At 38.3% G+C, this 144,179-nt stretch overlaps 1 protein-coding gene across 1 annotated transcript; it reads left to right on the top strand.

Moving 5' to 3' along the window:
* Window positions 1–48,063: 48,063 nt before the first annotated feature.
* Window positions 48,064–143,665, top strand: il1rapl1a (interleukin 1 receptor accessory protein-like 1a). Its single transcript, XM_079821322.1, has 12 exons — window positions 48,064–48,394; window positions 66,900–66,997; window positions 94,616–94,901; window positions 100,078–100,264; window positions 100,915–101,068; window positions 111,641–111,715; window positions 132,565–132,697; window positions 135,161–135,306; window positions 139,254–139,400; window positions 139,591–139,761; window positions 141,106–141,150; window positions 141,320–143,665. The coding sequence occupies exons 2-12, from the start codon at window positions 66,913–66,915 to the stop codon at window positions 142,039–142,041; spliced, it is 2,151 nt and encodes a 716-aa protein (XP_079677448.1). The 5' UTR covers window positions 48,064–48,394; window positions 66,900–66,912; the 3' UTR covers window positions 142,042–143,665.
* The last annotated feature ends 514 nt before the right edge of the window (window positions 143,666–144,179 follow it).

Below are 144,179 nucleotides of genomic sequence, written 5' to 3'. Positions count from 1 at the left end.
TCCTGAATCCGAGGTTCCACTATCGGCTGAATTCTCCTCTCCAGTACCCTGGCATAGACTTTTTCGGGGAGGCTGAGAAGTGTGATCAATTCCGCCCCTATAGTTGGGGCTCCGCCCCTATAGTTGGAACACACCCTCCGGTCCCCCTTCTTGAAAAGAGGGACCACCACTCTGGTCTGCTAGTCCAAAGGTACTGTCCTCAACTGCCACGCGATGGTGCAGAGGCGTGTCAGCCAAGACAGCCCCACAACATCCAGAGACTTGATGTACTCAGGGCGGATCTCATCCACCCCCAGGGCCTTGCCACCGAGGAGCTGTTTAACTACCTTGGTGACTTCAGCTTGGGTGATGGACGAGTCCACCTCTCAGTCCTCGGCGTCGAACGGTTTGCTAGAATCTCTTTGAGGCCAACCGATAGTCTTTCTCCATGGCCTCACTGAACTCCTCCCAGGCCCGATTGTTTGCCTCCACAACTACATGTGCTGCCGTCCGCTTGGCCAGCCGCTACCCGTCAGCTGCTTCAGGGGGCCCACAAGTTTGCCAGACCCTATAGGACTCCTTCTTCAGCTTGATGACATCTCTTAATTCCGGTGTCCACCACCGGGTCCGGGGATTGCCTCCTTGACAGGCACCGGAGACCTTGCGGCCACAGCTCTGAGCAGCTGTGGAGGTGTGGACAATGGAGGTAGAGAACATGGTCCATTCGGACTCAATATCTCCAGAATCCCTCGGGATCCAGTCGAAGCTCCGCCGGAGGTGGGAGTTGAAGATCTCTCTGACAGGGCTCTCGGCCAAACGTTCCCAACAGACCCTCACTGTACGTTTGGGTCTGCCAGGTCTGTCCATCTTCCTCCCCCGCCATCGGATCCAACTCACCACCAGGTGGTGATCAGTTGACAGCTCCGCCCCTCTCTTAGTGTCCAAGACATACGGCCGGAGGTCAGATGAGACGACCACAAAGTCGATCATCGATCTCCGGTCTAGGGTGTCCTGGTGCCTCGTTCACCGGGGTGAACTCCAACACATGGCGGCTGAGCTGGGGGGCTATAAGTAAACCCACACCAGCCTGCCTCACCATGGCAACTCCAGAGTGGTAGAGAGTCCAGCCTCTCTCAAGAATTGTGGTTCCAGAGCCCAAGCTGTGTGTTGAGGTGAGCCCGACTATCTCTAGTCAGTACCTCTCAACCTCCCGCACAAGCTCAGGCTCCTTACCCGCCAGCGAGGTGATGTTCCATGTCCCTAGAGCCAGCATATATGATAATATAATATAATATAATATAATAAATATACAGTTATATTTTTTACAGAGAACGTATATATATATATATATATATATATATATATATATATATATATATATATATATATATATATATAATTTTTTTTTTTTAAGGAATAGTTGGCATGGTTATTGATTACTATGGATCTTACAGCTTATTTAATTTGATCTTGGACAAGTTTGATGAGAAGTATTTGAGTTAATATTAAAATCTCAGACTTTTGATTGCAGAATTTGATATCCTGGTACCCAGCAGAAGAATCTGAGAAGCATAAGACCTCTCAAAATATAAATTTGTTCTCCATTTAATATCACAGCTGTTTAAACAAATGAGTAGTTAAATAGATTCCATTTGTGATATTTATTTTCTTACGGTAAGCTTCTTCTTCACATACTGTAGTTTTTGGTTTGGAGACAGAACAGTTACTATATGAAATTTAAACTATATCCATATCCTGAACAAAATGTCCTCAATATGCTAAATGGCTGAAATGCTCACCATGCTGTAAAATAGAGTGACAGTATGGTACAGTTATGTATTCCCAGGTGATGCTGCTCACTTGCCTGCACAGATTTTACATACTCAACAGCTCAGCAGAACCCGGGAAGAGCATGACTCAGAGAAGCGCTCATACTGCCAAATGAGGATGAAAGAGACACTGGTTTAATCCACCCAGTAGATATAAGGAGGGGTTGAGAGAGAGAGAGAGAGAGAGAGAGAGAGAGAGAGGTAAGTCCTCACAAACTGTGTCCTATTCTCCCTTGAAAAGCTGCAGGGTAATTCACTCTTCTGAATAGTGAACTGTCCACTCAAATAACTCAAGACTCATAGTGATGTACCAAGATCCTCTCTCTGGAGGATTAGGGGCAATATGATGTGCATTTTCATGTGAAGGTGGATTTGTGCGTGTGTGCGTGTGTGTAGGTGCGTTGTGCTGTGTTTAAACGTGTGTGCATAGCAGATCTGGTCTTAGTCTTGAGGCGAGCCGAGTGTGACCCACTTTCCCTCTGAGCTTCTCTGCTAGAGATGCACTCAGGCAGGCAGGCAAGCACACACTCACACACACACACACACACACACACACACACACACACACACACACACACACACACACACACGCTAAACGCCAACATCAGAAGACAGAGAGGAGGGGAGATAGAGAGAGGGAAGGAGCAGGGAGATGATGATACATAGCCGCTGCTGCACTCTTCAATTCAAAAATCAATCCCTGTTCCAAACCCGCCCCTCCAGCACTTTGTCATGTGCAAAAACACAGCGCCCATTTTGCTGGGGGATTTTCATCCAACAAGTAAGCACAGCTGCACCCCTGTGTATGATTGCATATGCATGCGCAGAGAGTCGTCAACCTCGGCTACGGGCCAGCGTGCGAGATCTCTGTATAAAACGGCCTATACATTAATAGTTCATTTAATATTAATGAGTCCCAAGTGTAATTGCATCACTGGGAAGACCTGCATGAAGATTACCCATCGAACCCTAACCGCAGAGCACTGCAAGCCTCTAATGTGTATTTATTATCAGGTCAGAGCTCGTAATGTTACACACTAATAATGTTTGTTCCACGAATGCTGGGACAACAGCACTGTTAAAGGGGTGGTAAACCACGATTTCACTATTCTAACTTAAGCTAGCGTGTAATGTTGCTGCTTTAGCATAAACAACATCTGCAAAGTTACAACGTTCAAAGTTTAAAGCAAAGGGAGATATTTGCTTTTAAAGAAATCAGTTTCTAAGAACTACAGCAAACGGCCAGTAGGCGGCTACACACATTCCTCCAGGGTTGGTGACATCACCAGGCTCAATATTTACATAAACCCCTCCTCCGAGAATATTAAATAGGGGGGGTGAGGCCATTTTGTATCGCGGCGCTGTTGTGGTATAGTAGGCTGGAGTGTTGTTGCCGCGATGCCGAGGAAACGCTGTTATATTCATCCGGATTGCAGGTCTGGGGTACTTGCTTTGTTCAGCCTTCATAGGGACAGGGGTGCGTTGCAGAGCGTTTAACATACAACATGTTATATGCACGTGTGTATGAGACAGAAGGGAACAGGCACGTGCGGGGCTCCCGCAACACATTTCACGGAGGAAAACTTTCACAATGTTCGCGAGTTCAACACCGGATTTGCACAACGTCAGCTGCATAAGACAAACACTGCCAGTGTGTGAATGCACGACGCGCGCGGGGCTCCCTCCCGCAGCACATTTCACGGAGGAAAACTTTCACAATGTTCGCGAGTTCAATGCAGGATATGCACAACGGCTTGTCCTGAAAGCTGGATTTACAAACAGAAGCTGTTTACGGGCCACAACCTGTAAGTCTGATTTATTTTTCATCGATGTGTTTTCCTGTAATAGGTTGTAGCAAGGAAGTAAACAGATGACAACGCTGTTCTGCAAACCAGTCTGTTAAATGCTTATTCATTCTTAACGTTATCCGACGAACACCTATCGTTACAAACACTAACGTTAAAATCTCAACAGCGAACTTGGCATTAGTGTAAATGATTCTTTGATTAGAGCTTTTATGTATTATTTATCTACAGGCTTGCTAAACATGGTTCTGTGTGGGATTTGGCTACTATAGTAAAGCCAGTGTTTAGTGTTTTGGGTTAATAGTTCTTGCGACAGATATTTGGCTATAATCGTTCTAAAAATACAAAAGTAACGGTGACATTCAGTAGCGATCACTATAGATCCGCAGTCTTTACTCATTAGGACTGAACAGGTTCTGCTCGATCATCTTCACTCAAATGTTCTGGGTCTGATTCGGGCTCAGATTGGTGTGGTTTTATTGACGCCATCGTTTCTAATACTGACCAAAGCACAGTCTACCGGTAAGGTAAGGGGCGTGACGTTTCCGACAAACATACACTGCGGTTAGCGAATCACAACACACTGGGCCAGCTAACCAATCTGAGCCCATTGCGTATTTTTGAGGGACTGGCTTCATACAACCCGGAAAGCATCAGACCGTTTTACAAGGAGGGACAGAGCAGTGTAGAATAAATGTCAAATATATGAAAAATAATGATTTTTTTTTTTAAAACGAAGCATTAACACATGTTACAGTGCACCCCACAAACACAATCAAGCCTTCAAAACAATGTGTTTTACCACCCCTTTAAAAGGATGGTATACATGCACAAGAAACATCACATTTCATCAAATATAACACCATCATGAAATCTAAATTGAAAATTCTTATTTTTTATGGAACATTTATGCGCCCTTGTAATCTTTAATCAAAAACATAAACATTAACGTAATACGTTACAATAAGGTATAGTTTGTTAACATTAGTTAACACAACCTGCGAAGGAGCAATATAATTTTACTGCATTTTTTTGTTATAGTTATTAAAATAAAAATGTGTTTGCTCATGTCAGTTCACAGTGCATTAACTAATTGATTGGTAGTTCATGTTAACTAACTATAATGTTAACAAATGAAACCGTTTTGGGAAGTGTTATAACATTAACTTCTGTCATCCACTTACTGTATATATGTGAAACTGAGAAGATGTTTTTTGGAGAATGCACAGGCTATTAATAAAGCAAAAGCAGTCACCATAGGTCATGTCAAGCTCCAAAATGACAAATGTTGGGACTCATGCACTATATTCCAAATCTTCTGAAGCAATAGTAATGTTTTATGAAGGTATTAGAATTTCAGTAATTATTCACTGAAAATCTCTCCTGTTTAATTTATACTTTTGCATATTGAACAGACCAGCATTAACATTCTAATGTCATCTTTTATGTTTCTACGGGTAAATGATGACAGAAGTTTCATTTTTGGTATAGACTATTGCTTTAATTTATGTCAACAATTGTCTCATTTGAGTCTATTTTAGCGATTTCTATTTGTTTTTAGGGCAACAAGTTAATATTTAACAGTTTGAGATGTAGATGAGATGTATAGAAATAATGGGCACTATATAAGTTTTAAATCTCCTGAGTTATGAAAGAGCAACTGCTGACCATTAAAATGTTCCTCTAGGCCTTTACAAGATAACCTTCTTTAAAATGCAGTCCTGGTTACATGAGGATGAGTAAATAATGATAGACTTTCCATTTGTGGGTGAACTGTGGGTGAATCTCTTAAGTTCATTTTTTGAGCAGTTTCCTGTAATCTTTTTTTTGTGTTGTCGTGGGTGTTGTCAAATGTTTAATGTTATGTCAGAATGGCACTTTCAGTAGCAATTGGCTCAATATTGCCTATGTATTTGCAGGATTTCTGATTATGACAGCACTACACCCAATTGTGCATTAACAATTCAGAAGAGGCTTTCAGGGTTTTCAAAAACTTTGAGTATTTGAATTGATGCAATCCCAGTGAAAGCCTAAAAAAGAAAGCGTTTTAGCCACCATGCTAGTAAATGAGTATACATTACTGGAAATTACTACTTGTAAATATGGGTTGGGTAAAAAAGAACCACATGAAACCATCGGCTAGTGTTATTAGTTTTCTGTGTGAATGTATTTTAGAGTTGAAAATGCATTTTGGTTTGCATATGAAAAGCTATTCCTGACATTATGAGTCTAGCCTCAACAGCATCATAACTTTTCATAAAGTATTTGGACAGTGAAGCCACGCTTAAAAATGTATGAATGTCATTGCATTAGGTGAAATATGGAACCAAATGACATTTATTTAAAAGAATGATAGCAGAAGCACACTTTTCAAGCAAAACATTTCACAAAATGAAATTTTAAGTTCATATTTATGTTTTAAGATTCCACTATGTTTGATATGTTGCTATCTAAAGCATTCGTATTTTTTAAGTGTCAAGGTACTTTTTGCGGCCATTACTTTCTTTGCTCCTCAAGAAAAAGACTAGTTAGTCAAAATCCCATTGAAGAAAATAATTAGCCTGGCGTGATCAGCTCCTTTTTATGTGCTCCTCTTGTGATGAGTTTTCTGATGCAGGTCTTTGTGAGTGCCACCTTAACGTAAACACAGCTAATTAGCGGAAAGGCAGATGTGAGCTCATGAAGAAGAAAAAAATCAGAAATGAGCAACTCATCGTGCGGCGTCAACTCATGTCAGCGAATAAAGAGAGGGAGCACAGGAAGCAGTCTCTAAGCTCTTTTTGGAGCGCATTAGCAGTACTTGATGAGTGGTAAAACGCTGCATTTGTCATTGTGACACACTCCTGGCCCCCACAGAGACAGACTGCAGTTAAAACTCAGCCCTGATAGATTACAGAGACAACTACATTCATAACCCAGCTGTATACCTCCACGTTGAAACGTTGCATACGTACGTCCCGCCTGCAGATGTTCAGGTGTTTATTGATGGATGTATTCGGATCTGCATGGAAATGGCCTGTTATAGCTTTGTTTGTTTATTTATTGTGTCTGTCTTTTTGACAGCAATCCATCTTGGTCTCACACCAGGGTCATTGTGTGTGTGTGTGTATGTGTGGCAAGGGAGGAGAAAGAGAAATCGTGTGTCTTTCAAAGTGTAGTTCATCTTGTCACCAAGGAACAGATTTATCACAATGATGTGTCACTGTACACAAAAGCATTATAACAAAAGCATAATGTCTATAATGCAGGTCAAACTAAGAAAAAGGCTGTGCGTACACACACAAACATGGCCTTTAATGCATTAGGCTAAGCAAAGACCATCAATAACAGTGATCTGTTCTATTGCAGTCATAAACTAGCTTTTTATTCCTCCCTCTGTCTTTCTCTCCCTCTCTCTCAGTAGTATCAATATGCCTAATGAAGAAGATTACAGGACATGCATACTTGATGTCCCAAATGATCTACTGAAATTTCCATTTCCATAAGAAACCCCAAAGCGGTGGAAACTCTCGTGGAAAAATGAGGAAATCTCATTTACCAGGGGCCTATATTGTGAAGCCTGTATCGGGATTCTGTGAATAGTAAGACATGCGGTATCTTTTAAAGAGCAGAACTCACCCTTATATTGCGCAGCGTTCTGCTCTGATTATGATTAGGAACATATATTAATTTTCTGTGCATTAAATACACATTAAATAAAAAAAGACTAAGCAGAGTTTTTTGTGCTCAGATGTTGCTTTTTCATATCTCAGGGTATTTAATGGAGTTATGTTTCAATTCTGTCTCAAATTGTTTTTCATTTCATTCTCTCCTTTGGAAAAATAAAAATGGAGACAAAAAGATACCGTTGTTGACACATGAATATAGAGATATACATTCCTATACAATGATTGATAATAGAATATTATAAATAATTGATATTATTCATTAATATTTATTTTAAATATATAATTTGGTTTTGGGAGAATCAAAAATTAAAAGGTAAATGCAAATAATGTGATGCTACCATATGCTTATCAACTTTTAAAAAGAGGAGAAAACACTTATTTTTTTTGTTGATGTCAAAGTTCTTGCATCTAATCATCTGTATCTTGATGGAGCAGAAATAAATTAGGCAGATGCCAGCATGAACAGGCTGCTTGACATCCACTGATCCTTGAAAACCATGAACAAAACTGCACAATGTAAAAAATAAAAACATTTATACAGCTTCACTTGCAGCACAGATAAATGAGGTTTGTGCCGACCACAATTTGTGTAGTGCTGTGATATATTGACTGAAAACAATGAAATTCAAGACAAATATATTGAAAATGAATCTCTAGCGCTAGTTCTGCCAGGAAGATTCAATGTTACGACATTCATTACATCCAGACCTAACCAATCATGTTCTAATTCTCAGAGTATAAAAGACCGGTACCAACACGCTTGAGTTCTCAGATGCTGACGCCAACATTACCTCCATCCTCCCCACCACCACCAGGTTGGTCCCCGCCTATACCTCCCAGGGGGTCGGCTGCGCCCCTGCCTTCATCTTCAGGCAGGAAATGCAGAGTCCGTTACCCTCGAGACGAGAGCTACGGACGGGGTCTACGCCAAAGAACCTCTAATTATAATACTTGCTGGTCTGTTAATAAACTTGCTATTTTATCGTATATCATCTGGCCTCCCGAGTCTTTCTGGTAGAACCACATTTTTCCAGTATGATGTCTTGCTAGCAATTTTGTATTTTTTGGGCCTATGTTCATGGTAATATGAATACTATTATTAATAATGTGTGTTATGTGTCGATGTCCAATGTAAAATCTGGGTCCTGACGCAAAACCAGTTGAGAACCTGGAGTCTTTATCTCAGGGGAAAAGTCTGAAAAGCAGGAGACTTAAGCAAGCGTCTCCATTCACTCTCCCATTAATATCATTGCTGTCTAGCAGAAACGCCTGCCACGTTAAAGAGATCTCATTTGTGACTTTCTCTCCTGTGGGATCTAACTTCTGCATGAGGGGATTTTTGCTTAAGTGCTGTGCTGAATCTGTCCCGTGGAACGAGATGAGGTTTGCCTGCAAACATCTTGAGATGTCAGCGTCAATCCGGACTGAATACTTCTTGGGTCATAAAATGTTGACGTTGAATGTGTATTTTCGTCCGCTGCCATCATGCCACATTCAGGGCATCCATTTTTAGAACAAAAGCCATGATTTCATATCCCAAAATAACAGCGACAGTACACAGGAGGAAACTGTCTTCTGCACACACATCACAAAGCTGCTCAACTGAAGAAATGCAGGTTACAACAAACTGCTTCATCATTATCTCTTTCTCTCTCTCTCTCTTTCTTCTTGTCTTGAGCTCTCTTTTTCTCCCCTTCATCTTTCAGTTTCGCTCTCTTTCTGTCTTCTCACTCTCTCAATCCATCCCTCCCTCTTTCTCTGTCAAGGAGTGGGCTTTGATTAAAATATATCTCTTTTTGTCCCTGAAACCTGACTCGGTGTGCTCGAACTGTACCAGCTCACATCATTATGCGATGAGCACCAAACAAAATCTGCTCCTCTTTGTCTTATTCTCGTCTGTGACTCATTCATTACCATGTGAAAGATCAAACTCGAGCACTATAGCTCTCACAAAGGAGAAGCACGCTAAAGCGAGTTTTCCAAGCCATATTTAAACAAACATACAAACAAGCAAGAGAACGAGCAAACAAACCACCCTGTGCTGCAACGCATCACGTCCTCGTTTAACTCTATGGTGTCTTTGATTCACGCTGCAGGGTGCCTGCAAGTTGCCTTATGAAACGAATAGCTTATCTAGAGCATCTTGAGAAAAAGCTGGAGGAAATATTGTTATTATTTCATTTATTTAAAGAAAAAGAAAAAAATGAGTGGAGCCAATGTACCCAGGCAGGCCTGGTCCTCTCCAGATGGATTCTAGGCAGCCTCATCTTCTTCATCCATTATTGATGAGTGGGGCAAAGAGAAATAGGTCAGAAGAGAATGAACTACATTCTCTTTGTTCACTCGGATGTTACATAAATGATTGAGATTTATTGCTTCCACTGTCATATTTAGTCACTGGCCTCTGATCACCTTACAAGACCGCCCTCGGATGATTGTTTGCAATATTAATATATACACTTCTCTGCTTAGCCTTTTCCCCTGGTGAAAATAAGTTACTGTTTTCATTTAAGTGATAGGCAGAAGTGGAAGAAGATATAGATGCTGAGTTAAGTGTGAACTCAATACCGGTTGCCCACTGCTTGACGGCAAAGATGGATGGATTATGCCCCGGGCCAATAGGGCCAGTGTACCGGGACCTCTGATGGCCAGTGTGCTCATACACCTGGGAATAAGGTACTCTGAATGTAAAATTGATATAGACAGATGAAAAGCACCGATGAACAAATGGTTTATTGTGGTTTTGAAGATGTATAGTGTCCTACATTAGTGTCACTGCTGAAATTATATTACGCAGATGATGAGTACAATAATTGCACCTTAATTTCTCAGAATTGCTAGTTTACTTTACTTTATCTCCCAGTTTCGATATTCATTAATTTTTTATTTCACTGCAGGCTAAATGTTGCTGTTTTTGAAAATCTATCTATCTATCTATCTATCTATCTATCTATCTATCTATCTATCTATCTATCTATCTATCTATCTATCTATCTATCTATCTATCTATCTATCTATCTATCTATCTATCTATCTATCTATCTATCTATCTATCTATCTATCTATCTATCTATCTATCTATCTATCTATCTATCTATCTATCTATCTATCTATCTATCTATCTATCTATCTATCTATCTATCTATCTATCTATCTATCTATCTATCTATCTGTCTGTCTGTCTGTCTGTCTGTCTATCATTCATCTCACATTCAGTCTTAGATTCAGCTTTGTGTTCATGGACTCTTAGTTTGTATTTCCTTGTAATCCTTTTTTTTTCGCTTTGGCAAATTTCTTGAATGAGAATTTTTTTTTCCCTCAAAACAAAAAGTTCAGATCTCTGAACAGTTATATAACTAAATGCACATGGCTTGTTGATCAAAACTGATGAGTTTATTCTCAGTGAAACTGTCAAACTCTTCACAACTTCACAAGCTGAGGGGTGTTTCAACCGAACTAGGAAAGAAAATGCCTCTGCACTCAATTGGATAGTCCTACAACCAATCAGAGCAACGGAGTATGTGACATAAGTTGAGCGATGCATAGTTGTCAACAGAACTCAACTGCACGCAAGCTGGAAGAAGTAGAAGAAGAAGATGAGTGTAAACGATCTTTGCCGTTTTTGTAAAAAAGAATCTAAGGATACACAGAGTAGGCCTACTTACCAACACGATCATCATTTTATAGTAAAGGTAAAATAGTATCGCAAAATAGTAAAGGTGAATGCATACACGAACAAGTTATCTCTTCTTTACTCTCATGCTTATTTGCTCTGTTTAGTAAATCTGGCTAAGACTTTTTCTGAAAAAAAAAGCGATTCAAAAAACTGTATAGGGCCTGATTGAGGGTCCTCAATTGCTCCGTTTCTATATCTTGCTATCTGACATACAAACCTTCAAACTTCAAGTTGTTTTTTCAACTGTTTTTAAAACTTTTAAACAAGATTTCTGTCAACTGAAAGTTTACCGTGACAAATTTTTCATTTCTAGTAAAAATTCCAGGAATATGAATTTCAATTAATATTAATTAATTCCTTACATTCAAATTCGAATTGCAATTCTGCATCCTGTTTGTTAACTCAATTCAAATATTGGAATTGTATCTGTTAGACCTAACAGTAATCCAGCTCACCAACTATCTAAACCAGCTTTGACTATTTACAGTTTTTCTCAGTCGCTTTGGTACATTTCTCAGATCAGAATTGAAATTCTCAAAACTACCTGTTCAATCTCACATCATTGTGTCACTTGTGCACATCAAAAAAGCAGTTTCTCATTTCTTTGAACTAGTTGCAAATGCTTTTGTACATCCATGCAAATGATTATGTACAACCCCAAATCAGAAAAAGTTGGGACAGTATGGAAAACGCAAAAAAAAAAAAAGAAGTGTTCTAAATTTACTTTGACTTGTATTTCATTGCAGACAATATGAACACATATTTCATGTTTTGTCTGGTCAACTTCATGTCATTTGTAAATATGCACCCTTTCCTGTCATTCAGACCTGCAACACATTTAAAAAAAAGTTGGGACAGTAAAGCATTTTCCACTTTGTAATGTTGCCATTCCTTTTCACAACACTTAAAAGACGTTTAGGGACTGAAGACACCAAGTGATGAAATGTTTCAGGTGTAATTTTGTCCCATTCTTCCTGCAAACAAGTCTTAAGGTGGGCAACAGTACGGGGTCTTCGTTGTCGCATTTTTCGCTTCAAAATGCGCCACACATTCTCTATTGGAGACAGGTCGGGACTGCAGGCAGGCCAGTCAAGTACCCGTACCCTCTTCCTCCGCAGCCAGGACTTTGTAATGTGTGCAGAATGTGGTTTTGCATTGTCTTGTTGAAATATGCATGGACGTCCCTGGAAAAGATGTCTTCTTGAAGGCAGCATATTATGCTCCAAAATCTATATGTACTTTTCAGCATTAATGGTGCCTTCACAGAAGTGCAAGTTACCTTTGCCAAGGGCACTGACACAACCCCATACCATGACAGACCCTGGCTTTTGGACTTGTTGCTGGTAACAGTCTGGATGATCCTTTTCTTCTTTGGTCTGGAGCACACGGCGTCCATTCCTCCCAAAAAAATACCTCAAATACTGATTCATCTGACCACAGTACACGTTTCCACTGTGTGATGGTCCATCCCAGATGCCTCCGAGCCCAGAGACGTCGACGGCGCTTCTGGACACTGTTAACATAGGGCTTCCTTTTGGCACAGTACAGTTTTAACTGGTATTTGTGGATGTAACTACGTATTGTGGTACTTGACCAAGGTTTGCCAAAGTAGTCCTGAGCCCATGTGGTGATATCGCTTATAGATGAATGACGATTCTTGATGCAGTGCCGCCTGAGGGATCGGAGATCACGGTTGTTCAGCTTAGGCTTGCGCCCTTGTCCTTTACGCACTGAAATTCCTCCAGATTCCTTGAATCTTTTAATTATGTTATGCACTGTTGAATGTGAAATATCCAAATCTCTTCCTATCTTTCTTTGAGGAACATTGTTTTTAAACATTTCAATAATTTTCTCACGTATTTGTTGGCAAACTGGCGATCCTCGGCCCATCTTTGCTCCTAAAGGATTAGACCTTTCTTGGATGCTGCTTTTGTACCAAATCATAATTACAATCACCTGTTGACATCACCTTTTTCAAATCACATCATTATTTAAACATTTTACCTCATTACTAGCCCTAAATTGCTCCTGTCCCAACTTTTTTTTAAATGTGTTGCAGGTCTGAATGACAGGAAAGGATGCATATTTACAAATGACATGAAGTTGACCAGACAAAACATGAAATATTTTGTGTTTATATTGTCTGCAATGAAATACAAGTCAAAGTAAATTTAGAAATCACTTCTTTTTTTTATTATTTGCGTTTTCCATACTGTCCCAACTTTTTCTGATTTGGGGTTGTACAATTCTCTGCTGTTTCCTACATTATCGGTTGTCATAATGGGTCTCTGTTGAATAGTCTCACCCCCCACAACATTTAGGCATTAGTTCATAGCATAAGTCTTAACATGCAAAATGGTTGAACATGTTGTCATAATATGTCAAGCATATTTCTATACATTTCCATTAGACGTTCACATTTCTACTTTTGTTTTTTTTCTTTGTGCTATGCAGTGCTGTCTTTTCCTTTCTGTATCGCAATGACATGGTCTGTCAACAAATTACAGTACAAACAGTAAAAGAGTAAATGTGAATCTTCTCCAGTCTCTTGCAACACTAAGGTGTAACCTACAATTTACAATAATTGTCATCAAACCTTTAGCCATAGTTTACATCAGAACATCCCTCCGGAGTACACTGTTATATTGACAAAATGACTAAGCAATTTGACTGTTTTATCCATACACAATGACACAAGGACTTGTCATTCTGATGGCACTGACATGTTCATTGACACAGATATTTACTTTTGAGAGATGAACTAAGGATTTTGAGCAAGAGACTGGCTTTTGCAGGTAATCCATGGTGTTTTGCTATTTGTACAAATTGTTTTGAGAAATGCACTTACTGTTTTGCAAATGTCGAGAATGATTCGAAAAATGTAGCGACTGAGAAAAACTGTAATGGGCTGCTTCAATCACCTATAAAAACCATGTGATAAACATCAGAATCTGTATTTTTCTGTACATCAGTATTTTTCAGCATGGCACAGACATAATGTAAGGGCTGGACTGTGCTATCAGGGACCATAGAAAGGTATCTCTTCAACGGCGGTCAACAAGACGGCGCACTACAGGTCAACAAAGAGTGTCAGAGTGTGTAATTGTTTGGAGAGCTTCTACATGACTGTGTATGCTCGTCTATGCCCTGAACCTTTTGGATATCATGCCAGTTTTAGTATGTTATTGTCAGTTTGAGAAATGGGTTATTGTTCTGTATTCTGGAACAAAGTGCAATAATTCATTACAATGCTAATTCTGCTGATGACCTTTCTGCGGGTGCGCTTGCCCGTTTACACACGAACACACACGCATTAATCTTCCTCCCTAAATTAACCTTTATTAGAACAGTGTTGGTGTTCAGGGGGCTAAGACATCAATAAATTAATTAGAATAAATGTAATTAGGAGTTGGTGATTATGATTAAAGGTTTGTTAGAAAAGTCTGTCAGAGTGTTTGGTTTTGCACATTGTGTCGTGAAGCGTGCCTAGAGAATGCTCACAGCTAGGGAGAAACTAAATGATGACTTGATTTCCTATGAAAACCACCATCACAATTCCATCTCAACCCAAGGCATTTGCTCTTAGGCTAAAAACAAAACTTGTCAAACTAAATTTGAAAAACAGCTGCCTTAGTTTTCGTTTATATGGCACCTGATCCGCACTTTGACAGCTACAGTGAACATAGTAAACACTGTTAGAAGAGCATGAACATTGACTCAGAGGTTAAGCTGCATGCCAGATATTAATATAACAACTGTTATGATTAATTACGATTATTATAATACAAAGGATTGAGTTATTCTGCAATATTATATTTAAATGTGTACGTTTGTGTGGTAGAAATGTTAATGATAGTGATAAAGTAATTCAAAAAAATGATCACTGTATATCTTATACAGTGACAGTACAGAGATGATAATGCAACATAAAAACCCACCAATGTTTTAATGCTTTCTAGCACTACTTTTGTATTTGATAATGATTTGATTTTATAATCAAAGCCATAATTGTTCAGCTTTTTAAAAAATAATTGTTAAAGTTTTTGAAATAAATGGAACCCATGCAATGTTTCGTTATAGTTCGAAAAAAAAAATCTTGATTTCAAATATTTGCCCATCAATAGGTAATTTGTGCCACTTTGACATATGTATTCTCACTCCACTCTACATACATTAACCTGAATCTGTTCGGCCCTGATGCACCTGAGCAGCTTTAATCAGGGCAAAGTTTAAAACATATGGTCAAGGGTCAAATTCAGGATCGCCGAAGTCATGAGTGTTAACCCGTGAGGTTTATTCTGACAGGCATTTTCCTGCTATTTCAGCCCCAGTGATTCATGGGCCATTTAATGCAATCTGTCACACTCCAGCATCATCCTGAACTCTACACTAGCTGACACTTCAGAGACAGCTCTGATAAATGGGGCTGTGGTCTCCAAGGAGGCCGCTTTCAGAATCATGGCTAATCTTAAAGCAAACATTGAAATAATTATGTCTAAATGATCCTAGTTCAGCCACCATGTCTAGAATTATTTGTTTTATCAAAGGGCAGTTTGTCTACCAACTTCCTTGAAACCATATTAAATTAAGTTTAAGTCCCCCTGAAATCAAAACCTTAGCCTAAAAGCCTGTTCACACCAAGAACGATGACTATAAAGATAACTAAATTGGTGTCCACACCAGCAGACAGTGTCGCTTTAAATGACAAAGCTCGTTACAGCAGAATGGATTCTGATTGGCTGTCAATGTTTTTATCATTCATCAGCTAGAAAAGAATCGTTCTGAAAGTGATTCCAGCTATATTGTTTCTCTGTGTCGCTATCGTTATAGCTGTGGTGTGAACTCTGCTATTGATTAATATTGAGAATGTGCTTATAACTATATGTCTTTATTGTTATCTTTATAGTTATTGTGAACATTCCTTTAAATTATCTATAAACTAATGTGCTCCGAAACATTGACAAAATCTGCGTTTAAAAGATATAAGCGTTCAAAACTTGCAGTCTCACACAACTATTTTGATGACATCACGCTGCACTTTAGCTTCTCATCAGATTTTCGGTCCAATCAAATGCTCTCTAGAATCTGAAGCATCCCAGTTGGTAATTTTTTCACACTATTATTATTTAAAAAGGCGCATAGTGCACTATAGGGGATGTGAAACGATTCATAAAGTGTAAATATGTTTTCCATTGGAGTGAATGAAGTCTGGTTTTGCACACAGTATGCTCTGGTGGTCTGACAATTTGTGCGACCCGCTCAGATCTTGCTACCTCCCAATAAAACAGTAGATAGCACAATTCGAACCACTTAACTATTATGTAACATTTAAATGAATAATTTAATACAATGCTCTTATTGTGTACATACATGTTTTTACATTTTTAAAAGTTACCTGCATCTAATTACATCTGTAATTAATTTCTGTAGTTACATTTATAATTACACTGTTGACACTTCCCTTACATAGGTGTGTAAGGGACCCATAAACCTACCCATACCACCACACCTGGCTTTATTAACATATTACATTACTAAACAGATTTACAAAGCATAATATACCTCCCCCTACCCTAAACCCTTTAAAACAATGCAAATAAAGTGTTGGTAGCACAATTCGATAGGTAGCATTATTTGACTGAACACCTGTCCAGCGACACGATAGCACTTAGCGGATCATATGCGGAGTCGGAGCAGACTACAAAACAGATCGGAATCATTTGAATTCTACACAGAATGCTTTATTTTAAAGTGATATGGGGGAGATTAGGAGGAGAAACAGCATTAGAATTTAAAGGCATGTTCACAATAACTTTATAGTGTTATAAAGTTAACGACCCGCTCAGATCTTGCTACCTCCCAATAAAACAGTAGGTAGCACAATTCGATAAAAATGAGAACCACTTAACTATTATGTAACATTTAAATGAATAATTTAATACAATGCTCTTATTGTGTACATTCATGTTTTTACATTTTTTAAAATTACCTGCATGTAATTACATCTGTAATTAATTTCTGTAGTTACATTTATAATTACACTGTTGACACTTCCCTTACATAGGTGTGTAAGGGACCCATAAACCATACCACCACACCTGGCTTTATTAACATATTACATTACTAAACAGATTTACAAAGCATAATACACCTCCCCCTACCCTAAACCCTTTAAAACAATGCAAATAAAGTGTTGGTAGCACAATTCAATAGGTAGCATTATTTGACTGAACACCTGTCCAGCGACACGATAGCACTTAGCGGATCATATGCGGAGTCGGAGCAGACTACAAAACAGATCGGAATCATTTGAATTCTACACAGAATGCTTTATTTTAAAGTGATATGGGGGAGATTAGGAGGAGAAACAGCATTAGAAACAGCACAGAAGAGTGGAAGAGATGCCATGCATGCGCCAACATAAATTTCAATATTACATTTACACAAACTACACTTTTCAAACTACACATCCTCAGCATGATTATGATCACTGTTTTGCTTTAGTAACAGTTTCATATTGAATCTAAAAGGTGAATATTCGTGGCTGTCATAAGCTGTCAAACGCGGCTTTGCCAAGCCAAAGGCTCTGGCCGAACGCGATAGAAGCTAAATGCTATTGGCTATTTTTAAAAAGGGGGAGGAGCTGCTCGATATGTCCCGCCTTCTCTTTTTGTTTTAGTGGCAATTCAATCAAGGTGCTTCAGTCGGCCTTTAAAGGTTTGGTTTTTACCCAATAAACATATAAGGAAAGAAAAACCCTGTAATTTATTTAATGCGTTTACATATCACAAATGTAAAAAAAGGTAGATCAGTGTAAATAGTGATTGATACTGTTTGCACCAACCATGTACATAACATCAAATAGCATCTTGTGGTGGGTGGAGTTAGTGAAAATAGCCTTTGCCAAGAAGCTTGGTCTTTTCCACTCAGTGTAAAACAGAAACTGCCTATCAAGGGTTCTTGAATGATTCCTTGCATAACCTTTCAGCAAAACACCCTTTTTAGTTGTCTGTTTGGTCCATGGTCCCACTTTTTTGTACATCAATGCATTCGTTTCATATATGTTTTCTAATATATAATCATCATCATTTCATATAACATTTGATTAGTTGGTTGGGGCATCTGGTAGGAGATTTAGGATTTTAATTAACACTGCTTAAAAGCGAACAGAGCTAATTCTCATTGTGTAAACAGAGTGAATGAAAACAATTATAGTAATAAAAATAATTGACTCGTGAGTAAATAAAAAAGCAGCAAATAACCATCTGATAATTTGCTTAACACACGAGTTCTTGAGATCCGCTCTGTTCTTGTGCCTGACATTTTAATCCTCTTTGAGCTTAAGGGAGCTGTAGTCATGCAACTAATGTCTGCTGGATCATAGTTTTGGGTTTCAAATGCTTAGCAAAGAGAGGGAACTACATTCATGATGTGTATATCCCAGAAAGCTTTGCTTTAAAGAGGTCTCCGCCCCTTTTTTAGGATCACAGCCTATGAATTTCAATATGTCGATATTAATTTTAGTATAGGCTTATATAGGATGTTCTCAGGGATTTAAATGATATGGCAATTTCTGGAGCTAATGTATATGCAAGTGAGCCGCACTGTCCCAGCCCTGCAGTGATGAGGTGAGAGGACAGGCACATATTCTGGGATGTAGCAGGGATGTGTTCAGACTCACCGGGCTTTGGTGCATTATATGAAAGCCAGAGTTAATTTAATTTCTATATTAATCTCACTGAAAGAAAGTCACCTGCTCTCATATCACCTGTATGAAGATGTTCAAAGGCAAGGGGTCCAGGAGGACACTCACTCATTTCAACAAGAAAAAGAAAGAGCATGCCCTTCAGCTGAGTTATTTTAGAGTCGTCCACCTGGACCTTCTTTGAGGAACAGGAGAGGACAGATGAGAGAGGGATCAGGCCTCCCAGCGCTGTTTCTGGGACAGTTCCCCTGACCACAGACGACGGAGAAAAGAATGACATGCATGATGGAAAAATGAAGGTAGAGGTAAAGGAAAAGCAGCAGGATGGAAGAGCAGTCAACTGTGATGTCTCGTGGGGCTGAATCTTTTGGAGGGGATTTGCGAGTGTGGTTTTTGTAAGGACAGAGATTACTGAGATGAAGTTAGATGCCCTTTTCAACATGCCACCCTCTGTAATCCTGCACTGTGCAGCGGTAGCACAGTCGCCACTGACTTTTTAAGGACGCTGTGACAATATCAGAATTCTGCAGACACAATGACATGCAGGCTGTATGACATCATAAAAGCCTCCCAGCCATGATGTCATCATGCACCCTCCACTGACACAGTTACACCACAAGGTTGGTAGTTTGATCAACATACATATATATATAGTAATTATATGTAATTGTAGAGTAATTTTACATCACAGTCCTTTTTTGCTGGAAATTCAGCATGTATGCTTTTGAATCGCTCTCGTGATACTTTGACGACATACTTTGAACATCGGTCTACGCAGCCCCACTTCAAGAACACATCTATTATTAATAGTTTTAAGTCATGTGACGCAAGCTGTGTACAAGTTAAAACTTAGCTTAATCGCGACATAAAGGGGCACTAAGTAACTTCACATACCTGACAAACTGCAGTCTTTTAAAAATGATAATGTTGACTTTACACTTGTTTACATTTGAACCCTTTTGCACGTCCGATCACACCAGTGTGATCAGGATGTTCAGTGCATCACGTGATCAACTGCTAAATTCAAATGGGCTTTCGCTTTTGGCTGGTGCTGTGCCAGAGATGGACGCGCTCAGCGCTTGTCATATATCACAACTATTCAGTGTGTACAATCACATAATGTTTATTTCAGATTTCAGACATTTAAATACGCATTAGTACTAATAAAACAATATATTTAGAGTTTGTAAAATACACACTGATGTGTATAGAAGCAGCAATAACAATCCTTTCCATTATAATTAGACAACACGTTTTATTCATAGCTAATACACATTGTGTACGTAACTTTAAAGTTTACTCTATTCTTCTCCCAGTTAAACGGCCACTTACTTTCATGTATTTTGGGAGAAATAGATGAATTCATGTGTTGTAAATCCAACAGATCCAACAAACTAGGCGGCGCGCATCGCTCATAGAAATGAAAGGCTACTCACTGCAGAGCCATAACCTCCAGACCCCCAACCCCCTTTCTCTGGAGCTCCAGCTCCAGCTCCCCCTCTGTTGACCAAGTGTGGGCATGACGGGTGGAGCTGCATCCCCTAACCACACCCTAAACCTACTCATAACCCTATCTTTCCACCCATTAAACAGGTTAAGCTCCACTCTTGAGCTCCAGATGCTCTGCAGCGAGCACTACTTAACATAAATACGTATACATATCTATGATTGCGCACATAGCTCAACTATCGCGATTGTTATAAAGAAAACCCACCCACTAGCCCATATATTTGACAATTGGAATATCAGATATTTCATGCTGTAGTTAACAAATTTGTGAATATTTTGAATAAAAAAGGTAACATTAAATAAAAGCTGATCATCAGTCATTGAGCGCTACATTGTGACTGCGGTGTGTCATGTGACAAGCAATGTAAGGTGATACATTCTAAATAACGGTCGGGGGTCAGCCAGAATATTTTACCTGTGAAAGAGAGCGAACATGTTAATAAATGAATAGACCCTATTCACAGACTGAGATGACGCGTTTTAACGGTCATCATTATCGTAAATCCTACAAAGTTTTTTGCATTTAATTTTTTTTATAACACTAATACTTTGTATTATATTACTTTTGCAACAAATTACAAAAAAACTAGTTACCGCTGTTGTGAGGGTGTTTCTAATACAGCGTCTATGGGAGTGATGGTAAAATTAACATATTTATCTCTTTTTACTGCTGTTATTAATCTCACTCTATTTTCCCCCTCTTTTCGAAAGTTGTGAAATCACACAACTTTTTTTTTTCCTTTTGCTATTTGAGCAAATGTGGACACAAAAAAATATATTTACTGTATACTCTCATTCACCACTATAAAGGTTAACCCAACTATGACGACTTCCGCTCTGAGAAACCCAGAAATGTGAAAATGGTCTGTTGTGACTATTCAAAACGAAACCAATCTAAACAGCATGCCTCTGTGTGCATCAGTCATAATAAATAAATGTAATTAAAAAAAAAATGTTTATCATTATTTATTCATTGTTTCTTATCAGTTTCAAATAACAAATGCCATTCACACATTACATTTTACGTTATTTCATGGCTATTTCAACACTTAAAGGGTTCACCCAAAAATTAAAATAATGTCATACTCATTCTGTTCAACGCCCGTAAGACCTCCATTCATCTTCGGAACACAAATGAAGATATTTTTGTTGAAATCCACATGAACATATTTAAATCAGTCCATGTGAGTACAGTGGTTCAATATTAATATTAGCCTATAAAGCGATGATAATATTTTTGGTGCGCCAAAAAAAAAACCTAAATAACGACTTATATAGTGATAACCGATTTCAAAACACTGCTTCATGAAGCGTCGGAGCGTTATGAATCACTGTATCGAATCAGCGGTTCGGATCGCCAAAGTCACGTGATTTCAGCAGTTTGGCGGTTTTGGTTTGACACGCGATCCGAGTCATGATTAAACTCGCTGATTCATAACGCTCCTCCTAAGCTTCATGAAGTAGTGTTTTGAAATCGGTTATCACTATATAGGTCGTTATTTAGGTTTTTTTGGCGCACCAAAAATATTCTCGTCCCTTTATAATATTAATGTTGAACCACTGTACTCATGTACTGATTTAAATATGTTTTTAGTACAATAATGGATCTTGAGAGTGTAAATTGCTTATGGAGGCCTCACTGAGCCATCGGATTTCAATAAACATATCTTCATTTGTGTTCCGAAAATGAACAGAGGTCATACCGGTGTGGAACGACATGAGGGTGAGTAATACATTACATTATTTTCATTTTTGGGTGAACTAACCCTTTAACAAGCATGGCTGAATGTACAAACACAGTTAAGTTATATTGAAAGATCAAATGCAGCGTTGAGCGTTTTTTCATAACAAAACTTGGTAGATTGGTTTCTTTTATAGGTATAATGGTTAATACGTGATTTAGTTTGCTATATGAATATGTTTAACGTGAAACTTTGCGCGTTGCATTTATATTTTGGGTTCGTGCGCTGCCCAGGGGGTGCTGCCAAATAATTTCAATGCTTTTTAAAAGGCTCATGAGTTTGGTTAACAAGACTGTGAAAAAAGCATCATTTTCTGCTTAGAAACCTTGTAAACATTAAATAAAATTACCTGAGACTGACCAATATACAGTTTGAATAGGCCTATTCTATTAGATTCAGTGTTTAAAAAAAAAAAAGTTTAATTTTGAAGAGTTACAACAAGCAAATGGCACTCAAAATGGCAAACAGATAGCAGCACAAGTTAAAAATATTTGTGACTAAAAATCACACGAACGTAAGGTGTATTTAAAAGTTTGCATATTTATTTTTATAATATAATCCATTAAACAATTGGATAAATGATGGACCAAAAATTGGGGGAAAAATTGTGGTTTAACTTTTATTTTTATTTTTTATATATATATATATATATATATATATATATATATATATATATATATATATATATATATATATATATATATATATATATATATATAAAAGGTGTCTTGCTCCTTCCCCTGAAGCAATTTAATGGGTGGGTGTTTCTGGCTCCTGCGTAGTATGAGTTCTCTCCATCTTCTAAACAAAAGGTAAGAAAAATAAAAAGTTTAAGCCACTTAGTGGTGGATTGGCTCCCTGTAAGTATGGTATTCACATTGTAAAACTTCAATAATTTCAAATGTAAAACATAAATCAGTCACTCCTGCTGTTATTTACTCAGTCCTGTCCCTTTTATAAGAGTGACAGGACTGAAAGAATTAGCAAACACATGACACATTGCCACATGGTGTACATGCTAATAACATGAGGACACTGATCAAATTCTATTGACTTACCAAAACTTGAAAATTGGCACCCATTCAGTGGAATGGCCCTTTTAATGTTAAAATCTTTTTTTTTATAAATAGTAAAACAATAATTCAATCCATTGCCTTTTAAAGTCTTGCAACCCAACAATGGTTTCCATTGATAAAATGTCTCTCAGATGCTGTGACATCTCACGGTTCCCATGGTTACGCTGTCACCGCCACATCGTTAACTGCCCACTTTCACAACAACAGTAACAACCCTCAGTTATGACCTCAGGATAGCTGAACAGGCACAAAATCAGCATCTTTTGATGGTTGGATAACCAAAACACCATCATAATATCATCACCCATCGGACAGGATGACAGGGTGTCTTTTTTATCCCTTAAATAAGCAAGTGACTTCAAACGCATGAAGGGTTGTGCATTTCAAATGGAATATGCTATCATGAACTTAGATCAGTGAAGAACATCACCTCTCATCTTGGATGCTGCAGTATGGTGTAGATCTTTATGCATAACGTGTATGAGCTAATCTTAATGTATGCACATTCTTTCTAGTATTTCTTCCTGATTTAAGATAGTTTGTTTGTGAACAGCATACTGCAGTAATGAAGCTGTCATTTTAACTATTCACAAAATCACTTGTATAATAATCTAGTACTCAGACTCTGAAACAGATACTGGACCTATTCCATCACTGTGAATCTGACAGCTGTTATTGAGCTGACAGACCGCACTTGTAACTGGGTTATTCGCTGGACTTCACAGATGTGAAAAATGCATTTTGATCTATTATTTAGTGTGTTGTAACATTAGCATTATTTGAATGTTAAATGGGCACTAGCGCACTCTCTGATTGGAGCTATCAAAGCTTCTGGAACAATCTGTGGAAATGAGTTTGAGAGCAACAGCTGATTTGTCACGCCTCTTCCCATGTCCCCCCTCAGTAAATAATGCCAATTAAACCCTCATGTGTCAATTATTGTGTTTAGCTGGAGTTGGTTACTGATGAATTATGGGTATATTTGTGTGGAAGGAACCTCAGCTGATACCTCATTGGCAGAGAAACAAAAAAAAAAACACACTTCTGCCTAAAAGCAAATTCTCCTTAATACATTGTCAATGTTTTTTTATTTTTTTCTGAATATTCTCTTTCTATCCATAATGATTTCATTGCAATTTGACAAAAAAGTATGCAGTTTGAATGTTTTCAAATGTCTGCAGTCAGTGAGTGCCTTCATACGATGTGGTCTGAAGAAAAAAAAAAGTGTAGAAAATTGGATTTTCTGAGCAAGTTAAAAATATTTTGCATGTAGGCCTGTAACTTTTTAAACTCTGTAGAATCCAAAGGGAGAAGTAGCTCCTCTAGCTAAACAGATGCTGGATTGTTAATATTCATGCAATGGAAAGATTAACTGTTCGGCACTTTGTAGATGTACAAGCTATGTTTAAAAATTTACCAAATATTCAAAATGCAGGAAGTTCTTTTGTAAGCCTCACTGTTTCGTGCTTACAATGAGCACTATATTTTTCCCTCAGTACTTTTATTTTATTTATTTATTTATTTTTAAATGGCACTCTGACAGAATGTTCCAACCAAGGAGTTTTATTTATTTATTTAAAAAATATATTTCCCATCATGAATGGAAATGTCACATTAAAGTAAACTCGGCTAGTCATAAAACAGCATGCCTCTCATTAAGCTGACCTTTGTCATCAGGTTCTGTATTAAACTCTGTTTGATTCTCTACAGATTCGGCCATTCTAGCAGAAAATTAAATTAACATAAAATCAATTAATACATTAATTAGTCTAGTTTAATCACATCATTCCGAGTCTACTTTGGAGACTAATTATTTATTTCATAATTAATGGAGGGTGATTAATTGTGAGGTTTAGAACGAGTACATGCCTTATGCCAGTCCAGTGCAAAAGGTTTATATAAATGAAGGACAGGTGCTACTGTTTTCCATTTTATTATCATGCTCTCATTTTCAGATCTATGTTAGTGTATTATGGATAGAGAATAGTCTATATGCCATGTGACTAGGATGTGTGAAACTTGTTAATGACTTATAGAGCACTGCCACACACGTGATGTTTTTTTTACGGGACACTATTACAGAGACAATCCCTCTGGAGTAACCTGAGGGTTAAGCATCTTTAATAAGGACACAATTGCGGACGTTCATAGGAACAAAAATCTTTAATTTATGACTTCTTGTTTTTTCTTGCATGACAACAAGATTAAATTAAATGGATTATTCAGATTTTTATCCTGAAAAAAAAAGAACCTCATATCAGGTCAAATAATGCCTCAATTTCTACTCAATTTTGCCAAGACATCAAAATCTGCAATCTAAAGTCAGAGTTCGTCAGTTCCATATGAGCGCAAATATTTCTCATTAAATTCTTCCAAGACCAAGTATCTGGGCTATGTTGTAAAAATGAAAATATACTTGAGGCACCATTTGGGGTTCCTCAGATCACACTCTCATATTCACAGTGTTTAGCAGAGGCTTTTGTGCTGCAATATTTCATAACCGTTCAGAGAAGTAGAACAGAGATGACAGTGAGAAAAGTATAAGTTTAAGAGGGTTTTTTTTATAGTTAGTGCATTAACAGGATTTCAGTCAAGTGCTCACTGAACAGATGTGTCTCCTCTGGAGGTGCCTCAAATTTATTTAAGAAAATTCAATATATTGTCTCAAAGCATATCCCTTATGATGGGGTTGTGCTGTTTGCAGTCTTTAGGGTTTTTAGTTTTTGCAGGAGCTTATGGAGTCTGTTTTTATTTGTAATTGTGCAATCCTTTAATTTTTACAGTAGTTTAATTTTGTCTTTTTTATTTCCACCTGAAGAGACATCTCAGACTAAGTTGATTGTTAAAGTATCAGATCTTTTCTTCCATGTTGTGAAATGGAATATCAAAAAATAATCCAAACATGTAAAAATGTATGGTGAGGACTCCCTACACCGGTGGTCGATTGGATGGAGGTCAGAATTCAGGTGCTCTCTAAATCCCTCCTTTCCGCGAGACTACTTTGCTCTGATTGGCCATAAGCCCAGTCTTTTACGAATGGTCTATCGCTTGTCAGAAGCTAAATTACCATTACCATAACTGAATTTCAGCTCAGGAGGCTTCCTCAGTCCTCAGCAATTGTACACACTGTAAAGACAGTAACGATGCCTGCGATTTTACCAAATCAATTCGAACGCGAACCTCCATTGCAAGGACTTGAGCACGTTTCTCAGTGATACGCTCAGTTTGAGGTACATTAAGTTTAGATGTTGCAACTGTAATTCCTCACCATCATTATTAACAAGTGTATGTCCATCAACAAACAGATGTGTACATTTCTAATTTATTGCGGTGCATACATTAGCCGAGCACTAATGTGAATGACCGATGTAACATTAAAGTTTGCAAAACAAATCTAGCTCCATCCTTTATCTATACTCATAGAACGACAGACAAACTGACAGGTTTAGGTAATAATGGCCAACAGCTGATATCAGAAGTATTTCAGTAAGACTGAATTTGACAGTATTTGAGTTAGCTTGTTACCCGGAAACTTACACAGTATAAAACACAAAATTACGTATTTTGAATATATATATACACTGTAAAAAAATCCCCGTAAAATTCACGGTAAAAATAATATATAGAAGGTGCTCAGTCTCATTCACACAAACACTAAACACCATCATGGTAAAACACATGAAATTTAAAAAAATGCAATAAACATTAATTTAACAACATCAGATGTAACATAAAACCCTAATGTACATAACTGATTAGAAAAAAACAAAGAAGAAACATAGTTATTGCAATGAAAATACATCAAATGCGAAGTGTCACGCAGGGAATTCTGGGAATGTCAATTTACGGGTTTTCACTGTAAAGTACACAATGACTTGTTCTTTTTCACTTCCAAAAACTGTAAATTTAACTGTATTTTACTGTAAAATGAAATGAAATGTAAGGTTAGATCTATTACAGTTATTCACCGTGTATAGTACGGAAACTTTCTGTTAACCAATTAACTGTTTTTCACCGTAGCATTTTTACAGTAAAATACCATTAAAATCACAATCATTTATATATATATTATTCATACTTACAGTTTGTGGTTCTGAGGAGCAAGCTAGTCCAAATAAACTGGGTAATGACCCATCTTTCAAGAGCAAGCATTTGGGAATCCCTTGTTGAACTCCTAGATTTGAAAAGCAGTCTTCAGTAAAATGACGTTTTTGTGGGCGGGTCAAGTTGTTCGCCGACAGACAACATACAACATAGGTGAACATTATGTAAATGTATTATCGTGTGACGTAGAACTGTCATGCAGTGGGATTCGAATTACAATTCACTCATTGAGGCGTTTGAGAGGTGATTCTTTCTTTTGGGAGAAGATAACTATTTATTGTGCACTTTCGACTTTACATATTTGCAGAACGTTTACATTCACAAACAGCTATATTACACACTGCGTGAAAGGGAATATTTGTAAAACCACAATAGGGGCACTTTAAGTGATTCAAACATAACACAGAAAGAGCTTTACTAAGTCTCACAAGGTGATTATTTTCAAACAGCGGAATGTATGTTTTTTTTTTCCAAGTTCATTTATGAATTTAAGTAAATATAATGTGTTTACTGAAGTGATTTAAAAAACAAAAAAACGAATTTGGTATAAATACTACATAATTTTTTAATTCTTCTACTTGAAAACCATGAGATTAATTATTTAAAAAAAAATCTAATTACAGGCCGTAGTTTACGCTAAATATGTGCTAACATTCTCATACCCAGCGTTATATAATTTACCGTGATATACTGTGGGACAAATGTCCTGTTCTCTAGGCTCCCATCGCTTCTACATCCTAACGAGACTCCCATCAGATGGCTTCCAGCAGTCAGACACCTGCTATCTGAGTGTGTGTGTGTGTGTGTGTGTGTGTGTTAAGGGTGAACTTCCTCCTAATTAGCTGTCATTTGCTCTGTGCCCATATCAGGAGGTCATGTTATCATTGGGGCTGATGTATTCTCTGTAAAACCACACCACTCCTCCAAAGGGTACGTTTGAGGGGGTGGAGGGAGGCGACTTGAACTTGGAGAGTTAATGAGGAATCAGACATAATTTAAATGCAGATGCGTGTCATTAATCTTGGTGTCCTCCCTCACTCTTACACCGTTTTTTTTCACTCACTCTTTGAGTCTTCTGGAGCTAGCCTGATGTAATTTGGAGGGATAAAAGAATATTGCACAATACATGATGTGTTTACGATGCCTTTCTGACCACCAGGGATCTCCACTGAAACGCAGTGCATGTAACATTACCACTACTTCCTGTTTAGCTCCTATGCAAACTTTTTGTCAGTTCTGTTTCTCGTCCAAGCTTGAGAACTTCTCTGTGCCCACCTACACAAGCCTGTATGGCTCACAGATGAGAGTCGAGATAAATGTGCAGTCAGCTGGGCTCACATCCCAGAATAGACCGGTAACTACGGCGACTGTACGTTGGAGCGAGCGTACAGGAGTTAATGTAACCACCCCTCCTGTGCTCCACACTCTCTTTGACGCTCTCTCAGAGTAATTGCACGTAATTGGCGGTCCACTGAGAAGGCCCTTCCACTGTGTGTCCGTCCCTTGTCTTTCTTTGATTGTGAAGTGGATTGCTCGGGTTGTGTCACTGATAAGGCATGCGTTTAATCGATGTTGAGAGGTAGCCGTGGTGATGACATGACCCTCTTGACGGCGTACCGTAATTATGCCCACCCCCGGCATGCGGTGCTTGATCGCAAACAATGTTTGATTTTTTTTTTTTTTCCACCTCTTAATTATTTTTTAATTAGCAGCCTCTACACAAGAGAGAGTTGGAAACGCTAAGCACCAGAGATCATTTCGTAGTTAATTACCACACACACACACACACCTACACCCACATAATATAGATTTTCTGCATATTGTGTTAAATATCAATATGATATGCATTACTTTGCATATGTCATCTTGTTTGTCGGTTGCAATAACACTAGCATTCCTTTATTGGAGTGAATCGATGCACATATTTTCAGTCTTTAATCAGGCATTTGCAAGAAATGAAAGGAATAACAGGCTTGTCTGCAGAAGATTGTATCTTATGATTCTGAATCTCCACAATCACACTCTTTATGAGGCTCTGGTTGGGTGATAGTTTCTGTCCTTCTGTAGGTGTTTGTGTGGTGATTAAGATCACCATGACAACAACGAGCAGCTGGGCCAGTGCTTAGAGCCTGCTATGTATTACCTGTTTCATATTGAAACTTATTTCAATAAAAATAGATGTACAATTATTCAAACCCTTGGAGTTATCTAATTGCAAACGTTAGGCATATATCACGTCTGATGTAATGGCAAACATCAGAATATATCACAAATGTATATATCAAACCTGTCTGCAATTTGTATCACAGTTGTGATTATTAATATATGAAGTGCTTTTGATTCTCCCTCTCACAGTTTTTTTTTCCCAACCCAGGCTCATTGGAAAAACTTGCCTGTGGCATCATTTCTGCAAAATGATAGTACATTGCTTCTTGCCCGTTTCTCGACACTTTCGAAGTGAAATGACCACAAAAACGTGTTCAGATTTATGTAAAACAGATGAACATGAATATGCCAATGTTTTATTACATTGGTTTACCACCTACACCAAACCCTTCCCTAAACCTAACCGATACTGTTAATAAAAGGAAATATAAAATTAAAACACTTTGCTGAAGCAACCATGCCATTTTAGCTTGCTTCTACAAGTCGTTGAGCTCTTTATCATGACTCATGTTTCACTGACTGGACTGTTCCAGGTGAGCTACTGAGCAAGTTTGGTTATGTGATGCAGATGTCAAAATGTATTAGATTACAATTCATGCACTATGATAAAAGTGTTTTGTGCTCATAACAATCTGTTGCGCAAGGAACTGCACAAAAAAAGTCTTTATTCAATCCCTGTAATTCAAATCTGTGAGAACAGGAATAAAAATGGTTGATGTTATGTATGTATGTATATACTATACTGCACACTATGCAAATTTTCTATTGAATACTCGGATGCCAAAATGCCGTACACCGCATTGCAGTGTTCGCAACCTTATCAACCTTAATTTTTGACACTTTCCATTCCAAACAGAATAAGTAGGAGTGGAAAGATAAAAATGTCCAAACAAGCAATGAATTCCAGAGCAATAAAACAAACTGAGACGAACTGCAGCTGAAGAGTGCAAACCAGTAATAACAAATAACTTAACATTTAGATTTGATTGAATAAAAGTCCATTTGAATTTTTTGTATAACTAATGTAAAAAAAAATATATATATTTTGGGGCATATATTTATTTTTTGGTGAATTATATAGTAAAAACATAGTGGCATACTACTATTTTAAATGTTTGTCCCTTCAAAATGCATATATTGGTGCATTTATTTTTTCCAAATAGTAGATAATGTTCATTATGCATTAACGAGTATGCTAGTATTTCATTTTGAACATAGACTTTGTTTTCTAGATTTAAGTCTGCGATATTTGGTGCTTGTGTGGTTGTCTTCCTGTTGTTTTCCTCTTCAGGATCTGTTTTTCTTTGGAGCAGCTGTTGATTTCATTGTTTTAGCATTCACATATTCGAGTACATGAGCCAAGCCATATGGTGGCAAATCACTGAGCCAGGACTAGAGAGATGGATAAAGATAGAGAAAACCACACAAAAAAATCCTTTACTTGCCCTCTTTCTTCCTTTTTTATCATTAGCACTGTTATTAGTCATGCTGTTGTTATGGATGTTTAAGGTGAAGGCTGATTGCTTTCGGAGTGTATTTATGCTCCGCGATGCAAAGGGTGTAGGCAGGATTGAGTGTGTGCGGACAGGCACATTTTTCACCTGTTCACCTCCTCTTATCCGGGCTGCCGTTCAAGGTCTCGGGTCCTTACAATGGCTCAGACACAAATGCAGCCACCCAAAGAGTGAACTGACACAGGCAATTTCAACATCCATCTCGCTGCATATATTGACTATATACGAGAGAAGTGCTCCCACTAGAAAGCTATTTGTACGCTTCGAAATCCAGAAAGGCTAACAATGGCCACATTTGTACTGCAAAAAGTCTGTTTGAGGAATGATATAGGCAGCTGTGAACCTTGGGTTTGGTTAAAAAGTAAAGACAGGCTGCAACCATAAATCAATAGGTGTGTGTTTATCTGCTTGCATGTATTTGTGTGTTTATAGTGATTTATTGCTCCTAAATGACAACACACTTCCATCTTAGATAGAAGGAAGTGTGGCAAACTTTGAGTAACTATAGCAACCTTACTCCTTTGCTTCATTGACAGAGTGACTGTTTTAATGTTTCTGAATGAAATGCGGCCAATGAACTTTCTGAATAAGTCTGGATTCGAGTTATGAGCCAAATCTGGGCTAGAGGAAGGAGTTATGGAGCCGTAACCAAGGGCATGGATCAGAGGGGTCATCTATCTCCGGGCCGGACAGGCCCTTGCCTCCAGTGTGTTTATTATAGCCTGTATATTATCAGACGCCGTGGATTCTACTGGTTGTCGCTGAAAAACTTTGAGTTCCCTTTATGGAATACATGGAAAAATTCATAGGATGCCATTGTCTAAACCTCAAACTGAGCCAAATAAAAAGAAAAAAAGAATAAATATAACATAATTTAATATCTAACAGCAGTGATATTCTGTAAAAATCTAAAATAACCTAAGAATGTACACTGATTAAAAATTATTCTGTGGTGAAGTGCAAATATCAACGTTATAAAATTAAGTAAATCCTACTCAACTTTTCTGATTCTGGTGTTCCCATCATACGGGGGCATGAATAGGTAATAAGCTTGCTTTTTGGATTTTATTTACATAGTGTTATCATTGCTTTCGTTATTAGGTTTAGTAACTTGCCATTTTGGGACATCTGGAGTTCATTTTCTACTCAAAATGACACATTCATACTCAATACACACATTGATGGTAACATTCGATGGATCGGTTTTGTGTACCAAGTATATTGAGGTATCTGTGTTTGGGTGGGTACTGCAATACTTCTATTATGTAGGTATGGTGTCTACACAATATCTATTGTATTATTTACTTAGAGATGTTTCAAGTAAAATATATGCTTTAAAAGTGTGGTTTAATTCAGTGTTATATTGTTTGAGTAAAAAGTATTACAAAGTAAACTTTAAAGTTACTTAGTAACTTAGTAACGTTTACTTAATTCCATATGTGAAATATACTTATTGTATGAATTTTACTTTGACTTGTTTTATTCAAGTCTGTCACATCTGTGGTCGCCAACACGCACAAAGATGAAGATGAACAGGGCAATCCAAAATATAGCCTAGACTTTTTTTTTTTTAAAGCGCAGGGGAAACGCAAACCACATATTAATGAGAACCGACAAAGAGAAACTGAAACATGGCCGGGGAGTATGTATACCCGATACAAACAAAGGAAACTAGATGAGGAATAGGTTAACATAATCAAATAATAATTGAGTAAAAATAGACCAAACTAGCAACGGGAACTAACAAAACCGGATCTAAACACAAGAGGGAAACACAAACATGACAACCGTTACAAAACAAAATTTTTAATTAATATGATTAAATAAACTAACTCATCACTTTTTTTCTAAATTATTTATTTATTGTAAAAAAATATTTTTTTTTTATTATTCACTTATTTAAAATGTATTTGTATGTGGCCAGTACAAAAATATTCTTAACTGAAAATGAAAGACTAAAAAAAAATTATAGCACATTTACTTTTTTTTTTTTTTTTGAGGAAAGGAATGAAATGCACAAGGAAATTAACACTTTTTATCTGTGGGGGTTAATTTATGAAAGTTACCACATCATAATGTTTGAGGAGCTGTTTTGTAATATCAGATTTCCCCGCTTGTGGCTTGGCTGTTTAATACAAAAATCTCTACAGGAAGAGGTCTGTTCTGCCATAAGCCTGTGAGAGTTATAAAGTTTTGGACTATAAATAGTTTTGGATAAAATCTAACGAGCGTCTGTCTATTTTTATTTAGTGTTACAAAGCAGGAGTCTCTGTGCATTTTTTTTTTTTGTCTCTCCCCCTCCCTCCCTTTACTCTTTCTGTGTGAAGTGCTTATTGTAAATGATCCATATGTTGTAATTAGAGCTGGGCTCAAGTGTAGATAGATGCTAATATAATCAGCTAGCCCCACTTACAAATACTCCCTAAGGACTACGCCCCCCCACCCTCATTATTTATATTATCTCCTGCATAAATCAAATATTTTACAAACTGATTTAGTTGGTTTGAGAGGCACTTTGCAGGCAGTGTTTAGACAGTATTGCATCTGGGTTCCAGTTGATAAAAAAATCGTAGATTGCCTTTTAGAGTCATAATGAAAAATAGTTTTTGTTACTAATAACTGTTACTGTTAATACCTTGCAAATATTTAGCAAACTGCCCCCCCCCCCCAAAAAAAGTCACAGATCACATTTTTTGTTAGTAATGATGACACGCTGCTTGATTATAATAAGTTCATAATGAATCATTTATTTGTTTGTTTGTTCATTCTTTTTTAATTATTTCTTTATTAATATTTTATTTATTTCTGAGAAATACTTTAACTTATTTATATCATCTTGTAATAATATCCAAACGGTTAAAGGAGTCATGAACTGGTTTTGTTTTATTTTAATTTTTACTATTGTCTGAGGTCAACTTATGACGTTCGCATGGTTTTTACATTCAAAAACATCCTAATGAATAATTAATAGGCTATTTTCTACCCTGGTTTTGAGCCTCTCTCATGGAATGTTCAGTATTTATGGGCGTGCCGCACTGAAGACTTGGAAGTAAACGCCCACTGCTATGATTGGATAAGCTTTGCATATTATAATGATCGATTGGCTCCTCCGTGAGTTCAGGTGAGGAATTGTTTTGAAAGCATGTGGGAAAACGGCAACCGGAAAGATTCGCCCACAGGATTCGCAAAATGTATTTATCAAACAAACACAATGATTTATCTCTCATCCACCCGCAATTAATTGGAATTTTATTTTGTATTACTTGGCCCGCCCGATCGGTGGATATAACCGCAAACCGTGCATCACTAACACACACGCACGCACAAGCCTCACTGCAGAGTCTGACAAATCAGCATGATCAAAACTTCCGCGATTGTATTTTTCCTTCAAATATCAAGTCAAGAGAGTGAACAACACACATCAAGAAAGTAATGGTATTTCACTATTTAAGAGAGCCTGTTGACAGGCCAGTGATACGTTTTGGTAGAACACATAGCCCCGGGACGTTGGGCTTTGCGAGCCCTGGCCCAGACTGTATGTCTGAGTCTGATTACAAATCGCAGCACAATGAACCAACAACACCTCAAATAAAGGATTCTCCAGCCTGTGACAGCGTGGTAAGATATGTTCATTAAGTTAGACACATACACATAATCAATAGATATCAAACGATATGTAACAATGCAATACTATCACATATATAAAATAAATTTTTACTCACATTAGTGTTTTGCTTAATTCATTAATGTAATCTCATCCTGTCTGCCAATCCAGTCTCTTGTTTACAAATGAATCCGTGGTGAAATGAAGGAACTAACACACAATGTCTTCCCCACGTGAGCTGGATATTCATAAAAAATTAAGTTCATCCATTCATTCATAATATTGGAATCCAAATTAAGCTTTTGCAACATTTTAATTGTTTGGAAATTCGATTCGGTTTAGCTCCACGTGTTATTTATCTATAACATGCCATGCACAAATCAGTGGGCGGGGCTACAGAATCAGGCGTTCATCTTCTTCTGTTAAGGCAGTGTTTCACCACACTCTGACGTCACAGCTTGGCACATTCTGAGCGTTTGCTGGGCCTGGTCAATAAAAGCTTTTCTTTGACTAACAAGGAAGTTTTCAGCTCCAAAACTTAGAGGATATTCTTAAATCACGATGAACTTTTATATATCAAAGGCTGAATGAAAAGTTGATTTCTCAATTCATGACCCCTTTAATTTACAAAATGCCTTCTGCCAATCTTCAGATGTCATTATATGTTGAAGCATTAAGCTATGTCCTCAGTGGAATAGCTAAACCTAATTGGCAGGTAGTGTCGACGTACGTTTGGCCAATTGTGTTTGGTTTCTCTCTGTATATTTCTTGTCAGCAGTACTTACTTGTGTCTGGGTTTAAATGCCGTGTGTCACCAGGGCAGGTAGTATTATTGTTGAGTGATTGATTCCCCTCCATTCCTGAGAGATTGCTTGTAATGCAGATTTTAAAATAGCCCACCTTTCCTTATTGGCTTTTTAATGCCAATTTTGAGCATGCAACAGTCGAGTGTTACACTTATCTTCCCCCGACTGAAATGCATAATGTATTGTTTTTATGGATTGCTATGACAGCGCTCGTAAGAGAGCAACGACAGAGTCGGCATTCATTAGTACCTTGAGGATGTGACGATCGAAATTAGATCCCTGTGATGTACCGGTCCATATTTCATCTCAAACCTGGAGGCCTTTCACTGCTTACATCCCGTGTTAGGTAACCCATGCTTCATGCAAGATGCCACTGTCAGAGTGTTCTAGGGTGGATTAATGTGATATTCTGCACATTCGATTTGTGCTTCTGCTGTTTTCTTGGCTTTATCCCAGGTTTTTACCTCGCCCTGTCCCTGCTCTCCGTTCTGGGTCAGCGAGCGTGTGTTGGTGTGAAAGCAGGGCTTGTTCATTTGGTGTCACCCTGCTGTTAACCAGATACAGTTACTGAGGTTAATCCTTGTCATCTACCACTGCCATGATCTAACAGAGCCAAGCCTGTGGTTTGTGCACAGGAGTGCTGTTAAACTAAACGACATGCCAAAACCGGCACACACATGCACACATGAACACTGGGCATCGATGGTAAAGACTCATCTGGAAGAAAAACAGACTGTGAGTGTAGCCAAGCGAGGCTGCACCAGCTGATCAGTGTGTGTGTTTGTGTGTGTGTGTGAACTTAGAGAAAAAGGAAGGAAACAGTCAATTTACTCATCACACCAAAATGTCGAAACTTTGAATCCTTTGTCCACTAATGTGGCTCGAATCAATAAACTACGCGTGATGTCGATAGAACAAGTGCTGTTCTGAAACTCATCTCACAGCTTGCAGCTTCATTTCTAAATGCACAGTTTTAAGCAGCCAATATTAAGGCACTCGGCATGCATTTTTCTGCACAGTAGAAGTTATACATACATACGGCTGTCTAAACACCATCTGCGATGTTCAGAGAAGTCGGAAATGCTGCAGGAATGCAGAAATATCCCAGTACAAATTTATAGTTGGCTTAGATTTCATTTTTCTTGCATTGATTCACTTTCAAAAATACAGGCAGACAATGTTTAAACATTTAGAAACTTACAGTATTTGAGAACTCAATGCAAGTGTGATGAATTTGCATTATTAGAAAAGTCATCAGTCATCTGGTCTGTATACTGTTACTTTTAAATATGTTGTTAGTTAGTGTCACGGTTGGGTTGCAGCAAGGGAGAGTAGATGCAGGATTTGCAGATATTTATTTAAAAAATCAAAACAACGAAACACGCAAGAAAATCAGGAGAGCTGCAAGGATAAAGCAAACCACTGTGATTATACAACGAGAACCTGACATTATGCATTAGTTCATCTGAAAAATCTGATTTTTTTTTTTACCATTATTTAGCTTTGTCATTCATTTTCTTCTTTGGACACAAAAGGAGATGTTTGACAGAATGTTCATGCTGACAATGAAAGTGAATGGTGACTGGGATTCCAGAATTAATATGCTTACATTTTAATCAAATTACTTCCAATTATTGAACCAGTTTAAGCACAATTAATATTATATATCAGTATGCATTTGTTAAGAGAATTCAAGCACATTTTGGTGGCAGACGAGTAAATTAATGAATAGACATTAACAAGTGGCTTTAAAAGTCAATATATAGTTTTATTTCCATATTTCACAGCAGTCTGAGTTTGTGTTTACATGCAAATTGACGTCTTTGGTCGTTTTGTTGCATCTCTCTGGTTTGCAGCATCTCATGCCACGTTTTTAAGATGCAGTGTCAAGTTCAATTTTAAAAAGAATGTCTCAAGAGCCTTGTGTTCAGTCCCATTTCGTTGTGCTCCAGCTGTTTTTGAACAAAAACTGTGCTTGGTAAGTATAGTTTGGTGAGACGCATTAAATGTTGTGGCAGAAATTGTCTCCCTGCTGAGTCTGACTTGCAAAAATATTGTGATTTATTAAAAATTGTAGCTTAAATTGTTCCTATGGGAGGAAAGTTTTATAAGGAAATTTATGTACATGGACATCATTAATTTGCGTTAATTCATTTGACTTTTTTAATGTTTTGAGATTTTTTTTTAAATGATTAAATGCGCTATTTTTTTAACTAGTTTTTTTATGTTTTTTATACTTAATGACTAATTTTGTAGATTTGAGATTTTTTTAAATAATTAATCGTACTAAATTAGCATGTTAAATTGGCACCATACAGCCCATACCTTTAATTGCATGAATTGTTTTTATGCAATACAATTTCTTTAATTTATTTTACTATTAATTTAGTAAATGCACTATTTTTAAACATGTTTTAATAATTAATGATTGTGTTTTTTTAAATGTTTTATACTTGATTTGTACATTTCAAATTTCTTTTTAGAATTACCCATACTAAGTTATCATGTTAAATTGACAGCCCTACATAAAAAAAATAGCAATAGTTTTGTGAGAAAAAGTTTGTCATTATTCCCTGAAAATTGTCCCCTCTGTAGTAATGGGATTCACACATAAACCGGTGATATTGATGACATTAGACATCGTCCAGAACAATTTTTTTTGTTGTTGTATTAATTAATTTGAAATTACTGGATGGCATATTAGGTGAACTATTCCTTTAAATGGCTCTTCTTTGACACACACATAATTACATTAACATAGTTCTATCCCTGGCACACAGAAAGTTCTGGAATCAAACGGACACTCAACTCAAGTTTGGCAAGAGTTGAGGGGTTTTATATAGACTCGCATTAATCTTGTGGCCTTCAGAAAAAAAGGCCTTATTAACCCACATAACCAGAATAAGATAATTACCTTTGTTACTCTTCTTCTGTGTTTAATTCTCGGCGGGGGTTGAGGTGTGTGTGTGTGTGTGTGTGTGTGTGTGTGTGTGTGTGTGTGTGTGTGTGTGTGTGTGTGTGTGTGTGTGTGTGTGTGTGTGTGTGTGTGTGTGTGTGTGTGTGTGCACGCATGCATGTGTATAGGATGGATATTATAATCTATGAATTATTAATACATTATTATCTCTTAATTAAGACATCATTTTTCTGACATTTTAATATCGCAGATGCCAAAGAACTGTTGTTTCTTTTTCTTTTTTAAGCCTGTGGTGTCAAGTCAGCAAAAATATGGTGCAAGAAACGGTTCATCTGCAAGCTGCACATGAGGAATCCAAAGACATATTGCTTTCCTTTTAAACATATCCATGAACTCTGTGTATTAAGCTTGGAGTCTCCTTTAATACAAATGAAGGAATTGCAAAGTGGGAAGCGCTAAGATTCAGCCAATCAATGCAGATTACAGCAGTGAAGGGATGTACTCAAACGGTGACACGTATTCCACTTCGGGAGCCCACGTGCTAACACGCAACACACATCAAAGTGACTTTGATCACTGCCAACACAAACACACTGTTGCAGGTAAACAGGGCAGAGAAAGAGAATAGCTCTTCAGAATGGATTACTGACATAGGCTGCTGCTTACTGCATGCTGTGCAGTATGTAAAGTAAACTGCCTACTAATTTTTAAAATATGTGAAACGCAGTGGGGTCCTGAAATGAGAGGCAAAGCCCTCACAGTTATTTTTAATATATATATATATATATATATATATATATATATATATATATATATATATATATATATATATATATATATATATATATATATATATATATATATATATATATATATATATATATATATATATATATATATATATATATATATATATATATATATATATATATATATATATATATATATATATATATATATATATATATTACTCTCAAAGGTAAATTCATGTCCCAGTTACATTCAATGTTGTCACATTTTTCTGGTAAAATAAACATTACATAAAAAAAACGAATACAATTCTATTTTGTATTTTTACATTAGATGTTACATCTATTTCAAAATAATAACTAAAAGGCAGTAGCTATTTAAACAATAAATTTTACTTGTGAACTGATGTTCAGCTGTTCTTTTTAATAGTCAACTTATTTTCAGAACATCAGTCATCAAGTTCGGTAAACACTGGTCACAGACATGGAGATAAATTTCACAGAGCTGATTGCTCACTAAAACCCTCCCACAGTCATCATGTTTTCAGGCCATTTTAAGTTTGATTTTGACGTGACATAAAGTAGTCATATCTAAGTGGCTGAGTTGTTTATTTTTTAATTAGTCTTCCCATTAATGCCATAATGTTGTTTATTCAGACCGATTCGCAAACTTGCCCAAAAACAAGTGGCGGGATTTATCGCATGGACCAATCATATCCAATCATAGCGCAATGGAGGCAATGAGGTGTTGCCTCCTCTCACGTGACTTTCTCCCATTCATTCTCAATTACCCCCCACCAAACCCACCGCACACTTTTAGGGGGTCTTTTAAAATTCAATGGGCTCGAGAGAGGCAAGAGAGGCAAGAGAGATGCGGACTCCTGCTGGTGTTGTTTTTGGACAGTGTTACTTTAGAAAAACTCTTTTTAGTGTCACATTTTGTAATATTTTATTGTTTGATTTTTGTAATATGGATTATTTTCTCATCCAATTTTTTGAGGAGGCACTGCCTTCCTTGCCTCCTCAGAGAAAAACTCCCCTGTGAAACAATATGCAATGATAAATGTTTCAAATGGCAGTATGCAGCTCGCTACATTGCATATATAAAAGTGCGATAAAGTATAAACTCTATATACAAAATACAAAAGTATAGTCAAAAATATGTGTGGGAATTAAACGTCGGTGATGTTTTGAAATCTGGGAAGCCCTGCTAAGTTCTCCTGTCCCGACACAACAATTGCTTTTGCTTTATTGACTGCTACTGTATCTTGACGGATAACTAGACAGTGTAATTATGTTTTAATAATGATCCATAGTTATTGTTTATTAGTGTGCACTTCAGTTCCGCCTACAAGGAGGGGCCAAGTTTGAATGTTGTGCTTACAAGCAATAACTGAAAACGTTTGCATAGTGCACCTTTATTTCAGCAAGTGCTGTCTAGTTATCTCCGAAATAAATCTGGTTATTTTGCACTTTTAATACAGGTCTGGGTAAATGTCATGTAATTGTAGCAGCTCAAAATATGTTTTTAGGAAAGGAGCAAAGATTGCAGGTTGTGTATTTCAGAAGCTGAGTACACCAGCTGAGCATCTGCTATTGAGATGAATGGAAATGCTAACGCTCTCTCCAGGTTTTCAGACCTCCTTGGGTGTTACTTATCTGTTGAGCATCAGGGACGAGATCACATTTAAACGTCAAATCGCATTATTGTGTTCGCTGTATCTTATCCCCATGGGCAAACATGAGCACAATTACATCAAAATGATTGGCACCAGTCAAACATTATCATATCAGAACATATCATATGCATATCTTCACTTTAGTGAAGATATGCTGCTGAAAATCTGTTCTCTGCTGAAATCTGTTCCCTTCAGCCACATTATGTTTTCAGATATAGGTATAGCATTTGAAAATTTTTAATACATAAGAACTAAACAATTATTCATCTGTCGCGAGAATGGGCAAGGTTGGATTGTGCACGTGTCAGCTTAAACGTCATTTAAACTATGCTGATTTTTCTCATATTTTTGGCATATTGTGTTATTGTAGCACAATATATGCGATATATTTGTCTTAGTTCTTCAGACTTAAAGGGTTAGTTCACCCAAAAATGAAAATTCTGTCATTAATTACTCACCCTCATGTCGTTCGACACCCGTAAGACCTCCGTTCATATTCGGAACACAAATGAAGAAATTTTTGTTGAAAGCTGATGGCTGAGAAAGGCTTCAGATAGGCCTCCATTGGCATTCAGTACATTTACACTCCCAAGACCCATAAAAGGCACTTAAAACGTCGTTACAAAGTCCATCTCACCACAGTGACTCTACAATAATTTTACGATGCGACGACAATAGTTTTTGTGCGCAAAAAAAAATCAAAATAACACCTTTATCCAACTTGTTCTTGTCTTCCGTGTGTGCCTCCACGACGCATGCGCGAGAATATGACGTAGCGCCGGGGTTCGGGAATCCATGAAATGCACACTTTAACCCCATTTTGAGAACTACGCCGAGACCTAAAGCACGATCAATGTAGAATTCAACAGCTTAGATACACGCGTCTTCCTCTGCTTGTAAACAAATCCCTTCTGGGTCATCTGTCCGAACGCCGGATCTGCGTCATATTCTCGCGCATGCATCGTGGAGGCACACACGGAAGACAAGAACAAGTTGGATAAAGGTGTTATTTTGATTTTTTTTCCCGCACAAAAACTATTGTCGTCGCATCGTAAAATTATTGTAGAGTCACTGTGGTGAGATGGACTTTGTAACGACGTTTTTAGTGCCTTTTATGGGTCTTGGTAGTGTAAATGTACTGAATGCCAATGAAGGCCTATCTGAAGCCTTTCTCAGCCATCAGCTTTCAACAAAAATATCTTCATTTGTGTTCCGAATATGAACGGAGGTCTTACGGGTGTCGAACGACATGAGGGTGAGTAATTAATGACAGAATTTTCATTTTTGGGTGAACTAACCCTTTAAGCAGTCATTAAATCAGTATGTGTCCTTTATGCTGATTCAGGATTTATGGTACTTATAATTAAAGTGTTGTTTTTAAATTTTATTTTAATGTCCAATTATATAAATCTCTTAATATGCAGGAAAAAACAACAACAATTCCTATGTTGATTTCCCCGAATGGCACTAGCTTATCTGTTTAAGGACCAATGCCAGATAAGGGGGACTGCTTAAAGAGACTTTAATTAGTCCATTCCATTTGGATATGTCAAATGTCAGTTTGTCAATTTTTGTGTCTCGTATTTAGAATTTTTTTAATTTATTTGTTTTGTCTTTCTTGCTCCACTACACAATTTGGGGGTGTTAGACATGTTCTCAATAATGCTGTTTGAACTTGAACTCTTAAAAATAAAGCTTCCAAGTTTACAGAGAAGGGCCATTTTAGGCCATTTTAGGAATCTTTAAGTGAATAGTTCTTTAAAAAAAGAAAAGAAAAAAGCATTATTTTTCTTAGTGTGAACCTTTTTCCAATGTAAAGAACATTTTGTGCAATAGAAAGGTTCCATAGATGTCATGGGTCTGTCATGGAACCATGCCAATAAAGAACCTTTATTTTTTTTGGTATGTTTTGAGTGTTTTTGGTATGGCAGTCCTCCTCACATCCTCACTTCCCAACAGCTGCATGTATTCAACTACAAACCTGATAAAATGACAAAAGACCTTTCAGAGCCCCTGAAAAATCACCTACTGCATGAAAAATGAATTCTGTCTTTTGGGGAAAAAGCTTAAAATAGCTGCTAAAACCTCTTGTGACATTCTCCTTTCCGTTCTAATTTCCGTTAAAATTATATTAGACCCAGACACTATGACAGACAGATAGGAACACAGAGAGGCAGACATGTAAACAGACCGGCAGATAAAATGGAAGCATGGAACGAGACATTTCTCTTGTTTATTCTGGAGACAAGCTGGTTAAATGTAATTGGTTAAATTCAAATTCTGAGCTGTCTATAGCGTCATCTGTTAGCAGATTAAAATACTATTTTATAGTACATAAAATACAGTTTTAAGATACTTTTTGGGGCTATTGTGTATGGTTTTGTAACTAGGATTTCTTTTTTCCCCCAGAAATAATTATTTTATCAAACTGGATAAAAATTCCCATGAATGTTGCAATATCTCAAACCATATACAGAAAGTAAATTTATTTATTTAGATGGTTTAAGATATTGCAGCATTCGTGGAATGAGCTAATTTTGGGGGTTTGGCAAAGTGTTTTATCCAGTTTGATCAAAGCATTTATTCTTATTTAAAATTGACCATTTTCAGCAAATCCATTATTTATTTATTTATTTATTTATTGATATTTAATTGAATTTTTTGGAATTTATTCAAACTGTTTACATTTGCTTTTGGTGGTTAACTAGCCTCACGGCAAAACCGTATCCAGTCTGTAGAACTGGGTTTTATAGTGCAGTTTGTGTGGAAAGAGATTACTGTAGATGTACAGTTCCGAATCAGCCTTACAAGAGATTGAGCTGTATGACATCAGCGGAGTGGGCAGCAGATACTGGAAGTTATAAAAACACGTGGACAGTATGCAGGAGAACTCTCTCCCTTGGGCAGGAGGAATATACAGAGAGAAATGTGTGTGATTTTATGGATGAGAGAGGTAAAGAAACAGGCGAAACCAGAGAAAGAGTGTGTGTTTGTGTGTTTGTGTGTTTGTGTTCTGAGTGGGCTTTTCTTCTGCTGTGAACCTCCTCATTGTTATGCAACTCACAGAGCGAGAGACTCACCCTGGACAGGACAGCAAAGTGTTTTGGAAAAGACTCTCTCTCTCTGTCTCTGACTCTGTCTCTCCCCCTCACACACATACACACCAATGCACACACCTGGGTCTCAAGGCTGTCTCTTTTCAGAACACACGTATACAATGCACACACATACATAAGTTTAAAGGAATAGTTCACCTAAAAATAAATGAATTGACTTCCATTCTTCTGTGAAATAAAATAAAAATAGTTGCATAATGTTCTGGCTACTCTTTAACATTTAATTAATGTAAAATTTCTTTGTGCTAAAATTGGAGCCAGTCATAAATAAACTGTTTGTATTTGTTGTTTGATTTTGCTGTTTCTCTTCTTTTTTGACATTTGTGCCATAGGTGGTCATTGTTAGTGTTTTTCATGAGCTGAACTCAAAGATCAAATACTTTTTCTATGTACACAAAAGGCCTATTTCTCTGAAATATTGTTCACAAATCTGCCTAAATCTGTGTTAGTGAGCACTTCTCCTTTGCCAAGATAATCCATGCATCTCACAGGTGTGGCATATTAAGATGCTGATAAGACAGGCCACAATAAAAGGCCATTCTAAAATGTGCAGTTTTACTGTATTGGGGGGAGTTGATTAGGTTGTTGATTGTGGCCTGTGGAATGTTGGTCCACAAGTTTTCAGCTTCCATGAATTTTGTACAGATCCTTGCAACATGGGGCCGTGCATTATCATGCTGCAACATGTGGTGATGGTCGTGGATGAATGGCACAACAATGGGCCTCAGGATCTCGTCACGGTATCTTTGTGCATTCAAAATGCCATCAATAAAATGCACCTGTGTTCGTTGTCCATAACATACGCCTGCCCATACCATAACCCCACCACAACCATGGGCCACTCGATCCACAACGTTGACATCAGCAAACTGCTCCCTCACATGACGCCATACACGCTGTCTGCCATCTGCCCTGTACAGTGAAAACCGGGATTCATCCGTGAAGAGAACATCTTTCCAAATACGCTATCGAATGTGAGCATTTGCCCACTCAAGTCGTTTTCGACGACAAACTGCAGTCAGGTCAAGACCCCGATGAGGACAACGAGCATGCAGACGGTTTCTGACAGAAATGTTTTGGTTATGCAAACCGATTGTTGCAGCAGCTTTCCGGGTGGCTGGTCTCAGACGATCTTGGAGGTAAGGATGCTGGATGTGGAGGTCCTGGGCTGGTGTGGTTACACGTGGTCTCCGGTTGTGAGGCCGGTTGGATGTACTGCCAAATTCTCTGAAATGCCTTTGGAGACAGCTTATGGTAGAGAAATTAACATTCAATTCACGGGCAACAGCTCTGGTGGACATTCCTGCTGTTAGCATGCCAATTGCACATTAGAAGTGCTCACTAACACAGATTTAGACAGATTTGTGAACAATATTTGAGAGAAATAGGCCTTTTGTGTACATAGAAAAAGTTCAGCTCATGAAAAATGGGAGCAAAAACAAAAGTGTTGCGTTTATAATTTTGTTCAGTGTCTATAATATCTCTATATATATCTATATCTATATATATATTAGCCTAGAAATCTAGACGCACACTAGCGGCAGCAGATCTAATTTGCAGCCAGGGTAGTCTAGCAACTCTCCAATGACTTGTGAGCTAGAAAAACCAAACTCTGGTCAGGCCAATTACATTGTGTATAGAGTCGGTGGGCGGGCTTAACATAATGACGGCAGAGTTGCGGCGGTTCCGCGTGCTACTCGTAAACAAAAAAGCTGGCGAACAGCGGTCTTTCGAATCGGCTTTGGCCGCCACGCTGGAAGACTTGGAATCAAGCTTTTCTTTGAGAAAAGAACAAAGAACGGCACTGATGTCATTCTTAAGAAAGGAAGATGTGTTCGTAGTTTTGCCGATTGGATACGGCGAAAGTTTAATCTATCAACTAGCTCCGCTTCACCTTATTCGTTGCTCTGGTTGGTTGTAGCGCTATCCTATTACGTGCAGAGGGAATTTGAAAGACAACTGTTTATCCCACCCCTCGGATTGAGCCCTGCCAACGGTGAGTTCCCAGATCCAACATCTTGATGTGCGTCTGGCTTGTCAGATTATATACTGTATATATATATATATATATATATATGACACTGAAAAAAATTATAAACGCAACATTTTTGTTTTTGCCCCCATTTTTCATGCTCGTACAAACATACCGTTTAGGCATAACATTATGACCACCTTCCTAATAATTCCTGAAGGTGTGCTGTGGTATCTGGCACCAAGATGTTAGCAGCAGATCTAACAAATCCTGTAAGTTGCGAGGTGGGGCCTCCATGGATCGGACTTGTTTTTTCAGCACATCCCACAGATGCTCGATTGGATTGAGATCTGCGGAATTTGGAGGCCAAGTCAACACCTCAAACTCGCTATTTTGCTCCTCAAACCATTCCTGAACCATTTTTGCTTTGTGGCAGAGCACCACAAAAAAACAATGTGATGTAAAAGAGAACGTGATTCATCAGACCAGGCCACCTTCTTCCATTGCTCCATGTCAGTATGGGCACCCTGACTGGTCTGCGGCTATGCAGCCCCATACGCAACAAAATGTGATGCACTGTGTATTCTGACACCTTTCTATCAGAACTAGGATAAACTTCTTGAGCAATTTGAGCTATATTAGCTTGTCTGTTTGATCGAACCACACGGGCCAGCCTTCGCTCCCCACGTGCATCAAGGAGCCTTGGCTGCGCATGATGACCCTGTCGCCGCTTCACCACTGTTCCTTCCTTGGACCTCTTTGGATAGATGCAAACTGGGAACACCCCACAAGAGCTGCAGTTTTGGAGATGCACTGACCCAGTCATCTAGCCATCACAATTTGGTAGTCAAACTTGCACAAATCCTTAACTTTGCCCAATTTTCCTGCTTCTAACACATCAACTTTGAGGACGAAATGTTCACTTGCTGCCTAATACTGTATATCCCACCCACTTACAGGTGATGAAGAGATTAATCTGTGTTATTCACTTCACCTGTCATAATGGTATGCCGGATTGGTGTAAATATATAATAAAATAAATGATTTTTCTGTTTTCTATTTCGCTAAAAAGGCACCTTAAAAGTACTGTAGTAGATATGACTTTTGGTTATATTAAGTTTTCTGAAGTCATGCAATAACTTGATAAACAGACTGAAATTGAGTTTGTTATTCATTGAACAGCTTTCCTTCTGCTGTAGCTGTCAAATCTCATTTGCATGCATGTGTATTCAGATATGACCAGTGGCTGCGTTTACAAGTACACCAATGGTCTGATTATTGCCAATAATCAGAGTAAAGAATAAGCAGAATAAGTTTTTTTCATGACAACCTATTCAATGCTGCTTAGTTCTTGCATTACTTTGATTATTTGCCATGGTATGCTGCTATTTTGTCGCTATTCACCAAAAACACAAAACGTTCAAAAGGAGTAGATCTGTTTGTTTGCTACTGTATTTATTGAACTGCTTCAAAGGTTTGTTTCTTTTAAACACATCCAAAATGGCTTTTGGTGTTTCCAACCATCAGCAAAACATGTCACACAAAGCTGTAAGAATAAATTCTTATTCTTCCCAAGAGAGCAGCATTTCAGGGTCGTCACAAAAAATCTCACGGCGTAGGACAACATTTTTATTTGTAGGCCCCTTTTCTTTGGGCCAAATGAGTCTATACCATAAAGGACCTTGGTGGGGCCCCCCTCATCACACAGCCCAGGACCGCATTCTCTATTCTCTGTTCCTGATGCCAAGTGGCTTCTTCTATTACGCTATGTGTTCTGTTCTGTTCATGAGTGTTACAACACGCACACTTTGGTCAGAGTGGAATAAATGCAATAAACATGCCTGTGTACTGCACATTTTACTGTGATTATGGTTACCCTAATTATAACCATAATAACATTTACATAATTACAGTACTATTTACATCAGCTTAAACACAATATTGCTTTAATGACATTAATTTGCTTTAAAAGGGAGGGTAATATTTTCAGAGAATAACGACTTAAATCTTTTTTGCACAAAACTATAATATGACTTCAAAAGACTTATAATGCATAATGCACGAATAATATGGACTATTTTTATGGAACTTAAGGTGTGTATTGTCTGTTTTGCAGCTGGAAATCCACTGTTCGAATGATGCTTTCATTGTGCCAGAAGATAGTAATAGAAATCTGCCTTTTGTTTTCCGCAGAAGAAAGTAAGTCATGAAGTTTTGGAGCAACGTGAGGGTAAGTAAAGGATGACAGAATGTTTATTTTTAGGGGGTGAGCTATTCCTTTAACTGAAGATGTTCCTAAATACATGCAGCCCACCACAGTCGTTGCGCACGCAAGCTTGTTTTGGGGCGGACTTTAGGACCATGGAGAGATCTCCCACAGCAGCGAGCGCACACAGCGCGTCTTGAAGAGGAAACCCCCACAGGAGCTCTCGCTGCCGGATACCTGAGACATCTCAAATCATCCCTCTGACCGACGAGCGCACGGCGCGCCACGGAATGCGCAGGAGCGACCGACTGTCCGCTGGACCAGGGCGCGCGGTCATGGGTCCCTCTTCAGCACCTTTGAGTTCTTAATGCATTACGAAGTCGTAGAGACCCCTGGAAATCATTTAAATTCTCATTAAGGCAGCGTCTGAATTGGAATAAACTATCAGCTGGTGAATTTCTCTGTTCGGATGGATGATTTGGTCAGATTCCTCATTCATCGTGATGCGCGTTCATTCCGTTTCCAAGTGTCTTATTGACTGACCGCGGATCAATTTTGGACGTTGGCTGACGGTAAGCTCGCGCTCTGTTTTAGTTACCCATGCGAAGTTTTGAGATGGAGAGGTTTCATGGTGATGCGGGGGTGGCTAGTTGATTTGCTCCGGCTCGTGAAGATGCCTCTAACCTTAAGGGGAAAAAAATCGAAATCATGTAAATGTGGAGTTTGACGCTTAAATAATGACAACTCCTTTTCATCAAGGTTGAATTGTAGAGTGAAACCTGTTAACAACATGTCCGGATCATATTTCGCCTAAATTAAAAAAAATAGTAAATGGGAAATAATGTTTTGTGAAAGACAGTAAGCCGTATTTTGCATCACTACGATTTGATTGTGATGGTATTTCACGACTATTCAGCATTCAGTCACCCCCCCCCCCCCCCCCCCCCCCCCATATTAGTATTCATGTAGAAACTGAATTATGTAGGTAATAATATAGCTGTAATTATATAAAAGTAAAGTAGCCTAGTTTTGCTGCCCTGGTTTTAATTTACTAATTTTTCAAAATCAATGTCTGGACTGGATGTTTCTTATTAGGCTACTGTATTACAGTAATGCGACTCTATTAAGATTCTTCATTGAGATGAATGAGAATTATAAATAAACTCAAGTAAAACATCCGAATCAAGGCAATATATAGGATTTACAATGGCACAATGTACAAACATTTTAATTGTTCTGAAAGTTGTACTTTTTAAGGGTAAAATATAACCTGGACATTTGTTCTTTGCATTAACCCATACCTAAAGCAGAATTTCAGGTGGGAATCAGTGAAAATATCAATGTGAACAGCGGACTTTTCATACGCGCAAAAAGGAGGAGGTTTTAACCGTGGTGTTTTCATAGCTACTGACTTATTCCAATTGTGCAGTTTGTGGCAAACCACTGTTACATACACGCATATATATACTCGTTTTAGTTTGAATTGATTAAATAAATGTAGAAAACGCACCGTGATGTGCGGCAGCGTTTGAGAAGGCTTGTTTAAAGGCGGTGTTTGCGGGAGTATTGCACCCTCCTGCGATGGTACGGACAGAACACACGCACACACACACTCTCTCACACACACTGCAGTGGCGTCTGATCACAGTCTGCAAGAGAGTGAGCGAGAGAGTGTGCGCTTGAGAATCTGTGCCGACACATTAGACCGCTCGTGGGCTTTTCACACTTGAAACTGTAAACCCAGGGTCATTTTTTATTCCTGGGTTAACTGAATCCCTGCTGGGTTACCTTGTTTACGGGTTCCCACTGCTCCGTGTAGTCAGTTTAGGTAATTCCGCATGCACTTTACATTTATGAGATCATTAACATTGATTGGACACGTACTGTACGTGACCTGTCGTATATGAACTTTTTGGAACAATGTTGTAAAGAAAATATTAGTCTCTTCCTCACTCTGGTACGCGTTAGAGTCACTGTTCCACCTTTTAAACATTTTTAACAATTCCCTTGAAATAACGAAGCGCGTGAGAGTTTATGTGGCATTAATATTTAATGAGGCAAGCAATTGTTTAACTTTGGTTGACTTCTGCTAAATAACTCACCGGAGCGTTCTAATACCGCATTCCTGGCTTCTCATGCTTGAAATTGTTAACCCAGGGTAAATCTTAACATTGGCTAACGCAATCCTAGGCTATTTTGCACTGCACATTTGTAAACAACTAGTCAACGCACGTATTTGCATATTTATGAGGTTCGTAACATTGATTGGACAAATACAGCACGCACTCCGTATTAATAACTGCTTGTCTATCTGTGTAAATGTCGCCACGGAGATCCGCGCTGAAAGTCTTAAGCCTCACAAAACACAGCAAAATGATACTTTAATACATTTCTATCATCACTTGTTAACGCATTTTGTCGCAGTTCTACATTAGTCTCTCTGAGGGGAAAAACATAACGTGAAAGTTTGTGTTACACAAATATCATGAATACTTAATGAGGTAAGCTCTATTCCTTTAGAATTCGTTCTCTGTTGCTAAACAACTCACTGTAATATTTCTGCATCATTTCTCACTGTATACCAGTTTACAAAAGCCCAAAGTAGGGCTTCATAACCCAGGGTTAAAAGCCTTGCTAACCTTCTTTCGAAATAAGTGTGAAAGTTGCTTAACCCAGGGTTAAAAGTAGCCTTAACCCAGTTAAGCGTAGCGTGAAAACCCTTTTGGCTGGCTTAGTGTTACTTACAATCCAAGAGTCATGTGAGAACACACCCAAGGCGTGTCGATTACGCTCATCATGGATAAACTAACATTACCCTCTCTTACCTCAAATTCTCAATCGAACATGTAGACTTCCTCCGTTTGATGCGCTATCAGTATAAACAAGCCAATCTCCTAATGCTAATGATTACTTTAGGTTATTTCTGCAAAGTGTACCTAGAATACACAGATGAAATGCTAGCGAAAATTGTCTTTGACAGCGCCATTGACTCCTCTTAAAGGAACTGTCACTCAGGTTTGAATGTGGCATGGGGCACAGCCCGGGTTTATTGTGTCAGTATATACGGTTATAAAGAATGCATCTAGTCCCATGGCGGGGCTCTTATTGCCTAGGGTGAGTTTGAAGATGGACCCACACACACTTCCCTACTTAAGTTTCCAAAGAGATCTGGCTATAGAGCATGCCATCACCAGCGGCGTTTGGATGGCCTATTAATAATCAAGGCATGTTCTGTCATGGGCTTATACTGAATAGCCAGGGGCATCGGATAGTCACTTGTCGATAAAATCTGTCAAGAAGAATCTGCACAAGAACCAATATGTTAAAATGCACTTTGATGTGATGTGGCCATTTGACTGTGAGTGGTGCTGAAAGAACAGCTCCCTCTTTGAATGAACTACAACACATCTGTCAGAACCTTCTCTGCCTTGATACATCAGCAGGTCAACTCACGTATCACTTAAGTGACAAAAACACTATGACCGATGCGCCTGATCTGTGGGAAGCTAAAAGTCATGTCCCTGGCATTCTGATAAAAGCATGCATGTGTAATTTAAAGCATAACGCACTCAAACTGAACTCTGTATTGCAGTTCTGATACTGTTGCGCTTTTGAATGTGAGTAGGATTGGAGCATGTTTGCAGAGCCAATCGTTGCCATTAAATGGCTTGGAAATCTTGGATGGGGTTAACTTTGGAGGTTCATAGGTTTCCTGTGTGAGTGTTTACTTGTACGAAATATAGTTATATTGTTTTCCCGGCGAATAAAACACACTCTTGGGACCCCCCCTTCCGGTTTCTTTGGGACCACTTTGCTGGGCACAATATCAATAAGAAGCATCTCGCTATCTGTGTATGTGTATGTGTATGTGTGTGTGCATGTGTGCATAATGAGGAGTGTATGCTGTGGGAAAGCCCTCATTATAAAACAGTTTGAGCTCTCGGGCCATTAAAGTCAAGTACAGCGAGTGAGGAAGCAAGTAGAGGATACTCAGGTGGATTGCTAGATGATTGAAACAATAAGCTCATTCTCTGTTGTCTTGTCGGTAATGGCTTCTATCGAAATCCTTTGGGTTGAGGGCTCTTGTCAGCTCTCGTCCTGGTGATATTTGTGACCTGTGGTCCATTCTGATTGATTGGGTCTCAGAAGAATAGCTATCGATTAGTAATACGAGAAGAGAATGCATTGATTTGGGTTGATGAGAAGTTGTTGGGTTGTTGAGAAAGTCCATCGTGGTTTCCTGACCTTGATGGTGTGCTTTACATTTGGAGTGCACCTGTGGAGGTGACGCATCAGAGCTTTCGCATCCCATGTTTTTCATAACGTATGTAGGGAATTTCAATTTGAAGGACGTACGAATAACACACACACCTAAATAAATAGGACAATGAGTACAATGAGTTCATTTATTTGTATATTTGTGTGCGCAGAATATGCAAGTCGACTCACATTGACTTGCATGCACACAAACTCATTTACTGCTGGTTTTCCTGTTGCTGATGAAGTCTGACATGTAATCTTTCCTTGTTTTTTTTTCTCTAGCTCTCTCCCTCTCTATTACTGTCACTTTCTCTCTCCCTTAGGACTGTCAAACTGTCAGAATCCTCCCTGATTCCCTCCGAATAGTACTGAAACCTGCAGTGTGTGAATCCTTATGAGTGTGTGTTTGTGTAGACCCAATTTAGTCTCATATTATATGATGGTAACAGGGCATTCGCAGTACAAGAGTATTCAGCTTTTACAGCACTTCCTACACTGATTTTTCTCATAAAAAAGCTCTGATTGTTCATTCATTATTGATTTCAGACAGTCAGTAAAATTCAACACCTGATGTTTATGGCTTCAAAGTTTCTCGATTTTATTCATATGACTTACGGTGGCCGCAATTTGCGAGAAGCCTCAATTTTGCTTCTCTCTCGCCATTTAACCTTGAAGTGTAAGCTCATGACAAATGCAATGGATTCTAGGGCTGACAACCTTTTGATGGAATTGAGAATCTGCCTCAATTTTCAGTCCTCTCCTTGTAAATGAGATGGCGCAGTCATTTACATTGGCGGAACTGAGTCAGGAACCTAGTCATCAGTTAGAAAAGTAGTCCCATAATGACAATCACAGTAATTCTGAAAGCATTGGTCAGGATGAAGATTTGGAATGAGCTAGAATTCTAATTTCCCTGAGGAAAACAGGGGAAAAGACACATTTAAACACTGTACAGTTTGGTTCGGAAGTCTTAGACCACTAGTGAGAATTCAGTGCAAAACTTTTCATTTCAAATTATATTAGAATAGCATTTTGATGGGAAATGTTAATTGAAAAATTAATGACATGCAGAATGTCTTAGTATTTGGTTTGTCCTCCTTTTGCTTTAATGACAGCAGCACTCAAGCTGGCATGAACTCCACAAGATTGTGTTAAACCTGATGATCATGTTCTCCAGCATGATTTGAGAATGATCCAAAGAACATCTTGTGCTTAAATGCAAGAACATTTTACCCCTTGTACAAAAGAATTCACATGGTCTATTTGACAAATTTGCTCATTAGCGACCTAGAAATAGTGCAGAATCTTACATTTTATTATTCATTCTTTTAAAAACCCCAGATTTCCAATGTGGTCTCCAGTATTTTTAAAGGGTTAGTTCACCCAAAAATGAAAATTCTGTCATTAATTACTCACCCTCATGTCGTTGGACACCCGTAAGACCTCCGTTCATATTCGGAACACAAATGAAGATATTTTAGTTGAAAGCTGATGCTGAGAAAGGCTTCACACAGGCCTCCATTGGCATTCAGTACATTGACACTTCCAAGATCCATGAAAGGCACTTAAAACAGGCCTCCATTGGCATTCAGTACATTGACACTTCCAAGATCCATGAAAGGCACTTAAAACGTCGTTACAAAGTCTATCTCACCACAGTGGCTCTACAATAATCATACAATGCGACGACAATAGTTTTTGTGCGGAAAAAAAAATCAAAATAACACCTTTATCCAACTTGTTCTTGTCTTCCGTGTGCGCCTCCACGACGCATGCGCGAGAATATGACGCAGATCCGGCGTTCGGACATATGACCCAGAAGCGATTTGTTTACGAGCAGAGGAAGACGCGCGTGTCTAAGCTGTTGGATTCTACATTGATCGTGCTTTAGGTCTCGGCGTAGTGCTCAAAATGGGGCTTAAGTGTGTATTTCATCGATTCCCGAACACCGGCGCTACGTCATATTCTCGCGCATGCGTCGTGGAGGCGCACACGGAAGACAAGAACAAGTTGGATAAAGGTGTTATTTTGATTTTTTTTTGCGCACAAAAACTATTGTCGTCGCATTGTATGATTATTGTAGAGCCACTGTGGTGAGATAGACTTTGTAACGACGTTTTAAGTGCCTTTCATGGATCTTGGAAGTGTCAATGTACTGAATGCCAATGGAGGCCTGTGTGAAGCCTTTCTCAGCATCAGCTTTCAACTAAAATATCTTCATTTGTGTTCCGAATATGAACGGAGGTCTTACGGGTGTCCAACGACATGAGGGTGAGTAATTAATGACAGAATTTTCATTTTTGGGTGAACTAACCCTTTAAGTAAATCAATTACAAACTTTAATAATGAAAGGCTGTAATTGTAGTAACTTTTGAACAAGGCAATTGTAAGATGTTGCATATGACCCAATTAAACTCAACCAGAGTGTTTATTAAACTTAACTACAGTCTTTTATTAATTGGTAAAATCTTTTAGCTACTGAGATTCAAATATGTCCTCCTATAACAGAAATCTTTCCAGTGTTGTGTAATTCAAAATACAGGTGTAGGTATGATTTGGAGTTTCGTTATCATGCCCAGATTTGATTGGAGAATTGTTAAAAATTTAACATTCTGTTATTGTTCTTTTTGGAATTGAATTGGTTTGGGCACTGGAGTAACATTTGGTGAGTAATGAAACTGACAATGCTCTGTACATTATAGTATCATTTTTAAAAGTGTACTGCTCGACATTATTGGATTTTCTGCCTTTGTGCGGCTTTCCTGTTAATGATACCCTAAATGATTTCAGAAATGATTGCGTCTTCTTTTCTCTTTTCAATTTCATTGTATTCACATGAGATAAATTCAAATAGGCTTTATGAGCATTACTATATTATAACATTTATCAGCTCGGAAGCTGTTTTTGTTTTTTAGAATGGAGTTTTGAGTTATTTTTCATTCAAAAATAACTGAATTTCATTTAATTTTTCATCTCAGATAATTTGGCCAGGATTTGACGAGAAAGTTTGAGTTCGTATTGAAATCTCTGATGTTTCATTCCAATACCTCAGCAGATCGGAGTGCTGTTCGAGACGCTGTTGAGTGCCTCTTCTGAAACTCAAGAAGGAATACTTTTGAGATTACTAGAGTCTTTTTCAGCAGACAAGTCTGAGAAGCAGGAGACTGAAGCGGTTCAGCCAACAATAGTATTCTCAATTGTATATTATTAACACATACCGTAAACCAGAATGTATTGATTGAAACTGATAATTAACATACAAATTGCACTGGCCCCATGGCTCACTTCTAAAGGAGTTAGAGTTAAATTTCAGTTGCAAAAACGTTTTTTTGTGTATGTGCAAAAAACAGTCCAATAAATTAAAACAAAAACAAATGTGCTATATCTTCGATTTTTTTTTTTTTTTTAATTTGTAAAGAGTAACCCTACATAATTAAATGCACAAATAAAACGTTTTAGTCTGTTTTTGAATACATTCAGTAGTTATTTATTTAGTATCATTGTTACTGTTGAAGCTTATTAGCACAGCCTCTACTAGATTGTTAACCTTCTTTTATACCATTCTTTTATATAATTCTAACCACTTAGCATTCAGAAATGTCTGCTCTGAAATGAAAATCATTGTTTCTAATCTCTGGATTGTATTTTTTTTTCTAGTATCCTCCATGCTGTGAACTAATATATATTCATGCACGTGTGTATATAGTTTTTCATGCATTGGAAGATAGTTTGGTCCTTGCATAAATAGCTAATTTGACTAATTTATCCATTCATGATGTGCCAGTGGCATGTTTCCCAGTCTGAAAAAAAACTGAATTGGAAATTGGTGATTTTCAGGCCTGGAAAACTCATGGAAGTCAATGAAATCTCAAAAGTCATAATAATTCTGTAGTGCGCATAAAATTAATTCTATAAATATCATTATATTCTTTTGTAGCCAACGTGAGAGTAACGGCCTTTAAAGGGGAGGTAAACCACGATTTCACTATTCTAACTTTAGTTAGCGTGTAATGTTGCTGCTTTAGCATAAACAACATCTGCAAAGTTACAACGTTCAAAGTTTAAAGTTTAAAGCAAAGGGAGATATTTGCTTTTAAAGAAATCCATTTCTAAGAACTACAGCAAACGGCCAGTAGGCGACTACACACATTCCTCCAGGGTTGGTGACATCATCAGGCTCAATATTTACATAAACCCCTCCTCCGAGAATATTAAATAGGGGGGGGGGGCGGGGGCGCCATTTTGTATCGCGGCGCTGTTGTGGTATAGTTAGGCTGGAGTGTTGTTGCCGCGATGCCGAGGAAACGCTGTTATATTCATCCGGATTGCAGGTCTGGGGTACTTGCTTTGTTCAGCCTTCATAGGGACAGGGGTGCGTTGCAGAGCGTTTAACATACAACATGTTATATGCACGTGTGTATGAGACAGAAGGGAACAGGCACGTGCGGGGCTCCCGCAGCACATTTCACGGAGGGAAACTTTCACAATGTTCGCGAGTTCAACACCGGATTTGCACAACGTCAGCTGCATGAGACAAACGCGGCCAGTGTGTGAATGCACGACGCGCGCGGGGCTCCCTCCCGCAGCACATTTCACGGAGGAAAACTTTCACAATGTTCGCGAGTTCAATACAGGATATGCACAACGGCTTGTCCTGAAAGCTGGATTTACAAACAGAAGCTGTTTACGGGCCACAACCTGTAAGTCTGATTTATTTTTCATCGATGTGTTTTCCTGTAATAGGTTGTAGCAAGGAAGTAAACAGATGACAACACTGTTCTGCAAACCAGTCTGTTAAATGCTTATTCATACTTAACGTTATCCGACGAACACCTATCGTTACAAACACTAACGTTAAAATCTCAACAGCGAACTTGGCATTATTGTAAATGATTCTTTGATTAGAGCTTTTATGTATTATTTATCTACAGGCTTGCTAAACATGGTTCTGTGTGTGATTTGGCTACTATAGTAAAGCCAGTGTTTAGTGTTTTGGGTTAATAGTTCTTGCGACAGATATTTGGCTACAATCGTTCTAAAAATACAAAAGTAACAGTGCCATTCAGTAGCGATCACTATAGATCCGCAGTCTTTACTCATTAGGACTGAACAGGTTCTGCTTGATCATCTTCACTAAAATGTTCTGGGTCTGATTCGGGCTCAGATTGGTGTGGTTTTATTGACGCCATCGTTTCTAATACTGACCAAAGCACAGTCTACCGGTAAAGGGCGTGACGTTTCCAACAAACGTGCACTGCGGTTAGCGAATCACAACACACTGGGCCAGCCAACCAATCTGAGCCCACTGCGTATTTTTGAGGGACTGGCTTCATACAACCCGGAAAGCATCAGACCGTTTTACAAGGAGGGACAGAGCAGTGTAGAATAAATGTCAAATATATGAAAAATAATGATTTTTTTTTTTAAACGAAGCATGAACACATGTTACAGTGCACCCCACAAACACAATCAAGCCTTCAAAACAATGTGTTTTACCACCCCTTTAAATCTCACAATACTTTTACACAAATAAGTTGAATCAGCAGTGTTTTTCAAGCATCAAACACAAGTGGAATAGTCAGTAGAAGTATGAGCCCCGCACACATCTAAATCTTTCATCATGTAAAGTCATGTCAGTCGTAATTTAAATTGAAAACCCTCAAGTTTTCTGCACATAGCTCTGTTCTTCTCTCCCATTGCTATCCATTATCTTTGCTGGCCCTTTGACCACCTATTATCTTGTCTTTCTTTTTTTGACTCCTGACTGAGAATGAGTGTGTCTGGTGAGGGGATTAGTGGTGCTGTGTCTGGAGGTGGTGTAGGAGAGCAGTAATACTCAATAATTAATCACCATCAGCAGCGCAGAGCATGGAAGAGTACTCAGGGGTCCCTTGTTAGCCGGGGCCGATCAGTGAAGTGTGAACAGTCTGCAAGCTGCTTTAACCACATACACACACACCTGATCAATATTCTGAATTTCATTTCATGTTAAGGGCACAGAAAGACTGTTACATGTGTGTTCTCTGACTTTTTCATGGCTGTGATGTATGGTCTGGGTAGAGCACCTGTAGTCAAGGTTGCATGTGCACTAACAAGTCCATGTCATATAAAAAAAATCTTTCAGGAGTCTATATTTGAGTTTATATTTATTGTTTCTCATTTCCTGCTTTTGCACTCTCTCTCTCTCACACACACACACTTGATGCCCCCGAGCATGTTCGACTTCTACTCTGATATTTGGCTGACACGAGAAAGCTGGAACTGCCACAATAAATAATGGAGTCCACAAAGACCGATGTGGTCTTTGTCCTCCGCCCCCCCCCCCCCATTCTTTTACAAACTCAAGCCCACACCTATAGTAACGCAAATACATACATGCATACATGTCTATTTGGCTCTCTTGTGAACTGTCATGTAATGTCTGAATATAGATGTGGCTCAGGTTGTCCTTGAATCATTCGTTCTACTGTCTCGTAAGTGTGTGTGTGTGTGCGGGTTTTTAACGGTGTGTATCGCTGTTCATAACGCAGCACTCTTCCTCCAGGGGCACTGTTATATTTACCGCATGGTAAATGTGTTGACTGTCAGGCCTGGAGATGTGGAGAGTTTAAATTGGATTAAATCATAAAATCACCACATCAATCATTCACAGCTGGGCCCACCGCCACACGCCTGTCCTGTGCATGTGTGTGAGCGACCATACATGCGTATGTGGATATTAGCTCCAATGAGAAATGAGGAAGACCTTCTGTGTTGCCTCTAACTGGACGGTGATTGAATTGCCAATTGTGACTGAAAAACAGCACTGCTCATATGGACTGATTTGATCTTAAAAGTGTTCAGTCTAGAAGATGATTAGGTGACTGTGATTAACAGGTGACTGTATGATTGCAGGTGGTTAGTGTTATTTTCTAAGTCAAGCATCTCAAGCCCTTTTTAAAAAGCCTTAACCCCTAAGGCTTAAAATATGACACATAACTCATCCCACACTGTACCTCGAATCATGCGGCTTGTTGAGAAGAGGCATGCTGTTACTTTTCTACGCTACTGATCTTGAGAATATATTGGCAAATTTACATTTTATATACATAATAAATGTAATTAATATATAATTTGCGCTTTTTTGTTGTTGTGCTAAAATGGGTGAAAAAATCTTGCTGAATCTATATACTGAGGCCCCGTCCACACGGGAGACGTGTTTAGCTGTATATGTAAATTTTGTACCGTATCAGCGTTTCGTCCACATGGATCCGGCGTTTTGGGAGCATGAATCTGATATTTTTTGGTCCCAGAATGGATAAATATGAATACGACACCCTTGCGTTTTCGTGTGTACAGCCAATCCGTATATTTTGTGAAACGGTGATGTCATAACACCACGTCCCGCACGGGAAAGACTAGAAAGGAATACAACTACGGCACTGGGCATGCGCACATCAATATTGCGTCCTTTAATTACTGTATTTGCATTATTGTAAGGGTAGGTTTAGGGTTGGGGTAGGTGTAGGCGTTAATAAAACAGATCTGGTAAGTAGCACATTTATTTATTGTTATTTTATTGTGAGATTTTGCCTCACCTCCGACTGTTGTTGTACCCTTTCTAGCCACAACTCTTCTTCTTCGTTTTTAATGTATTTCTGTGGCAGAATTACAGGCCACATACTGGCCTGGCATGTATGCTACATCGTTTTGAGTCGGTATCAGTGCTCTCGTGCGTACGCGGATATTTCTTGAAACAAGGGGAAAAAAAGATTGGATAGGGAAAGCTGAAAACGGAAAACGTTGCTGTTCATTTACACGACAACAGCGTTTGGGGGGCCTGACAACGCAAGCTTTTGAAAACGGGTTTCAACGTGCAAGGTTTTTGAAAACGATACCTTTGTCTCCATGTAAACAACAAAAACGAATCTGTGAAAACGGTGATGCCATGCGCATGCATGTTACATGATCACGCATGCGCATTATTAAGCCTTGTTTATACTTGACGCATCCGAAGATGAAGGAGTTCTAGGCGAACCTAGCCGAGCATGACGTCTCAACACACTGGCACACAGTTTGCACATACAAATGAGGTGCTTATATTTACAAAAGGAGTCTACAAAACCAGAAATAAGCCCTTTTAAATAACGACCCATGTTTAATAAAAAAATAATAATCACGATACTAAATGAAAAGGTTTAGTTAAATTAAGAAATATTTAAGAGATCGTTAATTTAGTTGTATACATGTGTGCATATATTTTGTTCTCACAAGTAATATCAAGGTTTACTGAGTTTTACACAATCCTTTTGTAGTGTGGTTTTTGGTGAAGCGTACTAAACTAAATATCATCACCTGTGTACATTAGCCCACTTCTTCTCGACGCTGTTTGCTGATGGTTTATAGAACAATTACTCCGAGTCGCCCTCTGTCGTTTCAAAGAATAGCACAACGGCGAGCGCGTCGAGTTCAAGAGATGATCGCGCTCACTCGCGCGCCGCGCGCTGCCGCTTGAGAAAGAATAAATATAAATGAATATCTTAAGGTATGTTGAGGATACATTACAACTTACTGAAACGTATATGTTGTGTAATTGCTCCATCGGTGTTTCAAACACGGAAAGACAATAAAACAGCTTGTAAACAATGTCATGTAGAATCACGTTTAACGTTACCTCAGAAGTCAGTGTCCACAGCTGTGAGTTCACTAGAGAGATTAACTCTTTCACTGAATACATGCACTATATTAGCCTATATATTCGTTATATTAGCCTATATATATTCATTATATACTACTTAGCCTGTTAGTGATGTCTTATTTATTTAATGTATGTTTAAATAAACCTGTCATGAAAATTACAGCCACTAAATGATTATATTTCAACAACAAATTGGAGAAAAAATAATAATACTTAGATTTAGAAGTTAATGCAAAAACTGCCTTATTTAAAGCTTATGAGTGTTGATTATTATATCTAAAAATAAATAGCAACTGAATTTAGGCTAATAGTTTGGGCTCTGTTGTTAATCTTTAATAGCAACATGTAAGTAAGGGCTCCCTATATAGTTTACATCTTTAAGAAACTTTTAGTTATAACTGAATTAATTTAAGGACCGACACATAATACCGAACCGTGACTTCGAAACCGAGGTACGTACCGAACCGTCAGTTTTGTTTACCGTTACACCCCTAGTGAGCAGGGATCATTTTGACAATGTTGTCGTCTAGTTTTAGTACAACGTTGTCATGTTGACATACACTTAGATTCTGGGGTAGATTAATGCAGAGTTCACACTGCCCGATTTTAGAGAGAGCAAGATACAGGGACCAGAGTTATGGACCAGAATATAAGTATTTTAATAGATGTATTTACAATTATATTAAACAGAAACAAAGCAAAAACATTTGCTTGACCAGCCAAATTATTTATTTACCTCCAACTCTTTTTGCAGAACACTATCCTTGCTCCTTGTGTCTCCCCAAACATTTCCTCCTCCATAATCTTATTTTCTTTTTCACTGCAAATCAGCGCACAGACAATTTGGACTGCAAGCTTTCTGCAGTCTATATTTTTAATAACTCCAATCTCGCGCAAGAACTCTGGTCTGACGCACTTGTGAACTCGCGTTGTTTCATTGTCACTTCTCGTGTGTGTTTGTGAAAAGTAGTTTGCGGACGGGACAGAGTTGTTGGCGATACTTCCTATTGTACAGTCATGCTTTGTAAAACCCCCTGTCGCAGATCCATTGTGCAGTGTGAACACAGCAGCAACTGAATGATACCCCAGATAGTCATGCAGTGTGAAAAGAGCAGTGATCCGACCAGTTTGAAAATCGTGCAGTCTGAACTCGGCATAACTTACCACATCCTAATATGTCACATACAACACTCTGGCAACCACCCAGGGGCGGCGTTTACGTATGGCAGTTGCTATACTCTTGGCATTCAGACAAGCAGGGGAAATAAACTGCTCATGATGCTGCTCGTTATTTTTGTTGCAGATTTGAAAAGCGAATTTAAACAGGCTAACGCCGTGTCCTAACCAGACACGATGCAACAAGATTTTCAGTGGCAAACCAGAATCGACCCGAGATCAATCGATCAAAAATCACAGCCAATCAGAAGAGCGTGGGGTGGGCTCTCTCTGCAAGCACGCTAATTGCATTCGCAATGAAATGGTTAAGTACAATATCAAATTCCTAAATCTTACACCTTTTATGCATGATTTAAAAATACATACTGAGTGACTGAAAAAAGTTTTTTATCATAGAATCAAGGTGAAAATATGTTCACCTTGAGTTTGAACATAGTTGTTTCCTTTCATTTATTTTTTTTAAGATTTGAGGTGAAGTATCCATTGTTGCTTTCAGTAAGGCTATGTCTATAAAGGTCACAAAAAATTATATTCAAACTCACTTTAAATTCTTTTTACATTTAAATAAAGAACATAATCTGCACTTGCCATACTTTGTATGTTGTTCCGGCCACAACGTTGCAGAAATAAAAACTTTGTTTGTAAAATAGAAATCGCTTTTGCTGCTGGTTAGTACAAAAAAATTCTGATTAACATGGAAAAGATAATTTTTCTCCCGTGTCGCGTTTGGTTAGGCACAGTGAAGGCTTATAGGGCCATTTCAGCATTTGCATTGATTTTGTACTGTTGTTAAGTCTGTTGTTAAGTTCTTTTAGTGGATTTTTTCTTTAATGTGGTTATTTGGGAATGTCATTGTTGTATGGCCAGAAGAGCTTGTGCCATACCCTAGGTTTTTGTGAAACGCCGCGACTGCAGCCACCCACAACAAGTTGCATCATTGCAGGAAGTTTTTGCATGGGAAAGCACCTTACTCACATTTTCTTCAGAAAAACGTTTAACTCCGATATTGTCATAATCAGCACAATCTAATAGCAATTCGTACATTTTTTATGGTATGGCAAATTGGTGGCTAATTTAGATTTAGCTTTTTTTTAATGATCTTATGCACTAGGGATAGTTATTCTTAGGGGTGGACATTTATGCTTACCTTTTTTTAATTTATTTTTTTTATGTACATTTCCACAAATCCACATACAAAATCAACACCTTGTAAAATACTTACATTATGATTGTCATGTTTGATTTGATGTACCTGTAATTTAAGTTAGTCATTTACTCTATTAGTCAATATGACTGACTTTCTTTCTTGTACTGGTCGTTCTTTTCCATGAAATTATAACCTTTATAAGTTTTATTGGAACTTTTAAGCTATATATTTACATTGATAAAGCACCTTATAATATATAAATATATAAATATATTTAAAAAAAATCTTTCAATAACTTTGTGTAAGGAACACATTGAAATTTAAGTCATAATTCACTGATCATTTTCTTCTCTATGTGAGCTGTTAATTGCTGTGATTGAACTCAACAACCGTATCAGTCAGATTTGTAAACAAATCATTCAGATTGTTTTTTTTTTTTTTTAAACTGGATCAACCAATTCATTTAAAAGAACAATTCATTCACAATTTAGACATCAATACTTCTCTCATGAACACACCAAGGGCGAATGTCAAGATTTTCAGTGAATAATTGCCTAAATGGGTCTGTTCCAATATAGTCCTATAAAATATCTCCTTTGTTTCACAGGGGAAAGAAAGTAATTTGGGTTTGGAAGGGAATTATGGTGAGTAAACGATGATACTTTTTTTTTTTCATTTTTGGGTGAACTATCCCTTTAATTAAAGCAGTAGTAAGTGATCTCATACACATTAACTGGTGGCTGTGAAAATGTGAAATCTTTATATACTACCTTTTCTCATTTTTTTCTCCCTCTCTCTCTCCCTCTCTCTCTCTCTCTTTCTCTCTCCTCTTTGAAAACCCTGAGATTATGTGTGGGAGAGGGATGATAAGCCCTTTAAAGAGATCACAAGAGCACTCTCTCTCTGTCGCCCCTTTGCCTTTTTAACACAGACACACACACGGACACACAAACACTCCCACACACACACAAAATAAAGTCTATTAACCTCTCAAATGCTACTGTTCCTGATGGGATTTAGGCCTTCCAGTGTCTGAATTTGGCATGCAATTCATCATCAGTAGAATGTTATTGTAAGATAATTACGGATGAAGAGGAAGGGTTTGCACACACTTATTAAGTTTACATTAATTATTTGAAAAAAGATGGGAAGCAGGGAATATAGGTGTTATTTGGTTAGATGTAACAAGCCTTGAAGGGAAATTCAGGAATACCATATACTGTAGCTGCAGGGAGTAATTTAGAGGTCTGCGTTAAAGTGTCAGGAGCAGTGCATTATGGGGGAGTCATGTGACAGGGTTGTGAAATAAATTATGAACCTGAAATGATGTTAAGGTGCTTTATCAGTGGGAGACCTCAAATAAAACTGTAAGCAGAGGTGATTGTGTGTAGTTGACCTAGTACTTGTGCTTTGAAAAATGTATTTGTCAAACTATTGGGCTATTTAAATTAATTGCAAAAAGCTAAATTTTTGTTTACAGTTTTGAAAAATAGTTACAGCAATTAAAATATACCCTGTCCCTTATACTTTGATATATAGTTTACAGAAAATCTCAATGGTGGCAAAAGATTTCATGTTCCCTGTCCTCATGTTCCTATCCAATATTTGCCTTAGAATCCGCACCGAACTCTGTGCCTCTTTATTAATGAATATTTCAATCACATTTGGGTTCAATAGACTTCAGAAGCTTGCACATAGTGTTCAGATTTCTTGTTGGGCTCTCTGATCACTCACATCATTTGTTCTTGCACTTTAAAGAGAGATGAATACACTAAATCATTACTGCTCTTATTTCTGACCTCTTTGTTAACAAGTTTAATTAATTCTCTTAAAATGTTGCACACCCAGAGTTCTTTTTGATAACCATGTATGTCCTACATTGCTCAAACATTTGAGGTTTAGAAGTACTCATGAAGACAGATATAAGTGTGTGCTTATTCCATTATGGAAATGGTTCAGGTTCCCCCTTAAAACAGGCTTCTATCACCTCTCAGATGGGGGAATTGTGTGGACATTGTTCACAGACAGCAAACCGAGATTAAAATAGATTTCAGATATGAACACAGAACTCAGGTGATTGAGTTGCTTCGTTGAAAGGCACAGAAATCAGATAAAATATGAAAAAGTCATACTTTAATATGATTTGACCATGAAAGAATGAATGCTTAAAGATTGTATCTCCCCTGGCTTTGTCTCTCACATATACATACATATATATATGGAGGAAATAAAAGGCAAAAATGTCTGGATTCCAGAGAAATTAAATTTGCAGACTGTAAAAATTTTTTGCTGGAACTTTGTAAATAGAGAGCAGAAAGTTGTTGGAAATCATGAAAGCCATATTTTGGCATTTTGGGAGCCATTTTCATTATATATGTTCACAAATTCTGATATTTAACTATTTAAATATTCATTTTTAGCAAAGGGCAGTTGTATTACAATAGTAATACATTTGTCTAATGAATAATAATAAAGATATTATTATATTATTATTATTATTATATAATCCCCCTCAGAGCTATCAGGACAATTTCAGGTTTCAGTAGATAAAAAATACTTTGATTATAACTGAAAGTAAATGAACTTGAATACTGTAGCAAATTTAATGCCCTTAATGTTGTGGCAATTTTCCCTGCATGTGGTATTGAAAATTGTGCTGTAACAATTCCTGTATTGTGACAACACTAGTCATATGAACATCTAGATTTGTTTATTTCTGGTCTGTGTTACCCCCCTATACTAAAGATCTGACAGACTAGACAAAATGCTAAATAATTAGTAGTGTCATCTGTCAGTATAAACAATTGTACATTTACTGAATACAATATGAGCGGGGACAGTTAAGGTTTTCCAAGTGTGTTGAAATCAATCGCATTATTAATGGTTTCTATGTTACTGAGGTATTGTGAGTGATTCTATCTGGTCAGGATGAACAATTAGATTTGTACGTTTCTGGAAAAACACGGGTTGTGGGTGGTTGCTATTCTGAGTGTTCTTTTGATATGTTGCTATGTGATTGCTAAGGTATTTTGAGTGGTGTTTTAAAGCAATTAACCCCGAGAATTTGGTTTGGTTTACAGTGTTTTTAGAATAAGAGATATTGTTAGGCATGTTGTGGAGCGGAAACAATTATACCAAGGTAATATACCAAGCAACAAACATGTAGTAATTTATAGATATATAATGATAATTCTTCCGCCAAGCTAAGTAGTTCTCAAGCAATGTTCAGCAGAATGGTTGACAAGCAACACAAGATGCAGTGGCGCAGTAATACTGATGTAACGACTAATAAGGTCACAGATGTGTGTTTTATAGAGTATTTTACAATGCTCAGCCAATTGTAATCAAGGACTGAAACTATCCATTTTATAAACTGTTAAAAATCATTAGCATAATATTGTTAATCACTTGCTTAGGTACTCTTAATTGTTTTTAGTGTGTTGCTGGGTGGTTGCTAGGTGGACTAATGTAAGTCTCTATATTTTCCATCAGTTTTATCTCCCAAATGTCCAGTGATTTAAAAAGTTTCAAACTGGTTTCTCAAACACACCCTCTTCAGATTCACACCACGCCAAATTCACACCATTGGTTGAGTCTGAAGTTGAAATGTTGTGCCGCTTAAACTAACAGGGCGGTGATTGACAGCATCGCCGTGTTTACCCTCTTCAGGAAACTGGGTTTTAACATTGACAAAATTACAAGCTTCATCTTTAAATCCTGTGTTTTACGGAAAAACAAATGCAGGTCTGTACATGGGTAGCTGATAGTTGTATGTTGCCTATATGACATGTGAGGTTTCTCTGTGTGTCTCCATCAGGCTGGAGAGGAAGATGACAGCTCTCAACCCAGTGCTGTTCCTTCTCTGTGGTGTCTCTGTGTCTCTGACGCTGAAGGTGGTGTCAAAGAGAGGCTCAGGTATGTCCAATTTCTGTCTCCCACTCTCTCTCGCTCTCTCTCATTACTCACAGAGGGCTTGCTCTTCACATTAAAGTGTAACATCAAATATTATTTCAAAGCGTAATGAAAGCTGCTATGCTAAACCGCTCTCACGGGCCATGTGACTGTACATATTAAAGCACAATTTAATGCAGCATTGATGGTGAAGGTCATTCTTGTGTGCTGAGACAGTGATTGTGTGTGTGCTTTCCTTTACGCACAAGTAGGCATGCACATAATCACCTAACTGCACACACACACACACACACACACACAAATGTGAACACGTGTAAACACACACATAAAATTTGCAACAGAGAACAGGTTGGGAAGACAGCAGTGCCAGCCCATCTGTCAGAGGTGATACTCTAATGTGTGTGAGGGAGGGTGTGTGGGTGTGGGTGTTTAAGGGAGCGAGAAAATGTGTGTGTGTGTGTGTGTGTGTGTGTGTATGACTGACTGGGAAAAAGCACAAAATGTGAGCCAAGACCACCATGTTCTCCAGATAATTAGGTGCAGGGAGGTGTTATGAGTTCAGCTGCAGTTTGATGTTCCCCAGGACCAAAATTTGTATTTCCTGTTACCTCATTTTTCTCCTGTAGCATAATAACAACACAAAAAAGAGTTACTCAATTACTGAACTTCTACGAGTTCACTGAAAATAATCTAAAAATATGAACCCATTTCAGCGTTGGCTAAAGTAACAGTTATTATATACAGTCTGATGGAAACTGTCGGGAGTCTTTTGAGGACTTCAGTACCTTGGCTTAAAGTCAGCATGAAATGGCATTCGCAACCCATTATATTTCTGTAAGTATCCATATTTCCGATTGAAACAGTATATTCAAGTGGAAAAAATGTAGAACGGGAGTTGATTTTATTTATAAGGACTTGATTGGATTGTGAAAAGTGGACGTTACATACCCAAATAGAGCCAGATCTGAATGCTTGTTTGTTTGAATGCTCAGCTAGGTTATCCTATTCAATTCAACATTATACAAAAGCCTACACAGCCTACAAAGTGAAATCAGTTATGAGGTGAAATGATGATGAAAGATAATTTTTTGTAATATCGTTCACTGATGAAATTTGAAATGAGAATAGGAATGTGCACTTAAAGTCGGCATGAAATGAAAATCCCTTTATCACCCTAAATGCATATCATTCCTAAATGCATGTTAATAATGTTATTAAGAACAATTCATCCATGCCTGTTTATTTTTTATTTTTTTGACCTTGTAATTTTTATTCAAAATGTCATAACTCGATCTTGTTCTCTGGTATGCTGGACCTCTCTAATTATTTAGTCCGCTTAAACATTTTCTTGTCACTACTTCAGTCACATCCATTACTTCCGTCAAGATTGTCTTTATGTTGCAGTCAATTTGCACATCACTGTGCCTTAGAGCAAGTTTCGGTTACCGATTCCATTGTAAAAATATGTTATTCGCAGTCAGCCATGGTTCATTTGTTCCATTAAGGTTATCTGATAATAAAATGGTCACCAAGATAATGAGCATTTGGCCACCATGTGTAGAATAACATGTTTTTTTGTTAGGCTAATGTGAGTGTACATTTTAAACATGTTTCACAAGTACTATTCATTTCTACAGGGGTAAAACCTTTTTTTTTAATGAGCACAATATGACAGAGTGCAACTTTAAGAAAGTAAATGGAGTCTATTTTGATTTCATGGTGAATTTAAAAACATGTTTCAGAGCACAGTCATCTTAAGAAAAAGCACTTCAATGCAGCCTTGAAAACACACTTGAAATGCATACATTTGAGATCACTTAAAGCACAGTCTTACAGAGACTTTTGACCATGGGGTGTTAAAGGTACAGTACTTTAAAGGTTTTTTGAAGGCACTCAAGAATTACAGTGATCCAGGACTGCCACCGACCGCTGTGTGATGAAAGCATGCTGGATGTAATGTGTAGTACAAAGATGTACTCAAATGTGTACCTGCTGGCTTGCCTCTTTTAGGAATGTCTGAGGACAACTTATGTGGCTTGCTGTTGATTACCACAAATAATTTTGCTGCACTCGTACAATCACAACATACATAATGCATAATTAAAACTTTTGTTCTTAATTTAAATTAAACATGATTACTTTCGCTTGGTGTCCCACAATGCAATGTGGTCAACTTTGATTTGCCTGAAATATTCAACTTCCAGTGTGAAAAATATTGACTCATTATCGCACTGGCCAAAGTGACTTCCTGAAGTAGATGTGCACCGTAGTAAGGTCATGTGGCACAGTTGCGTACAGCTTACTGTTTCATGCACTTAAAAAGATTTGTATGCAGTATACAGTACAAACTACTGAATGCAGTAAATCCAAGCAACTGAGAAACTGCACTCACAGGAGTTTCATCACTTATGCATGACCAGAAGTTCATCCACCCGGAAAAGTAGTCCCACCTCAACAGGATGATTCAGACAACTTAGACCTAAGTTGTAAAGTTCATGTGATGAACAGAATTCAAATAACAGCTTTATCAAAAACACAAGCTATACATTTTTTTGTCCAAGGACCAAGATCGAAAGTAGCCTGGAATATTACTTTTAATGAAACTGGGAAGTGTGTTGAAACCAGCAAGAGAGTTTTATTGGAATATTTGTGTGCTCTGCGCTGTTCGGCTCAGTGATGCTTCTGACTGTATTGCGGCAGAATCAACACTTCAAAGACACTATTAAATGTCAGACACATCAACATCCCTCTCCATGCTGAAGATGAAATAATAACTTTTCTTTTCCATCTGATCATCTCAGCAGAGGCCCAAGGCATGGCCCAAACATCAGTGTGTGTGTTCGTGACTTTGAGCGACACAAACACACATCTCATCAGCACAGCATGCATTCCTCTTGATGCGTTTTAAAGGACTTCACAGCTGTAATTGAACAGGACCATGTTCTGATTGGTTATGAGCTCTAATTGTCTTGCATTATGGATTATGAAGAGATGTTGAAATTTGAGTGCAGATTAATGAAAAGAGGTTTGAGAAATGAGGGGAAAAATGTCATACTCGTATAAGAAAAGGGACGCGTCATCTCTAAAGAAATGATTTAAGATGATTTGAAGCTAATTCATTTGTGCATTTTTACAAGATTTTTGCTTATATTATTCATATTAGACTTGTGAAAAGAACATTTGGTAATTTCAAGCAAGGGCAAGACCTCATAAAACAAAGATGCCTTGCAAATGGACTTTAGTTAGGGCTGTGAGGACCAGAAGTGCAGTCTGTCTAATGGGTTATACTGTCTTAGGTGATATCAAATTTTCACAAACCAACTACATTTTCTTTTCATCCATATTTCCTTGACTAACAACAATACAGCCCATTTAACTGACTGTAAATATATTCCTCACAGCCTCTTTTTGTTTCAAATAAAATAAATGGCATCTGTCCTGACTATGTCCCTCCTCACCAATGTTTTATTTTAGTTATCCATGAAATTTAATGGTGCGTTCAAGTCCTCCTAAGAAGTTTATATATGGGATGTCATAATACAACTAGTGATACACCGACATTTTGGCTACTCCAAATCTGTGGCCGAAATAGCAGCCATTTAATTAGCACATCTCCGATGGCATGTTTTGATTGTATTAGCGTCAATTTCGTGCACACAACGTGGATAAACTAAAACTGGTAAACATGTCAGCTGTGTGGACACTCGGGCTAGATTGACAATATTGATCTCTTGATTTGAATCATTACACTGATAGATTCTTAGATCAATCATTTGTTCTGTGTAGGTTTCTGTTGATGCGTGAACAAACATTTTTAAATAAATGTATTTTTGGTACTCTTTAATTCTTATGAATTTTTACTATTAATAATTATACCATGAAATAAACACGAATGATCGACAGAGGCGTGTTGAAAAAAACAGTACAACTTACCAAAATGTCTTGTGTAATCGCTCAGTCAGTGTATGAACCGGGGAAAGATGTCAATAAAACAGCTTGTATACAATGTCACTTAATGTTACATTTACCTCCAAGCCTTTCAATGACCATAAACTTGTTAGATAACTAGAAAAAATAACTCTAGAGAGGAGCATTTTGATAAATATAGCACTGTATCACTTATTCAGAATATTTTTACTTAACATGATGTCTTCATTTAATTTAATTCTTTCATTTAATGTGTTTGAATAAATCTGTCATGAAACAAGTTATCAAACTTTATTATCAATTAAATGTTTATATTTCACCAATAAATTGAATTAGAAATATAATTCTATTAATAAAAAGTTGATATAAAATTGTGCAAAATCTTATGTGCAATTTAAATGTTTGTACAACTAAGTTTTATTTTTGAGTGTTGATTATTAAATTTGATTAATTCATGTTTTTATTAAATATATTATTAAATAAACTTCCTGGATTTCCGGTTTTTGGTGCATCACTTCAAATGCATTCAAATGACTTTGGTCAGAGTGCCTTTTCTACAAAAAAAAACTGCAAGGTTTTAACTATTTCTACAAAATGGAGAATAAAGAATGTGCATCAGGTGTGTTTTTGCTTTTTTATGTTTTTATTCAATATAAGAAGGTGCTGTAATATTCTATTGTAATTGTACAATATAGTAATTTCATAAATTTTAACAAATTTGCTGTCAACTACAGATGCTGCATCCATTGCATCAGCCTTGTCTTCTCACTGACACACCCCCAACTTGGGAACTCGATGCTCAAAGAGAATACTTGTTTCCCACTTGCAATTCTGATCTTTCCAAACATGACCGAAACTTTGCTGTCTCTTTGGTTTGTTGCACCGGTCATTCTCTCCTTATACTGGCATCTAGTGGTGTGGATGCAGCATCACACAAAAAGCAAAAGTTGTCAGTTACTGATGCCAGTGTATAAATACATTTAAAATCAGCCCGGATTCATTTATTTAGCAATCGAAACTGTCCAGTATTACGAAGATTACCAAGTTGAGGCTAGTAGTATCTCAGCATGGCGTCCCCTGTGAGGCGAACTGCGCCATGTAGAATAAAACAGCTTTTATTAAGCTACTGATATGACTTAACCAGAGTTTCCAGTTTCCACTTAATTCGAGTTTTAGGCTCTATTTCACGCTCTCACACTGCCCAAGTAAATCTCACGCCAAATTAAAAAGCCAACGTGCAGCACTGATGTCTCTCGTTTGGCGTATTACATCAAGAGCGTTTCGAAAGCTGTGCTTTTGAGCCACGCGATATTTTGATGTAAAGCGCCATTCGGTCTGCACAGCTCCGCATGAAGTCGAACAGACTTATTGACAAGGTATGGGTTTTAATTAAACCAATGAAGACCTGTAACCTCTTGATTGGACCAGTCTGTACCAATAACATTTTCCCGCACCATGCATGGTCACTGTATATGCTGATGACCCCCACCTGCACCACAATCGCCGAAGATGTTTAGGAAGCATTGTGAAGCGTAGTATCTGCACACAAAGTCAAATGAATCGATACTGTGGCAGGGTGAAGAATCACACAACACAGTGCTAGGTGAAAAGCCCCCGGAGGGTGGGTTTATTGTGGTCAAGTGAACGAACAGTGAGGTGGTGAAGTCTTTGGTGCGCGGTGCTTCCTTCTTCCCGGTAGTGCAGTGGTGACTCGCGGTGACGTCAGAGGGACTGGGTGGCCGGAGTGTCACAGGCTGCTGTCTGAGAAAGAGAGAAAGGTTAGTGCGCTGCTTCATGGAGTGTTCGTGCTCAGACTGGTGTTCCCATGTGCGGTGCTTTATGTGGTGTGGTGATCGCCTGCAGCTGTGCCAATCCGGTCCGTGCTGAGTGCTGGCAGGTGATCGGTGTTTGTTGCCAGGGCGACGCTGACGAGAGCTCTGGAGACTTGTCACACTCCCCCCCCCCCTAAGCGTCGCTCTGGTCCTGTAACGATAGTTAGACACACACATTGGGGAACATAGGGGTGGGCGGGGAGTGCGCCCTGACAGACCTGCGTAAGCCGACCACAGCCTGGAGAGTCCGTCCGCGTTGGAGTTGGCCGTCCCGGCCCGATGCACCACCGTAAAGTGGAAGTCCTGGAGCGCCAGGAACCACCGCGTCACCCTGGCGTTGATGTCCTTGGCTCGGGCCATCCACTGCAGCGGGGCGTGGTCCGTCATCAGGGTGAAGCGGCGTCCCAGCAGGTAGTAGCGGAGCTCCAGGACTGCCCACTTTATGGCCAGGGCTTCCTTCTCCACCGCCGCATACCTGGTTTCGGCTGGGGTCAGCTTACGGCTGATGTATGTGACCGGATGCTCTTCACCTTCGCGGACCTGGGAAAGGACCGCCCCCAGGCCCGTGTCCGAGGCATCCGTCTGCAGCAGGAAGGGGCAGTTGAAGTCGGGCGCCCGCAAGACCGGCTCCGTGGTCAGGGCGGTCTTGATCTTCCGGAAGGTCCTGTCCAGGCTGCTGTCCCACTGCACCTTCTCCGGCTGCCCCTTCCTGGTCAGGTCTGTCAGGGGAGATGCTAGGGTGGAGAAGTCGGGGATAAAACAGCGATAGTACCCCGCCAACCCCAAAAAGGCTCGTACCTGGGTTTTGGTCTCCGTGCGGGTCGTCGACAGGATGGCGTCTATTTTCTTCTGCTGGGGCTGGATCAGTCCTCTACCCTCCCGGAAACCCAGGTACTGAGCCTCGGCGAGGGCGAGATGGCATTTCCGGGGGTTGGCGGTTAGCCCAGCCCGCCGGAGTTCCAGGAGCACCCTCCGCAACCGCTCCAGGTGGTCCTGCCAGGTCTCGGAGTGGATGACTACATCGTCGAGGTAAGCCGCCGCATACGCTTGGTGGGGACGTAGAAGAATGTCCATCATCCTCTGGAAAGTAGCGGGGGCCCCGTGCAGGCCGAAGGGGAGGACTCGGTATTGCCAGTGCCCACTGGGTGAGGAGAACGGCGTCTTCTCCTTGGCGGAGTCGGTGAGGGGAACTTGCCAGTAACCTTTTGTGAGGTCGAGCGTCGAAATATACCGAGCCCTCCCCAGACGCTCCAGTAGCTCGTCCACTCGGGGCATCGGGTAGCCATCGAACTCCGAGACCTCGTTGAGCCGGCGGAAGTCATTACAGAAGCGGAGGGTGCCATCCGGCTTCGGGACCATGACGATGGGGCTGGACCAGGCGCTGCGTGATGGCTCAACAGGGCGGTGTTGTGGCTCCTCTTCCGGCGGCGACGACTATGGGGGCGGCTCCCGGCCCGGCTGGCTGGCTGCGTGGTGGCCCGAAGAAGCTCCTCGAACCCCGGCCAGTCCCGCCCAAGAAGCACAGGAACCGGAAGATCTTTCAACACGCCAACCTCCACTGGCCAGGCGCCAGGGCCCGCTGATATTGTCACTCGGCGGGCCGGAACATGACGAGTGTCGCCGTGAACGCAGGTAATTGGGAGCTGTGCCTTGACGGCCTTCTGCGGTGGGAGGACGGCGGCTTGGACGAGACTGACCGAGCTTCCGGAATCCAAGAGGGCCCATTTACCTTCACCTTCGCTCACGGAGCCTCGCGGGGTGGGTCCTGGTGTAGGCTGCAACCAGCCAGCCATGCGCATGCTGGCGGGGCAGGTTCCTCCGTGGGCATTGGTTCGTCGACGGGGCCGGGAGCCGCTGGCCTGTGCACTGGTCGCGGGGTACCTTCCGGCGTGCGTCGCTCCTGGACCACCCTCCGAGGGAAGGTCCAGGAGGACCCCTATTGTCTCACCAGACAATAGGGGTCCCAGGACCCGCGCCCACTCGCTTCGTTCCCAGCCTTCCCGAACTGCCGTGGTCTCGAACATCTGCAAATACAGTTCAACATTATCTTGTGAGGTCAGTTTTGGCAGTAGTTGGGTTGCTCGGACACGCGGGTCAGGAAGCGGAACGTGATGGGCGGCGGAGAGGCGGAGGGCGGCGAACTCTTCTTCTATGGTGGCTTGACGGGCTGCCAGGTGTTCAGTGATCTGCTGCTGACGTGCACTCACTTCCGTTAAGCATTTGAGCAGGTCTTCCATGACGGGGAGAAGCGCCGCCCTACTTCCGGGTTCCGTGAGTGACTGGGGAAACAGAAAAACAAAATAAAAGTCCGGGGATGGTTGGTGATTCTTCACGCTCTTGCCCGCATTCTCCACCACTGTGGCAGGGTGAAGAATCACACAACACAGTGCTAGGTGAAAAGCCCCCGGAGGGTGGGTTTATTGTGGTCAAGTGAACGAACAGTGAGGTAGTGAAGTCTTTGGTGCGCGGTGCTTCCTTCTTCCCGGTAGTGCAGTGGTGACTCGCGGTGACATCAGAGGGACTGGGTGGCCGGAGTGTCACAGGCTGCTGTCTGAGAAAGAGAGAAAGGTTAGTGCGCTGCTTCATGGAGTGTTCGTGCTCAGACTGGTGTTCCCATGTGCGGTGCTTTATGTGGTGTGGTGATCGCCTGCAGCTGTGCCAATCCGGTCCGTGCTGAGTGCTGGCAGGTGATTGGTGTTCGTTGCCAGGGCGACGCTGACGAGAGCTCGGGAGACTTGTCACAATACTGAATCAAGATCTGAATCGTATCGCAAGCTTATGAATTGAAATTGTGAAATTTGTGTCAAGCACTAATAAAAACAGTAGGATACCACACTCAAAAAAATGAACTTTCACTGTTGGTAGTTGCACTCAAATCATCCTTGTTCACATTACTTATGTAACTAAATGAACTTATATTTACTGAGTTGTTTCTTCTAAAAATGAGTATTGTCAGTTTTACTTAATAAGTGTTTGTTCGGTCAACTTAACATTGCTGAGTGAACTGAACAAACTGGGCAGTGGATCTGTAGTTCCCAGCATGCTTTCCAAAGGACTGCATTAGGAGAGTAAATTTAGGGATTAAAGTGTTATTTTATGTTTTTCAGTAAAGGGAAAGATGTTGTTAGTTTATGTTAGTGTTTAATGTTCAGTTATGTTGGACATTTAGAGGAGTTTCTGTTATTTTGTGGTTACCATTATGCAGAAGAGTGGTGCCTGTGTTTAGGCTGTGGGCACTCATATACACATTACACACATTATTGGATAAACTTCCTGACCTCAATTAAAGGGTTAGTTCACTCCAAAATGAAAATTCTGTCATTAATTACTTGCCCTCATGTCGTTCGACACCTGTAAGACCTTCGTTCATCTTCGGAACACAAATGAAGATATTTTAGTTGAAATCCGATGGCTCAGAAAGGCCTCCATTGGCACAATGCACTGTACACTCTCAAGACCCTTAAAAGGTACTAAAGACGTCATTACAAAGTCCATCTCACTACAGTGGTTCTACAATAATTTTATGAATCAATGAGAATAGTTTTTGTGAGCAAAAAAACCCTAAATAACGACTTAAATAGTGATGACCGATTTCAAAACACTTCATCATGAAGCTTCGAAGCGTTATGATTCAGTGAGTCGATTCAGTGGTTTGGACCGCCAAAGTCACGTGATTTCAGCAGTTTGGCTGAATCATGATTCGACTCGCTGATTCATAACGCTTCGAAGCTGCATGATGCAGTGTTATCGGTAATCACTATATAAGTTGTTATTTAGGGTTTTTTTGCGCACAAAAACTATTCTCGTCGATTCTTAAAATTATTGTAGAACCACTGTAGTGAGATGGACTTTGTAACTACGTCTTTAGTACCTTTTATGGGTCTTGAGAGTGTAAAAGTACATTGTGCCAATGGAGGCCTTTCTGAGCCATCGGATTTCAACTAAAATATCTTCATTTGTGTTCCGAAGATGAACGGAGGTCTTAAGGGTGTCGAACAACATGAGGGTAAGTAATTCATGACAGAATTTTCTTTTTTGGGTGAACTAACCCTTTAAGTTATTTGCATTTTGTTTCTAAAAATATGATTGTTGTTATTTAATAGTTTTCCACTTACTCTTGTAGAGCAAGTAGTTAATTTAATAAGGTAAATTAAGTCAATAAATGTGTTGATCTAACATAATAAACTTTTATAAATTTAACAACATTATTTAGTAAATCGCACATATAAAGTTAGTTACCGATTGTTTTGTCAATCACAATACACTTACAGTGATGCAATGCTTTTGTGTTTGTTAATTTGTCAACCCCCTTCCATAATTCTCACTCCAAGCTAAACTCAAAAGTTGGCAACGCTGGTTGATATGCAAGATGAACTTGACAAAAGTACTTTTTCTTTACATAAACATTTTTAATGAGGGAAACTTTAATGGTTAAGGGTGTGAAATTGCATGTGTGAGCAAGATATGTTTACGTCTGAATGTCTAATGATGGAAATTTGTGTTTATACAGTAAATGTTAAAGTTTGACATTATAAACTTTAACTTTCATTGGCAGAAATTCCAAATAAAACAAACCAACACAACTCTGACATGCACAAACGCATGCAAGCACACTCAAAGTGTCAGTTCATCCTGTCTCATTAAGCACACTATAGTTCCCCTCGCTCGCTCTCAATCTATGTCTGTTTTTTAAATGCTAATGATGGATTAGCCCGTGCTCTGGCCTCAGGATTTTCTCTCTTTATTCCTATGTTTTTTTCAGTTCTCTCTCTCAGGTCCCTCTCTTTTCTCTTGCTGTCATGTTACTGTGACCCGTGGACCCTCTCTCTTTTTGAGAGCCAAAGAAAGGCCTCTAACGACAGAAAAGACTTCAATCCCTCTTTTCTCCATCTTAGTCGACTGAAGGAATTTTTCCATTATTCCCCTCAGAGCTGTGAGAAAATCGCTCTCCCCATTGGTTAACAGGCCACCTGCTCGCCCAGCGAACCTGCTCGACCTCCGTCGCCATGGCAAGCCAGAGGCGGAGGTGAGCAGATGAGAGGTATGGGAAAAGATCAGGGACGAACAGTCACGCTATTGTCCAACAGAGACCTGCTTGAGGTTAGCGGAAACTCGGAAAGGTCAGTGCGCGGTCGAGGAAAGGTCAAAACAAGGGGCGGGGAGGAAGGCGCTCGGTCGGCATGGTGCGTAGTCATGGAAATGTCCTCAATTTGCCTGATGCATTCTGACTAAGACAAATTAGAGGCGGACAAAGCGATTTTTTGCAATCGCTGATCCGAGAGAGTGGTAAGACTCCATGGGAACAGTAAATAAGAGCAGCAGTGCATTGTGGGAGATTAAAATCACTTGTTTGGCCCAAAACACATCAGCTTAGAAATATGGGGTACATAATGAGTTTATATGAATATACCTACTCAAAACAGCTATAACCATAAAGCACGGCGAAGCAAAGGAGCCCCCTTCCTCCTCTTCCTCTCGCTCTCTCTCTTTCTGTCTCTACAGAGAGCAGTAGGAAATGGAAATGCACACTTTATGGGTCTGGGTGATTGGATTTGCATGGCGTCAAGCCAGCACAAACACACACACGTAAACACACACACACTAAGACACAAAGTGTCTGAGAGAGCAGTGGTAACTCAAAGTCAACATGACAGTTTTACTGGGGTGCAGTTGCTCTCAGTGTCTAAAGCAAACAGCCATTTACTGTTGCACTAAATACCGACTAGCATTTGCCCTCAATATCAGAGAGAGAAATTACCAGCTCAAATTCAAGCAGGGAATGGGAAATTAGAAACCAAATTCGAGTTTCCTCTTAAAAGACTGGCTGTTAATGGGCCTTTGCGTGGAAAGAGCCAATCGAGATTGTCAAAATTAATTTCAGATTCCTCCAAGCATGATTATATACCCTATCTCTCAATTACAAATAACTGTTTCATCTTTGAAATTCTCATTCTCTCGTTTAATGGAAAACAGGACTTGTTCAGTTCAGGTTCAGACCTCTTGGTTTTTTTTTTAATCCAAACTCTTGTATTTATTTCTGAATGCAGTGAATTGATCGTAAGTATGGCTGAAAAGCCATTTTTTCTACAGAAGTCTGTCATGTTCTGAAGCTCTTGCTGTTTTACTGCGACACTCCAAATTGGCTTTAGACGCATTTCCGGTTTATTTTGTTTGAGACCCCCTGGAATCCTGCACAAGTCTTTCGAATTCAGCGCTAGCCCACCTGTGGTAGGGTGACAGCGTGTGGCGTACTTCTGCTTTATTGCGTTTGATCAGAGGCCTTTGCCAAGTCTTATTAAGATGTTCCAGTTTAAGTAAGCGCAAGATATACTCCATATCCTTAACTGGCTCTTTGTTAAAGCAGAACATTTGAATTAAATGAGATACAATGGTTAATTTAATATTACTGTAATTGACTCCAGTGGTCGGGCATTTCACGTTAATATCACAGAGGAGGACTGCCTTCTGGTTGAAAGAGAGTGAGAGAGACAGGAGGAGAGAGTAAGAGTGACAAAGACTGAGAGTGAATGTTAGGAGACCTCCAGGGATGAGGTGACCTACAATTAGTGACAGTAACATGATAACTCAAGGCCAACAGCCGTCGATTAGCATATTTCATAATTGATTACAGAATATCTTCGGAGGACGAATATTTATTCAGACCTAGTTAGGGCCAATTTAAGGGTGAATTAATGAGGAAACGAGGCATAAAACTAGACCTGTGCTTTCTCTTTCTTTTCCGTTAGATGTTGAATTACGCAATTATGTAAATTCAAGGATGATGGCTGCAGAGGAAAACAAATTCCATAACAAGAATTAATCCCAAGTGACCATGATAGAGGAGTTTTGTTCCGTCCAGTCTGATGATTGTTCTTATTCTTAACTGCTATAATAGGCTAATTGAAAAAGCTCCTGTCATACATGTATGTCTCATTCGTCCATATACATCTAAATGTTTTTGTTGCTGTTGTCCTCTGTCCTATGACGTTTCAAATAGATTTATGCAAATTCCATTCTATTAAAGAATAGTTCTCACAAGAAATACAATTAATGGAGGCTATTTACACTAACTCCACCCTCTGACATGTGGTTTGACCAGACAAAATTATGGAAGATGCTGGATTGGTCGACACTAGCAATAGGCGCGTGGCAGAAAGTTTTGACGCAAATCGACCCGAGTTCGAAATCGCCTTTTGCCGAAGTCGCTCTACTCCCTTTTCCCATCACATATCAGATCAGAAAGGCATTTATTAAAAAAAAAGAAAAAAAGTATATTCGAAAAGTGGAAATAAGTGTATAACGTGTTAGGGTATTGGGAGGGCTTTATTTTCCCAACAAGGTGGCATCCATTTAATATTTTGAATAAATATAATCATTTATACTCTGTTATTATTGCATACCGTTTTAATGTACAACAACATTTGGGTGCAAATAGTAGCAATCTGCCTCTATTTATATTATTTAAATAGCATCTAACTACTATTTACACTTTTTTACAAAGAAAATACTGCTAGTTTTACAGTGTAAATAGAATCTGTCTCTATTTTCACTTAGTGCAAATAGCATCTATTGCTAAGAAAACATGCTATTTTCACTTGGTGCTAATAGCTGCTGCCTAAAATGTATTGTTAATGTTGTTCCCAACCTGTATGGTTTTTTTGTTTTTGTTTTGAGGGACACAAAGTCATTCTGCAGAATTTCCAGTATGCTCTTGCAGACAGTGACCAGGGTCAAGACCAGGGTCTTTTTCTCACACACTGAAAAAATTAAAAAGTTAAATAATATATTTAATCATAAAAAAGTTATTTAAAAATATTTATAAAATATTTAAAACTACATTGAAGGGTTAGATCAGGTAGAAATAGCAATGTGATAGTTTTTACAGTTCACAAAGCTATCACATTTACTTTTGAAGACCTAAAATATAGCTTCATGGTGCTTCCTTGTCTTGTTTTATCATTTCTGGAGATCAAAGGCTCAAAAAGTTTGCCTTTTATTGTATGAGAAGTATAAATATTATGAATATAATTATAGCAGCTTGAATATTATCCTAAACGTCTTTTTTATGTGTGATGCAATGAAGAAAAACAATCATATAGGCTTGGAACGACATATTGGTGAGTAAATGATAACAGAATTATACATTTTTTACGTGACATATTCCTTTAAGAATACATTTTGTTGCATTCTATTTTCTTTTTCTTACGTGTAGCCATTTTTATTCTAGGGCGAAACACTAATCTGATGTGCTAATCATGACCTCTTTGCTTGGAAAGGCGTCTGTAGTTATGAAAACTCTGTAGTGAAGCATTTTAACAAGGTTCTTATCTAAGCAACAGAAACCCACTTAAACTAATTCTCCACCTCCATCCGCACACACACACCATCCACGCACACACACACTCCCTTGAAGATGAGTGATTCCCTCAAACTTAAGAAACAAGTGCACAGAGAGAAGATTGCAAGTATGATTATCAAGTAAGATTATCTCTCTTTATCTACTCCTGTATTCTATTTTAATGCATTTCATTCATTTGCTCTCATGCATCATCTCAACAACAGTTCAGATGTAATATTATAACGGGCTAGATTTTTCCATCCATGTTGCAAGCGTATGCCATGGCATTGCTATTCAGTTGCTAAGGTGTTTTAAGTGTTCTTTTGCCTATTGTGATGCAGTTGCTAGGGGGTTCAGAGTGGTTGCTATGGTGTTGCTAGGGGGTTCTGGGTAATTTTCTAGGTGCTTAGTCTCTATAATGTTCTGGTCTCTAGATATGACTTAGCCTAGCAGATTCCTTTATTGTAAATCTGTTTTTATACATATATACATATGTATATGTATATATGTTTATTCCTAATCACAGTCGCTTAGAAAATGTATTAGGTAATAGCACACCTCTTCAATTATCTGCACAATTCATGCAAAACAGATGGTGCAGGATGAGTTACATGCCAAAGTTTAATAATTTGTTTAATAGTAATAGAGTTTAATAGTTTAGAACAGAGCCCTAATCCTAAGTATAAGCAATATTAATAGTGATTCAAGCTTAAGCCATTAAAAACTAGTCAGCATTATCAGTAATGGCAACATCCACATGTTTTTTTTTTTACTCCCTTCACATTTGTTGTCCTCTTCCCCCTTTAATCTTTCCTCACAGGTAAATGCAGTCATGCATTGTTGTGACCAGGGAATACCACTGTCATTTGGTTCTATATGCTCTTTCATTTGTGTGTGTGTGCATTATATTTCCCATGAGGACTGTAGAGGGGAGAGAAGGAGAGGGAGTTTCTTTGATCTTTAACAGGATTATTCATCCTCTTTCCCTTTTATTTATTTAATATCCTTCCTTTATGCGCAGAGCATCTGGGCAGCATTTAAAACATTAAACCACACGCATCTCACTAGAGGCCCATGTGCTTTGTTTGTGTCTTGTGCATTTGTGGTGTGTGTGGAGGCAGAATTCCTTGACCTGACAGTCCTGTAGCATGATCGATACTGCGTCGAATTACACACGAGTCTGCAAGCCACACATTTCCAAATCCTCCTCTTCCTTAAAACCTCTCGCTTGCCCTTTGGACATACATGCGCACACACACACACACACACACACACACACACACACACACACACACACACACACACACACACACACACACACGAACGTACATGCACAGGTCAGCCCTAGAACTGCAATTTTGAACTGATGAGATGTTTGCACAGTGCATGCTTTATGCCATCATGAATTAATTAATGGAAATGTCAGCAGTTCGGTTTTTTTTTTAAGGAAAGGGGAATCTTATAGATTCAATAAAAGTTAAGCGTTATTGACAGAATCTCTGAGATGCTGTTGGATACCACAGGAATTCATTTAGACTCGTCTCTTAGTTCCTAGAAAAAAGAAACATTGAGTAGTAATGCAGTTACAATGTAATTCTATGGAGAAGGATATTTTAGAAGGTAAAATACTGAATGCGAAGTGCTTACATGCATTTTCTTTACAATAATTTTGTTATTTGAGCTTTAAAAATGGTTTAAATCAGCCTTTTCACCCTGTTTTAGGAGATGAACTTCTGGTTATGTTCTGCTGATGTAAGGGCTGTGGGGGGATTTTTCTCTATATGCAAACAGTCTCTCTTGTATTGTTCGGTTGTATGTCAACATATTTAATATTTAATTATTGTGGCTATACTTAAACACTATATTTGAGCATTTTGTTCTGGTGAAGTGCCTTTTATTGTAGACTTCAGTTATAAGTGCGTTGTTTGCACATGTCCAATGCCCTATGGTTGAAAATGTCTGACAATAGCCCCTTTCACACAGTAACCCCAGTAAATTACCGTAAAATTTCCAAAATGTCTTTACTGGTATACACAAATATGGTGTTCACACAAGCAACGGCGTTCTGGCTTTTTACCATTTAAGAGAGAGACCATTCCCACATCGGCACCAAAATAGTCTTAAGGTTATTAATAAGCTGGTTTGTTCCAAAACAATAACAAAATTTGCATGTAGGAGATATAAGCATTTAAAACTTAGTCTGACATCATCGCAGACTTCAGCTTCTCATCACATCTTCTGTCTAATCAAATGCTCTCTAGAATCTGAAGCGCCCGCCCCCTACACTATAAATATACGCTGAAGCTGCGGCTGAAATCGGTCAGCTGTTCACACATTTACTATTTTCTACATGGTGAATGGCATATAGCCCACTATATATGCGACAGGAAACGATTCAGACGGTGTAAATATGCTTTCAGTTGAGGCGAATGCAGTCTGGTTTCACGTTACTTTCACGCGCATCGCCGCAGCGCACACACAGAGTCTAGACCAGAGCCGTTGACTAGAGACACGAGAACGCAGCGCAGATCATATGCGCGAGTCGGCGCAGACAACAAAACATATCGGACCCATTTAAATTCTGCACAGAATGCTATATTTCAAAGCGATATGGAGGAGATTATGTTGATAAACGGTTAGAGATTAGGAGGAAACTCTGGCTTTACCAAACAGAAAGGCTCTAGTCAAACTGTGGTATTAACGAAACGCTATTGACTGTTTCAAAAAAGGGGAGGAACTGCTAACAGCTGGAGCCGTTTCAGGGGAAATTACGTCAACACATTGAATAATGCTGCGCGTTTCAAGGCACTTCAGTTGGTCCTTTAACACAGACTGTCAGGACGAGCTTTCATGCGAAATGGAAATACAAAATTAATTTGTAACACTTACAGTCAAGGATATAACTGTAAAAGTTTTGGCGGAAGTTTTCCGTGGCCGGTGGGCATATGTGACTAATCGATAAGGACATTCATTGTTAATGATTTTCATTATCGATTTTATCTATTAGGTGTTGCAGCCTGCGAGACGCAACGCAATTGTCAGAGATGTCCATCTAGCGCATATTTACATAGAAAAACGATTAAAAAACAAGTAATTTACTGGTAATGTTACAACCTCTCATACTGGTAAATTGCCAGAATTGATTTACCTGTATTTTAAAAAAAAGTCCTGTTCACGCATGGGGCCGTATTTTAACGATCTGAGGGCAATCCACAAAAAAACGGTCAGCGCATGGTCCAAAAGGGTACTGCTGTTCGTCCCTGTGTGTGTAATAAGCAGAGTGTACTCGCGTTATGCACCCGCCTATAGGCGCATATTACTAACGCTCCCTTTAAATAACACAAAAAATACTGCACTATTGACTTTAGACCAGGTTTTTTGTTGGTCAATGGCGCAGTCGTTTTCAGTTGCCTCAAAATAGCAACACACCAACAAAACAGCTCGTTTTCAGACCAGCACGCCCATGGACGCACAGATGGGCGTGAGAGCATTTGCTATTTAAAGGGGTGGTTGCATGCGATTTCACTTTTTAAACTTTAGTTAGTGTGTAATGTTGCTGCTGGAGCATAAACAGTATCTGCAAAGTTACAGCGCTGAAAGTTCAATGCAAACGGAGATATTGTCTTTTAAAGTTATGACAGTTTATTGCCTACAAAAACGGCCGGTTTGGACTACAACAAGCTTCTTCCCGGGTTGGTGACATCATAAACCCTTGCTATTAACATAAACACTGCCCCCACGAACACGCAACAAAGTGGGCGAGGCCACGTCGCAGTCATTACGAAAGAGAGAGAGCTCTTGCAGAACTACAAACTACATTTGGCCATCTAACCAATCTAAGACCATTGCGTTTTTTAGAGGGATGGGCTTCATAGAAGCAGGAAGCAAACGAGCCGTTCAAAGGACAGTGGAGACAGCGGTGTGGAATAAAGGTAAAATATAAGAAAAATACGGCGTTTTAAAATAAAAGAAGTATTAAGACATGTTATACTGCGCCCCATAAACACAACCAAGCCTAGAAAAAACCACGGAACCACCCCTTTAAATAACGTGGCGCTGGACGTGAAAATGATAATTGCGTCAGGCTGAAATAGCAAAGAAAACACTTGAGTTGCGCTGGCGCTGCATTGCACTGGGTGTATGATAGGGCCAGTAATTACCAGTAAAGACTATATGTGTGAAAGGGGCTAATGTGTAAGTGTTCAAGGGTCTTCTGCAGAGCGAGGTGATTGTTGTTGGTGTGTATGCATAGAGAGGTTATTGTTGGTGTGTGTGTCGAGGCGTTGGATCATGTTGGATTAGCAGTAATCTTGGCCAGTGACACTCCCCAGTGGTCGGATCGCTAAACACGCAGCCTCTCAGTCTTTCTGCTGTACACATCTCACACAGAAAGAAGCCAGACAACCTTTTTCCGGAAGCTACAAGCTTTAAACTCATTGAGGTTTGGGTGATTGACTCACATTTGCGTGCACACAGACATGGGATTGCTCAAGACAGTTGGCGTCTTAAACTGTCAAGTGATCGTTAGTACCTTACTTAGGGGACACACACAAACAAACAAAAACCTCTTAGAGTAAGCACACAGTGAGAGAACACTAATCTCTTTGTATTAAATTTCATTTTAATACACAAAGCGTTTTAATGTTTAAATTCCTCTTCACAAATGGCTCATTTTTACTAATGGCCCTCCAGAAGAGCAAAAACTCAACTGGACTAAAAATCTAATATCTGTCTCAAGGCCAGAGCCGTGATTCAACCTCCCTAAAATGTTTTCACGGTTTCAAAGCAGCCCTTAACTTATACTGCCATTAAAGACTCCATGAAATGGTTTAAGAAACACAATTTTCTTTCTTGTTTTGACATATTTCCTATTGAAACGGGTAGCTGAGGCAGAACAAATCGAAAGGCTTATACTTTTCCAAATAGCCAACTGCTTTTAAGTAGTATATCACAGCGTAGTAAAACCATGATTTACTACTCACTGCAGCTAGTTGATGACGGGTGGTATTAGAGAAAGGAGACATCAATCTACAGAGCATTTCATTGTATAAACAATTTTAAACACCCCTGCAAACAACAGAATTTAGTCAATAATATTATTAATGACTAAATTATATTTGTAATATATACAAACATACATATACATACACACATACACACACACACACACACACACACACACACACACACACACACACACACACACACACACACACACACACACACACACACACACACACACACACACACATACACATATTGGCCCTCTCACCCCCTTCCCTCGTTGGGAAAAAAGTGAACTAAGCCTAAAATTAACCTAACTTCTTCTATAGCACTTCATAAGTTACCTTTGACAAGAAATGCAACAAGCAATCACAGTGAGTTTGAGAATCATTACCAAAATAAAACAAAATGTCCTCAAATTCTTTTAAAAGCTTTGGATTTCTGCACTAAATTAAGCACTGGGGTTGGTCTTCCTTTGCCGATTCACTACAGCTTTTATTTAAAAGTTAATCTTGAAAATGGTTATCAAATTAGCAACAATGTCCTCCTCACCAACAGTACTTGCATTTTCCATAGCGAATAGCGATCGCTAGTTTATCAGGTTTTTTTGTTGTTGTTGTTGTTGTTGTTGTTGGTGTTTTTTTTTTGTTATTGTTTTTGTGATTATGTTCCCCACAGTGGGCAGAACGTGTCATAAACTTAGTGATAACAAGACCCACCTATTTAGAGGGACGATATGATTGGTCCATTTTCCTGTCGTTTTAAAGGTCCTGTTTTTCGTGGTTTTTTTTGAAGCTTTGATTGTGTTTACAGTGTGCAATATAACATATGTTCATGTTTCGCGTGTAAGAAAACACAGTATTTTTCACACAATTTACTTATCTGTATACCGCTGTTTTCACTGTCCTAAAAACGGCCTGAGAATTTCCTTATTCTATGAAATCCCTCCTTCAGAAACACGTAACGAGTTCTGATTGTGCCAGCGGTTCCCGTGTTGTGATTCGACAGCAGCTTAGCGCACGTTGCCCGGAAAGGTCACGCCTCTTACCATAACGGAGATGCATGCGCTCAATGATCTCTAAGTACAGCGTCCCTGGGAAAGCCAAACAAAGGTGATTTGACTCCGGGATAAACAGCGTCTCGACAACATGGCGACAAACAAACTATACAAACGCAAGACTTCCTCTTCTCCACGCGGGAGCAACAAGACCAAGCCCCCTTTTTCGTGTATTCTTGTGGGCGGAGGTTAGTCAACAAACTGTTCTACTGACGTAATTAAAGCAGGATGTACAGGGATGTAGTCCAAACCGGCCGTTCGCTGTAGGCTTTGAAAGGGAACTTCTGTTAAATAAAATATCTCGCTTGGCATTGAACTTTGAGCTTTATAATTTTACAGGTATTATTTATGCTCTAACAGCAACATGACACACTAACTAAAGTTTGAAAAATGAAATCACGAAGAAAAGGGCCTTTAAATGAATCTCTTATTGACTTGCTATTGCTTGGCCCTCTGTAATTTCATAGCTGGACCACCAATCACAAAACTGAAAGCGTTAGGCAGAAAAATTCTAATATGGAGAAATGGGCATCTACACAACACAACACAAACTGAATATGCAGATTTTAAGGTTTTTGTAATACAGTTTGTTGTTATGGGAAGAAGGAGGCGGGAACCGGTGAACGTTTAACAGACTTTAATAAATAATAAACACAAAATGAAAGTAAAAGCGGCAGCCCCTCACGGACGACTGCCGCGCACACATATAACCAAGCGTAAATAAAACACAACGTAAATCCAGGCCGGGTCCTCTCTCGTCCTTCAGTGTTGTTGCTTGTCCTTATATGCCTCCGGGCTCCCTCATGAGAGGACTCGCTCGCTCCTCCCACGTCCCTCGCTTGATAACCTCGCCACAGTTTTATTTCCTCAAAAAGTTTTAGATGTTTATTGTCAATTTATGAATAACATTAGAACTGATTATTTAAAAGAGTGACCTGATTGTTCCCTTCTGATGGGTACACTGTGGTCATAAAGGGATGGACATGGTCAGCAACAGTATAGGCTGTGACATTTAAATGATTCTCAATTGGTACCCCCCCCCCCCCCCATACCATTACACCACCACCAGCAGCCTAAACCGTAGATAAAAGGCAGGATAGAGACATGCTTTCATTTTGTTTACTCTAAATTCTGACCCTACCACCTGAATGTCACAGCAGAAACTGAGACTAGGCAACATTTTTCCAATCTTATATTGGCCAATTTTGGTGAGCCTTTGTGAATTGTAGCCTCAGTTCCCAGTTCTTAGCTGACAAGAGTGGCACCCAGTGTGGTCTTCTGCTGCTGTAGCCTATTTGCTTCAAGGTTCGATGTGTTATGTATTCAGTTGTGACGAGTGGTTATTTGAGTTGCTGTAGCCCATATCAGCTCAAACCAGTCTGGCCATTCTCCTCTGACCTCTGGCACCAACAAGGCATTTTCACCCACAGAACTGCCACTCACTGGATATTTTCTCATTCTCTGCAAACCCTAGAGATGGTTGTACGTGAAAATCCCAGTAGATCAGCAGCTTCTGGAATACTCAGACCAGCCCGTCTGGCACAAACAACCATGCCACGTTCGAAGTCACTTAAATCACATTTCTTCCCCATTCTGATGCCGAGTTTGAACTTGTCTTGACCATGACTACATGCCTAAATGCATTGAGTTACTGCCATGTGATTGGCTGATTCGATTTTTGCGTTAATGCACAGTAAAACAAGTGTACCTAATAAAGTGGCCAGTGAATGAATACTGTATATATAACTGTAACTGTACATACTGAAATAACATTTCAAAAGATCAGATGTGTATTACAAATGGTTCTCGTATATGAAAGTCCAGATCAAAAATAATGTTTTTTTTTTTGTTTACTCCAATCATCAAAAAAAACTGATCTGTGTCACACGTGAGAAGAAAAATCGTATTTGTGCCACATTCAGCCGCAATGTGAACGCAGCCCTGTCACACGGAGCTTGCAAGAGATGAAAGTGCACTGCTACAGAGACCTGAGATAGGATTGTGTGAGTGTGCGTGGAGGGATTCAGATGTAATTTGCATGAAATGCATCCAAAATCTTAATGATTTGCAAGCTGGTTGTTTTATCTTACACAATGGGAAGGAAGGGGAGTGGATCGAGAGAGAAAGAGAGGGAGTGTTCAATCAACTTCTCATTCGTTTTCTCAACCTCCTGTTTTTCTCTGACTATTTTAGTGCAGTAGGTTGCGCAGGATTGAGAACATGTGAATGTTTTATAGGCTTACATAAGGGACCTCACCCCAGAGACAACCGACCTCGTTATCGTTCATTTAGCAGTGAAAAACAAGATAGATAGATGGGGTGGGGGTAGATGAGAGGATGAAAAGAGAATGGGGAATGCAGAGAGAGAGGGGAGCAAGAAGCATGTACATGCAGAGGAACCAAACATGATGGGATACATTTGTGAAGTGAATGTAGGAGAAAGAGGCATTGGGGGAAAGAACCAGGTTTCAGGTGTGCGAGTGATATGAGCGTTCAGAGAGAGAGAAAAGGGTGGAAGGGAGAAAATAATGCAGTTGATTCCAGTTTGATTCCATTTCGTTTCTTTTATCTGTTACCCAGAATGCCTCAGGGAAGCTTGGCTTGTTAGCATCGCTTGGGCAAAGAAATATCTTTGCTGGATGAAACATCTCTCTTTCTCATTGCTTCTCTTGCTTCCCCCCTTTGCTTGCATAAAAAGGTCAGAGTTTCTTACAGCGGTGGGGAGCCGTTTAAAGCACACCTGATATTAGAGTGGAAGCTTGTCTCTACATATCTCAGCCCTCATACATCTGGAAATCGTTGCGTAATGTGCAGCCGACCGAAGCTAACTGTGTTTTTGCATGTGTGCATTTGAGAGGCACAGGCCCGTAGTGTATGGGTACGTACCCCGTAGTTTATTGGGTCAGTGCGTTCAGGTTTAATATGACTATGTAATTGCCTCATCTCTCTTTGACTGTGTTATTAGCGTGATGTGTCAAAGCCCCTAAGATTTAACCCTCATGTTCTGTTTGGGGTCTCAGAGACCTCAAGGCCATAAAAAAAATATACAATAATATTTTAATAGCTTGAAAAATACACTTTAATTAAACATAAAATAAAAATTGACCCTGTCTACCCTGTCTTTTTTTTAATGCAAGTTCCTAGTCTTATTGTGAACAATTCATCAGTGCGCATCATTCCCAAGAATTTTTTTTCTTCTCATTTTTCTTCTCACTTCACTTATGCCATGTGAGCCAATGGATATTGTTAACCAATAGTAACATTGTCACGCTTCAGGTCTGATGAAGATGGTAAGATTTACAAAAGTAATTAGATATTTATTAAACAAAAGTCCGGTAGCATCCAAACAAAACAAGTGCATCAAACAACATAACACGAACAATACTGGACAAGGACTGAATCAAAACTGAGGGACTTAAATACATAGAGATAATGAACTAAATGAAGACAGTTGTGCTCGCTAAATTAATCTCCACGACAACAGCCCATGAAAATGAAACTAACTGAAAATAACTGTTACACACATTTAGCAAACATGTAATGCCCACTTTTCATGGCCCACTAACTAACAAACTAAATAAATACATTAAAAAAATTACTTCAGCCGTCAGTGTCACAAATCATTCTAATATGATGATTTGGTGCTCAAGTAACAATTCTAATCATTATTATCAATGCTGAAAATTGGCTTTTTTGGTAACACTATGATAAGTATACAGTCATAAAGTACTTACAAATCATTTGCATCATTTTCTTATCCTAAACTTTATAATTTTTGCTCGATTTTTTGAGGAATCGAAAGTTCCAAAGAACAGCATTTATTTGAAATAGAAATCTTTTGTAACATTATACATGTCTTTGTCACTCTTGATTAAGTTAAGGATTCCTTGCTAAATAAATAAATAAATAAATATTTAAATCATATCCCCAAACTATATATGCAATATATAGTTTTATAATACTGTTGTTTGGTGTATATACAGTATGTAGCTTATCTTTAGGATGTCAGAGATGTATAAAATAGGAATACATTAATTATTTTAAATTAATTAGCAAATTGCAAATTGAAACAATGTTACTAAAATGGATAGGCCATATTTAAAATAAAAAAATAAATAAAGTACCTGTCTACTTTGTGGTAAAACAGAGAGATAAAGCTTCAGTAATATATTTCTGTTGGGATTTGATTTAAAGGGATTGTTCACCCAAATATTCTGTCATCACTTACTCACCTATGTTCAAAACCTGTAAGAATGTATTTCTTCTGCTGAACACAAAAGATGATATTGTGAAGAACATGGGTAATCAAACATTTGATGAGCCCCATTGACTTCCATATAATTTTTTTCCCATACTATGGAAGTTAATCGGGGCCCTGTGCCTGTTTGGATACCCATGTTCTTCAAAATATCATCTTTTATGTTCAGCAGAAGGTTTGGAACAACTTTAGGGTGAGTAAATTATGAGAGAATTTATATTTTTGGCTGAACAATTCCTTTAAGATCAAATGAACAGAATTTTAGAATCAGATCAGATTTAAAGAATTTCAAGTAAAATAATATGTTAATATCAAAATTTCTATTACTATTTCCCCAAACATAAAAAGGTAAAGTTGATATCAGTAGAACATGAAAATAAAATGAAACAGCTGGACTTCAGTACCATGGACAGTGGCTGAGCTGGAGAAAAGGGACTAATGGAGAGCAGGGTATGATGACACCTGAAGAGGTTAACCGAGTTTAGTAGAGTCATATCAGACAGTACAGTTACAGCATACTGATGCAAGACAGATGTAAGACAAATCAGGGAGAGATGGAGAAAGAAGGAGAGTGGTGTGGGAGAGAAGGGTGATGTAATTGTCATGTTAAATGTAATTGATTTGGCAAAATGCGCATGTCATCAAATAATTTTTATTCGCTATCGTATTTATTTAACAGATTCAGCAAACTGCCATCTATTGCCTCTGCATTTTTGTAATTGACAAGCACCCAAGTTCGGCATGAAGGAAAACGTCTTGAGGGGTGCATATTGTACACGAGCAGTGTGTCACAAAGCATTTCCGCACAGTTTATGCTGTTTATTTTCATACCTCTCAGCATCGGCGGAAAGCGAAATAATGAGTGGATCTTCTGTCCTCCGCATCGGGAGGAAATGTTCTGTAATGGGTTTCACTTAATTTGAACACAATTGGGAAGTTATTACAGAGACAGATTTAGCCATTTGTGAATTTGGTCAAGGGCAATGCAGTCAAGCAGGAACACAGAGGACTTTGCTCAATGACAAGAGCTTTTCTTTTCTGGAAAAGAATAATAATTTAGGGGATGTACGGCTGTATAATACGCCTTTGTGTTTTGCTCTCACAACAATTAAAAGAAAATTTGTGTGTGTGAAAAGCCTGTTGATGTTTGCCTTTTGTTAGTTGATTCTCATGAACACTCAAGAAATCCTGGATAAATTTCACCACATGGTCAAAAGTTAAAAAAGAAAAGAAAATCAAAATATAGCCTTTTTGCATTGTGAGCATTTTCAAGACAATTAAACACCTTTAGCCTGATGCTAAATCTTTTGAATTGTGAAGTATATTACAATATACAATAAAAATACACTAGTATTTTATATCACTGAATTTTGTAGCCTGATGTCATCATACTCAGATTCTAGTCAGAATATGAGTCTGATACTGCTCCATTGGGCTGTGATTATGGGGCATGTTTCAACCGAACCAGGAGAGACCTCAATTGGATAGACCTACAACCAATCAGAGCAGCGGAGTAAGTGACGTATGTTGAGAAACGCATAGTTCTCAACAGAACTCAACCATAGACCGTACGTACGCTGGAAGAAGTAGAAGAGGAAGATGAGTGTAAATGATCTTTGCCGGTGCTGTAAAAAGAATTTAAGGATACACGGAATACTTGCCAACACGATCATCATTTTTGAGAGAAATAGTAAAGCTGAATGACCTGACCATGTTTTGCTTAAGTGTTTTTCTTTAATTGCTAATGCGACCTTTTACACCACAGACTGACTGAACAAAATGAAGCGTTGCTTGGTAATTGGTTGACTTAAATTGGTATACTTACTTACATTTAATTGTGTACTTACATTTAACAGCTGACTGGTTGATTGTAATCCATTACATACCTTTTTATCAAAGTTATCTGACATTATTAAGATGAATTTGTTCTGACACAGTTTAACTGTTCTTGTCATATCTTATTACCATTTTTTAAACTATAGCGAATAAACTGTGATAATGTGAGAAATGTTTGAAGGTTTAAATTCTGGGTTGACTATGTATCTCATGAGGTACAGTTATATCTAAATTAATTTAGATTTTCTTTTGTGTTAAAGAAGGCATTTCATATTTTTTTGATTTTTGATTCAATCTTACTGTTCGAAGGGTCTGGTCAAATACAAATGGCACTTTAAGGCAAGATAAGTTCCTTTTTTACAGTTTACTGATTTTCCTGCATGTTTTTTACTGTTCAATTATTAATCAATCTCAACATCAATATACCGCTTGAAAGATTTAATACTCGTATGCCCAATACATAAAAAGTGTATTGCTTTTGAATGGCTATAGCAGTAGCATTTGTCACAATTTGGCCTTGTTATTTTTGGTTTTGTACTTGGGGGAAAAAAATCAGAAAGAGACACATCAATCATCAAGGCCACCAGTTTCATCTCAAATGATGTAATGGACATAAATAAAATGTTGGTCTTGTTAGGGGTGCTTTGAAAATCACATTATGTAAAATGTGGGGCCTATTTAGGTTTTCTTTTTTTATATCTTGGATATAAACGCTACAGTAGATTATTTGACTGTCCTATCAGATTTTAATAGCTCTATATTCTTCATCTCCAGAGTTTCAAAAAGCAATTAACTGCTTTTATTATAAGCTCATGCCATCTCCTGTGTACACACACACATGCGCCCAGCAATCCCTCAACACACACACACATACTTGCATATGCAAACATTATAAAACGCAGCAGTTAATTACAACAATGAAACATAATTAGTTAGTGTATAATTACTTGCACGGGTTAACTTCTCTATAGCAACCAGGCTTTAAAATGAAATCTGACTCATATTGACTTTAACATCTCAATGATTATAAGATTTTCTGTCAAAAAATCTGCATTTCAATAGCTCAAAGATGTGACTTTTATCACAGTTGCATAAGTGTGTGTTCGTATCTAAAGCTTTATCTGGGAAATGTAATGAGTTTTATTTAACCTACAGTGTTTATGGATTAAATAATTGAGCTCAATGAATTATAATGTAACTTAAAGAGATATTTCACCTTATGAAGATAATTCTGTCATGATTTACCTACATTGCATGTCTTATGTTTTGCTGGATAGCCAGTGACATCAAATGGTGTTTAATAAAGAAACGTTGCAAAATTCTAAAGGTGCGGAGACTTAAATATTTCTGTCCTCTTGTCTTTCTGCAGTGGACGGCTGCACTGATTGGTCCGTGGACTATCTGAAGTACCGGGTGTTGCATAGAGAGCCGGTGCGGATAAAGTGTGCTCTGTTTTATGGTTATATCAGAGCCAACTACACCCAGGCACAGAGCATTGGACTTAGTCTGATGTGGTACCGGAGTTCTGGGTTGGGACATGGTGATTTTGAGGAGCCCATCTCCTTTGACGGGGTACGCATGAGCAAAGAGGAAGACGCCATCTGGTTTCGGCCAGCTGAGCTGCAGGACGCCGGTCTCTACTCCTGCGTTCTGAGGTGAGAGAGTGAGACGTGCGCACATGTGTATGCGTGAACACTCATACGCTTAAATATGCAAATCCACAGGGATACACACGCACACACTCTGCCTTTCGGACATTAGCCGGTTTGGGGAACATGCTTAACTTCCTCCTTTGATGTTTTTTGATTGTCTCTCAAAGCCTTCAAGAAAAGTGTCATGCTGAGAAAATTAGCGTGTGTGTGTATTAGTGTCTGTATGTATTGTGTGTGTGTGTGTGGGTGTGTGTAAGGGTTGTGTGTCTGTATTTGAATCTTCTCAGAGAGAGTTAAACTGGAAGTGAAATAAGTGAGCGATGGCAGAGGACAGTGAGACGTTCTGTCATCCATCAATCAAACACTGACACTCCAGCACTTTCCCATAATGCCGCAGGCCACTGTCACACATATTAAACAGCCAGGCAACTCTCCAGGGTCCTCATTTGCTCAGGTTCCAACCGACTTGAGGTCAAAGCACATAATCTACTCATCATATTCACTTTTGCATCACAGACTGTCACTCTCATTGTGTATGTGTGAGTGTACAGTAAACAAACTGTACAGTAATCTTTTTTTTACATGCTTTACACAAAATATACTTGGTTAAACTGAGACCTGATAGATACACCTGTTCCCAATGTGAAGGTGGTTTCAAAAGATAATTTCTAATGCAGCATCAAATGTAATGTCCTTTGCAAAGAAGACAATCCCAGAATGCAGTGAAAATAATCATCCATGATGGCAGACGAGTTGTGAGACATTTTAAAGGGATAGTTCTCCTGAACCTGTACGACTTTCTTTTTTCTTTTTGTGGAACACAAAAGAAGTAGTTGTGAAGAACATTGGAGTCCAAACAACATTGATGTTCATTGACTTTCATTTTATGGACAACAAAACACTTTTCTCAAAATATTCGTCATACAGATTGAGGGGCCGTTTACACAACACCGTTTTCAACTCAAAAACTGAAACCTTTTTATGCGTTTTGGCTGTTCATTTACTTAACAACAGTGTTTTGGGGAACTTTTTTAAATGAGATTCAAAGTGTACGTTTTTGAAAACAATTCTGTATCGTAAGCACAAATTAGTGAAAACGGTGATCTCATGCACATGCGTATTATGTGTTCAGTGCATAGGTGCATAGTATTTCTTTACAAAGTGACCTCACACACAACTGGCCTGACATGGATTTAAGTGAACTATCCCTTTAAAGAAATATACAGTATGTACATTGCATTCAATTCTTAAAGGTATAGACCCTTTTCACAGACTGTGATGATGCGTTTTAACGATCATCAATATCGTAAATCTTGCAAAGTTTGTTGTATTTTCTTCTCTTTTTTTATGTAAGTGCATTTAAAACATTAATAATTTTTAATTATATAATTATATTACATCAAATTACAAAAAACAAGGTAAAAATGACATATTTCTCTCTTTTCACTGCCATTATCAATCTCACTCTATTTTTTCCTCTTTTTGAAAGTAGTGAAATCACTATTGTGGAGTTTTGCTATTTGAGCAAATGTGGACACAAACAATATATTTAATGTACTCTCATTCACGGCTATAAAAGTTAACCCAACTATGACGACTTCCGCTTCTGAGAAACCCAGAAATGTGAAAAAGGTCTATTGGTAAAAAAAAAATTCCAATCTAATTTAAAATACCTTTTTTCTTTTTGTATGCTTTATACAGCAAGAACGATAACAATAACTATATTAGTGTCCATAATATAGACAATAATGCTCTGTTCATAAAGTGCTCGCTGCAGTTATGTTGTCTGCCACTTTGAAAGTCAGATGGATTCTGTTGGGCTGTTTTAATCATTCATCAGCAAGAAAAATCTTTCTGAAAGTTATTCCAACAATAGTGTTCCTTGCTGTGGTGTGGATTCCCCTATTTTCACAGTATTAGAACAAGCATTTAAACTTTATAGGTGGTCATTGATATAGTTATCGTCCTTGGTGTTAACAGCCCTGAAAGGTCCCATGACATGAAATTATCATTTTATGAGGTTTTTTAACATTAATATGAGCTCCCCTAGCCTGTATATGGTCCCCAAGTGGCTAGAAATGTTGATAGGTGTAAACCGAGTTCTGGGTGTCCTGCTCTGACTTTGATAAAATGTGAGCTTAGACGAGCCGATCTGGAATCTTCCCTGTATGCCGTCATACGGGGAACGGTTACCTCCCCTTCCTCTGCTTTGCCCGCCCAGAGAATTTGGAGAGAATGGATTCCGTTTATCAGCACAGGCTTTCCAAACAGACTTTTACGATATGGATTCGACAGCACCGCCACAAACAGTGAGTAACAGTGTTCATTAATGCCTGATCTGTGATCAGTGATTTCAGATGTGTAGCTAATCATTCAAGTTCACGCAGACTTTCTCTCTAAATCGTTAATACTGTCAGTCCCGCCGATGGCCGTCTTGATGCCCTAAGCGTAATGCATCAGTGAATCAAGCCAGTGACTAAAACGATAAACTTCACATCGTTTCTGTTAGTAGCATGAAACAAATCTGTTATTTCAATTTTGATTAGAAGCTAGATTAGCGATCAAAGAACACTCTCTTTATAATGTTCGGTGTTGTCAATCACACATCGCGAGTGTATCTGCACACTTACCCAAACTGCCGTTCTAATGAATGACGATGCTATGCTGCACAAAGCTCTTACTGTATTCATGTCGATGTCGTGTTTGCTGTTAGTTGTGGTGAAAGCATTTTGTGAGAGAAATAGCACTGCAATGACGAGATCACTGCATTCACGCGATCAACAGACTGCATGTGTACTCAATGCTCATCACTGCAGCTTTTCATGTGATGGGAAAAGATCTAAAAATAATGCTATAATCAATACTTTCACGATTTGTTCATCTCGACAGCTGGGATGGTAAAAACTCGTAGTAAAAGTATTTCGAGAGGGGTTCCACATGTTACAAAATTCGTAGAATAAGGAGGAAGAAGACAGGGTTGGCGTGACTGGGACTCGTGTTTATTCAGAACTCTCAGATACAAACAAAATAAACTCGCGCTCTCAACAACTCAGTACAATATAACTTTCTCAGCTATCTTTCTCCAGCTCTAAGGTCTCTCTGGTCCACATGCAGTCCATCTCTCTCTCTGGCAGCGCTTGCAGATCTCGCTAAACCACGCCCCCTCCGCCACATAATCTAATACTCATTTCAAATGCAAAGATGTCAGCCAATCACAACAGTGGGCGTTTTCACTGAAGTCTCACATCAGACACGCCCCTTGAAACAGAACATAGTATATATATATATATATATATATATATATATATATATATATATATATATATATATATATATATATATATATATATATATATATATATATACATATACATATCAGTATAGAAAAAATGCTTTTTATTTCCATGTTATGACATTTTTTGATGTAAAAACCATACTAACAATATAAGTACACCTCAGGAAACAAAATAATACAAAAAAATCCATGCCATGGGACCTTTAAGAGTATTGCATGTTAGCTTATGCTGTAATGTTGAATCTCAAAATTTCTTCTTACTGCCTTTTCACATCAGTAATGAAATTTGGATGATTTATAGGATGGTTTATGATTTATGGATGATGTTAGTCTGTGTGATTTTGTCAGTGTGCACAGCTACTTTTGAATGGGTGGCAATTGAGGGGGGGGAAAAACTAACGTTTTTGTCAGCACATTAAGATTACAGCATTTATCAGCAGTGAATAACAGCCTAAATTAACTAGCCAAACATGGATCCCCTGGAAACCAATGAATTACCACTAGTTGTCACTTATGAGATTCCAGTCCAGTTAGGATACTGCCTAAGAAGGAGGCTGCCTGTGTAGGCAGTAAACAGGCAGCTCGCTAGGTTTAGGACAGAGCTATAGAGCTTTGTTTATAAGAACCCAGTTAGCAACAGGAAATAGAGTTGTTGTTGTTGTTATTGTGTTTCCTCTGAGACTGTCTTTGAGCTGATTAAACCATAAACAATAGTTTTCAGCAACACACCGATAGGAGACAGATATTTTAGTATTCTTTTTAGGTTTATAGGGCGATAAAAAGAGACTCTGTTGACATATGCGGGTATCTGAGAATAGTGAGCGTGTAAAAATGTGTCTTTTCTATATAGTTAATAGGGCAGAGAGAGAGAGAGAGAGAGCTTATAGGTATTTTTTGGGGTAAATTTGTTTATGCATTTTATGAAAGACAAGTGCATTGCAGGTTGCCGCCCCAAGCACTCAGTAACCATGGTAACCCGGTAGGAGGTGTGAGGTCATTACACTGAAAAGGTCAAATTTCAACAAATCTTATCAACCGCGATTAAACTCAAAGCCTTTGGACAAAACAAACACTAATGCACTTTTAATGGAGACACATCAATGTAGAGAAGTGTGTGTTGACATGCAACGCTTCCGAGTTCCAGAGCGTGTGTATAGTGTGTACAGAGCGAGTGTGCATCTGAATATGCGTTTGGGGCTGTGTAATTTAGTTTGACTTGGAATTTAAGGCAATCAAAATGCAGGGTCATATAAATGAGAAATCAGGGTGTTTTTTGTTATTAAATAAATAAATAAATGCTCATTGTACTATGAAAGCATACTGTCATTTTTATAACTAAAAAATGTCTCATTCCATACTTCCTCATCTTTGATAGAAGTCTTGAACAAAAAAAGAAAAGAAAAGAAAAGAAAACTAGTTTAATTCTAAGGGTCATAGAGAGGGTGGAATATTAATTTAGTTTTATTATTTGTTTTTCTGGTGAAAAATATTAATGAACATTAAAAGTGGACCTCAGAGAACATGTAAAGTGATAAAAAAGAAGAAGAAATGACTCTTTAAAACCTTTGAGAAAACATTTACTATTCATTTGATTCTCATATTCCATCAGTAAAATGCTAATTATTTGTAGCCCCACATGAAAATTGCAGACAAATTGTGTTCCATCGTGGTCAAATTACATCTATCATGGTTGAATAACAAATAAAATCAGGTTTTATCCTTGTATAATTCGTTTAGTGTATAGGATCTGTGAGATAACAAATTTGATGTCTCTGGGTGAGTATGTGTTAATCTGATTGCGGAAAGCACAGTTTATATACTCTCTGTGTGTGTGTGTGTGTGTGTGTGTGTGTGTGTGTGTGTGTGTGTGTGTGTGTGTTACAGGAATTCCACGTTTTGTATGAAGGTGTCTATGACTCTGTTGGTTGCTGATAATGACACTGCAGGATGTTATAATTCAAAACTGCGCTACACTGAGAAAGGAGAACTGGGCAAGAGTAAAGACATCTCCTGTCCTGATATCCAGGATTACGTTCAGCCCGGAGAAAAAATGCAGATAACGTGGTACAAGGTACGGTGGGAAATACTGTGAGGTGAATTCACTAAACAGTTGCGGCGTTCAATGCACAAACCAGCGTCTTATTCACAAACCACCTGCGATCCAGCATCATTGCCCCCAGAGAATTTCAATTAAGCCATTGTCATTCTTTTCAGGGCAAACACACCTCCTTTTTATGTAAATTAGGGTTATTATACGTTGTCTTATTCACAAAAGTTAGCGCTATTTGCCTAATGTGCTTTTACCGCACATGCAAAGCCATAAACAGACAATTATTTAAAAGAGAGTGTTTGTGTACATTTTCTATCGATCATGGCAACAGTAATTCATCAAATAATGATCAAATTAGCATAAGAGCAGTATAAAATACATTCGAGTGCACTTTCTGCATTTTAAAGAGCCGACTCGGGTGTCTGGATCGCAGTGTTGCGACAATGACCTGAAAGATCAAGAAATTGTGTTTAGCGCTGACTTTTTTGGACGTGTTTGTGCCGTTACTTGATTTGCATGCTGTCGGCAAGCACTGTTATTCTTATTGAATTCCCCTCTGAGTTTTTTCATTATGACTATACAAATGTGTTTGTATATACACATGCAATATGGTGCAGTCTCTTTGTTTCTACATAGTTTTTCTCTCTTTTTCTCTGCCTGCGGGTGTGCAGGAGTGTAACGTGCAGCAGTGGAGGAGCAGCGTGCTACAGACCGCGGACATTCTCTCCATACAGGAAGTGAGGGAGGATGACATCGGCAACTACACCTGTGGGCTGGTTTTTGGAGACTTTCTGGTGCGGAGGACGACCTATTTGAGCGTGACAGGTAGTACCGTGTGACGTCTCTTCAGTGTGTGAGAGCACTTGCTGTGATAGTTTTGCTGAGAGGGGTTGGTTGTTTTTTGGAGCGTGTGGTATTATCCTTTTTTCCCTTTTTTTTGGTTTCAGGCACACTCACTGTGCCATGCTTTTGTTAACAACGACTTTGGTGTATGTATCATTAATGAACAAGTTTTTCAGTGAATACAACTTTTCAGTCTATTCTTCACGCAAAGCTATCATATGATTTCATAAGACTCGAAATATAGTGCATGAGTCATATGGGCTGCTTTTTTGAGCTTGATAGTCAAAATCATCATTCCTCATTTATATCCTTTTATGTTCCACAGATGCAAAAAAATCATACGTTTAAGAATGAGAGTGCTTGAGCGGTTTCTTTAATTTTTGCTTTTTTCATTTATTTTTAAAAGACATTTTCTGTAATTGAAATAGGAGATGTATTTTTTGCAACACAGACCGAATACAGAAAATAACAGAACAGTGTAAGATAGTGACAAAAAGTTTAATTAGTGTAGTTATGCACTATTTAACAAAAAAGACAATACAATGAAAATACAAACAATAATAATTATTCAACTTCAGTATGTTCCTTGTCCCTCATTGTATGATCTACACTTTAAAACACATTCTGTTTAATTTAAAGTAAGAAAACAGCAGCTGTGATTGCAAGAAATTCATTATTATAATATACAGGGAAAATGTTTCAGGTATTACATAATGCCTTTACAATGTATAACTGTGTTTCATTAAGTTATATAATACATCAGAATCTGCTTTGTACAGCAAAATTTACTGATGACCACCATAATAATACAGGTAGTACATTAGAAAGCCACTTGAGGAATCAGGGTTCATCGTAAGTGGCTTGTCCATAAAACATGGACAATCATACATTACAAAACATTACACATACCTGTATACACACATGAAAATAGTTCCATAAACATTAACTAAATAACAAAGTGTTACACAAAACACCCTAATGTACATAACTGACAAAATGATTTACATAAAATGTTATGTTTATCGTAAAAAACGTTATTTTACTATTTTTCACCGTAAATTATATGGAAATTCATAGTTTTTACTTGCAAAAACATACATTTGCTTATAAAGTGAAGCTAAACCAGTAACAATTTTTGCATCTTTACACTCTTTTTTTTCTGTAAAAACTTACCATCATTTATTACAGTGTATAGATAAAGTATGCAAAGAGTGTTTTGTGCAGACTTGCATCAGGAACTTAAGAATATCATTTAGCTTTAAATACTGTATATACAGTAACCAGGGTGTTTTATGGTAAAATGCAGTGATGAAGTGGTTAATGATAGCACAGCCATTTTTTGTATTATTCATGGGCTTTTGACATTTAGGATAGTGGAGAGAGACAATGAGGGAGAATGAGATTGAGTTATAACACAAGGGCAGACCTGCGTTCCCGTGAGCACAACTGCTCATATGTGTCGTGAGCATGTGCTCTTCCCACTACACATATTTGACCTCTATTACTGCTCTACACACACAATAACAGAGATAGAGAGAGATAGAGAATGACATTTATACAGACACAACACTTATCCGGCTGTGGAAAGGTCATTTTCATCTATATTTTTACGTTTAAACATCTCTGTCTACGATTAAACCGATTTTATTGGCCCCTTGTGGATTCGGTCCTTTCTGCCACTATAGCAGGTCAATAAAATGGCACGTACAGGTGAAAAGAGGTCAGATGTTACTCTCTCTTCCTTCCTAAACCCTCATTCAGTTGAAACCTATTAAAACACTCTGCGCTTCTCTTCCTGTGCTCATTTAAATCCTATTTTAGGATGGCATTAGACTCCCAGGGACGATTTCCTGGATGGAACTTATAGTCCAGGACAGCAAATGATTCTCAACGGAAAAACCACCATTAACAGTAAAATTTAGTCCGTAGCTCGATTTAACCCTCGTCACGGAGACCGAGTTTTGATGTTAGGAGTTGTATAGCAGTTACAGAAGAATCAAAGCACTATAGCTCAATTTGTTTTGAGCTGGTTACAGCAGTACGTCTCTATAATTGCTACAGAAACTTGCCTCGATGGTACATCTCTGCAGCGGGTTATCTGGTGGAGCTGCCTGTGTGCCTGAGGGAGGAAGTTAGCGGAAGAACACAGAATCATTTTCTTGTTTTTGAGTACTTACAGACAGTCTATTACTGCGGACATGGTTTTCGACAACAACGATTGGAGCGGTAGGTTTTTTGTGCGCATGCATGTCTGAAAATTTGAAGCGTGAAACTGACCTACAAAAATACACGCCCAATGATGTGAATCAGTGCTATTGTACATCCTCTCTCGAGGCAGAGGGCCAAAAATGTGTGTTTAAACAGTTAATCATGCACGTTGCACATACACGCACTCACAAACAGAAACATTTTTTACTTCCTGTGTGAGCTGTATGTGTGTAGCTGGGTGTGAACTCTGTATCAGTCATAGAAGATGATTATTATAGTAATAAGAGAGAGAAATAGTTCAGGCTGCGTTTTAACATTGAAGTTGACTTTCAGTACAGTACTGAGTCCTATTATATATCTACAGGACACAGGAGCATCGTGCTCTTGTAGAGTCTGTAGTCCTGCACGTTGACCTGGCCGGTCTGCTGCCCTCTCTCTCACCCAGTGATTCATCATGCTTTGCCTGTGGTTGGAGAAAACAAGATAATGTTACAAAGACACAGGGAAAAAAAAAAAGAAAAACAGCTGAATGTGTTTTTAAATTAGATGGCAACAGAGAATATGAAATCATTAGAAATGGTTGAGGTGCTCAGTAATGAATACAAGCATCAGATTTTTTTGTAATAAGGAACACTTAATGGGACAATTCGTATTTTTTTAATATCACTTCATTATATTTATTATATAAGGCTATCAAATCATGTAGGGGAAAATGTCTCTGAAACCAGCGGTTTGTGAGGGAACTTATTTGTACACTTATATATGTATACGTATATATTTCCCTCACAATATATACTGTACAATATATATAATAAATATTTTTTTGTCAGACATTAACTTTCCACCACATGATATTTTCTCTGGCCCATTTTATTTTCCAGCACACTTCAGTTTATCAGAACTACTATAAAATTGAATTATTCATAATTCTGGTTAATCATTATTATTTTATTTTGCATTGAGCATGCTTTAGTAACCACAGGTCATATAAAATGCAGTTTTTACATATTAAAGTTGTTAAATAAATGAATACATTTAAAAGAACAGGAATGTCATTGAAACTACTGTAATTTATTCTAGAAAATAATATAATATTTAATATTTTGATTATTTGTCCTAGACTGCAATGCATAAAATGGAGATCAAAATTAGGCTTTTACACAAGTTACCTGCTTCTCAGATTTTTTTTTTCTCCTGAGAAAAAATACCCTAGTTATCTCTCATTTGTTGCATTTATTAGGTGTACAGCTTCCGGATGCAGAGCTGTGTGTTGTAGCGCTTGCTGGAAAACAGTTTCCAAAAGTAGCTATTGCTATTTTAGTACAGACAATGTGGTTTCCATGGACACTTGCGTGGTGTCCATGCCAACGGCAGGTTTGGAGCAGTGTAAGCTTGTAAGCTTGTGTGCCCGGGAGGGACTCGCGACGGAGTGTTCCAGGGACAATGCCAACCTATCTTTACCTCTCCCACCTGTACCAACTTGTGTCCTTCCCACTGTGTCTCTATGGAAACGGTCAGGCGAGGACAGTCGCTCAGATTGAACCAGTCACCCATAGATGACAGAAGGGTTTGTGGGTACTGAGGAAGCGGAGCTGAATGTCAGGGTGGGTATTAAGTGGTTACAAAATGACACATGGGTAAGAGTGCGTTTTGTTTGTTTATCCATTGATCTCCATGTTGATTGGAGCCCCCGTTGTCTCGAAATCCCCTATAGTGCACTGGGGCTGCGATAGCACGCTCTTTACACATGCTCCCAACACCTTGCATCTGTCAAGTCTAATCAGGACAAGATAAGTGTTTGTGTGTTTTTTGTGTGTGTGTGTGTGTTTTGTGTGTGTGTGTGCACGTGCCCGTAATCAGTAGAGTTATGTAATCATATTTAATTATAATTACAGATGCCGCTAAGTGAGAGTGCGACAACTTAACTCTCTCTTAGTCACCCAATAACGCACACACACTAATTTTTATGCATGTTGGGGAATTTCCATTGGCTGCTATTGTTTTTATTTTGTATTATTTATACACATAGCCGTAGCTAGTAATTCTAAGTATGAATCCACTTTATTTTATCCTAATCTGAACACATTTTATTATTTTTATTTAGGTTGCAGGACCACAAATTGTAATGCACGATTTGTGTATTAATTATTTTTTACATTAATTAATTTGTATTAATATTCTGATACATTTATAGGTCTATAATAATAATAATAAAATATTACAATTGTATTAATATACAATTTTTCATTTAGATAGGAGACCGATTTGTGCTCTCATTATTTAAAATATTTGTATGTAAAATAAAATTATTTATGGGATTCTACATTCATTTATATTATATTAATTATATTAAAATATATTTTTATAAACTTTTTATTTAGGTGGGGCGGGGGCAACATGAATTAATTATAACACAACATTCAATTAATTATACTGGATTTTACATCGTTTTTTATAATAATAAGAATATGAATATATATTACAAAATATACATTTAAATAGAGGGGACTGGTTTGTGTTTTCATTATTGTGGCATATTTGGATACATCAGTTTATATTATATTAATAATATATCACAAAATGGAATCTTAAAATTACTTAAATCACGCAAAGCACAATTTGTGCATGCATTATTTTTATGACAAGCTATTGAGGTGTTAATATATATACTGTATAATTAATACATTTTATGGTTTTAAGTATCAGGACATAATAAAAAATCATCTGATCATTAGCAGGTTTTAAATTGAGGTAAATACAACCTCAGATGAACAACAACCCTATTTATTTAGCAAAAAGAAATAGGACAAAATGGAGATGCAATGGGTGACAAACTAGTTTGGTAGCAAAACGTGTTTGGGTGACAAATTCTGACCGCCCAATGCTCAAATAAAAAGCAAAAATCTCAGACTCTACAGGCCTCAGTTAACATGTTACATTTTAAAGTTCATGACAGTACATTTAGAAAAAGATTGGACAAGTATGGCATGTTTGAAAATGTCTTCTCTCTAAAAATAGCATGGCAGCACTGCTTAGGTTTGCAAAGTTGCATCTGAATAAACCACAAGACTTCTGGAACAATGTCCTTTGGACCGACAAGGCCAAATAATGCATAACACCAGGTTTGGCGAAAACCAAACACAGCATTCCAGCACAAACACCTCATACCAACTGCTTCAAAATAATAACTACAATAGTACAGTAAAAAGTATATATTTTCTTCTTTTTGGTCATCAGTCGACAAATTCTCTGTAAACACTGTAGATGTGATGATTGCAGACACTGAGGTGCAGCTTTAATATATCCGAGATAAGTGGTAAGAGATAAGTCGCTAAAACCGTCTCTTTCGTAGATCATCATTCATCAAGTCATTTCAAGTCTATTTTGATTTGAACCTGACATAAAGGGATGTCGTCTGAGTGGGTGAGTAATTCACTTTGTAATTAGTCTGTCCATTTCCTCCAGTTTTGTGGAGCACTCCAATATTAAGATATAATTCTATTGTTGCATTTTTCTCAGAAAAAACGCCTCTGATTCTGATGTGGGACCCAGACAGTTTTTTTAATCTCTCTCTGTCATAGTTCATATTGCATAACTCTTTGTGCAGTGTAGGTTAAATAATGCACATGCCCCTCTGACTGCTGAAACACTATTTTTCCATTACATATAAACTCAAAACAAGGGAACAGCTAATGAAAAACACGCACCTTAAACGGTCCGAGAACCGAGAATACACAGCCTTACTTAACTGCAGCTTAAACTACAAGATAAACCTTGTGTGAACTTTACCCTGCAAAAGTGTCCTAGCATTAGCCAGAGCACGGTTCGCTGGCGAAACTAGGGCAGATTTGATGCTTGGGAGGACACAAGAATATATTCATTGCGATCTCTGCAGCACACTGCGTTGGATACGATTCACTTTTGTAGAGCATTCAGAATATCTGACTCTATTTTCAGTGATGACAGAGATTTTCATGCTGTGCATTATTCCTGTTCAGATGTCCTTGAGAAATAAACTGTGAGATAAAAGGAAGCTCTGAGGGGAAGAACTACTGGAGTGGAATGTAAAAAAGGTGGAATGTGTGTTACTGCCGTGTGTGTGCAGGGCCGTAAACTAATTGGGTGAAAGGTGGGAATGTTTCTAGGGGAACACAAGTCCAGGGGGACCCATAACAATTGAGACAGGATTGATGTAGCATTTGAAATATATATATATATATACTGTACTGTATATACTGTGTATGTGTATGTATATATATATTATCAGTTCAGGATATAATAATAAATCCATTAGCAGGTATTCAAATGATGTAAATCCAACCTCAGATGAACAACACCACATGACAGGACACTGTCATTTATTTATTTGACAAAAATAAAGCCAAAATGGAGAAGCCATGGGTGACAAACTAAGTACACCCTATGATTCAGTTGCGTGTAGAGACACTTTTAGCAGCAATAATGTGAAGTAATCATTTTCTGTATGACTTTATCAGTCTCTCACATCGTTCTGGAGAAGTCTTGGCCCACTCTTCTTTACAGCATTGTTTCAGTTCTTTGAGGTTTGCGGGCATCTGTTTATGCGCAGCTCTCTTAAGGTCACAACACAGCATTTCAGTCGGGTTAAGGTCTGGACCTTCATTCTTTTATTTTCAGCCATTCTATTGTAGATTTGCTGGTGTGCTTGGGATCATTGTCCTGTTGCATGGCCCAATTTTGGCCAAGCGTTAGCTGTCGGACAGATGGCCTCACATTTGATTCTAGAATATTTTGGTATTATTTAGACACTTAAGCCACTCTATGACACAACAATTTATGAATGTTATTGCATTAGGCATTGCATCTTATTTTTGCTATTACTTTCAATCAACTGATTCCAAGATCATTTTAATGGAGCTATGGAGTCAGTTCCCATTAATTTTACACAGGTGCCTCTAGTGATGCTCTGTCTCGTTCGATTCGGAAAATTAGAATGTCTAGAATGTGCCTGGAAAAGTGCAATAGAACAGTACTCGAATTCAGACTTCCAACTTGGAAACGTGCATCTAATGCATAGACATTTATACAATTTTAAGCATGTCCAGCTATGTTTTGGGGGCAAAGCATTTGTGGGAGAGTTTGAATGTGCGTGTGTGTGTGTGTGTGTGTGTGTGTGTGTGTGTGTGTGTGTGTGTGTGTGTGTGTGTGTGTGTGTGTGTGTGTGTGTGTGTGTGTGTGTGTGTGTGTGTGTGTGTGTGTGTGTGTGTGGACTGGTAATCATCACGTTATGGGGACAAAATGTCCCCACAAAGATAACAATATCCGAAATCCTCATCCTTGTGGGGACATTTTTAGGTCCCCATGAGGAAAACATCTTATAAATCAGACTAAGTGATGTTTTTTGAAAATGTAAAATTGCAGAATGTCTCCTGTGAGGGTTAGGTTTAGGGGCAGGGGCAGTGTAGGGGGATAGAATATACGGTATGTACGGTATAAAAACCATTACGCCTATGGAAAGTCCCCATAAAAGATGAAAACACTACGTGTGTGTGTGTGTGTGTGTGTGTGTGTGTGTGTGTGTGTGTGTGTGTGTGTGTGTGTGTGTGTGTGTGTGTGTGTGTGTGTGTGTGTGTGTGTGTGTGTGTGTGTGTGTGTGTGTGTGTGTGTGTGTGTGTGTGTGTGTGTGTGTGCGCGTGCGCATGTGTGTGTGTGCGCGTGCGCATGTGTGTGTGTGTGTTTGTGTGTTTGTGTGTTGGAGAAAAATAGTTGTGAACCTCAGAGGGAGCCTGCGCTATCACACCTCTCCTACTCGCAGTCTGTCAATATATCAGTCTCAAACTCCGTGAACTCATCTCACACACAGAAACGACTCTACGGATGTGTGTGAGAAAGGACGTCAACACACAAACAGAGCATGGAGGAATTTAAAAGCTGACTGATTCTTGTAGTTTTTTTTTTCCTTGGTTGTGGCTTCCCCCCTGCTGAGTGTAACCAGTCTCCCCACCGCGCTGGCCTGAGTGTTTTTATTTCTCTCCTCTTCTGCATCACGCTATCCTTCCGTCACATCCCTCATCCCTTGCTTCTAAGCCAACCCACATTTACACTCTATCTCTCTCTTTTCATCTCCCTCTGTGCTCTTCTCTCTCTCAGGGATGGATTCACTAAACAGTTTTGCCTTTTTTGCATACAGTATTTCAACGCAACACAAAAAAGCTGCTTATTCACTCACTATCACAATCTGGTCTAACTATTTTGATGCTTTTTAGTGCAAAGACCTCCTTTGTATCTAAATTCAGCACCGATTTTGTGGATGTTAGTGAATTGGGCGCTCAAACAACGCAGACAGTGTTCGCAAATAAATGGTGCTGTCAGTGGCCGCAATTCAGTCTTAGTGAATTCTCCTCTCTGTCTCCTTGTCTTTTTACTTTTAGACATAGAGACGATAGCATCTTCATATTAAGGATGTTTGTCATGGTTGTGGGTTCGAGTCGTGGTGACACTACATTGCTCATTGCTTAGATTAGCTGTGTAATTGTTCTACCAGACAGCAAGCAATTTGTATGGTGACTCATCCTCTCTCGCTTTCTCTCTTTTCTCTCGTCCTCTCAATCTCTGCACGTCCTCAAGCTGCGTTTAAAGCATGTTATGATAGTTACATTCTTGACAGGCTCATTAAAGACCCTCATATTCCCCAAAAATATATATTTTAAAGGAATAGTTCACAAATTAAAGGAATAGTTCAAAAATTAGTTTGCATCATTTGCTCACCCCCATGTTGTTTCAAACTCATATGATCTTCCATGGAACACAAAAGGATTATTGTGAAGGCTGTGCTGTATTTTACAAGTACATACAATGAATGGGGACTGAAGGTCGCAAGCTTAAATAAAGTACCATAAAAGTGGTCTATAAGACTCGTGAGCTGTATTACAACTCTTCTGAAGTCATTTGTTGGCTTTGTGAAGAAGAAACAAGCCAAAATTAACGTTGCAATTCACTTCACCTTATAAACCACTGAAATCGGTCATAAGCTTTATTCGGATGGTAATAGTTTACCCCCAACACCCGCATAAAAATTCCCGGCTGAATTACAGACTTTTTACCAAGGTTGTGTGGAAATTGATTTGCTGTCCAAAAGACACATCTCTGACTTTACTAAAAGAAATACATGTGTTGTAAATCCGTTTTGACCTCTGGATTTAAAAAAATATTTATTTTACTAGTCAACCCAGTAGCTGGGTCAAACATAAGAGGTTACATTAACTTGTTTTTGCTAATTAATTTCCATATTTTTAAAATAGTATAGTTATTCTGGTGCAACTTCACACGATCAGCAAGGTGTATGGAATAAAAACAAGCATATCTTTAAAATGACATCTATAATGAGATGGTATGCGTGTTAATATATTAGATTGTCCAATATTGAGCATTACCAGATGACAATTTATATTATTCAATTTAGTCGTTTTTTCTAGTTTAGTTTTTTCTTTTTTCAGCATAAATCTAAATTGTGATGTGCACCGTTACCATGATACTGGTTTTCTCATACTGTGATTTTAAGGTTTAAGTGATACCGTCTTGCATACCATGCTAATGTGTCCATTTCCCCTTATAACTTGAACAGGGAAATGTGCTGCATGGGTCAACAGTGAGATGTGTATATTCTGGAAGCATAATTCATTAATTTGCTGTTTGCTATCCGTCAGTCACCCGGAATAATCCGTCGGGAGGGGCCAGTGCGCTTTTCTCCGCCGAGTGAAAATTGGATTTTGGATGAGCGATCGCGCGGCTTAAACTTCCACCAGCTCGCTGTCTATTAAGTGTACCCCCCACGTCACGCACACACACACTCACAGCCCAGAACCAATCTAGAGCCGCGGCAAACACACACAAATATACATCCTCGAGTTTTAAGAGTTACATAAAGCCGAATGCAAACGCACACGTATGCAGCCACAGTGACATGACGCGTGTAGTATTACCTACAGCAATCCTGTGCTTGAGAAAAGCCAAATGAACAAACACAGTCAGCATAATCACCAGAGAGAAAGACACGTACACACCTCTGACTCGAAGGAAATGAGCTGGAATTTGGAGCATCGTGCCCACATGGGGAGAGGAAGATCTGGAGAGAGAGAGAGAGAGAGATGTGGGGAGGATTGATGGATAGGGGGGAAAAAAAGTCAAGAAAAACAGAAACGAGAGCACTGGGGAGACCAAGACAATTCTCGCTGAGATGTTGATGGCGAGATGCTGGAGTTTACTCATCCAATCACGAACGTGTGGGCAGAGAGAGGGAGAGAGTGTGTGCTTCATCAGAGGTGCTTGATGTCACTTAGTAAAAATAACACTCTGTGTCTGTTTCAGCTCCTCTGACTGAAGAGCCCCCCAGGATTCTGTTTCCCTCTGAAAACAAGCTTCTTGCCATGGATGTGCAGCTCGGTAAGAACAGCTTCCGTTTGTGTTTGTGTGTGGGGGGTTCACAATGGCATGTTCTATTTTTGAAAGAACATAGTATGTAATATGTACGCTGTGCACATTATGCAAATTTTCTGAATGCATGGATTACTCAAATGAACTACGACATTGGTAAAAATATGCAGTATAGAACCAGAGCACATTGTGTGGAATATTGTATCCCATGATGCATTGCACTCGACTTGACCTTCTATTTCCAGGGTGACAAAAGAACTGGAGGCGATATCAATCGTGGTTTTTCACGATGTCTCTGGTTGACTCATTTTTTGATAGGTCTGCCAAAATGTTTTGCACAAACCTGGATTTAAAAATGAACAAAAATAAATATTAGTTTCCGAGATGCTGACCGGAATGCTCGCTGAATTAAGCATTCAGGCAAATTCAAACATTTGCGGCATTTTAGCCAAAGTGTTTCTGAATGAAATGCTGTGTCTGCTTGTCATATCACTCACTTCTCAAAATATCCAGGGCATCTTGAAGGGACACCAATGACGCATGATGCTTCTGCTTCTGCCAAGTGCTATAGACTATATCAGTGTGCTCTACCATTCAAGGGTTTGGGGTTACAGTTAAATCTCTTATGCTCACCATGGCTGCATTTATTTGATCAAAAATACAGTAAAAACTGTAATATTGCAATTACAATTTTAAATAACAGTTTTGTTTTGATATATTTTAAAATGTAATTTATTCCTGTTATGGCAAAACTGAATTTTCAGCATCATTACTCTAGTATTCTTCAGTGTCACATGATCCTTCAGAAATCATTCTAATATGCTGGTTCAATACTCGATATACATTTCTTAGTTTTCAAATTATTATTAAAATTTCTTATTATTAAATGTTACAAATATTTGTGCTGCCTAATGTTTGTGGAAATAGTGTTACATTCTTTTCAGGATTTTTTGATAAATGTAAAGTTTAAGAGAACTGCATTTATTTTAAATTAATATCTTTTGTAACATTATAAATGTAATTTCTGTCTCTTCTGAGCATCCTCGCTAGATGAATGTATTAATTTATTTCACAAAAAACTCACTGACCCCAAATTTGAAATGGTAGTGTATATCATGCATAGTTTGATGTACAATTTTTATAAAATCAGCTGAATTTGATGCAATTAAATTTAGCGTCAAATAGTATTGACAATTATGTTTTGTTTAGAATATTATTACTAACAGAAAGCTGGCAGTAAGTGCATTACTATTTTAAAAATATGTTCATGAACACTTTCTATTTTAATGAATTAAATAATTATGAAATGATGTAGAAGAGCATTATAACCAGGAATATATCCAGGTGTTTGGTGCAGTCAAGTGCATTTTTTGGCATCTTTCTACAGTCCCAGAAAAACAACCCTTAATTGTGGAACATTGCTGCACCCTTCACAATTTAGCACTTAAATTGTCCTGTGGAAATTTCCATCAGCAAAAGTTTAGTTTGTTGCTGAATCGGGTGATAAAGCAATAGCAGAAGGTGCATGCAAATAGTGGGCACAATTCATTTTTAATCCATGAATTTTCCTCTTAATGTAGTGTGCTGTTTCGCATACCATCTTTTGTAAATAGGCTACTGTAGTGGAAAGTATGCAATATATACTGCGGAGTAAGCAGTACGGTATTCCATTCCAAACACAGCCGGTGTGGTTTTGTATTTGCATTGTGTTTGTGCAAGCAATTGTGTAAGTAAAACGAGAGACATTGTAATGGATTTACTCACAAAAACACAAGCAAAACAGTTTTAACAAAAGTGTGATCTGTTTCTGTTATTGAAAAGACGTCAAACTGTTACTAAAGGAGACTCGTCGAGAATGTTTAAACTCATGCCATGCACAGTTATGCACTAACTCAGCAGTAGCAGCATTTGTGTGTGTGTGTGTGTGTGTGTGTGTGTGTGTGTGTGTTGACGCCTGAGAAAGGAGTTCCCCTGCTAGACAGATAGCTGCTATAGTCAGCATTATGATGCTATGTTGTTTACGCTCTGAATGGAAGTCGTTCTCATAAATGCAAATCCTCTATGCTAATCATCTGCTGTTGTCTCCCAACAATAGGCACTCCATATGGTGCCGAAACATTCACTGGGCTTTCTTTTGGATTTCACTGTATATGTGTGTGTGTGTGCGTTGATCCGAGCTTCTTGTGCATGTTAACACACGCATACCGTCCACTTTAATATATGTAACAGACAGAGATGTGCTTGTTCACGCATGTGCGCTAGTCTGTTAGCATGTGCATTGAACTGAACCGTGTGTGTGTGGTGGATGGAGCCGCGTCTGTTTGCTTGGCGGAGGCTCTGGATCCAGGCATGTTGGAAACAGGAGCAGATTGGAACATATTGTTGCAGCGCTGACCATGTTCTGCCTTGAGAATGAGCAGAGAGAGAGAGAGCAGGACACCACTCATCGACTTAAGATACACTGACCACATGATGAGTAATTTTGAGGCCTAGACGGGTGTGCATTGTGTGCAGCTTAGCAAGCAAACCATTGGAGTCAAACTTTATCTTGTTGTGATTGTCAATGTTGTTGAAACTGTTTAGTTTCGTCTCTCTCTCGTCTTAGTTCGGTTTTAATTCTGTTGTCTACATTTTCTATAATCTTTGCTGCATCATGGGAACTTTTAGAATTTTAATTAAAATAGTTACAGTTATAGTGAAGAATTAATATAAAATTATTGCTGAGGAAATGATGTCGTCTTTGACTTGTAATGACACCTAGTGGCGAGGATTTTAGCAAAATGCAAAGGTTTTCAGTTACCAATGTAATACACTATTTTCAGTCTGCCATGATTAATTTATTATATAAGAGAAAGTATATGAAAGTATATTTTTACACTGATCCTGTGATCTCAACACCACAAAAAACGCCTCATAAAGCGACCTGCTCCTTGTAAAATAAAAACCATTTTTTTAAGTTACTGCTATAAAGTGTGTATATGTTTTAAATGTTTTAAGTATTTGTTTATTTATGTATAAAACTTTTGCAATGTAAGAAATTATAAATTTCACCTTTAACAAATTGAATGAAATATTAATAGTGCAATGAATAAAGTATCTATTAATTTAGCAAATAATTTAATCAAACTAAATTAAGGCAACATTAACTGAACAAGACATTAAGAATGATATTAAATATTCCAAAACATTCCAAACAAGGGGTCATGAACAGCATTTTTTTTCTCACATTGCTGTGAGACTTCAGTGTAAACAGCCACTGCTGTGATTGGCTGTCATCTTGCATATGAAATGAGTATTATATGTCGAAAAGCTTAACTTTTTATTTTTACTAGGAATGCACCGATACCACTTTTTTGTATCCGATACGATACTTTTATTTTTATTACTTGCCGATACAGAGTACCAATACCAACACCATTTTCATTGCATTTTTAATTTAATAGTTTAATTAGTTGGCTTAGCAAATAGATATTTCCTTCATTTATTTCCATGCTTAATTATGCCTGTAAGGTGTTGTAGGAATTACTGTTACCTTCACTGTTCATATTATTGCTCTATCATATTTTATCTTGAATTTAATAGCGCAGTAAATATTTAGAGCTGCTCCAGCAGCTATTACTATTACAGCTGTCGAGATTAACCAATCGTGAAAAGTGTTGATTATAGCATTGTAATTAGATTTACTCCTGTGGTATGAAAGGTTGCAGCGATGAGCATTGTAGCCAATGATTGATTGTCTGTTGAGCCCATGAATTAAGTGATCTCGTCAATGCAACTCGATTGCTGCACTCACAAAGGCTTTCATCATAAGTAAAAGTTCAAACATGATTTAAATAAGAGATTCATTGTGCACTGTCGACAGCGTCATTGATTATAACTAGGAATGTAGCGATACATCGTACATATCGAGATATCGCGATATAAAAATGCGACAATATATATCGTTGATGTAAATGAGATGATTTGCAATATAGTTTGTTTTATCCAAGTTACTATATTTATACGTTTTAATTCAGTCAAAAATGTAAATTCTGTCATCATATAGCCTACTCACCCTCATGTCGTTTCAAACCTATAAGATTTTCATTTAACTTTAAAACACAAATTAAGATATTTTTCAAGAAACCAGAGAAAGATTTCTGTACCTCCATTTAAAGTCCATTCCTCTCAAACTTAAAAGATCCCAAAAATGTCATAAAGGCATCGTAAAAAGAATCAATCGAATGGTCTAATCTAAATCCAAGTCTTCTGAAGAGACACGATGGCTTAATATGATGTACAGATTTACAACGCCGCGTATACTGTAGTAAACACCCTGTTGAAAAAAAACAGCATATGCTGGTTAGGTATGTTTTGAAGCATGGCAGCTGGTTTAAGCTGGTCATGAGCTGGTCAAGTGGCTGGTCCCAACCAGCATAAACCAGCTCAAACCAGCTGCCATGCTTCAAAACATACCTAACCTAATATGCTGTTTTTTCAACAGGGCACGGACGTACAAATGCTTGCGTGACGCGCGAAAACAACTGCATTACAAGTGAGTAATGCAGAACTAACCATTTACAGTTTGGGAATAGTCATTTTGACACGCTTTCTTGCGATTAGAATTTTGATTGATTACATTGATCATCTGAAGCGCACACGCTGGCGGAAGTGAAAGCGCAAACATAGTTTAAATCATCAGATCACATTTAGTTTTAGTAGTATGATTATTTAAAGTGTTTTAGATGGTTTATTCTTATATGTTTAGTGCATTAATAGCAGGAGAGGCGGAACATAGCGAGCACCCCGAAAGTGTGCGTGTGTGTGCGCGCGGCACGAGGACTGCATGAGAAAAATTTTTTAAGTCTACATTTCAGTGACATTACTACATTAAACTACTATATATAATGTTAAATATCATGTATAGTAATGCAAAGGGGGAATATTTGTGTGTCCTGATGATAATAATAATAATATAACAATAATATATATAAAAAAGTAATAATAAAAAAAAACATCTCTCTACATAATCAACAACTCTTCTTTATTTTGGCTTAAAATATTGCGCTAAATATTGTATCATGAGCTTAGTATCGTGATAGTATCGAATCGTGACACAAGTGTATTGTTACACCCATAATTATTACAGGAGTTTTGGCCACAAATTTACTGATGCATAAACAACAATAAATTATTTTGAGACAAAGAACATCTGACTGTACATGAATCATATCAGAAATCACTGGTCACAGATTAGAATTAGAATAAACATGGTAACTTACTTTGTGACATTACTGTTGGGTCCATATCGTAGTAATAATAATAATATCTTAATAATAATACGTTTTATTTATATAGTGCCTTTCCCAAGCTCAAGGTCGCTGTACAAGAAAATAACATATACAGCATCAATATAGAACATAGATATACAAATATACAGTGAGAAAAGAACGAAAAAAACAGCAGAACACTAAGCAGCGGAGGGTTGGAAATACTTAGAGTAAAAGACTGTTAGCAAAGCCTGAGCCGAAATTGCGATTTACCAAAGAATCCACAGTGAAATGTACCAAATAAAAAATGATGCATTGAGACATTCACAAAATAAATAACCACTTTCCCGGCATAAGGTTCTTTTGGAAGGTATATTCACTCTTAAAAATAAAGGTTCTTTGGCAGGGTGTATGGTTCCATGAAGAACCTTTAATATTCAAAGAAAATGGTTCTTTAAAGAACCTTTCACAAAACAGTTGTTCAGGAAACCAAAAATGGTTCTTCTATGGCATCGCTGTGAAAACCCCCTTTTGGTGAGAACCTTTATTTTTAAGGGGTTTTTTAGTCCAGTGACCAGTATCTCTCTGTCTCATCTCACTAAGGCACCAGTGGGCAGGGCCAAAGATGCAATGATGTAGAAGTAGGCCTTGATTTTCTTCTGCAGAGGCACTATTGCATCATAATGTGACAAAATTCCAAACAAGTTGTTTTCTGAGCTTGGATTCGTTAAAAGCTGTTTTTGGACTAACGAGGAAGTTCTGAAACTTACAGGATGTTTTTATAGTACAATGACCTCTTACATGTCTGAATTCATGACCCCTTTAAATGAACCAGTAAATACATACTCAAAATCTCAAATGTGTGGCGTGCAGATGTAGGTTGCAGGTGACATCTAATGAAAAGAAATTTAGTGACAGATGGAAACGAGAGCGAGAGAGAGGGATTTTGAAGGAAAGAAGAACATTAAAGAGCAAGTGAGGAGGTTCTGAGAGATGGAGACAGAATTCTGAGCTGGTGGAAGAATATTTAATGCTTTTAGAACGTTTCAGGAGGGAATCGCTCCTCGCTGAGCACTTCCTGCAGAAATCTTATTGGACACGCACAAATACAGACACAAACACACACACACACACACACACACACACACACATGCAAACTTACACGCACAGTTTTGTAAGTATATTGCAGGTAAGAGGATATTGCTGGTCTACTAATTATTTCCAGCCTTTGTTGATGCCACTGTGTAATACTATGTGATATGTATGATATATATGGCCATTACTTTGCTATAAACATGCTTATTATGAGAGATGAGCTATCGAAATCATTTTTCATGCTCCCTGCCATAGACGCGGAACAGATGATGATGTGAGATGATGGGATGATGAGTGAAGGATAGAGAGAGACAGATAGAGTGTTCTGTGTGTGAAACCATCACATCCAAGCATTATTAATGACAACAGGGGTATTCACACACACCTATGTGTGTGCACACAAGAGCACAATTTAAATATCGCAGACAAACAAAGAAAGAGGGAAAAACGAGACCAAAAGAGGCAGGGCTAACTCACATTCAACATGGAAAGAGGGAAAAAAGGTGACCTTTCTTCCTCCCTCTCTATGCAGTTGCCATCCAAGATGAACAGATAGAAAGGAACAAATGGAGGAAATACTTGACTATCTATCTGTATTTTATACATTAAATTGGACTGATGATAGTTCATCCTAACCCTCATGTTCTGTTTGGGGTCTTAGAGCCCCCAAGGGCTCGCAAAATGTACCAATAAACATTGAAGTGTCAGGGTGAAACTCCATTGCTTGTTCTAATCTTATGAGTTCTGATTATAAACAAAATTTCAGCTTGATAACATGCATCAACCGTCCTTTATGAAAAATTGCTTCATTACTTTTGTTTGGAGTCTCAGAGAACCTAGACACAAACCATTAATAAATGCAATGCATTTGCACATGCTAACTTCTTTTTGGGATCATTTTTGACTGGCGTACACTTCTGGCAGTGTTTAATTTTATTTCTTTCATTTTCTTGTGTCAATTTTTTTTTTTAAAGAGGTCAAATCAACACAGAACTGATATGAAATTACTATAATGGATGCTAGATAGATAGTCTACCTGGTTGTGATTTAAGGTAGATTCACTTAGTAGTAATTATAAAATAAACAATTAACTAAGTGAATCTACCTTAATATGTGTATACGTATATGTATAATATTATTAATGTTATTAATAATGTATAACAACAATAATAGTAGTAATTATAAAATAAACAATTAACTATTATTGTTGTTTATATCTCAATGACATGACATGCATATTCCAAATTAATTATTTCCTTTTAAAAATTAAATAAATTCATGACGTGTCACTTATTCTATTAAAACCTATTTAGTTTGAATTCATTTTCAGTACATTCAAATAATAAATATAATTTTTTGGTACCAGTTTTGTTATTTTAAAACCCCAAAATGTCAGGTGGTGCAACCGTTCACATAAATTAACAGATTAAGAAAACATTTAGTAATAAGAAATTCAAAATTAAATTCTAGACGTAATTTTTGTGTTTAATTATGTTTAAATGTCAGTAGTTTTAAAGCTGTTGAGATAAAAACTTTTGTCTAGGACAAAATTAAATGTCAGGGTGGCACAACTGCAAACATGGGTCTTTTTTATGAAATGACAAAGTAATAACAGTAAGCATGATAATGCATCCAGAGGACCCCAGTTCATCCATGTGGTAGAGAGAAAATATTTGTAGATCCCTCTCAAACACTGATAAACATACATGAAAAAAAGGATGGCTACTAGTAGCTTTCCCAATGTGAATTTGCCGGTTGATAACAGACCCACTACAGAGCGTCCGGTGAGAGACGTTTAACACAGAAGATCAGGTATACGGGAATAACCCATTTATTGTCACCACAACTCAGTACACTGAATAAATCTTCTTTGCATGTGTGTGTGGTTTTCTACAATTAAAAGATAAAAGAGAAATAAGTACAAAATAACAAATAACTGTAGTCACAATAAATATAAGCACAGTAATCTCCACAAGGAATATTTAACTACAATGATTAATACAGTAAATATGAAGAACAAATGTGCCATTATATAGGGAAAATGCATCGCTACAAATTACTAATATGGTGCAGTTGAAATACGACACCTTTTCGCGCTGTCTAGCACAGTAGTGCGCATGCGCTTAACGAGTGCTTTAACTCTTAGAAATTAGCGATATATACCCATTAAATAAACCATATGATGTGTAAATGGCACATAGATTATGTCTTTGATGCATGACAGTGATATATATGAGGAAACTGGTATGTAAATATACCCACGAACATCTTTACAAGTTAGTTCGCGTTTGTCACTTGCATACATTAACTTCTACACACTTGAAGCAATTAAACGGTTCATAAACAAAGTAGAGAACAATATATGTAAAGACTGCTACTCACTTTGCAGGCACGCACACAACTTTAGCAAAGATAAATCGCTACAGTACAGCTCGCATCCCTTTGCATTACCGATTGATCTGACTGAACTTAGTGGGCGGGTGCGCTGATCTGCACGTTCTACCCCGAGTGCTGATTGGCTTGCTGGTCGGATGCTGCGACAGATGATGTGATTTCGGGCATATAGAAAAGGTGAACTAATATACATGATTATAACCTTAATGGTGGCCTTTTTAACACATAGCTATTTTCAAGAATGGGTAGGTTGGAACACTTTTCATGTCAGGTGGTACAACCAATTTAAAATTAGGAAAATGCTATTTTATCATAAACTTCTTTATAGTACTTAAACTTCTATGTATGTTCATGCAATAGCATTGGCACAAGCCAATACAGGCATCCAAGTAGAAGCCTGTTCAATGTAAAATTAGTTGCAAAAGTCAGGTGGGGTAACCAGAAGGTCAGGTGGTACAACTGCAATGAATGCCCCTGTACGAAATATAAAAACATTATTTAAAATAAATAATAAATGTTAGATAAGATTGTCTATTATTATTCTATTTATAATTGTTCTAAAATGTTTTTTTTTTAAATTATTAGATGCCAGTATCATATCAGGTAAAGAAAAATTGGTCACACTTTATATTAGGTGTCTTTAACTACTATGTACTTACATTATAAAACAATTTGTTGGGTACGATGTACTTGTTCATGTTGTTTTGCAAAACACTTACGCTGCTATTGAGGTGGGATACCAGTAATGGGACACGTTTGGTGGTATGGGTAAGTTTAAAGGTGGGTTAAGGCAAATACAAGTACAATATACATGTATGTCAATAAGTCTAAAACACTTGTATTTTTATATGTAATATATATACATTTTAAATCATCAGTATTCAGCATATTCCCTGTCATTATTAATCTTGTCAGGTGGCACAAGTGATATTCATCAGGCAACCATGTAAATTCTTGATTTAAATCAAACTAACAAATAATAGGTCAAAGCAAACAAATGGCTGAAAACTAGATTGTTGTCACGGGGGTGTGCATGCAGGAACAAATGGAGGAATTAGAAGATCCAAAATCAAAGAAACGCACACTTAGCATAACAGTGACCGGACTAAGACTGAGTGAACAAGAGAAACTTAAATAGCAGACAGAAATGAGATAATTAACTAAACACAGCTGAACAGAACTTAACTAACGAGGTTAACCAAGGAAAAAGACAAGTGGCGGGAAACTAAGACAAAAGAACATGTGACAGAATCAAAACACAACAGAAAGACCAAACAGACTTGACAATTGTGAATAGTTATTGTACTGAATGCATTAACTGGTATCATTAAAAGTCTTTAAAAGTAAAATCGGATGCTAAAGATAATCAAATACCTGGCCACTATAATGCAATAATTATAAATTAATATGAATAAAACTCACAACCCCAAAACAATAATATGTTAGGCACTGTGGACGCTCTAAGGGCTACTTTGATAATATTTCACAATACAATTGTAAAGAATGTATATATTTACAAAAATTTGGTTGTACCACCTAACAAAAAAAATGTAGAAAAAAATTTGGTTAATACTCTGAAATGTTATTTAACAATTGAAACTTGTTTAAACATTATTCCTGACAACAACTAAAAAAACCTTTTTAAGCTTTATTTGTCATTGACCCTTAATTTTGTGAGTCATTGGAATTTTTGTCAAAAAAGTAATCTCAAATTAACACGAGGGTTAATTTAACAGAATCTAACTTAATTGAAATGTATTCGCTGTGTGCCTTTGCTTTGCTTCCTCACAGATGGCACAAAAAACACACACAGAAACACAGACGTATGTTAGCGCAGAAGTGGGGAGGATTTGTGCAGAGGTATTCAGAGAACTCTTCTTAATATTAATCACCCTTGCCCAAAATAATACAGTTGTTGCTAAGCAACCATCGGGCGATGAGGGCATTTCTCTAAATAAACATCTAAATTTATTATTGGGTAAGATTGGACACTGATATCCTTAAAGGAACAGTGCAAAAGCAGTGATATGTGCAAAAGCTGTCTTTCTGCTCTGGATATTGGGCTACATAGCCTGGAACCAGATATTTGTGGTTTACAAGCCCATTTTCAGCTATCTGGCCACAGCTGTGGATTAAATGATGAATTAAATGATAATTTTTTTAATGCCATTTCTTGTTCATTTAAATCTAATCTTTGTTTAATAAACATTTGTATGTAATGTGCAGTAGCCAAATGAGGGATCGTAACAGCCAATGAGCAGTAGCCTAGTTATCCACTTCCCATTTTCGAGCACATAAATTTTCAGCTTAATTTGAGAAAGAGAGAGAGAGAGCGAGCTCAAAAGAGGAATGACTTGACAGAGAAGTCGCATTATCTCTATTCTGAAGCGTTCACTCCAATCCAGAGTCCTTTGTCCCAAATCTTTTTGGTCCACAAGGCCAGGGTTTCTAATCATGCGTATGACCCTGTTAAAGCCACCGTAACCTTTCATGCACTGGCAATTTTTGGCATGCTCTTTAAAAGGAAAATTCTGTGATCATTAACTCACCCTCATGTCATTCCAAACCCATATGACTTTCATTTAGAGAGATTTTGCTTAATATCTGAGCTGCATTTTTCCATGAAATAAAAGTGGATGGGGATCAGAGACAGCCGTGGTTACAGTTAATTTTTAATATCAGTTTGAATTGATATGCTAAACGCAATGAAACAATGTTGCTCCTTCTCCATCAGAGAGGATTGTTACTGATGTTGAAGATGTCAGAAAAAGGTTTCAAACTACTTTTGAAGAAAGCTGTAGGACCTGATGGATGTAGTGGAAAGTCTTTTTCCAAAGAATTTTGCAAAGATGGCCCCAATGTGATCCATGTCAGTTTGTTAACAAGCAGGGTTTACATGCATCTAATGTAAAAAATAAAAAACTTAATTTTCTCATAATATACATAGCAGCATAACCTCTTTTGTCACAATGTCTGAAACGGCTCGATAAAGGATTCAACCTCTCTAAACCCCTCATTTCCTAGAGCTTTCTCTGCTCTGATTGGTCAGATAGCCCATTCTGTTTCGTCCATTACCATATCAGAATTTTAGCTTCGGAAACTTCCTCAGCACTTGTATAAACAGTTATATGAACCGTATCAATGGTGTTGGTTTTATCAAAGTGCATGCAAAGTGGATATGCAGTGCAGAAAACAGCGTTTTCTTAACATGTCAACAACATGACATGTAAACATGTTGCTTCTCAGCTACACCTACAGTGTTTGGGGGCGGGTCGAAGGTATGACCACCTTCCGTATTCAAAGAAAGCATAACTGACGCAGGGTATGACGTCGGACAGAGCATTAGTGGTTTAATATGCGAGAGGCATTACACTTTCATCGCAAGTTGAATACAGAAGGTGGTCTGCCGGAAGCTAGATATTTTACATGATAAAGTTTTAAATATGGATATTTTTCTTACAAAAACCCATCAATTTGCTTCAGGTGGCCTTCATCAAGCCCCTGGAGCCGCGTGGATTACGTTTATGATGGATGGATGCACTTTTTTTGCTTCAAACTCATGTTCACTGCCATTATAATGTCTGGAAGATATTTATTAATATAACTCTGATTGTGTTTATCAGAAAGAAGAAAGTCAAATACACCTAGGATGGCTTAAGGGTGAGTAAATCATGGGGTAATTTTCATTTTAAAGTAAACTAATCCTTTAATGGTTTGTTGAATTGTGTGTGTGTATATATATATATATATATATATATATATATATATATATATATATATATATATATATATATATATATATATATATATATATATATATATATATATATATATATATATGCAATGTATATATATGCAAAGTTTCCGAAGCTAAAATTCTGATATGGTAATGGACGAAACAGAATTAAGCAAAATTCCTTGCAAAAAGACTTTCCAATACATCCATCAGGTATGTATTTCTGACATCTTCAACATCAGTAACAATCCTCTCTAATGGAGAAGGAGCAACAGTATTTACTGTTTCATATAGAGTCAGCCACCAATTGTGCAAGTTCTCCCACTTAAAAAGATGAGAGAGGCCTGTAATGTTCATCATAGGTACACTTCAACTATGAGAGACAATGAGAAAAATAAAATCCAGAAAAGAACATTGTCTGATTTGTAAAGAATTTATTTGCAAATTATGCTGGAAAATAAGTATTTGGTCAATAACAAAAGTTAATCTCAATACTTTGTTACATACCCTTTGTTGGCAATGACAGAGGTCAAACGTTTTCTGTAAGTCTCCACAAGGTTTTTACACACTGTTGCTGGTAGTTTGGCCCATTCCTCCATGCAGATCTCCTCTAGAGCAGTGATGTTTTGGGGCTGTTGCTGGGCAACACGGATTTTCAACTCACTCCAAAGATTTTCTGTGGGGTTGAGATCTGGAGACTGGCTAGGCCACCCCAGGACCTTGAAATGCTTCTTATGAAGCCACTCCTTCATTGCCCGGGAGGTGTGTTTGGGATCATTGTCATGCTGAAAGACCCAGCCACGTTTCATCTTCAATGCCCTTGCTGATGGAAGGAGGTTTTTACTCTAAATCTTACGATACATGGCCCCATTCTTTCTTTCCTTTACACGGATCAGTCGTCCTGGTCCCTTTGCAGAAAAACATCCCCAGAGCATAATGTTTCCACCCCCATGCTTCACAGTAGGTATGGTGTTCTTTGGATGCAACTCAGCATTCTTTCTCCTCCAAACACGACAAGTTGAGTTTTTACCAAAAAGTTCTATTTTGGTTTCATCTGACCATATGACATTCTCCCAATTCTCTTCTGGATCATCCAAATGCTCTCTAGCAAACTTCAAACGGGCCCGGACATGTACTGGCTTAAGCAGGGGGACACGTCTGGCACTGCAGGATTTGAGTCCCTGGCGGCGTAGTGTGTTACTGATGGTAACCTTTGTTACTTTGGTCCCAGCTCTCTGCAGGTCATTGACTAGGTCCCCCCGTGTGGTTCTGGGATTTTTGCTCATTTTGACCCCATGGGGTAAGTGGTTGCGTGGAGCCCCAGATCAAGGGAGATTATCAGTGGTCCTGTATGTCTTCCATTTTCTAATAATTGCTCCCACAGTTGATTTCTTCACACCAAGCTGCTTACCTATTGCAGATTCAGTCTTCCCAGCCTGGTGCAGGTCTACAATTTTGTTTCTGGTGTCCTTTGACAGCTCTTTGGTCTTGGCCATAGTGGAGTTTGGAGTCTGACTGTTTGAGGTTGTGGACAGGTGTATTTTATACTGATAACGAGTTCAAACAGGTGCCATTAATACAGGTAACGAGTGGACAGAGGAGCCTCTTAAAGAAGCAGTTACAGGTCTGTGAGAAATCTTGCTTTTTTGTAGGTAACCAAATACTTATTTTCCACCATAATTTGCAAATAAATTCTTTAAAAATTTGCTTTTCTGGATTTTTTTTTTCTCATTCTGTCTCTCATAGTTGAAGTGTACCTATGATAAAAATTACAGGCCTCTCTCATCTTTTTAAGTGGGAGAACTTGCACAATTGGTAGCTGACTAAATACTTTTTGCCCCACTGTGTATTTGTTTATATATACAGTGAAAACAATGAAAACTTAGAAGAAAAAGATCATACTGTGTGGTTTTAATTGGTTATTTTGTTTTATTTATTTATTTTTGTTTGTTAGTAATACCTAATAATTCAATTTGCCAAAGTTTGTGAGGTTCATAGCATTGAATCCTATATATTTCACTTTGTGTTGTGGGTAATTTCCAGTTTTTTTTAGAATCATTCAGGTCAGACGGACAAAAATAAATGCTGGTGGTTGGTCATATATGTCATCCAGACAATATCTTTCCTTCCGGGTGCACACTGTGCGATTTATAATAGTCCTTTAAGATTGTTCCTTGTCAGACTGTACGAACATGATACCCACTGTAAGCCATGTCACACTGTAAGATCTAAGTTTTTATTAATGTCAGACTGTACGATAGTCAGGCGCGTTAAAAACGGACGCACGCAAGAAAACTCGTCCAGAGTTTTATATCATCAATCAATGACGCGTTCGGTGACAGTGAGCTTCATACACGCGGGATTGAAATGGTGGCTACAAAGAAATCTCTAGCGCTCATTTTGGTCATAGTTTGTCTTGAAAAACGAAGATAATTTGACGGTCGTAGGAGAAGTCACACTGCAGGATTGTGCAGCAAATCTTCTGATACTGCCAGAATTTCATCTGAGGTATAAAAATTTTTTTGCAGCGGTCATTAATCGGCTGCCGGTGAACATGTCAAACTAACGATCAAAGACTTCAGATTTTAGCCTAGGATCAGAGGAATCTTTTAGGATTTGCAAAATTTGTCTCAGACGGCCAAATCGTGGCCAAAATCGCACAGTGTGCACCCGGCTTAAGTAAGCTATTCCTGGCCAGAATGTCAGCAAAATGGACACAGATTTGATGTAGATAGTCAAAAGTCTTTCATGTAGCCGAGAAGAAAAAGGCATGGGTGTTTGAGGCTTTTAGAACCAATCGGCTGTTCTTGCATAGAGACACAACAAATACAGTGTCATTTCGCTTTCTACTTGAATCGTCTCTGCACCACTCTTTGATTGTTAACCCTTGACACTATATCCTCTGCGTCTCTCTAAACTATTTGATCTCTGTCCTTTCTGTCCTTCACTTTAATAAGAAGAAATCCTTTCATCTGACATTTCACAACACCTGGCCTCCCTTCTGCTGAGGTTTAGTTTCAGGCGTAGCTTAAACCATACATAAACCACCCGTCAGTCTGTTAACAGACTCAGACTCACCTGCATTCAGAAAAGAGGAGTATTAAACACAAACACACTCACACACACTTGCACGTGTCAAACATAGAGCGTTTCACAGTCAATCATCTACAAACTGTTGGGAGTTACACATACTTGAATAAACTGCCATTTTTATTTCTTTTCCCAGCCTGAGCTCGAAGAATAATCAGATCAAATCAGATTTTCAGCCCAAAAGCACCTCATTTGTGTCCATCCTGGCAGTTTGTCAGATATCCAGAGTTTATTATCTTTCCTTTGGGGATTTGAGCACACAGTCCTCATTGCTGGCTCTTAGAAGCTGATGGAAACCGTAGAGAATGTCCTATTAAATACAAATATAAAAAGATGCCTAGTAGATTAAAGTAATAGTTAACCCAAAAATCATTTGCTCACCCTCATGTCCAAGCCCATGTATATATATTTCTGAAAGATCGTGTGACATTGAAGAGTGCAGTAATGGCTTTGCCATTACGTTTTGTTACATAAATTACGTTTTAAAATATATTAAAATAGTAAACAGTTAAATTGTGATAATATTTCACAATATTACTGTTTTTACTGTATTCTTGTTTTTTTTCTCAATGCAGCCTTGAGCATAAGAGACCCACCCCAAACTTTTTAATGGTATATATGTGTATAATATATTAATTTTTTTATGTTGCTTTCCATTTTTTCTGTCAGAAATAATTGGCTTCTTTTGCTAACCAGCCAAACCTCAAACCATGTTTAAAGGCCAACTGAATTGGTTCTCACATTTGAATGTATTGAATTGACTGTCCTATTGACTCCTCAGTCCATCCTAATGTGATTTAATCTCCAAAACTGCCTACCACAGTTAATCAGCCTTGTGCTACAGTCACATACCAACAGGAAGTCATGTGACGCGTGCGATTTCCACACATGATCTCCCAGGGGTCTGATGGAGTTTGATCCCGCTGTCAGCGGGAGAAAGCTGTACAGAGAGAGCGAGAGAATGCTGAGAGAGAAGAATAGAAGCAGTGGGTTGAATACGTAAGGGCCTGCTGACGCGTTGATATATCTGGATTTAGATTTAGTTTGGAGATTGAAACAGATCCTCTGGAGAAATGCCGCCTTTGTGAGGGGGAGGGGACACATATGTGTCAGTATGTGTGCTTTTGGACCGTTTTAAAACCTCTAGAATAGTTGGTGCTTAAATCGAATGTGTGTGTGAGTCTGTGTTTTATAATAGAAAACTTTCTCTTTGTTCACGAATCTCCCTTTACAATTCAAATGTGCTCACAGCTCTAAAAAAACGGATTAAACTGCACTAATTGTCTTTTCTCTCTCATTTGCACACTCTTTCAGTGTCAGACACACACTCTGTAACATTGGTGAGAGAGGTGCTGAGGCAGGGTCTCTATTATGACATCAGAAAGAAAGGATGAGGGGAGGACAGGGAGTATGAAAGGATCTGCGGAGGAGTACCTGTTCACAAAGCCCTATTCTATACAGATAATTAAAGTCTTACATGTCCCCGTTGGGTTGCACTGCTGAGGAACAAATCAGCTGAAGAATTGGAGGAGGGAAGAAAAAAGATGGATACAAAGAAATCTGTGTGTTCAGTCTGCTAAAGCAGCAGTGCTGTGAGATTCATTCTTTAAATGAAGTGAATTCTCAGTGAAGGTCATAATGTTGACGTAGGTCTCTATTCGTTCATTCATGGCTGTGGGATGTCTTTAGTGTGTGTGTGTGCGTGTGTGTGCGTGTGTGTGCGTGCGTGTGCGTGCGTGTGTGTGCGTGTGTGCGTGTGTGTGTGTGTGTGTGTGTGTGTGTGTGTGTGTGTGTGTGTGTGTGTGTGTGTGTGTGTGTGTGTGTGTGTGTGTGTGTGTGTGTGTGTGTGTGTGTGTGTGTGTTTGCAAAGGAATGCTTGGTCAGTGTTTCGTCTGGGTTGGTAAATGGAGCGAAACACCGCAAGATAACAGCTCAGTACACTTGCCTTTCATTCAAATACATTCAAAAACACACTCAAAACAGCACAATGTCCCTGTATAGAGCTTAGAGCTCTCTCTGGTGGCAGACCTTATTAAACATCAGCTTTTTCTAACTGCTTCCTAAATGATGTATTGAAATTGCTAAATTATTCCATATCTGAGTGTGTTATCCTCTGATTAGGAGGCAGGCGAGATTGTGGTGATAACAGAGGAGGCAACAACTAGATTTGCATTTTCTAAAGAAAATGCCAGAGCTTGCAAGTCAGCAACTGAATACTGTTAAAGTATTAGTTAAGCTTGGGTTTACACATAGTTATGTGTTAAAAAAATGCCGCATTTGCTGTTGTCATGGCAATCAGCACATACACGGCTGTGCACGAGAATAAACACACAACGCATGATTACACCAATCAGAATTCTCTATGCAAATAGATGTAAGAAAGAAATACTGAATATTAAGCACATTGATAATAGTAGGAAATCAGCATATTAGAATGATTTCTGAAGAATCATGTGACACTGAAGACTAGAGTAATGATGCTGAAAATTCAGCTTTGCCATCAGAGGAATACGTTACATTTTAGAATATATTTAACTGGAAAGCAAGTTTAAATTGCAGCCATATTTGCTGTTTTACTGTATTTTTGATCAAATATATCCAGCCTTGGTGAGCATAAGAGTCAAAAACGTTAGAAAATCTTATCAACCCCATTACTTTGAACGATAGTGTAGATAACTGTCTGCATAACACTTTGGCCTGAAGTTATGGCAAAAATGTATGAAGTGAAAAAAGATATAAACAAAATATAGCATTTGAGGAATTTCAAAGGAATATTTGTACTGCCTTAGCACTAGTATCTTGAAAAGGAAAGTGTGTCAAGATAAACTTGACAAAGTTTTTTTCCTGAAAGATAAAAAATATATATATTTTTAAAAATCCTTGAAATTTCAAGGTTACAGAGCATTAAGCATTTATGCAGCATTAAGCATTTATGCAACATTAAGTGTTGAGAGAAATATACAAAGCCAGAAAACTAGAGAAACCAAAAAGATAGATGATTCAGAAAGTTCCACTGGACGTCTGTCAGATTTTTCAGCATCCATCCACTATGGAAAAATCAGTTAGAAAAGATAGCACAGTCAGACAGATGCACTAAATGACTGATTTGGATCATTAAAAAAACAAACTCAGGTTTGTAAAATAACAGTATGTTAATTTAGCTAGGGTATGCCGTTGCTAAGGTGTTCTGAGTGTTAGTTTGTTTCTTTTTGGTTGTAAGTGGTTGTTCGAGTGTTGCTAAGTGGTTGCTGTGTGTACGGCCGTATACAGGTCAAAGGGCTGCTCCTAATCCAGGATCTTGTCATTTTGAGACTGGAATGCTGCAGTGCTGTTTTGGCCGTCCTTCAAACTAGCTCAATTATGCCTAGCGCAATTTAAGAGCATGTCAATGTATCTGGTCATTAACCAACCAGAGAGGGCCCACGTTTCACACCTCTCGGTCTTGCTCCACTGACACCCTAATCAAATTCAAATTCAAATCTCTTTTCTCTGCTCTTTTCCAGTTGCGCTTCTGCCCTAGCTTTTGTTTACTCTTGAAATGCAGTATTGTGGCACTGCTAATGTTGCTGGCTCCTGTATGATAAATAGCTTGTGTTTTCTCTTATTTGAAAGTCGCTTTGGATAAAAGCGTCTGCTAAATGATTAAATGTAAATGTAATTGATTTAAATGTCTCAAACTGTGAATGTCTGAACATTAGCATCTCATAAATGTAATTTGTGTTTACTATTATATGTCAACAATACATCAAACCTAGTATCAGTTAAATTTCTGACTTGATGTCATTCACAGTATGCGTGTATGGTGCTGTTTTACACACTCATGGTCTCAGTATCTCTTTGATCAGATGCTCCACATGTACTTCACATCCTGGTGAGAGACAGACGCTATTTCTGGGTTGTTTGGGTGCCCGGAGCAAGATTTTCCCTGGTGCTGGGCCTTATTCGTTGGTAGTCTAAAGACATGCCTAATTAACGTCAAACAACTGAGAAACATTCACAACCTTAAGGCGGATATACCACCTCAACCGCAACTAAAAGAAAGAAAGAAACAGCCCTTCAAACCACTGAAAATAAACATGTTCATAAAGTAAAATAAACTCACTGTTTTGGGGATAGTAGTTCTCAGTTTTGCATTTTCTTTTCTTTTTTTAATTAGCTTGAGATCAAACAATAATTTCCCAATCCCTTAGGATTCGCAGACCCCTGTTAAAGACTCTTGATTTACAAGTATAGATCTCAACGATCCTGATGCTTTGAAAGTGTTTAAAAGTAAACTTTTACATGTAAACTTTTAAAAGAAATTCAATTCAAAGTAAAGGGGAAGACGTATATTTTATATGCTATCTGAAGGAAATGGTATACATCAATCATTCATACACTGTGTAAATACTTTAAAACAAGGCTCTTTTTTCGTTTCTCGTTTTTTCAGCCCAAGGATGGATAGAGACAGAGCAGGAACCTACTGTTACATATTGTAGTGTAGCATTATAACTGGGTTATGATCATTTATATATAAGTTTGATGCATATTTTGTTTAACACTGTTTTTTTTTTCTTCACAAAAATGTGTGATATCAATAATTTGCACACTTCTAAGGTTCATGTTAAAGATCCTTGCTTTAGCAGAGTAAATCTAATTGATTTTAATGCTTTACAAAAAGCACAGTTTAAATTCTAACATCATTTACTCACCATCATGTCGTTCCAAACCTGTATGACTTTCTTTCTTCTGTGGAACATAAAAGAAGATATTCTGAGAAACCAAACAATTTGGTTCTCATTGACTTCAATTGTATGGACAAAAATACAATGGATGTCTTTTGGAACAGAAACCGTTTGATTGCCAACTTTCTTCATACCCATGCTTTTGTGTTTCGCAAAAGAAAGAAATGCAGGTTTGGAATAACATCATAATTGTGAGTAAATGATGGCAGAATTTTAATTTCAGGGTGTTTAAAAGAAATCTTAAAGAAGAACTGAAAACAAACTGCATTTTATATGCTCTCAGGAGGAAATGGTATACTAACTATAGTGTATTGTCAAGAAAAACTTTTCAAGCACACTGGTGAGTCTCATTAAACTACAATATGCCATTGTGAGCTTGTCAGCTGCCATTGATTACATGGAGACCCCCTAGTGGCCAGTGCAGGGAAATTGTTTCTGTCGTCACAAACACAGTATGGGCTCTACATTTTCTTACATAAGGCAACAATCCCTGGGCGGATGAACTATTGAATCAAAACAGAAGGAAGTTTGGTGTCAATGTGTAATAACAAACCTGCCTCCCCCCTGCAGGAAGCATGCTGAACCTTACATGCAGAGCCTTCTTCGGGTACAGTGGGGACATCAGTCCACTTGTTTACTGGATGAAAGGAGAGAAGTTCATTGAGGACATGGACCAGAGTCGCATTCGAGAGAGTGAAATCAAGTAAGAAGGAACACAATGGAAGTGAGAATAAATGTTTTGCTGCAAAATAAAAATAATAAATACTTGCTAAATTTAGGATGTCTTATGAAAACCATGTGCAAACAGAAGAATTGCAAGAATATTGCATTAGGTATATGAAAGCAGCTTAGACTGGTATTTATTTATGTATCAATATAAAAGAGTTAGTGATGGGTTTCCTAACAAAAATAGCATTTTGGCCATACTTTGAGTTCAATGTAAAATACCACGGTAAAAGAATAAGGTTATCATTCAGGACCATGGTATACAGGGAGTGCAGAATTATTAGGCACGTTGATTTTCTGATCATATTTTTTTTCCAGGCACATTTGACCAATTCCAAACCACAGTAATCCTAATAACTACTATTGATTTAGTATTTAATAATGTATAAGTGATATATAATTGTTCATGAAGGCTGGAAATGAAAATCACCTTATATTCAGGTGTGCAGAATTATTAGGCATGTTTTCTTTTACAGATAAATTGAGCCAAAAAAGAGATTTAACTCAGACTGAAAAGTCAAAAAGTATTAAATGCCCATGAGAAGGATGCAATACTAATGCAATACTAGACATTGCAGTTAAGGCATGACCATTGGACAGTGAAATGCTCGTTGGGTCAGCAGGGTCAGACAAAAACATGTGGCGGAGAAAAGACACCTGTTAACTGCAAAAGAATTAAGAATTAAGGTGAAGAATTAAGTGTGAAACCATCAGGAACCCTTTAGTCTCCAGCGCCACCATTTTCCAAAGCTGCAACCTACCTGGAGTCTCCAGAAGTGCAAGGTGTCAGGATCTCAGAGACTTCAGTTAGGTAAAGAATCCTAAAAAATGACCCCCACTAAATAAGAATCACAAGCTGAAGTGTTGTAAAATACATGAAGAAGGTTTTTTTATAGGCTTTATGGACAGATAGGTTGAGAATGACTCTTGAAGGACCAGCACCACATCCTCTAGTACCACTGTTTGAAGAATTCATCTTCCAGAATCTGGCAGTACGTTTTGGGAGTTCATTTTAGTCCATCCTGAAGTCCGTTTTGCAGAGATGGACTAAAATGAACTCCCAAAACGTACTGCCAGATTCTGGAAGATGAATTCTTCAAACAGTGGTACTAGAGGATGTGGTGCTGGTCCTTCAAGAGTCACTCTCAACCTATCTGTCCATAAAGCCTATAAAAAAAAACTTCTTCATGTATTTTACAACACTTCAGCTTGTGATTCTTATTTAGTGGGGGTCATTTTTTAGGATTCTTTACCTAACTGAAGTCTCTGAGATCCTGACACCTTGCACTTCTGGAGACTCCAGGTAGGTTGCAGCTTTGGAAAATGGTGGCGCTGGAGACTAAAGGGTTCCTGATGGTTTCACCCTTAATTCTTCACCTTAATTCTTAATTCTTTTGCAGTTAACAGGTGTCTTTTCTTCACCACCTGTTTTTGTCAGATCCTGCTGACCCAACGAGCATTTCACTGTCCAATGGTCATGCCTTAACTGCAATGTCTAGTATTGCATTAGTATTGCATCCTTCTCATGGGCATTTAATACTTTTTGACTTTTCAGTCTGAGTTAAATCTCTTTTTTGGCTCAATTTATCTGTAAAAGAAAACATGCCTAATAATTCTGCACACCTGAATATAAGGTGATTTTCATTTCCAGCCTTCATGAACAATTATATATCACTTATACATTATTAAATACTAAATCAATAGTAGTTATTAGGATTACTGTGGTTTGGAATTGGTCAAATGTGCCTGGAAAAAAAATATGATCAGAAAATCAACGTGCCTAATAATTCTGCACTCCCTGTATATCAAAGTGCGAATGTACTACTGTTCCACCACACTGTTTTTTAATCGAATACAAGAAACAGTTGCTTTTAAAACTAGCTTCCACTGTGAAATCGTTTATTCAATATGATAGATGGTGCACCGTAAAGCACACTTTAAATGTTCACTGAGATCTCGACAGTACATTTTCAATTACTGATATCACAAGCTTGTATATGAGCCTATTTATATCTAGCAGGGGTGGTCGCTGTGATGACACACTATTATTAATTCCCCTGTCTGAAAGAGAGCTGGATCAGAGCGGCTCTGAATACATCCTAATAACACAGCAAAATGTATCGCGCACCATGCTTCGAATGCATTTGCATTTACATGCAGTTAAGGAGCAGCGATGTCAGCATCTTTTAAATGAAATTTCAGTTTCAAATGATTCAGCCAGGACAAACAAGAGAGTGAATGTTTTGTTTTAATTAAATGAGAGCCCCATTTGTTGAGTGCCGACCAAACCCAAAGCCCTTCCTCCCAAAATTTCTAATCTCTACAAGCTGCTCAGTCTAAAATTTATCCCCAAAATCCTCTGTCAAAAGGGGCTAATTAAAAAACTTTGATTCCACAGCCCATGTTGAACAATGGCTCATTGTTTCGTTATCTCCACCAGGACCATCAGAGAACACCTGGGTGAACAGGAAGTGTCCATTACTCTGACCATAGACTCACTGGAGGAGGTAGATCTGGGTAATTATTCCTGTTATGCGGAAAATGGCAATGGGAGACGACAAGCCAACGTACAGATTGGGAAACGAGGTAACACATTCAGCAGTAACACACATGAACTCAACCAGCTGCTTCTCATTTAAAGAAACTGAGTAATGTGAGTAATTTACTCACTTTTTATCTTGTTTGTATGACTTTCAAGAGATTTTCAAGAGGTGTTTTGAAGAATATTAAGGTGACCAGGGGCTGTCAAATAAAATAAAGCACCATAAAAATAAAAAAATTAACTTTACTCTAGTCTTCAGTGTCACAGAAATCATTCTAATGTGCTGCTTTGGTGCACAAGAAATATTTTTTTATTATTATCAAAACAGTTGCTTTGATAATCACAATTAATTGATTAATTTTGCAACTTAAAGTATTATGTCCCTAGAAAATTTCTGGCCTGACTCTTCTTAAAATGTGAAACCTACAAAGAAACTTGACAAAAAAAGATCTACCTGCGGACGCAGTAAGCAAGGGACGCTGGCAGACAGCTTGACCCAGCGTTATCCAGAGTTCTGCAAGAAATGACTGAGAAAATGACAAAGGTGTTTGATGACACCGATGGCTGGGGTTGACCTCGCCCTCTTTCAGGAAAAAAACCAACTGCTTGATTCCGGTAGACGTGCGGTGCAAAAAGGGGACCTGATATTTCAGAACAGCAGAATCTCGTTTTATCAAGATTTCTCTGCCACCGTTCAACGCAAGTGAAGGAAGTTCTACACAGTACGGCAAAAGCAGCAGATGGGAGCCCAGTATGTTATGCAGAGTCCAGCTAATTTGTGGGTGGCCATCGGTAAAGTTACATTTGAATGAGATTTATTTACAGTTTGTATACAATGAGTATCGAATAGATGAAATGATAATGTTCTTTGGCGTAGGCCCCGTCAATAGTCCGAATCCGGAGGGTAGCGGATGCTTACAGTTCCTGCCTGAAGATGAAGGCAGGAGCGGAGCCTACCCCCTGATGTATGGACCGGGGCCGACCTGGTGGTGGGGAGGATGGGGGTGAACGCCGGTGTCAGCATCTGCGAACGTAGTAATGGGTGGGAACAGAACTTGCATACTACAGATGATGAAAAATGATTGGCTAGATAGATAATTAATGAATGACGTGACATTTGAGTCTACCAGGTAGAACTACGGCAGAGCTCCCATTTCCCTAAATGGTGACGATTAAAAATTGGGGGCACCGCAATATGACTAAATTATTCAGTTGTATTATTCCATTGTTGGGGGGAGGCGGGATATTAATAAATTAATATTGAACAATAATGACATAAGATTGAAAATTCATACATATTTGTTCTATCAAATAAGATCAATATTTTGACAGCCCCTAGTGACTATACTTTTGTGTATATATTTTTGTTGTATGGAAAAGAGCAGCTTGGACGTTCTTCAAGTCTGCGCCTTTTTTGTCCCATAGAAGCAAGAAAGTCATACAGGTTTGGAACAACATGAGGTTGAGTAAATGATGACAGGGTTTAAATTTTTAGGTAAACTATCCCTTTAATGTGCTGTGGGATTTTTGTACATAAACAGCACAGCATGTTCCTGTGTCTCCCTCCTCTTCTCTGCCTGTCTCTTTCTTGCTCTCCTTTAGGGAAATGCATCAGCATCCAAAATTCACTGTCTTTTTTAGAGAGCTGCTTTGAAGGCATCCTATCTTCTCTTTTAATGGCAGTTCAGAGGAGGAGATGGCTTCAGCAGTTCACACACATTCTCTCCCTCTCAGCCCAACTCAAAAGTCATTCAACTGTTCTCACATACACACAAATGAATAAACACACTCTCTCTCTCTCTCTCTCTCTCTCTCTCTCTCTCTCTCTCTCTCTCTCTCTCTCTCTTTCAACTCGTCTTAGCCGTACACACATATTTCTGCAGATAATCTCAAAGCCACACACACAAACCAAATCTCTCATATGTACCCCCCCCCCCCCTCTCCTTCAGCTCATTGCGGAGCACACAAACACACATGCTTTCACAATCTTTCAGCCTCTCTGAAGCATCCGAATATATCTTGCGTGTTTTCCTCCATTAGCTGTAGCGCAGAGGAGCTTTGAACAATATGAACATCATTAGCACTTAATCATTCTGAAGTCATTTCGCGTTTCTCACCCCTTGTGTATGTCCTTAACGCAGCATGAATTTCCATGCTGGTCCAGGCTGGTTTGGTGCTGATGTGGCTGGTAGATTTGCTAGTGAAGCTAATTGACAAAGGAAGTCTTGCCATCAAGCCTGATGCCAGCTAACCTAGAATCCTATGCTAGGGATCAGGGACCATATTGCTCAAAATTACTTAAGTCTTAAATTAAAATCTGACTAGAATTGAATCTTCCAACTGAAATTGCCATGGTTACTAAACAGATGAAGTAGTATTCTAGGCTTGGTTTCTGTAATAGAGTGCAACAGTTCTGTAAGTAAAACTCCCATTCATTTTCACCACAGGGGAAATGATTTTTAACATTATTTATAAATCTTTAAAGACAGACCTACTGTGAGCTACGAGATTGTTAATTTATGTTATATGGTTTTGTTGAAGCAACCAGCCAGCATTATTTTTTTTTTAAGTCCCCCTGTTGTCAATAATTGCATCCCTTTAACCAGTATTTGATCACCAACACGACATATGCCTTAAAGCTATGCCTTACAATAGCTTGAATGTAACTCTACACCCTTGCATCATGTATTATACGCGGATCCATGTATATGCAAATTATCCCCGCCTCCACTCACTCACACCAGCTCAGAGATCCACTTGGTCAACTTCACTGTAGTAAACACTGCACAATGGTATCGCGCTTCACAACGTCGGACACACAACGGTAATGAATATGATTAGTCTTTTGCTTCACTACGTTATCAAACAGCTAATAATGTGTTGCTTATGTTACACAAACCATGTTCTGTTTGCCATCTCAGTCTGTCTTCTAAAAATCAGTATCCTTAAGAACACTTTGAGAATGTCAGTGGAGAAAGGTGTGTAGTTCATCGTAATATACATAATTCACCCCCTATATTGCTAAATGTACATGATTTTTCATATCAACAGAAAAATATTATTTGGGATAACCTGGCTTCTCTTGAGACTCAACGCCCTCCCGCACGTTGATGTGATTGGTTACAAGGTAGTTTGCGACGTAAGGAACACTGGCGATTTCAAACCGCGTTTTTAAGTTCACTGCAGCTTTAAAGAGAAAATACTCATCAATGGTTTTGACTTATGAATTTGCACATGGTTTATCTTAAAGCATATTAAAACACCACAACATTAAAAACATTTCACCACAGGGGGTCTTTAAATAATCATGTTCAACAGCAGAATTCCTAGTGGGAAAAGTCCATGTGAACTTACCCATGATTCTGCAGAGAATCTCCACCAACCAGAGAATCTTGACAAACAAATTGCGGCAAAAACACTCAGCCACTCCCATGAAGCACTGTAACTGTAAAGTCAGTTTCCCTATGCTCTCAAACTACTGAAATATTTGTATGTGTAATATGCATGTTTGAATAAATGTAAAAAAAAAAAATCTATTTTATAGTAAACATATTTAAATCAAGTCTTTGCTTTACCTCATCAAGGGCATCTTTTTGTTTGATTTCAAATATTTTTTTGCTTCAAATCAAAGTTTGTAATGTTGATTCCTCATGGCTCATGGCTGGTTGGTTTGGTTTGTGGCATATTACTCTTAAACGAAGACTTCTATGGGAAAAATACTTCTGGAACCAAGGCTGCTGAAAAAGTATATGGGCACTGTTGCACTCTATAAAGCTACAGCATTAAAAAACGAAAAATATGCTGGTATTACCGTGTTACCGTGGTTTTCTTTGATTTGTAGTATGTGGAATTACCAGCTTATCCCAGCACTCATGTATTTTTACAGACTGAAGAGTTTGAATGCGTGCTATGCTACTGTTAATGTATTCCAGGAAGAATTGTCAGCTTAGAGAACTTCATTTTGTCTCTCTTTCCATTTTGTGTCTCTCAGTGGAGCTGATGTACACCGTTGAGTTGGCGGGTGGTCTGGGTGCGATTCTTCTGCTGTTGGCGTTGTTATTATCTGTGTATAAGTGCTACAGGATTGAGCTGCTGCTCTGCTACAGGCATCACTTTGGTGGGGAGGATACAGATGGAGGTAAAGCCCCACACACTCCCCCTACAGGAGTTACTGAGCACAACACTGCAGCAATTACATATTTGAATCTGATTGTTACTACAGTATGTAATTACGATTAGGACTCTTTTTTTTTTTCATCAGAAGCATTGTAACATTTTATAATTTCTTTCTTTCTGTCTTTCTTTCTTTCTTTCTTTTTTCACCTCAGAAAATAAAGAGTATGATGCCTACCTGTCCTACAGTAAGGTGGAGCTGGATCAGTGGGGTCAGGAATTACAGGAGGAGGAGCGCTTTGCTTTGGAGATTCTCCCTGATGTCCTGGAGAAACATTATGGATACAAACTCTTCATCCCTGACCGAGATCTCATTCCTACCAGCAGTATGTGCAGAATGTGTGTTTTGTGTGATTGCATGCATGTCTTTGTTAGTGTGTTTGTAAATGTTGTCTTAAATGTTTAAAACATTTTCATTAGCACAAGCCGGATGTTCACAGATATAATCAGACAAATGAATTTCTTGTGAAGTTTAAGGAGTGTATATTCAGATACCCACAACAATCACACAAAAAAGTTGTATAGATAGATTTGACAAACAGCACTAATTGTACAGAACTAATGAAAACTCCTCGATCATTCATAATGAAGTGTGACATTTTCATCTCATAAACATGGTAGCAGCACTGGATTTACCTTGCTTCCTAATACTGCAAAGTAATTTAATAATTTGTAATTAACTCTAATTAAAGTCCCTCATCAGCATTAATATGATCAGAAAGCCTTGTGTTGACTAGAAAATAGCTTAATAACTTTTAGTCATAAAACTTTCCGTAGAACCAAGCGATAATAGAGTGCTGCAGGTATGACGTCACTTTGTAGGCCAACCAGCAGTTAGCATCGCATTGGTTCCCTTGAGAAAAACCCAATAGGATTTTCCCTTAGGCTTTTGGATTATCGCTAAAAACAAGCTCTGTGAGCAACAAAAGTTTGATACATGCACGATACATGCAAGATAATTATCACAGATGAACACTTTTATGAATTTTGAAGCCTAAATGCAGTCACCAGAAGTAAAAAGCTAAAGCTAGGCTATAAACGAACTACACCGCGGTGACCTCAACACCGCTTGACTTCAACATCACCACCACTAAGCTAAACACTAAAAACATTTTCCCAGAACGCTTGAGTTAGAATAGTTTATAAGAGAACAATTATAAGCATAATGAGGCTGTAAAAGCAAGCTGAGGTTACCTGCTCAGCGTGATGACGTTTAATCTCCTCCACAGCCTCTGTAGCTAGTCCCATTTAGCCATTTGTTAGAAACCGCCTTTTTCAAGTTACGTAACAGCTAAAAAATAAACACAAGTGGGGTAATATTTTTGTATTTTATGTTGTAGAATAAAACGTGAAAATGTCTTGAGCTTGTGTTCACCACAGACCTTATTTCAGCCATTTAGCCAAAACCCCATTAAAAAAAACACATTGACTTCGGGACATTGGAACTGGAAGTGCTAAAATGCTAACCTGCTAAATGTCATACCTGCACCACTCTTATTTAAACAATTATTAATATTCCAAATGTGGGCAAGTACAATAATAACAATGATATATTTTATTATGCGAGCCATCAGAGCCCGTTTATGTGATACTGTGTTTGTTTTCATCATATGTCAGGTGTTTTTGCCCTGTATGTGTGCTGTGTCTGAAAGCTGAATGTTTATGTCCAGGTATGAGCAGTCAGCATTACCAGGATGACACACATCTTCTTAGAGGTACAGCTTTGTTTGAATGCAAAAACACGGGTACACACAGATTGTTGTTCATGAATGACTGTGGTTGTTGTGTCTTAAATGTGCGTTTGTCTTTAAATGTGCATTATTTTCAGCCCTCAGATGATCTTTTATTTTGGTATTACAGTTTCTTTCTTTGTCTGTCATGTAGCTTACATCGAGGATGTGTCCCGCTGCGTAGACATGAGTAAACGCCTGATCATCGTGCTGACCCCGAGCTACGTGCTGCGTCGCGGGTGGAGTATATTTGAGCTGGAGTCCCGTCTGCGCAACTCTCTGGTTTCAGGGGACATTAAAGTGATCTTAATTGAGTGTGCCGATCTGCGAGGAGTCATTAACTACCAGGAGGTGGAGGAGTTAAAACAGTCCATTAAATGCCTGAGCGTGGTACACTGGAACGGCCCACAGAGCAACAAGCCCGGCTCGCGCTTCTGGAAGCAACTCCGCTACACCATGCCGTACCGCCGCCCCCAGCAAACCCTCACCAATCACGCACTGGACGCTGGGGAACCCGGCCCCTTCGCCGACCTGCAGACCGTCTCGGCCATCTCCATGGCCACGGCCACATCCGCCGCCTTGGCACCGGCTCACCCCGAGCTGCGCCCATCCCTGCGGAGCTCGTACCGCTCGCACTCGCTGGCACGGCAGAAACACTCGCACTACCGCAGCTACGACTACGAGCTGCCCTTCACGGCCGGAGGCACGCTGCCACCCCAGCACACCTACTGCAACCTGCCCCTCACCCTCCTGAACGGCCAGCGGCCCGTCAACAACAAGACCCTGCGCCAACACAGCCTGGACGAGCACCACGGCAATAACGCCATGCTCCCGCTGCTGCCCAGAGAGACGAGCATCTCCAGCGTCATCTGGTAAAGACCGAGGAAGAGAAGCATACTCAGTATGGGCCACCTGGCATGGGGGACTAAATAAGCTGGCATACAGCACAGGACACAATGAGGTTAGTGGGTTCCTGTGAGCAAAATGATCGTTCTGTCCACGCTAAGTGGGTCTGAGGATGTGAGTCTTCTGTTGGGCCGTGCTCCTGCGGTGAGGGACGACGTAGTGCCATATCTGTAGGCGTGAACTGAGCATATAAAGTCACACCACACGGAGGTATACAGGGTCTCGTGTAGATGTTAGCGTTATATTTGTAGCAACGCTGTCTTCCTGTCTCCATGTTCGGTTTGATCACGCCATCTATTTTTACTCGTTAATGCTTGATGCTTTTGTTTTGTCCCTTTTTCTTCTTTTTTTAGGTTTGACATGGACATTTGATTGAGAATTTGTTTTTGTTTTTTTCTACCTTCTTTTGAAATGGACTGAAATATTCCTAGTTTGATTTTAGCTACTGTCGTTCTGCTCGGAAGCTACTGCGTTTTGTTCCGTCCCTCTTTCTGTTGTCCGATGTAAGGTATGTATTTATGGTTTTAATTGCAAAATTTTCAAGAAGGAAATATATTACAAATTATGCAAAATATACGAAAGCCTAAAGGGGTCGACAGAGGTGATCAGAGAGCGGTGCTGTCTTCTTTTACGAGAGGAACAGCATCATTTCTCAAATATTAAGAGGATTTTAAAAGACGAGAAATCTATTTTTATATCTGAAGAGTGCTGTTTCTCTCTAATACCACAGGGTCATTGGGACAATGGGACTGAAGACTCTCTTATTTGTGAATTTGGGTATTTTATACAGTTTGCTACATTGTTCTCATCTGTGGAGAAAAGAAAATGTTTTATGTTAACTTCTGAAACAATAATCAGCTGCATTTTTGTTTGTATTTTCTTTAATTTATGTTCATATTCTAGGACCTTTGATCCACAGACAAACTTTTTCGCCTTTTTTTTTTTCAAATTTCTAATTCGTTTAACTCTCAGTCTGACGTCTAACTCACTGGTTACATGCTTGTCTTTTTCTCCTCTAGCTGCTGTGTAACTCAGATACATGCTGGCATGTTTCACAGAGGGACACGGGCCTGTATACTCGCATTCTAGTATAGGGTATCAAATAATCTTCGCTTGAATACATACTATATGATTTAATAAATGCCCAAAGTCAACATATGTCGTATCTTGTCTAGAGGTTTTACTGATCTAGGGGTTTTCTCTTATGGCAGCATGTACTGATGAATCTAAGGGGGAAAAACACAAAGCTAGAATCAGAATCAACTGGTTTGACAGTAAAAAAGAGGTCTAACTGTAAAAAAAATATATATATTTGAAACTATTCCTGTAATTTCTTTTCTCCTCTTTTTCCTTAGAATTTTTTTTTTTTTTTCAAAATTCAGTTGCAAAAAAAGTTGTTTATAAAAAATAATTAGAATTATGTATGAATGTTCACCTCTTGAGTATGCATAGAGACTAGTTGTGTATCCTGATTTGAATATTTACTGTATTATGAACAACAGCTATCACAGAGAGATGTGTGATCTCTCTAGTGGCACAATCATTTTTCTTTTTATATTGTTTCTCACTGTGTACAGTAAAGTCACAAACCACTATAAGCTGGTCGGTGAAATTTTGTGTGTGTGTGCTTGTGTGTGTATGGTTGGAGAGGAGTGTCGGGCCTCAGTGTATTGTCTGTAAAAGACAATTTGAGAGCCAAACTCAAGGTTTTAGGTTCTAGGTGAGTTGCTAAAACTGAATATCACAATTATGCTTTTGAACAATATGCTAAAGCACTACAGTTGAATAGGCAAAAAATAATTTCCTATCATATTATGCATATGAATGCACCTCTTTAAATGAAAGAGAAAAAGGAGATCTAATATATGCACTTTTTTCTGTATTACTACAAACAGACTGTGAAAATAAAAATGTATTTTATTGTTATAGAATGGAAAGTAGTCTTTGAAACTGGATGAAAGCATGTAGACAGATACCATTTATAAATATTTAATATAAATTGACTTTTAGTAATCATTGAACAATAGCAGACAGAAGTAAAAAGCACAAGAAGCCATATCACCCTGTGGCCCAAGACTGGTTTCCCACTGAAGCTAAGCAGGGCGTAG

Source organism: Gobio gobio (assembly GCF_949357685.1).
Source record: "Gobio gobio genome assembly, chromosome: 7".
In the NCBI taxonomy this organism is placed as follows: domain Eukaryota; kingdom Metazoa; phylum Chordata; class Actinopteri; order Cypriniformes; family Gobionidae; genus Gobio; species Gobio gobio.
Note: the sequence above shows the minus strand (reverse complement) of the source record. Positions and strands in the feature narration are given on the sequence as shown.

Bases quoted from the DNA above. Each gene is read 5' to 3' on its own strand.
- il1rapl1a (XM_079821322.1), top strand. From the start codon at position 66,913: ATGACAGCTCTCAACCCAGTGCTGTTCCTTCTCTGTGGTGTCTCTGTG. The intron at 132,698-135,160 runs GTAAGAAGGAAC...TATCTCCACCAG, and splicing joins ATTCGAGAGAGTGAAATCAA to GACCATCAGAGAACACCTGG. The intron at 139,401-139,590 runs GTAAAGCCCCAC...TTTTCACCTCAG, and splicing joins TGGGGAGGATACAGATGGAG to AAAATAAAGAGTATGATGCC.